Raw genomic sequence first — 137,376 nt, forward strand, 5'->3', positions numbered from 1 at the left:
GACTGTACAAGAACCCGGTTGATTTATTTTTTTATTTTATTTTTTTCGTAAGGTATGTGTAATGATATATCACAAAAACAATATTTCGTGTGTATTGGTCCTAGCCCAAGTTTCAGGCCCAATTTGCCCATTCTCCTTTATTTAATTTATAATGTGTTAACATATAAGTATATTATGTTATACAAATGACCGATATCAAAATTATTTAGTAAATAGCACATCTAAATAATATGCAGTAATTTGTGATATCAAATCTTTTTTTACATTTTACTTTTCTTTTTTGAAGTTGTTTTTCTTTATCGTAGTTATTTTTAATGTACATGTACAACTATGATTTATAACATTAGATTTTTTTTAATTATACCTTTTTTTATCAACTGGCAATTTAGTTTAGTTATCTCTAAAAATTTCTGGCAACACTCATGATGATATCGGAACGATTTTATCGGACAATGTGAAAGGGCAAATTGTATCCGATATCGGATATCGGCTATCGGCGTCCGATATCCGATATCGGATCGGATAATGTGAAAACGCTCTTATGCCGCATAATGCGCTCTAGTGCTGTAATTGGAAAACAGGGTATATGTAATTTATCTACTAGACATTTTCCCGTAAACACCATAAACACTAATACGATCATTTATGGATACTGTCGTCATCGGCCTGGAGAAGTAACAATTAATTGAACGTTTCTTATATAGTGGCTCTCTTTTATTCAATACCCTAATTAATGCGATAGAAAGAGACAACACACTGTTATCGGCTTGGCATTCAAATCCACATGTAGCCACTTTTTGTTCTAAAAAGGTAGTGCTTGCCACTTTATCGAATACTAAAATATCGATAAATAAAAAAATTAACTTATAAAATTGCTTGAAGATAATTTAAGATTCGTTTAATTTAATTATTCATTTACGATGCGTATTGACTGCCTTGCATTGTATGGTAGTGGTATTTATAAAAAAATCGTCGTGGGTTCGATTCCCACCCGGGGCAAATATTTGTGTGATGAACATAGATGTTTGCTCTGTGTCTGGGTGTTAATTATCTATATAAGTATTTATTTAAAAATTATATATGTATGTTTATCAGCCATCTGAAATATTTATTTATTTATTATTTATAGACAATCATGTTCCATAAAACATCGTATAAATTCCGACACAAACTCGCGACGAAAGGAGCGTAAATCCTTTTTGAAGCTAGACGCAGCGCACACGAAAGTCGCAAAAAGACTGTAGGCTCGCCAGCTCGCCTGATCCACTGGCGGTTTTTTGGACCGCGGACTTAGAATTTCAAGCATGCACAACGAGCCAGCGCCGTTCTTTATGTCCGCAGACTTTTAAGTGCTCCATTGGCGGTTTAGACCTTTGGCTCGCGAGTTGGTTAGCGTACCAGCGGTTTTGCTCGCCAGTGAATCAGCAGTCACATAACACAGTGCAGTAGGTTCTAGGACTACTGCACTGTGTTATGTGACTGCTTAGATCATTAAGTAATGGATAACACTCGCAGGCGTTTCCCCTTTTGCCGAGGTATAAGATTATTCGAATCGAAAAATCTTATGCTTTCATAAAAACTCTGTGTAAAAACTACTTGCGTAATCGATTACAAACACTCTGCGTATTCGTAAAACATCGAAAGGACGTCTGCGAGTGCTCCGCTAAAAATGCCGTTTTGTACTGTCAAGTCTTGCATAAGCAAGATTCAACCGTTGTCGAGAGCGGACGTGTTTCGGAACTTTTTTAAAAATTAGTTAAATTTTGGATACGAATTTAACCCATCTTTATTTCGCAATAAGTTCTGCATTGGTGTGTAGTATCGCGAATTCAATTTGCAAATAAATTTCCCGCGCGCGCGACTCGACGCGCTGTGCTTGCGGAGGAAGGCTCCTCCTCACCTCGAGTAAATGAGAGGGGCTGCCGCTGTGTCGAGAAATAATTCGTCGTACCTACTCGCACCTCCACTCTGCGTAAGCATCATCGTTGCGTCGTTGCAAGTGAGTCATCGTACCAGTATCAGTAATTCTACATTATTACATTTTTATAATAATGCAATGTTCGGACAGCAAAATCCGGCCGATTTCGCCTGGCTCGCGTTCTAACATCAACGTTGCTAAGCGCGGTACTACTGAGCCACGCGCGAATAAGGATGCGAATACTTGCGGATCGTCTTGTACAGGGTCGTTTCACTCAGTACATTTTAACTTCAGTACAAAATCGTGAACACGGAATAGTTCGAACATACGCTATAAGATGGCACCACGTGTAATGCATTTTGAACAAAATGATAAATACATATAATAGTAAGAAATTAATTTTTAATAATGAACTCAAAAAATATAAATAATATTTTAAAAGTAAACTATTGCATACAAAAGTTGGAAATATCTAATTAGTATTTAACCGAAAATTGCAATTTTATAACGCTTCGTTCTACTTTAGTATTTAGAGGTTACATGACAATTTGTAAGAATTTCCCTCTTGTATGATCTTTGTTTAATACTTAACATTATAAACGTAAAGATATCACTTATTTTATATGAATTTCAGTCTTATAAGCACAATAAGTCTTCGGGATGTGTAAATAATATAAAATAAATTTTGCGCATACTTGTTGGAACGGAACGTCAACATGTCTGATCAAAAAAATTACATGTGTCAAATGTCATATGTCAATGTCTCAATGTCATGTTCAAAAATCAAAAAGTTTATTCTTTTTATGGTGGTTTTCGCGTTATTTTGGTTTTTCTCACGACGATTTGGCTTTGTTTTATGGACTTTGGTGCCTCTGTTACATTTATTTGACCTGTTCTCTGTTTTGGACTCCGACAACTCTGTTTTTTATCCGAACCCGGCTTCATTTCATGGACTCCGATTTGCTACAATGGCGGCAGAAAAAAAGTGTTGTGTGCCAAAATGCGTGAAGAAGTGAAAATTACGTGCAGATTTTTTACATTCAGTTGGTGTAAGGCCACAAATAAACTATTAAGCGGTATCAATAAACACTTCGATTCTGAAGACTCCATTCAAGTAGAAGCTTTTAATTATTGCAATAAAAGAAGAGGAAATAAATGATATTTATCTCATTTGAGTGTTTTAATTGGATTAAACCCCCAGAAATCGATTATCGAATAAAATAATTATAAAACTAGAAATTGAAAAGAAAAGCCTGGGGTGGGGAGCGCTCTAGGTAATGAGTAGTAGTTCGAACATTGCGTAATAGATGTCGCTAGTAGGAGATCCCGACTGAAGACTCTATACTCAGTTATAATAATGTACTCTGTGGTCTTGTATATCGCGTTCGGACTTGCGTAGTATTATAAAAGAAGAGCTACGTATGTCTGTCACTAATTGCATTGCAGATTTTAAGAGTGATATAAATAACCAGTTATGCGAAATGAAAGATGATATTCGAAATTTTCACGAATCGATTTCTTTTATGAATAGTCACTTCGAAAATTTAAATGCCGAAATAAAGTCATACAAAATTGATATCGAACGTATAAAGAAAGAGAATGAATTATTAAAAAGCGAGCTCTCAACCATCTCCGCGCGATGCATCCAGCTGGACCAACTCATGCGATCGTCAAATTTAGAAGTTCAATGTGTACCCGAGCATAAGTCCGAAAACCTGATTACAGTAGTAAAACAACTAAGCAAAGTAGTGGCATGCCCCATAAACGATACAGACATATCTTACTGTAGTAGAATCGCTAAGAAAGACCCTAAAAGCTTGAGGCCCCGTGCTATTCTGGTTAGGCTGAGCAGTCCCCGTCTTCGTGATGCATTTCTAGCAGCCACCGTAAAATACAACAAGCAAAACCCTGACAATAAATTGAACTCCAGTCTTCTGGGTCTTGGTGGAAATAAAAAGTCGGCTATATACGTCACCGAAAATTTATCCCCCGAGAACAAGGCTCTTCATGCTGCAGCTCGCCTCAAAGCCAGGGAATTGAACTATAAACACGTGTGGGTGCGCAGCGGCCGCATATTTATGCGTAAAACCGATACGTCAGAATATATCCATGTTCGCAGCGCAGGAACTCTAGATAGTCTGTGTAATCAGTAATTGTATGTATTGTAACTGGTTATTTATTCTTCTTTAAATTAATCATTTGTTTATTATTGTTTATTCTGTTTAAATTCTCGTCCCTAAATGTATACTTTCAAAACGTTAGAGGTTTGCGCACTAAAACATTAGATTTGTATAGAAACGTTTTATGCTGTGATTATGATGTTATTGTACTATGTGAAACTTGGCTAAACCACACAATACTTGACTCGGAATTATTTGACGATCGCTATGTGACATATAGACGTGACCGAGAAACTAGTTTATATCACAAAAATAAATCAGGTGGTGGCGTTCTGATTGCCATATCTAAGCGCTTCCAGTCTCGTAGATTAACTCAGCTTGAGAGCGGTTGCGAAGATCTATGGGTTGAACTTGATTTGTATAGAAATCGGAACTGTTCAAATAAGTTATGCATATGTGCTGTGTATATACCTCCCCCCGTTCAAAAACATATCCTTGAGCATTTTATTGACAACACTAATCGTATTTTAGAATCTCGCGACAATACACTAATAATGGGTGATTTTAATCTAAGTTCGGTACTATGGCCTAATGATAAAAACATCACATCTCAGTATTGTTCTCTACCTGGTCCACTAGGGCAGACATTAATCGATTTTGCCGCTTTAAATAATTTAAAACAATATAATACAGTATTGAATCACCAAGGTAAAATTCTGGACTTAATTCTATCGACAGAGACCGTTGAGTATATGCAGGAAAGCAAGTATGTGCTTAGCAGCAATATTGACCAATACCATCCCCCCCTGGAGTTTGTTTTGTCTTGTTACAGTAGTCCAAGTCTTCCATCCCAAACTCCTGGTGATAAATATAACTTCCACAAAGCAGATTTCGATAAAATTATATGCGAACTCAACTCTATATCTTGGACTAATGAATTCGCAGATCTAACGAACGTAAACGATATGGTAAACATGTTTTATAAAATAATAAGAAGTGCCATCGCGAAACACGTACCTTTAAGTAAGACCAACCATAAAAAATATCCCTGTTGGTATAGCAGAGAACTTATAAAATTGCTTAATGAAAAATATAAAATACGAAAAAGATTTATTAAGTACAGAAATCCTTTGGATGAGCTTTCTTTTTTGCTACTGAAAAAGCGTTGTGCATCATTAATTGAATCTTGTTATAAGAACTATATAAAGCACATTGAGGATTCCTTATCAAAAAATCCAAAATTATTTTGGACACATATGAAAAACAAGCGCCAGAATAAAAGTACCTATCCTTCTTCAATGTATCTAGGTGACAGGCAGGCCTCTAATGGTTCTGACATCTCCAATCTCTTTGCATCCTTTTTCGCATCTGTCTATAAATCGCCTTCTACCACTTCGTTACACTATCATGATTCCAATTTACAATGTTCTTCATTAGTCAATATTCTAGCTGAATTGTCTTTTTCGGAAAGTGACGTACGTATTGGCCTAAAAAAGTTAGACCGTAATAAAGGAGCCGGGTCCGATGGTTTACCTTCTTTATTTGCAGTTGAATGTCATGTCGCCCTTTCCTTACCCCTCTCAATTATATTCAATAAATCAATAGCTTCTGGTATCTTTCCTAGTGCATGGAAAGAGTCTAGGGTTGTTCCCATTCCCAAATGTGGTAACTCAACATCTGTGACGGACTATAGGCCAGTTTCTATACTACCTGTCTTTGGCAAATTGTTCGAGATTTTGATAAGACCAAAAATAACGTGGCACATAAAACAATTGATTTCACACCAACAGTTTGGTTTCCACAAAGCTCGATCCACAACAACGAACCTCACCTCGTTTGCGACCTTTTTGACGGATTCAGTAGACGCTAATATCCCAGTTGACACCATATATACTGATATAAGCAAAGCTTTTGATACCGTAGACCACAAGGCTCTAATTCACAAACTTTCTTCTTTTGGTATCACAGGAAACTTGCTGAATTGGTTTTCCTCGTACTTAAACGGTCGGATCTCGAGGGTGGTTGTTGGCGGATATTCGTCTCAACCTTTTTCAAACCTATCAGGCGTTCCCCAGGGATCGGTTTTGGGCCCAATCCTGTTTAATATTTTTATAAACGATGTCGTACCACTTTTTAAATACAGTAAATGTTTTCTATACGCTGATGACCTCAAACTCGCAAAACAAATAAATAATAAAGACGATGCTCTTTATTTACAAGCTGACTTAAATCGCTTGGTGGACTGGTGTTTGACAAACGGTTTAGCTCTGAACACAGATAAGTGTAAGTATATACGTTTTTCGCGAAGTACACTCAGTAACACACAGACATACACTATAAATAATAAGATATTGGAAGAAGTAACCACTATTAAAGATCTCGGAGTTGTTTTTGATAATAAAATTAAATTTAACACCCATATCGACACTGTTGCAAATAAAGCCTTTCAAATGCTAGGCTTTGTAATCAGAAACACAAAAGAATTCAGGAAACCACAAACTAAGATCAAACTTTTTTCGGCTCTAGTTCGACCCGGTCTTGAATATTGCTCTCAAGTCTGGTCACCGCACTACGAGGTACATAATAAGCGTCTAGAGAAAATCCAAAAACGTTTCCTGTGGCACCTAACGTATCAATGCAATAAAGCAAAATTGTTACCGACGTATGAAAATCAATTAAAACACTTTAATCTCCATCGTTTATCGGACAGGAGACAGTTATTGGACATGAGCTTTTTGTACAAATTAGTTAATGGTTTGTTGGACTGCCCGTTTCTTATTGAGAGAATAAATATTAACGCACCTTCGAGGTTGCCCCGTGTAGATAAATACGCCCCTTTTTCGACCAAAATATCTAAAACCAACCTGGGTCAGAATGCCACAATAAATAGGCTCTTAAAACAGTATAACAAATTGTCAAAAGATCGTGCAATAGACATAGACATATTCTCAGACAGTCTTCCAAAATTTAAAAATAATGTTGTTGCTTCATTTGTCTCATGATTAACATCATTGTCCCGGTCAAGTTTTGTGTGTTTACTATTATATAAATTTTAAATGTTTAGTCAATTTAGATTTATAAGTTAATTATTTACATTTTTTTGTTTTCTCATAGTTCTCAACATAAAAAAATATCTAAATGTAAGATACTAACTATCACTGTTTTCTTTTTAACTTATTTTTTTCAAATTAATCGTTGTAGTTATTGTCATAATATGTAACCGTAAACCGTTTTATTTCGCATGTGGTGTTAGCCTTTAAGTAGTTATTACATTTATGTAAGTTATTTTGTAATCTTTTTTTTGTATGCTTGTACTGATGTAATAACTGTTGGCTGACCTTAAATAAATAAATAAATAAATAAATAAATAAGCAATTCAAACATGTCGAATATTAAAAAAGATGGAATAATCTTTCATTTGTGTATATTTTTTTATTTTTTTAACGTACATTTCTAATTAAATGCAATTTCTAATAATCGTCGATGTATCGTTTAGCGATATGATCAAGACAAATAATCGAGTCATGTTTACTCGATCATTGATGCGGCCCCACGAGTGACGAGACTATCATGGAAAGAAAATAATATACAAATTAAATCTGAACTAGGAGATAAAGTTGAATTTAAAACGCGATAATGAACCGCATTCCTTACGAGACTATCTTGTAAAGAAATACAAATTTAATCTTTATAACCTAAGTGATAAAGTTGAATTTAGAACGCGATATTGAACCGCACTCCCCACGAGACTATCTTGGAATGAAATACAAATTTAATCTTTATGAAGTTAATGATAGAGTTGAATTTAAAAACTCGTCGCATATAAGGTCGTAAATTTTTACGACTTTCGTGACACAAATTATTTTTGTGAATATGTGATTGTGTTTCATAGTGTGAGTTACCCTCCCCGCACCAAAATCAGCAGAAAGTTTAGTTAGAACATTTGCCAGCGTACTCCATCCATTACTTAATGATCTAAGTGTGACTGCAATATAATATTTTACAATCCACACGCAATCCTGTCGTAATCTGTGATTGTTGACACCAAGTAACTAGTTACTAATCTGTGATTGATACCACAGATTGACACATAGATGTCAGTTGAGTTAAAGACAGCTGCTATTTTTCATTTTGTTTGTGATTTTGTTCACTTCAGAATTTGCTTATTTTTTGCGGCTATTTATGACTTTAGTTTCGATATTTTAATCTAAATAATGCAGTAATACTCCATTGAATTAAAATGATCAAAGCGGCATCGTGTTTGGGTTCGCACCGGCCCTTATCGGGACAATTATGCAAATATACAAATGTGGTAAAGGGCTGGCAACAGAGGTGGTTCACGGTTGATCCAGAAACCGGAGTACTATCATATTATCTATTTGATGGGCCTGGAGACACTGTTCAGCCTGGACAACCTGCACGAGGAGAAGTGAGTGTTTTTTTGTTATTTACAAAAACTATATAAATTTTTAGGGAAATACCAACAAATTATAATCTATTTCTGATAATTGCACTGCATACAACTAGTTTACAAAACCGCTCTGGAAATAATCCAACCTTTAATAGACAAGTAATAAGGATTATAATGTAACTAAAAAATTCCAGGCACATCTAGCCGGCGCAGTAATATGTCCAAGCGATGAAGACTCCAAGACGTTCACAATTAACTGTGCGTCTGGTGATATGCTGAAACTGCGAGCCACTGATGCAAGAGCACGTCAAGAGTGGGTTAATGGTTTGAGGGCAATCGCTGAAGTCCATACTAAGGTGTGTATTAAGTTCTATATGACTATTATATGTAGGTATTTGTCTTTAATGAGGTAGATTCATTTTAATTATACTTTTATTTTATTTTCAACAGAATAACAAGCTTTTAATATTTGTTAATAGTCCATTGAATAAAAAGTTCTAGAGTGCGTGAGTTAGTAACGTAAGATGTTTCTTCGGAAACATGTCAAGAGTCCCTAGGTAATAAACATACTAAAACCCCGGGACACTAGGAGGAGCCCCGGAGTGGGGGGAGGGGGGAAACGGGTCCATTTTTTCATTTTTCGCTTAAATCTCAAAAACGGTACATGTTAGAGAAAAACTTTCAAGAAAAAGTTGAAAGGCCATAAAATTATCTACAAGTTGTACCTGAATCATTTTTTCCTAACATGTTGACATGTTTCCGATGACCCCCCTTGGAGGGACTCATTCAATGGACTATAATTGAATGAGCATTTTTATGTTGTAAAACAAGTACATATTATGTACTTAAGGCCATGTACGCGGTCCGTGCGCTGTTTGGCTCAAATATGTGATTTTTCAAACCAGATTGTCCATCAACCACTTATCTTACAAACATATGAATTACTAATAATTTTAGGAAATTTTATTGTCTATGTAGTTAATTAAGAGTTTTTTTCAATTAATACAGTATTTGTGAATACCATCAAGATAACTGAGCCGATGATTACTTGATTTCACTTTTAGTGTCAATTTCGAAGCTAAAAATATCTGAAATTGCTGACATATCTAACACATAATTATTTTTAACTAACTGCAAAAATCCTTATTAAAATAGTTAGTTAAAAGATTTTTTTTATTTTGGACTCCTAACTTACGAAATTAAAATCCGAACAATGTGAATTTTTTTAGAAATTATAGTCGACAAAATGATTATTTTCACCAAGATATTTGACTTTATTGAATATAATTTATACATATTGCAATAAAAGAATGTCTTACTTATAAGATAAAATTTAAAAAATCAACTAAGGTATCTCTATAATTTTTCTACAAATTTTTTTAAAGTACTATAAAACACTGCGCGCGACCCGATTAAAATCAGTCGGCAGCGAGCCTTTCCAGAGAGAGGACATGTTGCTCGGCGCTCTCCTGTGGACCTATGCTGTTCATAGTAAAAGGATAGCGCAAGCCGCGATCTATCGTAATAGATCGCGGAGATTTTGACTTGCGTTAAATTGAATAAGCGCTCTTAATGAAACTACTATAGCTCACAGATTCCTAAACAACAAAGAAATTCATGGAATATTCCTATCATTCATATTACTGCATTCTTTAGTCACAGTAAAATCTGTAATGTTTTATGTATACAATTAAAATTTTTACAGGCAATGGGAGCAAACCCACCCCTCCAACCCAGAGAGCAACTTGCTGTACATGATGCTATGGCTTCTGCTAGACAACAGCTACAAACTACTGAATTAAGGTATGTTATGGATTTTTTTTTTATTATTGGTATGTTTTTCAAATTTTAAAATAAGCTATGATCAACTGGTAAAAAAAAAATATTGATATCTTCTGCATTGAATATATCTCGATATTTATGCATAAATTAGGCAAATTTCCATTCTAGAAAGAAGAAAACATAGACTTTCCTGAATGGGACAAACAACTGTAAGATACCAATGTTGACATTGGTATTACAATTACGCAGAGTATTAATAAATAGATAAGTCATCAAATAATTTAAATATAAACAAGCTATCCGCCCGCGGCTTCGCCCGCTTTATAAATTATATATGTACTAAAACCTTCCTCTTGATTTACTCTATCTTTTTAAAAAATTGCATCAAAATATGTTGCGTAGTTTTAAAGATTTAATCATACATGGGGACATAGGGACAGAAAAGACGACTTTGTTTTATACTATGTAGTGATAAATCTGATTAAAAAAACTCATACTATGTAAAGTATGACAATTCAATTAAATGTGTTTTTTTATGTTTTCAGTGATGCAGCCCTAGCAAGATGCATTGAGTCATCTGATTCACCTTTCCCTCACACAGATCCAGACTTATTACTTCTTAAGGTAAACCTTTTTTATTATTAAGCTATTGCATAGCTTCTATCGCGGGCCTTGAGCGCGGGGACGGAATCCAGAAATTTAGTAACGAAAAACCTCACGCTCCCCACTCCGACGGGCGCGGAGGTGTGGCTTGAAGGCATAGAATGCAATAGCTTTACCGCGGCAGTCCCCGAGTGACACACGTCTTTTTTTTTGTCTATTAGCACAGAATAAATTTGTTTTTAGTAATATAATATGTTAGAAGAGTTTTATTATAGATTAGTTAAAGTTTCCTTAGACATAGTTTATATCATAATATTTTTTCTTGATGGTATTTGCTTGAAAACAATAAAATTGTACCTACTATTAATTTTTTTAAAGATGTGCATGCACATACACAATTTCAAAGGCAGATTATGTATTGAAACCAAATTTCATCAACATGCTTAAGAAAAATAATTTATCATTTAATTTTTTGTTACAGGCAACATCAGCAGCAAGCATGCAATGTCTCTTACAATGTCTAGGCATCTTACTTCGCCAGCAGCAATACGCCACAGCTACTATTAAGAATTCCAACAATGATAATAATCACTAATTATTATTTATACTTAAAAAATACACTAAGTATGTCTTTTTGTTGTACACAAATTATGAAATGTACTTTTTTAATTATGATGTAAATATTTTTCCAATATAATTTATCATTAAAATATTAATATAATATAGTCATAGTTCTTATTTATTGTAAATACTTCGGTGTTCAAATACTTTACATATGAAAAAAATCGTAGAACATATATTTCGGAAATCAATTCATAATATGATGATTTACAAAAATTTACTTGATGCTTTGAAAAAATTACTTTGCACTTTTATAGCAGATATAATTAATATCTGAGAAAACACAACGCACCTATTAGAGCGGGCGTACACGGGCGGCTCAAGCAGTAAACGTCTGAGCGACGTACACGGACTGCTCGAGCTGTCAGAAACCGCACAGTTGAAGCAGTCGAGACGGCTCGAGCAGTCCGTGTACGGCAGCGAATGAATGTCCATAGTCCACCGCGCGGTCGCGGCTTCAAGCCATCGGTCTCAACTGCTTGAAACGGTCCGTGTACGGCTGCCCTTAGTTAAATACCTATGTAAAACCTATAACTTGTCTATAAAATGGTAGTAGATACATTTATTATTGACTTTATGATTAATAAAGATTTTTTTCATAAAAATATGTTTATTAAACCCCAAGATCCTACTCTCTACGAATATTAATAACATTTTATCCCAATATCTTTAACTAGCTGCTCCGCGCGGTTTCACCCCCGTGGCTCCACCCCTGTTGGTCGTAGCGTGATGATATATAGCCTATAACCTTCCTCGATAAATGGGCTATCTAACACCGAAAGAATTTTTCAAATCGGACCAGTAGTTCCCGAGATTAGCGCGTTCAAACAAACAAACTCTTCAGCTTTATAATATTAGTATAGATTTCATTCCTGAAACTCGAGTACGAATTCTATCGTCAAAGCAAAAGATTATCGTCATGGAGTTCTTTTTACACACGGTAGGGGCGCTTTTCAAATTCCAATACAAATGCTCTCATACTAGTTACTACTTGCTCTGTGATGCTCTCTGAAGATATTAGTATATGAATAATTTGACTAACAAACCTCCCTTGATGAGACGAAAAAATAAGTACCACAGAAAATTACAAACTATTCCTTGTATAAAAACTATTTTGTCTACTTTTTATTCAGCAACTGCAGTAAACTGGCACAATATAAATTCTAACAATAGAGTAAATTTTTATAACATTTTGTTGATTTTGTTTCAAATTTTGGACATGAGCTATATTGAATCAAGTAATTTTACATAATTTCTACTTAGATATCAATCAAAATTTATCAAAATGTGTGATCAAGAATTTAGAACGCTTCGAATCGATCCTAGATATCCTTTTCAAAATCAAACCAGGTAAGTACCTAGTTAATTGCTCCGAGACCTATGCCAATAATATAGGTACCTAAAGTAACTTACTTTGAATATTTTTATGAAGGTTTTAAGCTGCTGCCTGCAGCTGCTTTGATTTTAAATATTGTTTCGAAGTACGATAATTGAAAAAAGTAGGTAACTACCTAGGTATTTAATTTTATATCCGTAAATATAATAACAAAAATGAAAAAAATTAGTCAAAAGGTGGGATTAAAATCGACGTCGATAATCGATTTCAATAAAAAAAATACCTACGATAGATTATTATAATTTCCAAATAATAATTAAATTTTAATTTACATTGACTACATTAATAATTAATAAATACATTGTTACAGAGCCTGCTACGATAATTACTGCGATTACTACAAATGTACACGACTTCTTGGAGATGTCGATGATTGTAAAATTTTCAAGCGATATTTCGAAACAATCTGTCCCAATTTTTGGATTGAACACTGGGATGAATTGCGCGGGAAAGGAGCTTTCCCTGGCCCTATTTGAAAAGCTTTTGATGATTTGAAATAAACATTTGAAAATATTGTGTGCCTATTTATTTATTTTGAATAGTTATAAACTTATAAGACATGTCTATTCCTACGCATCTTCATGTATACTACTTGAAATTCAGATAGAGAACACTGCAGCTGGATTTTAGGCCGGGACTCCACCAAAGCAGAGATGTGTGCGGTGTGCTGTGTGCTGTGCGAGAAGAGATGTTTTTCAGCTCGCGGGACTCCACCAAAGCGGAGATGTGTGCGGTGTGCTGTGTGCTGTGCGAGAAGAGGTGTTTTTCAGCTCGGGTGCGGGGCGTTGAGTGGCGTTGAGTGCGCGCGCGGGGTTCTGCGGGTTGCTAGCGGGCGAGAGGGGGGAGGGTGACATCGCTCACTGCACGCCGCTCACATCTCTCGTGACTCGTCTCCACTGCGCGTCGTCCGCGCACAGCTCACATCTCCGCTTCCATCGCGACATACAAATATTACACATCTCCGCACAGCGATCTCCACTGAAGCTGAGCGGAGAGGAGACGTGTCAATAACTCAATTCTATTGGTTGTTTAAAAAACATATCCTCTCCGCTCGTCTCGTCTCCGCTTTGGTGGAGTCCCGGCCTTATCCCTGTTCAACTTGGGCGAAAACGGGAAGAGCGTTATGTAATTTAACCTGCAATTTCCCACAGTATTACTTTATGACTGCAATGCAGTGAATCGATTGGTACTGCATTGGTTTTGTTCAAGTGTACAACATATTACCTAATTCACCTAGCTAGGCTAGAAATAGAGAGTAACTTAGGCACAGACATAGGCTACTTTTTGTCACAGTTAATACTGAGGTTATTTCGAATTCGAAATGGTGCATTTGAAAATCAAAATTTATATTAATTCTGATAGATGGCGCTTTAATAAAAATGTGATATTTATGACGGAACGTATGACGTACCTATTTAATTTCTGATTTATATAGTTCAGGATCCATCGCCCATTTTTGCACTTGATTACTATCAAGCTGATTTTCCGTGAGTAGCTTTATTTTGATGAGACGCCCAATAATTTCATGTACGAAACTCTCGATGGTGGTAGCTAACAGAGGTAACAAGGATAAAATATTTTGAATGTTTTTTTTTGTTCAATCTCAAGATACATAACCAAATTATTTATATATAACGAGGTCATCATAAATGATTACTAACCAGCTGATTTTTTTGTTTTCACTTATTTAATACTTAAATAATTCAAGAGACATATTGTCCTACAAACTGCGTAATAAATATTTGAGAACCACCAAATCAAAAAATGTTATCCTTGTTACCTCTGTTAGCTACCACAATCGAAAGTTTCGTACAGGAAATTATTGGGCGTGTCATCAAAATAAAGCTACTCACGGAAAATTAGCTTGATAGTAATCACTTGCAAAAATGGGCGATGGATCCTGGACTAATTGTGATAAGTGATAACTTGGTGATAACTATTAATTAACTCCACAGATTAGCTCAATAAAAAATGCAGATTGCTTTCAGGATCAACATTTCATTAATTTATATATTTTTTTCTTTTTACACATATCTATTTAAAATTATAAAGCGAAACTACTCAAAATCAAAACACCATAAACCATAAACAACGTTTAATAAAACACACAGGTGTACTCTGACCGTTTAATACTACATCACGAGCCAACCTAACGGGGAATTAAATAAAGTTAACATAATATACTAGGCGATTGAAAGCTTAGATTCTTCCTGCGAAGGTGCCTTCCTCACGTTGTGTGTCCCATTTGTCGACCCATTCATTGGGGCACAGGGATTTGTAGACGCGTTTGAAGTAGTTGCATGGCTCGTAGCTTTCGCCGCGTACCTTCTGGCAACGGTGGAAGTCTATATAGCTTTGGTAGCAGTGCCTGGAACATTTTAATCGTGGATTTTATATTTGTATAACAAACAAGGGAATCATTTTTTTTATGGTTAGTTCTCAGCTTGATATTATAACAATAAAAAGTGGCAAAAATCAGCCAAATTGTAACCACAATAGCTGTTAAATGACATATTTTAAGTTTAAATTAAGATACTTTCATTACACCTAGTATAAAATAATAAAGATCTACTATTATAAGCATAACCAAACATTTTTTTAATTTATTTTTAATTATTGTCATTAATTGTTATTAAATAAGAACATGTATTAACTGACTATTAAAATACAATTATTAGTGTATTTATAGTAGACTAAATCAATGAAACTGTATTTTGTAGGCTGCTTCCAAACTGCAGGGCAGTGTTGACATCCTGTTGTCTCCATTTGCAGACAATAAATAATTAAGAAACTTTACCTTGTTTGGTTTGTGTTAGGAAAACGTGGGTCGAAAGGTGCTGTTTTGATGTCAGCGGCAGTTTTGATCATTTCAGGCATTTTGCTGTAATGAAAAAGAGTGAATAGTCATACTCATTATATTTTATTAAGGTTTCTTTTTTACATCAAAGAAATCACGCCGATGAAAGTTACAATTAATGCAAATGACAATAGAAAAAATAACAATTACAATGTTATGCAAGTAATAATAATTATATTCTTAAATAGAACTATTTGACGAGAGGTCTCGTTTTCCGCTCTTCTTCACAAGATGTCTCTCTATATTTCTTCACTTCTTGCATGTAAAGAGACCATGCATCTTTAGGTGTATTGTCTACTGTTTGCTCGTCAATTGCTTTTGCTTTTTTCACTAATCCAGTCTTTAGAACTCTTCCACCACGCCTCTTTCCTATGAAAGGAAGTGCAGGTTTCTTAATTTCTACTTTTTTAACTTCTTCCACTTTCTTTGTTTCTTCCTGCATTTTTTTGAACATTTCTAAAAAGCTTCCATCATTTTTGATTGGAATTGGCAATGGTGGCTTATTAATTTTCGAATTGGAGGGTCCCACAGCAAATTGGTCAGGTGGGGGAAGTAATTCGGCAAAATTGGGACCTTCTACTTCTGGAGGGTCACCATACTCTATGTCATCAACTTTAGTAGATTCAACAGCTCCTGGAGGAGGTTTTATTTCTTTAGTTGGAGTCTTCGCAGCTCTTCTTTGTTCCTGCTTACTTCTGTGCAGTTTCCAATAACGTTTCCGATCTGCTACTGTGAATTGTCCACGTCGTTCATCTTCGCTCGGGGTTTTAGTACCACTCCTGCTTCTGGAATGAGAACTATGTGACCTTGATCGTGATTTTCTGGATCTGCTTCTACTACGTCTGCTTTTAGTGACGGACCGTCGACGTGACTTCGATCGACTTTTATTCCTACGACGATCCCTAGATCGACTTCTACTGCGGGAACTGTCTTTAGACAGACTTTTACGTTTGGAACGTTTCTTTGATCTTGATCTCGCGCGCTTTGGAGAAACATACGATTCACTCGAACTGGACGACGACCGGCGCCGTGACTTTGTACGCGATCGTTCTTTCGGTTTCGGCGTGATAGACCGCGAGGATCTCGACTTCGATCTAGATGAACTTCTTGCGTAACAACGCGGTGGCGTTATAGAACTATCTCTGTGTTTTTTAGGCGTCACACATTTATGTTCCTTGTTCTTCTTCCTCGGTGGTGTCACTGACGCCCTCTCAACTTTAATGCGCGGTTTTGGCGAGGGTGATTTTGTGACGCGTCTTGGTGGTGTATAGTCTCTTTGCTTCCTATCTTTGCCTTTTCTTTCTTTGCTTGTTGTCCTGACTTTACCCTTTGGAATTGGAGATATGCTTTTGGATCTATGCCTTTTGGTTTTTCCTCGAGGTGATACACTTCTTGATCTCCTTGCACTACTCCCTGAACTTGAATGATTGGAAGAATGTGATGATTTTCTTTTCATAGGTGGAGTCATTGATCTGTCACTCCCACTCTTACTCCTATAAGATTTTTTTGACGCATATGATTCAGATGAAACAGATCGTCTTTTTTCCTTGGCTGGAGATCTTGAATATGATTTTGATTTCGATCTTGAAGAAGATCTGTCACTTGGTGTATATTTACGCTTAGATTTAGACCTACTCTTTGAATGACTGCGATGTCTTTCATAGCTACTTTGCTGTTTCCTAGTATACTCCCTATCGCGTCTATCATATGGGGAAACACTTCTAGACTTGGAACGATGAGAATGTCTTCTACGATCATTGTCTCGATTATCGACCGAAGATTGGGGTCGCTCATGAGACTTAGGATAATCATAGCCACTTGGATATTGTGTATGATAATTAGCTCTAGTAGCATCATAATAACCATCTGCCCCTTGATAGTAGGCGGAAGAATCGTAACTATAACCATATTGTGAGGCACCGTAGGCTTGGTAGTCGTACTGGGGCGGGTACTGACTGTAGCTGACCCCAGTCCATGGATCTGTGGTGGGCATGGGCGCAGCAAGCGGCGGGCGCGGCGGGGCGTAGTCCCCCTCGGCGCCGGGCGGCCCGCCGTCCCACGCACCCGCCTCGTTGCGATACGAGGTCATACTTATACAAGCCTCTTCGCATAACCTGCGGCAGTTTGTAGGATACGCACACACCTACAAACAGAACAACTTTTCGGTGTAGACAACAACTCTACATTCCGAGCTCGAGATCGCTCACGTATCAATCATTATTTATGTTTCGTTGTTAAATATTTTATGACGAGGAACAACAAATTACGTAATGTAATTTGTAGCCGTAATGAAGGTAATGATTTGATTTAGCATGCGTTACAACAAAAGCATGTAAAAATGAATATAACATATACCTGGTTAGATATGCTCACCTTTTTGGTAGTTAATTTATTTTCCAATAAAGATTAACCGAGAGAAAATGGCAGCGAACACATTCGCTTCACATAAGTTAATAGACAATAGAAGACTGGTAGATTATAAAATTAAAGAGAAAAAAAAATCTAGTTTTTAAAACCACAGACAATTTTTGTTGTTTAATTGTTTATTATATTCAAATAATGAGTTCGCTTACATATAAAACTTAATTATGTAATATTATTCATCTTCTTAGCAGCATAACTGAATATTAAACATAATGTCTTATTTTTTTTCAAAAAGCCCTAGAACCCCTGACATTGTTTTTTAACTTCTAAAATCATTGTCAACTGTCAATTGTCATCTGTGCAGTAGCCTGTAGCTGTCATTTATAAGTTGCGGATTTTCGGCGTCTCCGCACTTCCAAGTTGCAATTTGCATGTATTTTGTAAATTGTAAAACAAAAAAGTGAATAGGATTGTAGAAAGAACAATCTAAATAGTAAAGTTCAATGTATTAACTTGTTTAAAAATCATATATTTAATTGAACAGGTTACGGCGTTCTTGTTGAACGTCGCTAACAATATTGATCTATGAGTAAATCAAAAGTTTCGGCAGAATGGAAGAAAAGAGTCAAATCAGAGTATATGCGCCTCCGACAAGTAAAGGTATGTTTAAATTATACAATATAAAGTATTGTTAATAACATTTGCATGACACATGTGGAAAATAATTAATTTTCTTTGTTACAAAGCGTTTCAAACGCGCCGACGAGGTAAAAGTCGCTTGGGCGCGAAATTTAAGGATCATGTCTGAGGCGGTTGAGAATCGGGAAAATGAAACTTCTGAACGCGGTAGACGGCCCTATTGGCCAGCACCTGGGCCGAGCTCAAGCCACGAAAGTCTTATGAAAAGAGCAGAAGTTACTTCCACTGATTGTAAGAGAACAACTTTATTATGTATATGTATTTAAATAATGTATTGTAAACTGAAATAAATTTATACTTATACTCAATTAAAATATTGTGTCATACTGGTTCAAAGGAAAATGTATTAATCCATCAGGCCCCGGAATCACAGACACAATAGAAAATCTATTGTGTCGCGGTCGGATCTGGCCGTTCGGGGCTCAATGGGTAATAAAAATGAATGTATCCCTGCAAGATTTATTAATAAAAACTTGGTAATTGAAAACTAAAACCTCTTCCAAATAGACTTTCAAATTTAAAACTTCAAAACTTAATTTTCCTACACCTAGATTACCATAAAACACAAGGCTTAGTAATTATTATTTTTTTTTTTTCTATTGTGATCTGCAATCAGTCGCAAGACTTATCAGACGAGGTGACTTAAAATTACCTAAACTAAGTAATTAAATAGTCAATTTCATCATTTACCACTTAGCTTCAGGAGTGGTAACAATGCAGCAAGTACCAATCCGCATCATAAACTCGGTGAACCCGATCCCCACGATGTACACCTGGGCGCCCACACAGAAGAACTTCATGGTGGAAGACGAGACCGTTCTGCACAATATACCGTACATGGGCGATGAGGTGCTCGACCAGGACGGCACGTTTATTGAAGAGCTGATTAAGAACTACGATGGGAAGGTGCATGGTATGTCTGACAAATTATGTACTAAATAATGAAAATATGCTATTAGTGATTGAGTGGAAATTTATGGAAACTAAACAACTGATTATCATGTTTAAATGTTTGCAGCTGTGTTTTTTTTTTGTTAGTTTATTTTTTCCTCTGTATAAATATTTTATTAGCTATTGCATAGCTTCTATCGCAGGCCTTGAGCGCGGGGACCGAATCCAGAAATTGCGTAACGAAAAACCTCACGCTCCCCACTCCGACGGGCTCGGAGGTGTGGCTTGAAGGCATAGCATGCAATAGCTTTACCGCGGCAGTCTCAGAGTGCCACACGTCTTTACTATTTTTATCAAATGCCTTTTCCATTCCATAAAACTGAATCTAATAACAGTCATAACGAAGATTAGTTACTGAAGTGGCTAACAGTATCATTTGATATCTTTTCTGTAGCAAGTACGAAGTTAAAAATATTTTTATCTGAATACTGCCTTTGTAAGGCATGGTAGTTAAAAAATACATAACTATAAAAAGGATAGCTATTAGCGGAATACTTTTCTCATTTAAAATCTTGTTAGAAATAAAATAATATTTTTTTAATTCCAGGTGACAAAGAAGGTGGCTTCATAGATGACCAGCTGTTTGTCGACTTGGTTCATGCGCTGATGAGCTTCCAGACTAAGGATGAAGTTGCGGAGGAAAGAACGAGACGGGAGTCTCGCAACTCGAAGGAAGATAAGGATAAAGATAAGGATGTAAGTACAGTAAAAGCTCTTTATTTGCGGGCAATGTGCTGCGAATAGAGAAACAGTGAATATGGAATGGTAATTCGTATGGGGTTATAGGGGATACGTTCCTAGGTATGTAAAAAAACTGCTACTGAACACATAAGAATGTTAACGGTATTTACCTCCGTCTTCATGTAACTACTCATGTTAAATATTAATTATTATCAACTAGGTATGTTTTCCCTGTCTCTCCTACTGCTGGGTGTTGGCAAAAATAATATATGTTCACAGTGAAAACACCATAAGGAGACATTTTCATGTATCTTTAGTTAGTAAGATCTGTTTTGTTTTATATATCTCTGTCTTTGTCTCTGTATGTTTTCCAATAAAGAAAATAAAATAAATAAATAGGTGACGACAACAAAAAGCAAATACATAAAGAAATCAGTTTTATTGAAATTTTTTACCATACATATTTATTAATTACCATTTAATTAGGTATTATCTTCAGGTTTAGGCAATGGCTTGGCACTTTTTATTCGTTTTTTAGTCGATATTATAAATTCGTAGTCATAGTTCAGGTGTTTACTAAGGATAACGATCGATTTTTATTTAGATAAATACATATATGTATGTACCGATGTACCGATTCGATCCGCGAATAAATAATTTTGGGCCGCGAATATAGGAATAAGGTCGCATTTTTTCCATCCGCGAATAGTGAAACGCAATAAGGAGCTTTGACTGTATAATTATTATTAGTTAAACTCAAGTAGGTATATGTCAGTCACATGCATAAAATTTTTGTATTCATGTAAAATTGTAAGTTTATGGATTGTCTGTGAGTATGAAGCTCTGAAACAATTGATTTGGATTTTATTGTTTCATTATTTTTTAATCAACAGTTGTTTTGCAAGATATTTTGCTATGTTTTATGGAATTGTCGTCCAGAATTTGAAGCTTTACTTAATTTTAGTAGCATGACATAAAGGCCTTATAATCTATACTAATATTATAAAGCTGAACAGTTTGTTTGTTTGTTTGAACGCGCTAATCTTGGGAACTACTGGTCCGATTTGAAAAATTCTTTCGGTGTTAGATAGCCCATTTATCGAGGAAGGTTATCTAATATATCTAATATATATTATAGAGGCGAAAGATTGTAAGGATGTATGGATGTATGGATGTTTGTTACTCTTTCACGTAAAAACTACTGAACCGATTACAATGAAATTTAGCACACATATAGAGGGTAACTTGGATTAACACATAGGATAGTTTTTATCCCGGAAATCCCACGGGAACGGGAACTATGCGGGTTTTCCTTTGCAAACGCGGGCGAAGCCGCGGGCGGAAATCTAGTAGGCTATATATCATCAAGCTACGACCAACAGGAGTGGAGCCGGGGGGGTGAAACCGCGCGGAGCAGCTAGTATTTTATATAATAGTCTATATATTTTAAAATTTTTACTTGTTTATTGTTTTCATATTCAACAATATTTATAATGAAACAATTTCCAACTCACAGAAAGATTCCGAAAAGGAAACAAAAGATAAGGACAAAGAGGAAAACAAGGACGCAGAGAAAAAGATAATAAATGAGAAGCAGTTTCCTATCTTTACAATCTTTCAAGCTATAAGCTCACAGTTTCCCGACAAAGGTTCCGCGCAGGAACTTAGGGAGAAGTAAGTTTTTATATATTGCTTCATTTTATTGGATTTGTCAAACATTTAATGTACATCATCATTATTATGGGTAGAAAAGAAAGTTAAATATCGAGATAAAATTAGATAACTTAGGAATAATTGAATAACATAAATTGAACATATTTTCCTGTAAATTTTATTTTAAAATAGGTACATATATATAAAAGACGGGTTGCACACCGGGAGTGCCGGCAGAAGTGAAAACTTGATTATTAACGTTGAGCATGTTTGATATCCATCCGAATTACGCTTTTTCGATCAGGTCACGTGTCCTGACCCGAGTTTAAGATTTTATACCCATTACAGAAAAAGTGCTCAACGCCGCTAAAGAAGTTTTCACTTCAATAATAAAACAACTATTTTTTTTATCTGCTATAATTATCACGTTTACAGGTACATAGAGCTGACATCTCGAAGCGACCCCAACGCCTTACCGCCTGAGTGCACGCCCAACATTGACGGACCGCTCGCTGAGTCTGTCTCCCGCGACCAGACCATGCATTCCTTCCACACACTGTTCTGCCGTCGCTGCTTCAAGTACGACTGCTTCCTGCACCGTAAGTACATTGTACATACCCGCCAGACCACTCATACAGCGCACCAGACCGTACCGATACCAGACCATGCATTCTTTCCACACGTTGTTCTGCCGTCGCTGTAAGTACAAAGCTCACACATACATACATACTTACATTTTTACTACACCTTCTGCTGCCACTGCTTCAAGTATGACTACTTCCTGCACCGTGAGACCTCTCACAGCGCACCAGACCTTACAGAAACAAGACCATACATTCTTTCTACACGTTCTTTTGCCCCTGCTTCAAGAACAACTGCTTCCTGCACCGTGTGTTACACACTCACACAGCGAGCCAGACTGCAGACACCAGACTATCCACTCGTTACACATGCTGCAACTGTTGTGCCTTACATGTAAGTTATTTCAGGTGAAAAATCATGAACTATGTGAAGCCATAAACCTATTTAAATTATTATTTTTATTAAGTTGTAAATTGAAGAAAACATTACTACTTTTCAAATTTAACCCATTGACCACCGTAAGCCCCGATCGGGGCGCGACACAATAGATTTTCTATTGTGTCTGTGATTCCGAGGACTGATGGATTAAAGCGAATTATTCGTGCTAATTGAGGTAACACTAACAGGGAATATAATAAGTCAGAATCAGAATTTAAATATTATTATTTATTGATAATACTATCGCCTATCCAATATAACTGTATTAGTGTTGAATTTTTTAGTAAAGATGTCAAACCAAGATGGAGTTTAATAAAAAGCCAAAACTTAAGTCGCAATGATCGCAGTTTGTGTGGAAGAATTTTATTATGTTGTTACTTGTTTGTGAAAGTGTATTTTTATGCTTATTTGTCTGTTAAAAAGTATACCGGCGGAATTAATAACCTCCTCCTTTTTTTTGAAGTCGGTAAAAAAAGAAGAGGTTTGGCACAGTGTCACTTTTATAAAAAAAATTTAATTACTATACTGGTAAGATTTATATGAATGTTCTTACAATAAAGAAGTTTGTAGTTAATTGTGTCTATTATTTGATTATTATCAAGATATTTAATATAAAAAGTAAAAATACGTAGTATATGTAATTGTTTTAAATATCTTTAAGTTTTCTATAAAAAGGCCTTACAATTTTATTATTCTGTTTGGCTGACAGGAAGTCAGACAACAGGTAAGGCCATGCCAATATCTTGTTCGCCTAACCCATACTTGAGTTTGCTATCATCTCCATTTTATATTTATTTTATATGTTATTTCTTTTATTAATAATATCTGTATATTTATGTGTACAATTCTAAGTATAGATATGTATAAAAATAACAATTGGCAAATTAACTTCAACAGTTTTAAAAATTGTTTCCAGCCCAAACATCAATTAGTATAATTTAGGTATGAATTGGTTCTTAAATTCAAGGAAGAAAAAAATTCGCAAAATATTAATTTTATCTCGTATTTTTTCTAAATGAATTATTCAAAACTTATTTATATATTAAATATATACGTATTTATATATTAAATATATGTATACGTAGATATAAATTAACCAATCATACTTTATTTTTTCCCTCTCATTTTACATTTATTATTCTAGTTTTTGATTTATGTGCGAATTTTTATTTGATGCTTCATGTGTGTTTATTTTTAATGTATTTTTGTTAAATTTGTAATGAAATTCAGGTCTGCAGGCTTGCCACCCTCGTCCTAATTTGTCGAAACGAAGGGGACCAGACTTGAAACCCTTCTCGGAGCCATGTGGACCTAACTGTTATATGTTGTTGGTAAGAAACTGAAAATAAAATGTTTTTATGCTGAGAGATTTAATTTTTTCAAAGAAAATTACAAATAGTTCGAATTTCTGACGCTCTTTTGGAGATAGGAAATTCCTAATTATTAGAAATTTCAGCCACAAAGAATTTTAATGATATTTCTTTCAATAAATAGATTGAATCCTTTAAAGAAAGTAAAAGTTTTTAACTCGTTTAAAATTCAATGTGGCCTAAACAGGTAAAAGAAAGTGAAGAATAACAGCATTATTTGCACTAATTTATGAATATTTAACTTTTTTATTATACAAATATAAATAGTTATTTAAATATAAATGTTATATATATAGGATGGTATGCGCGAAAAGCTAGCTCGTGAGAAAGCTCTAGGTGAAGCGGGGGATGCGGAAGCTGATAAATCTAAAGCATTAGATTCCCCGAACGACGCGTCTTCTGAAGATAGCAATGATTCTAATAGATTCCAAAAAGGTAATATTTTTATTACTATTTATTATTCAAAAATTTGGACTAATTTTACTAAAAAAATTGGCTTGCTCTGTCAAAAAATGCAGATATTGGACAAATATATTAGTGGCTATGCTTTAATTTGTTTTTGACTTTAGGCAATGGCTACACGTAGCTGACATTTTATCCTTTAAAGAGGGCAAAGTGTAGCGGCTTTATATATTTTGGAGAGCAAAATTAAACAACTGATTGACAACCTTTATATTGCAGCCAATTACCAACTAAAGTACAAATGACAATACATATTAATGTTACATAATATATAACCCAATAGTATAAAACAAAGTCGCTTTCTCTGTCCCTATTTCCCTATGTCCCTATTTCCCTATGTCCCTTTGTACGCTTAAATCTTTAAAACTACGCAACGGATTTTGATGCGGTTTTTTTTAATAGATAGAGTGATTCAAGAGGAAGGTTTATATGTATGATAACATCCATTAAATAGTGGAGAAGTACTGTTATTTTTGAGGTTTCTAATGTGATGTCGTAAATTTATACATTTTTTCCGCTTACATTGCAAACGCAGGCTGAACCCTACGAGTTTTATCAAAATAATGTACTAAGTATTGTACACATTGATAAGGTCTACAGAAAAGTCCGCGATGGCATATGTCTATCTCTTATGGATAACCCACAATAAATTTTTTTTGTCATTTATTTTTTACGACAAATAATGGCTAATTTTCGAGGCGATTTTAACCAATACAGCATTAATCCTTAACCAATTAAATACCTTGAATACATTGTTCATTTAATATAGATCTATATGGCCCTTTACACCGTATGATTTAAGTGAATATTTTCGAAGATATTACAGATTTAAAAATTGCGGGACGTAGCGTTTGCGGCGGTACCGGCCGGCCGCCCGCGCCCGTTGCGGCAAGAGCGTGTTCACAGTTTTTCTGTAGTGTATTTTAGTATCAGCATTGCACCCGTGCGAAGCCGGGGCGGGTCGCTAGTAATATATAACCCAATAAGTAAAGTGTAATGTGCTGACGGCACACAAAATATTGACAATATTCAAATTCTAATTCAAAATTTATTTATTTTTCACAAAATTTTTACAAACTTTTACATAATAATAACTATGTAATTGTTTACGAAATAAAATTCATATTTTTTTTTTTTTTTTTTATGTATGTGTAAATGCAATCTGTTCATAGAACATTCAGCACTTGGTTATGAATGTATTGAGACTTGTAGGGCGAGCGATCCAGTGATGCCAGCCGTTATTACTTTTTTTTTTTTTTTTTTTTCTTTTCTTATAAATCTATGGGAGCTTTTCTTTTAAGTCTTTGGAATCTTGTGTCGTTTTTCATTAAATCCATGGCCAAAGCATTGGGATGTTTATCAAGTCTTTTTTTGTAGGAGCTCATAGAGTGCTTGATTTCGTCTTTAACTGTTCGAATTTTAAGATCGTGGTGTAACTGTTGGTTTGTAACATACCAAGGAGCGTTTGTGATTAGTCTAAGCATTTTCGATTGAAACCTTTGCAAAATTTCGATATTGGAGTTGGAAGCAGTTCCCCATAACTGGATCCCATAGGTCCAGATTGGTTTAATGATGCTTTTGTACAAAAGTAATTTATTTTCCAACGAGAGTTTAGATTTTTTGTTGAGGAGCCAGTACATTTTTCTCAGTTGAATGCCAAGGGCTTTACGTTTAGTAAAAATATGTGTTCTCCATGTGAGTCTGCGATCCAGATAGATGCCAAGGTATTTCGCGCCATCGGCCTGAGGAATAGGTACACCATTGAGAGACACTTGTGAGCACGAGCCGTAACGAGTCGCAAATGTTACCTGTACAGACTTCTTTTCATTGGCTTTAATTCGCCAGGTTGATAACCAATCTGTAATTTTATCAAGACAGACTTGGAGGTTTTCACTAGCTTGTACTGGATTTTCGTGGATCGCTAGGGCTGCAGTGTCGTCAGCAAAAGTTCCAATTACCACGCCATCTGTCATGGGCAAATCTGCTGTAAATAGCAGGTACAGTGTAGGACCGAGTACACTTCCTTGGGGAACTCCGGCGTGAGCTTTGTGAAGGGTCGTAACATATTCTCCTTGCCTTACTTGGTAGTGTCTGTCCTCTAGATAGGACTTGAGAAATATGAAGTGATTAGTTGGTAATTTAGTTTTTATTTTATATAGTAGGCCCTGATGCCAGACTCTATCAAAAGCCTGTGATATGTCAAGAAACACTGCACTGCAGTATTTTTTGGCCTCGTAAGCTTTGTGAATTTTTTCTACCAGTCGGTGAATTTGTTCTGTGGTTCCATGGTTTTGTCTAAATCCGAATTGGTGGTCCGGTATGATTTTGTTTTCTTCTATAACTGAGTTCAACCTTTTCAAGTAAAGAATCTCTATTACTTTGGAAAGAGTAGGAAGCAAACTTATCGGCCTGTAAGACGACACTTCTTCTGGAGCCTTACCAGGTTTCAGGATCAATATGACCTGTGCCACTTTCCATTGCCGTGGGAAAATGCCTCTCGATATTATACAGTTGAACAACTGAGTCAAAAATATTAATGCTGAGTCTGGTAGTTCTTTCAGCGTTTTAACAGTTATAAGGTCATATCCAGGAGCTTTATTCTGTTTCAAAGTTTTTATAACTGCTATAAGTTCACCCTTTAAAATTCATATAATCAAAATATTCTTCAAATTTAAACAAAATTGAAATTAATTTTTGCAGGTGGTAACAGCAACTCGAGCAACAGTAACAGCACGTGGGCAAACAAACAAAATGGTGACCAAGCTACCGAACCAGCTTATAATGCTCTTGGTGAGTTATAATAATTGTGTTTTTACAAGTAACATTCAATTGTTAAGTGATACATTGTCGTTTTCAGCGTATGTCGTTATTTCACTAGAAACTAGAAAAAAATCTTAGATACTATCAAATTATATATTTTATTTTTTTATAGTAATTACTATAAAAAAGGCTGCCGCGGTAAAGCTATTGCATGCTATGCCTTCAAGCCCCACCTCCGCCCGTCGGAGTGGGGAGCGTGAGGTTTTTCGTTACGGAATTTCTGGACTCGGTCCCCGCGCTCATGGCCCGCGATAGAAGCTATGCAATAGCTTAAAAATAACTATAAATGTCAAGGACGAGTAGGATTCGTGACACTTAGGGTTCCGTACACGGTACAAATAAACTAAAGGCCAAAAGAAATTGGTTACCTATCAACTTTATGGGACATAATATTTCTTAAGAAAAAAAAAACATTCCAAAGAGTGATGTTTCTTTGGCGATGAATCGTTTTTTGTAGTTTTTAAAACTTATTTTTCTCTACAGGTCTAACACTAGATACAGACGCAGAATGGACGGGCTCAGACCAATCCCTGTTCCGAGCTTTACACAAAGTTTTCGCTAACAATTACTGTGCGATTGCGCAAGTAATGCTGTCCAAGACTTGTCAGCAGGTAAGGAACTCGAATTTTTTGTTTTGCTCGATAATATTTATAATAAATAAATAAATAATAAATATTTCGGGACAATTTTCACACACGGTACGATCTGATCCCATACTAAGCTTTTCGCTTGTGTTATGGAAACCAGATGGCTGATAAACATACATATATATAATTTTAAATAAATATTTATATAGATAATTAACACCCAGACACAAAGCAAACATCTATGTTCACCACACAAATATTTGCCCCGGGTGGGAATCGAACCCACGACCTCTGGCTTGGAAGGCAGGGCCACTACCAACCAAGCCAACTGGTCATCATAATAAATACATACTCACAATAATCGAAAGTGATTGAGTATTTCCGCATTGTACTTATTTTATTATGAAAATACATGGAAAATGGTTTCAAAACATTAAAGATTCTAGTCAATATGTTGGCGAATCTCTTCTTTTAATAACGTTATTACTAAAAGAGAATATCAGCCCCCCTAGTCAAGTGGCTTTCTGTTAGCGTAGCGTTCAATAGAATAGACTACGAATGTATGAGATTGACGTAACCTGTAGATACGTTTATCTACAGCCTACGTCAATCTCATACATTCGTAGTCTATTCTATTGAACGCTACGCTAACAGAAAGCCACTTGACTAGGGGGGCTGTTATTATTCCAATCATGGGACAGTATGATTCGATTTAGATGTATTGTATGTTGATTTATTGTAATTAAAAAATTTCAACAAATGCTGAAGTCAAAGATATGTTTGTTTTTGCTTGTACCTTGTGATATTATTGTGAGTTTCGTTTCTACACTAACCAAACAGAAATTTTTATTTATTTTTGAAGTGAAAACTTCTTTATCGGGGTTGGACAAAACTTTAGTGTAACATTTTTGCGTTGCGCCGTACGCGTGACATTTTTAAGGTCATAAAGAAGTTTCACTTCTTACGTGTGTACTCTAGTACACGAATACATTTTTTAGTTTATTTTTTCGTTTTTGTATGTCCTGTCTCCTTATTTTCGGTTCATTATTTTGTACCGTGTACTTCACATCGATCTTCCTTCACGCCACATGGATATCTTCCCACCCCGTGGCAGGTGTACCGTCACCTGCTGGTGTCGGGGGGCGAAGCGCGCGGGGCGGAGGCCGAGCGCACGCCGCCGCGCAAGAAGAAGAAGAAGCACCGCCTTTGGTCCGTGCACTGCCGCAAGGTGCAGCTCAAGAAGGACTCCGCTTCGCACCACGTGTGAGTATACACTATAAAGCAAATAACATGCTGTATGGTCCTTCGAGCCGGATTTATCGCTACAGAATTGCAGAATTTTTTTTAGTACTTTTTCCTAGATATTTAAGGATGGAATAAATCAAAACACATTAATTACCTGTATCATAAAAATTAAAATTAACGAAATTCGTTAATTTTAATTTTTATGATGTGCCCAAATGCTTTTTTGCCATTCGCTTCATCACTAGACGAAACTTGTATACGAATATCATCGCAAACCACTGTTCATGTATTCGCAAGTAGTTAATTCGTGATCGCCATTCCTGCTTTTTGATTTCGTCAGATAACCGCTGTTTATGTGAATAGTGAATACGCTAATCTCAAGGCGAATAGCGAGCCAGGGCCTTTAGACAAACGTACGTAACGCCATGGAATAGAAACTGCTAACGCTCATTATTGACATAAGCTCATGACATTTTGGTAATGGTTCGGTCACACTACCAACGACGCAGACGACACGACCAAAATTCCAATCTTGCCGAAATTTGTTCAAAATCAATATTAAAATCTTCCGTCATTCTAGTACTCGGAAATAAAAAATTTCGAGGTCAATTAATAAAAAAAATAGGGTTTTTTGCGATTTTCGCCGAGACGGTAAGTTTATCATACAATCACCTGAACCAAAATTGTAGATCATCTAATTATCTATAAAAAAGGTTAAATACATTTTTATCTAGGAGCCACCGTTTCTATGAAAAACCTGTTTGTTTATCCATTGATCTCAAAAAAAATTTTTCCAAACACCAATACGACAGGAAATTCTTAAATTTCATTTTTAATTGTGTTTTGCACAATTTTATTTAATTGCGACTGGATGAAAATTTTGTTCGTGGTCGTCGTTGTCGTTTGTAGGGTGAGCGAATCCTTAGGCAAAACATCATACGCTTATGTCAATTTCTATCGATAGCGTATTCTATTCCTTGGCGTTTTGACGTTCGTCTCGGCGCTCTGTTTACATATGCATGTTCGTTATTCGCATCGCTATTCGCACGAGCGAATGTTTTAAGCCACCAAAATTACTGTTAATTGTCAAGTTCATTTCGACAAAGGTACCAGCTGAGTGGCATCCTTTTTTGGCGGCTACAACCACACATAAATTTGATTTTATTACTTTTTATAATGCTGTTGTTGTGTGTTTGAATAAATGTTTTCTTTCTTTTCTTTCAAAGTAAATAAACTTAATTTAACTACATATGTATAAACATTATCTTCCCCAGGTACAACTACACGCCGTGCGAGCACCCGAACCAGCCGTGCGACAACCTGTGCCCGTGCGTGCAGTCGCAGAACTTCTGCGAGAAGTTCTGTCAGTGTAGCAGCGATTGTGAGTATATATTCTGATAAAATAATATTTGATTAAAGTTTTGTTTTTTTATTAATTTAATTCTTTATTGCACACACAGAAGAAATAGAGACACATAAAGAACATAGAATAAGACAAAAATATGTACAATGCTGGCCTTATCGCTAGGTAGCAATCTCTTTCAGGTTACCGTATGTGGAAAAATGATTTTATTTGCTACATTGAAGTGTTTGGTATGTTAAATTTTGTAAAACCAAGTTATGGTAGCTTTGTTTGAGAAATTAAAATGTTTTCTATGTTAAATATTGTAAAATCAAGTCAATTAGTCGTTTGTGTATACAAGAAAGGAGAGAGGTCCTAGTCGAGAACCTTGAGGGATACCTGGTTACTGAATACCGTAGAAGTGTATAGTGGCTTAAAAAAATGTTTTAATTGAAATTTATTATGAAGATGCGATTCTCACCATCTGTCATGAAACTGTGTACGCGTGTAGTGTAATTTTTTCATACGAAAGTCTCGATCAATTATGTCGAACGCCTTGGAGAAATCTGGATTAATAGTATGGATTTTATTTCCAGTTTTTGAATGATTTTGAAGTATTGAAGTATTTCATAAGGTATGAAGTGGTCGATCGATTCTTTTTACCATAGTAGAAATTATCTGTCCGAAAAGAATCGCATTTCGCGTGGAAGAAGAAAGTCGGAAGTTTATCTAATTATAACTAGTTTAAATTGATTATTTTATTCTTTTTTTTATTTCGTAACTAAAGGTCCTTTCGCTCTCTTCTCTGTCGGTAGGCCAGAACCGTTTCCCGGGGTGCCGCTGCAAGGCGCAGTGCAACACGAAGCAGTGCCCGTGCTACCTCGGCGTGCGCGAGTGCGACCCCGACCTGTGCAGCGCGTGCGGGGCCGACGCGCCGCCCGCGCCGCGCGCCTGCTGCCGCAACGTGTCCGTGCAGAGGTGCCCGTGCTACCAGCAGTGCCCGTGCTACCAGCAGTGCCCGTGCTACCAGCAGTGCCCGTGCTACCGACCTGTGCAGCGCGTGCGGGGCCGACGCGCCGCCCGCGCCGCGCGCCTGCTGCCGCAACGTGTCCGTGCAGAGGTGCCCGTGCTACCAGCAGTGCCCGTGCTACCAGCAGTGCCCGTGCTACCAGCAGTGCCCGTGCTACCAGCAGTGCCCGTGCTACCGACCTGTGCAGCGCGTGCGGGGCCGACGCGCCGCCCGCGCCGCGCGCCTGCTGCCGCAACGTGTCCGTGCAGAGGTGCCCGTGCTACCAGCAGTGCCCGTGCTACCAGCAGTGCCCGTGCTACCAGCAGTGCCCGTGCTACCGACCTGTGCAGCGCGTGCGGGGCCGACGCGCCGCCCGCGCCGCGCGCCTGCTGCCGCAACGTGTCCGTGCAGAGGTGCCCGTGCTACCAGCAGTGCCCGTGCTACCAGCAGTGCCCGTGCTACCAGCAGTGCCCGTGCTACCAGCAGTGCCCGTGCTACCAGCAGTGCCCGTGCTACCAGCAGTGCCCGTGCTACCAGCAGTGCCCGTGCTACCGACCTGTGCAGCGCGTGCTACCGACCACCACAAGGAATTTCCTTAGCTTGAAACGCATCTACCAACCAGAATGCGAGCAGCATACGGAAATTCCTGAAACGCATATACCAACCAATTTGCAAACATGTAGGAATTTCTAGATAAAAACGCATCGAAACAGTATGCAGGGATGCCAGGATAAAAGCTCATCAAATAAAAAAAAAGACGACACAAACGTATTATATATGTTATGACATCACGAGTCTATGGGAGCAGTGCTGAGCGACGTTGCCAGCAATTTATTAAAACCATATTTACCATACTACCCTACATTCACGTTTAACAAATTCCAGTCCAATTTCTTACATATTATTATGACGTCACACGTTATAAAATTCTACACAAACACCTTTTGAGAGACGTTGCCGGCTAATTATTTTATGCCCCATATTTACGCTAATACACTAAGATTTATAATCTGGTCAATCTGTATCACATTAGAGATGACAGATGACAGATATATCTCATAACAGATGAGTTATGTGTTATATAGTTCCTATAACACAATTTCACACGCAATATTTGTGTGCCCAGGGGTCTACACAAGCACCTACTACTAGCGCCGAGCGACGTTGCCGGTTGGGGCATATTCCTCAAAGAAGCTGCGCATAAGAACGAGTTCATTTCCGAATACTGCGGGGAGATTATATCGCAAGATGAGGCGGATAGACGTGGGAAAGTGTACGACAAGTATATGTGCTCGTTCCTGTTCAATCTTAATAATGGTGAGTATTAATATTATAAGAAAAAAATGTTAAAAAAAGGACGGGTTGCACTCCGGGAGTGCCGGCAGAAGTGAAAACTTGATTATTAACGTTGAGCATGTTTGATAATACATCCGTCTTACGCTTTTTCGATCAGGTCACGTGTCCTGACGCGAGTTTAAGATTTTATACCCATTACAGAAGAAGTGCTCAACGCCGCTAAAGAAGTTTTCACTCCAAAAACAGTGTATAAAATGGTGGAAAGCAACATTCTTTGATTCAGACACTTTTCTAGTTTTAAACGATGCTTACTTATAGTTTGATTGTTAAAAATTACCTGTAATACTTGTATATGGCCATTTATTCTGATGTTAAATAACTAACGTAATATAATTTAAATAAGCACCACGAGTAGTTATCTAACATATCACATTTAATTTTGTAATATTCTTTACGTCTTTATAAGAAACTAGCGGCTTCGCCCGCGCAGTTAAAGAAAAACGCGAATAGTTCCCGTTCCCGTGGGATTTCCGGGATTGCATCATTTTCCCGGGATAAAAAGTAGCCTGTCCTTTCTCGGGTATCAAAATATCTCCATACCTAATTTCATGCAAGTTGGTTCAATAGTTTAGGCGTGATTGAGTAACAGACAGACAGAGTTACTTTCGCATTTATAATATTAGTAAGGATTTAATTTTTTTCTGTCACTCAGATTTCGTGGTAGACGCGACTCGCAAAGGCAACAAGATCCGCTTCGCAAACCATTCTATCAACCCGAATTGTTACGCGAAGGTCATGATGGTGAATGGAGACCATCGTATTGGGATCTTCGCGAAACGAGCCATACAACCTGGGGAGGAACTGTTCTTTGATTATAGGTAAGACAGGAGCATATAAAAAAAACTAAAAAACACGCTTTAAAATTTTAATTATTTTCTTACCTTATCGACTATAGATGAAAATTATATAAATTAACAAAAACCATATTTTGCAAATTGAAAAATGGAATAATTTTATCAAATTAGTGTATTGTCATCGGTCCTCAATAAATCTACAAAGTTTGAACGAAATCTGGCCGTTTAAAGTGGGTCAAAATCGCGCCCAAAGAAGTCGGTTACAAACAAACATACAAACATACAGGTGACGCTAATAAAAAGCGTGTAAAAAAGACGTGTGTCACTAGGGGACTGCCGCGGTAAAGCTATAGCATGTTATGCCTTCAAGTCACACCTCCGTGCCCGTCGGAGTGGGGAACGTGAGGTGTTTTCGTTACGGAATTTCTGGATTCGGTCCCCGCGCTCAAGGCCCGCGATAGAAGCTATGTAATAGCTATGTAATAAAGTCGCTTTAAGAATTTTATTTATTGGTCCTTCAAGATAGTGAGGAGGGATAAAAAATAATGAACAAAGATATTCGTTTCTAAGAGTTTGTACCCAACTGCGAAGAAATATTGTTATGTTTTTCTAGTATTTGTATGTATACTTCTTTAGCACGGCCTTCAGCCTAAACCGCTGGACGGATTTTGATTTGTTGCAATCATCAGAATAGTGGTTTTAGATATTACATAAATTAGCAATCGGGTTTTTGATTTCATACTAATATAATTCTTCTTGTTTAATTATTGGTGATACGAATACTTGATTAGTTCTCAACCTAAGAAATAAAAAGAAGAAAGTGACAGATATAACAAATATTTCTTTTTATTTCAGATATGGACCAACAGAGCAACTCAAATTCGTCGGCATCGAACGAGAAATGGAATTCTTATGATTTGCTTCAAATAATTAAGTTTTACTGTTTTTACAAGTTACTTTTAAGTTTTAATGTTCAACATTATTCATTGAATGTTATTTTTTTTACAATATTAATAATCAAGCGTAATCAATCTTAACAATACGACATGTTCAACTAGTTGATACTTTATTTGTGAATAAAGTTTTGACACGATGTATTTTGGTTTTTTATTTCCCTCTTTTTTCCTCAAACTTATCTTTAAGTATTTTTACGTCACACAGCTTTATGATTCAACTGCATTACTATACAAGACTTCGCCTCGGAGTATATGATTGATGTGATTATAGACAAATAACTAAGACTATATACAGTTAAAAAAAAAATTTTAACTGTATTATTTTGAAACTTTTTCAATAAAGATTTTGAAACTTTGAAACTATATACACTCACATTTGAGCATATACTGTGTGACATACTTACAAAATATGTCACACAATACAATACAGGTTAAACGGTAAACCCAAATTTCCAAAAGCATTTCCTTGTAATGCTAAAATGCTCCACGTTCTGTTCGACGCAATGCTCACAGCGAGTGTGCCGTTCATTTTGTAGAATATTTTTTAGTTTTGCTATAGAATAACGTAGTGTCGCCCGCCTTATTTTTCTTGTTGCAAAATTTTTACATGTTCACCTATCGGTTCATATAATTTAACAAATGGGTACGCGTCAATAATGAATCCATACCAATAAGCTAAAGAGCAATTTATAAAAAATAATTTGTTACCCATCCAATTAATGACCGTGCTGACCGTTGCTTAACTTCGATTATTTGTTTTTATAGCGGCAACAGAAATATATCATCTCTTAAAATTTCAACTATATGTAATATAATATGAGATACAGCTTGATGATAGACGGACGAACATGCAGACAGCGAATTCTCAGAAATTAGAGTCCGATTTTACCCTCTGGCTACGATTAACCATAAAAACAACAAATGCTTGATGCTCTACAAGTGAATGATCTAGTTAAGGATCTAGTGATAAGTCTTGACGAACTCATTTTGCGAATTTACAAATTATTAGACCTTGTATTACAAGTCATCTTGAAGACATTTATCCATAAAATATTTATATGCTTAACTAGTCCTATTGACACGTATTATGCTCTTGATTGAATTAATTACGGTTTATGTTGTCTGGAAAATAGAAGTCATATTATACCGTATTATTATAGTCAAACAGTATGTAAAGTACTTAACCTAATGAGTAAAATGTCCATAATAAATTTTTAAAAATAATACGAGAAATATCTAAAAAAAATTCCCATACATTTAGTATGAGATATGAATATCCCATTTGAAAGATTTTAGTACTTTCGATATCAGTTTAAAGTTTTTTGATATCTGCAATAGTTACGGAATAATCGCTTGTGCACACTTAACGATTACACCCTGTATGTACCAGAGTAATATAAGTTATAGGAAATACTTGTTTTTGCATGCAAATTCGTCTGCAAAATATACGGCACAAATGTGGTGTATAAAAAAACAATTACAATATAAATAAAGAGTTTTAAATTCTATAATTTTACTTTCTTATACCCATTCTTTATTTGTTAAAATAATTTTAGTACATTATAAAAATATTTAAATTTTATATAGGCTAATCGCACAGATAATCAGGGTTTAAATAAAAACTACACATAATTCTTCAAATATTTTTATTTAACAGTAAATATATATACATACAAATTGTACATTTTGAAATTCACATCACAAGACCTAGCTAAAGCACACGGTCATTATATCTACTTTAATACTAACTAGGCATTTTATAAAATATGTTTCACATAAATTTTTAATTCACAACCAAAATGTTGCATTTACCTTTTGTTAAACCTGTGATAAATGCTTAAAAATGTCTATAAATATAGAATTGGAAAATTATTGTTTTTTGTTAAAAGTAATTGACAATAGACCAAAACATCCTATTACCTCATATTATCATTCTACACTACAGATACACAATATAACAAAAAATTACAATCTCATTGAGACAAAAGGCATTGCACAGTTAGATTGGAGTTAACAAAGAATAGGAACCATAAATGCGTCAATAAATATATTGTTCTGGGGCAGTATTTGGTAACTAATATCACTTATTTCATACATCTTCTAGTAAAGCAACATTTTGCTGTGAACTTTTAATCACAGGATCCATCAAGCCAACCATCCTTCCATCGCTCATGCACTTTGCTGCAGTCAAACTTGGGTTTTCCGAGTTTCACATTCACTGTGTTGTGTCTCTCACACAGCCACTTTGCTAGTTCGTCTCTTGATTTCGTTTTTGGCGGGTTCTTCTTGATACTGAAAATGGAATGGTCAATTTAGTTACATCGACATACATGCATGTGAAGATTTTTTATTATTGAGAAATAATTACTCAAAAATGATTCATATTAAAAAAAAGATTTTGATTGTTATTCAAAATTTGATGTGAACAATAACATGGAAATGATGCAACAAATAACTACTGATTTAAGAAATTATTTCACTTTATATTTTATTCTGTTAAAGCAAGGCAGAGCAAGCTAGTATTCAATAATTTTATTCTTATCATTTAAATTTCTCAAACACTTAAACAGTTAGTAAATTTAATCTATGTAACATTAATATAACTTACTCCTCTTGAAAGTCCAGCGCACAGGGTTCACAAGGATAGAACTGTGAGAATATGTTGAAAAACTTTGTCATGTCATCTGCTTGTGATTTAGTTGGTTTCTCTGGATAGTATGAGGCTAGTGTGTGCAGGAAGCCCCAGGTCGATGTTCCCAGCTCCTCTTTGTCAAGAGGACATTCTTTGGGTTTTGTTGGTGGCTGAAAGGTTTAATAATATTTTATAGTTATTTGTACATGGATATGTTAAAGTTAGGTTATCGCCTGATGATATATTTATTGTAATTGTGCAATATGATGATGAAATTTTTTCTTTTTTGAAATTGAATAAAATCTTTTACTAATTATTTATTTTTACACATAATTTTATTAAGTCTTAAAAGACAGATAAACAAGTTTAAAAATGAATACAAATAAAAGTTCTACTTGTGTTATCAAATGATTGTATAATACTTTACGAATTTGCTAGAAGTTTCGGCTTACGAGATAAACTTACAGGAGCGGCTGGTTCTTCAGGTTTACTCGACTGCGTAGACTTGGACTTAGTCCTTTTAGTCCATGATTTAAAATCACTGCATGCCCTACAGGGCTTATCCTCTTCTTCATTATGATAAGCAGGCATGCTTAGTCTTTACCTCATGAACTCATGTAATATTTGAATTTGTGATGCAACATTCAAATAATTTTTAAAATTGGTTCTCAACTATGTTCGCAATTTAGTCCGCATAATTTGTGTTTGTGCCTAGTTAATTTATAGAGATCTTTTGCGAAATAATTTAAAAAGAACACCACTTCTTCCAGACAGCCTGTGAAAATCGTGTGTCTGACACTGACAGCAATAATGACATTATCGACAAGACAGGAGATGTCATTTGTAAACTCAGTTTGTAAAGCATAGACAATGGTAGTTGTAGTAGTAGTTTTAGTAGTCCTAAAACTTGCCTAAAACCGTCATTTAAACCGAGTTTTCAAAAAAAATTACATTTGGTTTACAAAAATTTCGAGATTTACATTCCTATTTTATTATTGATTTGTCTTGATATATTATTTATTCTACTTTTCATTTTGCAACGAAAATATATCTTAGTAGGTAGTGGGCAACGTCATAGTAGTGGGGGGTGTTTGCTTCCATTTAAAATCATTATTAAAAAAAATGTGTAGCTAGCCCATAATCTTTATACATTTTGATAGAAACAAATAAAACACGGATATAATGTAACAATATACATAGTTAATTTATTTGTAAATTATTACAAATTACTTGTAAGCACATTGATTTAAGCTTATTTGACTAGGCCATTATAATCATTATAAATTTGTCCATATTTTATTAATTCTCTAGGAGCTCTCACAGGCTGCGACAATCTCTGTAAAAAGAAAAAAATATATTAGTAAAACAAAGTAGCAATATCCACCTAACTTGCCAAGTTAGTGTTGTTAGTGTAGGTGTGAAAGGGATAAAAAAACATACAGGCGTCATTCAACGTCATATTTTCTTGTTACAAGTTAATGTTCATACTGAAATCTCCAGTGTATTAGATATAAGCTTCTTGGCAGTATCTATCGAGAAGAACCGACTAGAAACTCCACGCTCTTTAACCGACTTCAAAACAACGAGGAGGTTATCAATTCGGCCGGTATAATTTAAAATCATGTTAATAATACTCACTCTCCGCGATGACAGCCAGTTGCCTCGCAGCGGGCGAGTGGGGCAGTTGCCCCGTGAAGTCGTGCCCCGCGTCACACGCTCGGGCCAGCAGCGGCTCCAGGGGCAGAGCGCCCAGCAGGGGCACGTGGAGGGACGCGCACATGTGAGCTGCCCCACCCGTTGTGGCGGGGAAGATCTCGCTGCGGCTCTGTATGTGATATATTATTAGATAGTGATACGTAAATGAAAAGCGGGCTTCAACGACAAACTGATTTATTTAAAGAGAAACAGATTTACCCTCAACCATAATATTAATTAATTTGACAATTTAACCTAAATAGAGTGATCCGTGAATTAATGAAATAACCAAGGAAATGGGAATACATAATTTGATGAATTAATTAATCAATGAAACAATGAATTCGATCAGCCAATCGATCGATTTAACAATTATTAATAAACCAAGCATCCAACCAATCAACTATCTCTTCTCCGACTTATTTTACGAGGTATACATATAATCGGATAATATATAATGAACATAAACTACAGAAATTTTACAAAAAAATATATCTTACAACAATCTTTTTCGTAATCAAAAGTGAATTAGGCAAAATTATGAGCAATATAAAATTCACATAACAATTAATATAACATACAATATTTTTGTTATCAACTAATATTAAGAACACTTGAAATGTAAAACATATTTGTTAGCTGTTTAACTTAGAATAATTTACTTTAATTTTGTCATTGAAATCAATTAATATTAAAAAACACTTGAAATGTAAAACATATTTTACTAGCGGTCCGCCCCGGCTTCGCCCGTGATACATATTTACGTTTTCTCTACATAAGAACCATCCTCGTACTTCAAGGAATATAATAAAAAAAGAATTATCGAAATCGGTTCAGCCGTTCTCGAGTTATGCGCTTACCAACACATTTTGCCATTCATTTTTATATATAAGAAGATTAAGGAAATAAAAAGGATTTTTTATTTTTTATTTTTGTTAGTCTTAAAACAACTTGGTCCTTCGAGCCGGATCTGAAAGAGCGACCGATGCGACAAGAACCAAGTAGCTTATAAAACAATAAAATTAAAAAAAAATGTGTGCGTGTACTAGAGTACACACGTAAGAAGTGAAACTTCTTTATGTCCTTATTTTTCAAAAAATAATTTACTATATACAATATTGCCGATGACCTTAAGTTAACCATGACTATAGGTAGCATTGATGATGCTTTGTTACTACAAGATGATGTCAACAATTTGTTCACCTGGTGCAAAAGCAATTGCATGGAGCTCAATATTAAAAAATGTTCGTGCATTACATTCACACGCAAGACCAATCCAATCATCCATAATTATACATTGAATGGGTCACACTTACAAGTTGAATCATCTATCCGAGACTTAGGGGTAATTATGGACAAAAAGTTAACATTTGTTCCTCATATTGACGCAGCGATTAATAAGGCTTCAAAATCTTTGGGTTTTATTATAAGAAACACTAAATCGTTCCAAAATGCTGAAACCAAAATAATGCTATACAATACGCTGGTGCGCAGTATACTGGAGTACTGTGTTGTTGTGTGGAGACCTCACTATGCAGTGCACAGTCTCAGGATAGAGCGTATTCAAAAGAGATTTTTAAATCATCTTGCGTTTTCTGTAGGCAAAGCAAAAGAATTAAAAGGCTATAATGACCGTCTAACCCACTTCAAAATTAAAAAGTTAGATAATAGAAGGAACGCATTAGACTTAATGTATTTATTTAAAATTTTAAACGGTCATATAAACTGTTCGGCGTTGCTATCAAAATTCAAATTTAGAGTTCCTTTTACATATCCCAGAAATCCCGTTAACCTTTTATCTCCTCCATTACGCAAGACTGTCCTTGGTTCCAACTCTCCGATTCCCAGACTATGTAGACTTTACAATAAATATGCTAAAGATTGTGATATGTTTTCCCTTAGTCTAAATAAATACAAGTACCTGGTTAATCACTTAGACTAATGGATGTTGATTTGTTGTTTAGATTTAAGTATAACTATTTTTTTTTTTCTCACTGTATAATAACACCTTTTATAGTTTAATTGTACGCATGTGGTGTTTACCTACTTAAATTGTGCACTTAGTTTTAAGATTATTTTTTGTATACTTGCTTATTTGTGTAACAATTACTGGTAAACCTAAATAAATAAATAAATAAATAAATAAATAAATAAATAAATATTAAAGAAATACGTTAGTCACACGCTCGTCGCTACCTACTTAAATATTTACACCGGCCGCTGCTGCAACTCGCTCGCTTCGCTCGCTCGGCTCGTGCGGTAGTTCAAAAGTTAACCTAAGATGCTCGTCGCTTCGCTCCTCGCTACCTATTTGAATATTTACGCCGGCCACTGCCGTTTTCAGCTTATAAAGGATTTCGACTCAGGCGGATTTTGATTGGACAGAGAGTTTGAGGTTTATTCTTATAAATTTTGAATTCATAAAATTATAATTGAACACCTGACACCAATCAAGCAAACACGTGTTTACGTGAGTCATAGATTTATTATCGTATACTCCTAAAATGTTTTCTAAGAAACAATAGTGTACTTACATTGTCGGCACGTTCTTAAAGTCGGTAACTTATTTTTGTTCGAACAATAGAGGTAATAAATTCCTAATGATCAAGTTGTAAAGGTTGTAAAATAAAAAAAATATTCTATATTAAAACGTAAGTATGTATATATAATATGTGCGTCATTAATTTCTGACTGTTTCGAAATTTGGTGCAAAATAAAATAGTGTGTAAATAAAATTTGTAAAAAATCAATAAAATAAAACAATTGAGTAAAGATCTATAGGCATATTATGTATGTATTTATACAAGGTATGTATATTATATATTTATACAGGGAACTTCTCAACGTGTTATCTATGAAATTATACTTTTACTCAATTGTTTAATTTTATTTACACACTGTTTTATTTTGCACACTTCAAAAAGCATAAAATAAAATATTCTATATTAAAACGTATATATAATAATATGTGCGTCATTAATTTCTGACTGTTTCGAAATTTGGTGCAAAATAAAATTTGTAAAAAATTAATAAAATAAAACAATTGAGTAAAGATATATAGGCATATGTATGTATTTATACAAGATATGTATATATTTATACAGGGAACTTCTCAACGTGTTATCTATGAAATTATACTTTTACTCAATTGTTTAATTTTATTTACACACTGTTTTATTTTGCACCAAATCTCGAAACAGTCAGAAATTAATGACGCACATAGTAACTATATATACATATTAAGACAGAGGTTAAGCTTAAATAACTTGAAAAATAAATAACATGATCACGCCCACGTGTTGGTGTTTTAAAAAATTCAATCAAAAACTGAGAATAACTTTTAATATTTTAGAAAAATAAATATGTACCACAATCAACATTCAAATGTTAGAAAAAATTTATACCATAATTCCACCCACGTGTTAGTGTATATCTATACATATATTAATAAAATTGTAAAAAATTGAAAAATACAATCAAAAAGTGAGGTTAATTTTAAATAACTTAGAAAAATAAATACCATAATAACACCTAAGTATTAGAAAAAGAGATGTAATTACTTACTTTTTTTAGAAATTCACTGGAATTAGAATTAAAATAAACACTTAGATTTTGCTGATCACTTTAATGTAATATTACCACGTCACTATAGAGCGTTGGAAATTAATACGAGTGCAATAGAAAAACGGTCAAGTAAAGTGATAGGACGTACGTTAAAACGATACGCTATCCCTACTCCGCTGGAGAAAGTATACTTCGAATCACGCGTGGTAGGGATAAGAAAAAGTTGGCGCGTAACGCAAAAATGTCACGAGTACGGCGTAACGCAAAAATGTCACGCGCGCGGCGTAACGCAAAAATGTTACACAAAATTTTTTTCCACCCCCGATAAAGAAGTTTCACTTCAAATATGTGATTGAGAACAGCACATATGTGTTCTATTTGAATGAATTATTATTTTTTTTTGAAGTGAAACTTCTTTATCGGGGGTGGACAAAAATTTTGTGAGACATTTTTTGCGTTACGCCGCGCGCGTTACATTTTTTGCGTTACGTCGCGCGCGTTACATTTTTGCGTTACGCCGTACTCGTGACATTTTTTTTCTTATCCCTACCACGCGTGATTCGACGTATACTTTCTCCAGCGGAGTAGGGATATCGTATCGTTTTAACGTACGTCCTACCACTTTACTTGACCGTTTTTCTATTGCACTCGTATTTATTTCCAACGCTCTATGGTGACGTGATAATATTATATTAAAGTGATCAGCACAATCAAAGTGTTTATTTTAATTATTCTAATTCCAGTGAATTTAAAAAAAAAGTAAGTAATTACATATCTTTTTCTAATACTTAGGTGTAATTATGGTATTTATTTTTCTAAGTTATTTAAAATTAACCTCACTTTTTGATTGTATTTTTCAATTTTTTCAATTTTATTATAATATGTATAGATAATATGTATAGATACACTAGCACGTGGGTGGAATTATGTATAAATTTTTTCTAATACTTGAATGTTATTGTGGTACATATTTATTTTTCTAATTCTAAAATATTTACAGTTATTCTCAGTTTATGATTGAATTTTTTAAAACACCAACACGTGGGCGTGATCATGTTATTTATTTTTCAAGTTATTTAAGCTTAACCTCTGTCTTAATATGTATATATTATGTACTATGTGCGTCATTAATTTCTGACTGTTTCGAGATTTGGTGCAAAATAAAACAGTGTGTAAATAAAATTAAACAATTGAGTAAAAGTATAATTTCATAGATAACACGTTGAGAAGTTCCCTGTATAAATATACATTCATATCTTGTATAAATACATACATAATATGCCTATAGATCTTTACTCAATTGTTTTATTTTATTGATTTTTTACAAATTTTATTTACACACTATTTTATTTTGCACCAAATTTCGAAACAGTCAGAAATTAATGACGCACATATTATATATACGTTTTAATATAGAATATTTTATATTTTACAACCTTTACAACTTGATCATTAGGAATTTATTACCTCTATTGTTCGAACAAAAATAAGTTACCGACTTTAAGAACGTGCCGACAATGTAAGTACACTATTGTTTCTTAGAAAACATTTTAGGAGTATACGATAATAAGTCTATGACTCACGTAAACACGTGTTTGCTTGATTGGTGTCAGGTGTTCAATTATAATTTTATGAATTCAAAATTTATAAGAATAAACCTCAAACTCTCTGTCCAATCAAAATCCGCCTAAGTCGAAATCCTTTATAAGCTGAAAACGGCAGTGGCCGGCGTAAATATTCAAATAGGTAGCGAGGAGCGAAGCGACGAGCATCTTAGGTTAACTTTTGAACTACCGAACGAGCCGAGCGAGCGAAGCGAGCGAGTTGCAGCAGCGGCCGGTGTAAATATTTAAGTAGGTAGCGACGAGCGTGTGACTAACGTATTTCTTTAATATTGTATATAGTAAATAATTTTTTGAAAAATAAGGACATAAAGAAGTTTCACTTCTTACGTGTGTACTCTAGTACACGCACACATTTTTTTTATATCAGGCAGCATTGCTCATATATTGTTAGTAGTACTTATTCTAGTGTTAGCTACAACTTATTTTTAGATTTTAGAGTTACAAGCCATTTTTTTTTAATTATGTACATTATTGAGAACTTATTGAAGAATTAAATTGTCATATACCTTTTTTTTAAACATACCTGACAATTCGGACACACAAAGAGCGACATATTCTCGACCACACCCAAAACTTTGACTCCCAGTTTATTGCAGAACTGTATCTCTTTACGCACATCCAATAGTGCTAACTCTTGTGGTGTTGTCACAACCACTGCACCGGATAGGCCGGCCGCGGTGAGATACTGCACGGATGATAGATGCTCATCTGATGTGCCTGTATTGGGGAACGTGGTATAGACAATGGTTATATAATGCTTTAAAATAAAATAAGTAATAAGTCTAATAAATAGGTATTAAGAAATTTATAGTTATTCATCATTGAATTCTATATATTAATATTTAAAACATAAAATATTAAATCAATCAGTATCTTTTATTTATTTTCTTTACGGAATAAAGGAAGCCTATCATTCTTTTAATTCAGAAATCCTTTTTAAATCTCAATCTTTGCTTAATAAAATATGGGGAATAATAAAACGAGCGACTGAAAATAAAGTGAGCGACTGATTATGAGATACTGATTTAATAACTTGAGCGGTATGAATTTGAGTAATCGACAAATAAACTAAACAAGCAACGAATATTAGTTTATAATAAAATACAGATTGAGCGTACTAAAGGAGGATTGTGATTAATCCATTTGATATATTAGAATTCTAACTGTGTGATTACATTACTATATGAGCGACTAAATTACTAGTTGAGCGAATGGATTACTAAGTGAGCGACTAAATTACGCTCATCTAGAGCGACTAAAAACACTAGAATAAATTGTTCAAATAGTTATTTGATAAAACTTTCAAAAACAAATTGAACTGATAGTACCTACTCTGTCCATTATAGTATTTTTCAAAGTGATTTTTCTATTCGAAATACCTCGTATAAATAAATCATATGCCAAATAATGAATATAATACAAGACGTAATTTTGTCACTCAAACAATTAATATTAGGTCGCTCAAATATTATGAAGCTGCTCATTTTGTATTTTATGTAACGCAAATTAATGTTTGTTAGTTGCTGATCTATTAATTTTTCATCGCTCGCAGTCAGTCGCTTACTTAGTAATTCTGTTACCCCCATTAATTAGTTTTGATAACTAAAACTTTAATTTACAGTCACTCGTTTAAATACTACCCATAAAATATTTACATACAGGCAGAAAAATTCATTTATTAATTACCTGGAGGTGTGTCAATCAATAAGTAGTCAAGATCCCCCCAGTCCACTTCGCTTAGGAACTGCTTTATCATACCTGAAGGAAACAAGCAAATGCATTTAAACATACATATACACATACATATCTATCTCGCTTTTCTTTATTTAACTTGCAAAACAAAATTAGTATCTTTGTATATATTTTCGGATATTTATCTTAGTTTTTATCTTTTAATAACTCAGGCCCAGGAAAATCTATTGTGTCGTGGACCGATCGGGCCGTTCGGGGCTCAATGGGTTAAGTGAATAAGGCTTGAAAGCATAGCACGGATAGAAGGCCACAGATACTTAGCATTTATAATATTATAGTGGGAAATTTTAGTTGTCTCAAGTGGGAAGTTTTTATTCTTTGGAAACAGCCAAAGATTGAACGAAAGAATGAAACGATGTTTGGTGGTTTCTTACGAAAAAAATGAATTTTAATTTGCATTCGACGTTTCACTTTTTTTTAAGCTATAGACGCAAATCTTACCATTTTTCTTAGGTCCTCGCCATATCACTGCATCGTCTGGGCTGCCGAGAAGGAATCCGATGGACATAAGCGAAAGGTTGTCTTTAACATACTGCAAAAATAAAACAATATTAATATTACGATATTTTATACATTTATTTACACAAAACACGCGACTTAGAGAACTAGTAAGGAAGATAAAGAGAGAGAGGGAGGGTTTATATCATGAAAATGTAACGCACACAGTTAATATTCAAACATTTGCATTTTTATAATCTATGATTAATTATGTAATATCACAACAGGCTCATAAGAATACTCACAACAGGCGACCATCCCGAACCAGAGTTGTGAACTTGCTCACCGCGCACGCCGAGCACGCGCGGCTGGCTCGGCCCGCATATATCTGCGTCTAGTATACCCACCTGAGATAAACATACACAATTATACATAGTAATTATTTAAAATGTTATTTAAAACCGATCTTTTATTGTTATGACCGGTTTCACGATTCAAAAGTCGTGAAACCGTTGTCGAAACCATTTATTTATTCTGCTAGACTTCTTATAAAAGTATATAAATTCCAAAAAGAATCAAAGATTATTTCATATACCTACTTAGATTAAACTTTTAATAAATACTAGCGGTCCGCCCCGGCTTCGCCCGTGGTACATGTTTACGTTTTCTCTACATAAGAACCATCCTCGTACTTCAAGGAATATAATAAAAAAATAATTATCGAAATCGGTTCAGCCGTTCTCAAGTTATGCGCTTACCAACACATTTTGGGATTCATTTTTTTTAATAAATATTAGAACTTTTGTATAAATCGACTTATCTGCGTGTCATCTGTACGAAAATGCACGAACTCACGACTTGCATGTTGGTGAATTTTTGCATGGAACTGTAACCCTACCTTTATGGCAATTGGCAAATCAATTGTTACAAATTCCGCATCAAATAAAATATAATATGTATATGTATAATATAAGGAATGTTTATTTACTATGCTTGCTTCTTTCCGTGATAAAAAAATATATAACAGGCAACTGAATCTATCTCTAATAAAGAACACATTACATTTACAATTAAACTCTTTTTAAAGCTTAAGTAGGTACCTATCTAAACACTAACACTTATAAGCAAATTACGAGCTACTTATTCCAATCCCACAGCCTGACCTATATAAGAACAATAAAATATGAAGTACCCAAGGTTGTACCAGGCAGTACCAAACGATACACGGAAGGCACCATTGCAAAATCTTTGCCGTCGAGCCTTTGAAATCGATACACGCGTCTGGGACTGGGACTTATGTATTAGAAAAACATGTTCACTCCACCAAGGAGTTTATAAACTTTGACGTTGCGTATTTTGGCGCCAAATATCTTTTTTTTTAAATCAGTGATGGAATTCGGAAACTCGCACGAGAGGAGATCGAGATATAACCGGGTAATTATGATATTAGAAAATGCGAAACTAAGTTAGATCCGTATGTAGTATTTAGTAAGTATAAAATTTACAAAAATATTTTCTAATATTGTTTATCGGTTTAAGAGACGGCGAGTTTTATTACGAACAAATTGTACAAATTGTGGAACATAAAATTTAGGGTCAAGCCCTCGTTGAACTTTGATGAAACTCACAATTATTTTGGGTTACAGAACAAAATAATAAAATAAAATAATAAAAAGTAATGCGCATTTAATGCAGCCTATAAAATTTGGTTTATCAATTTTTATTGATATTCACAAAAACTAACATGTCTAAATTCATGGCACATGTTTATTAAAAAAAAAAAAAAATATTTTGTGTGTCTGTACTGTAATATAATATTATGAAAGTCATGTTTATGTGAAGTTATACAGTATAGTAATACATACAGTAGAATTTGCTTATTTTGGAGTAGCTGAGGGATGTCTAAAAACAATGTCTTTCTCACCAACTTTTTTTTTCAAAATTTATCTGAAAAAATGTAATATAAGTAATCACATTGCCACAGATCAATAATAAAAAACATTGTTATCAATGACATGACAACATTGATATGAGCCATAGCTTATCTGAGTTCAAAACTCCCATGAAAGTGTTTATTTATACTTGAAACTGGTATTAACTGAACCATATCTATAATGGTAAAATCGTTTATATTACATGTCCAAATATAACTAATGCCCTATCCAAGGATATCTTTATTATAAGCTCTGAGTCTGTCATTTATGATTATTATGTAATAATCATACAAAATTATATATGTATATTATGTACATTTTTTTCCTATTTAACTATTACTTCTAGCTTGGTTTCTTCAATTTGTGTACATATTTAAAGGGATAAAAATAATTAGTGTCCGACCGAACTTTCGGTTTCGGTTTCGGTTTCGGCCGAGTTTCGGCCAAAAATCAAGTTTCGGCCGCAGTTTCGGTTTCGGCCAAAATCGGCCGAAACTTTTGCCGAAACCGAAACTTATTTCGCAAGTTCAGTGAACGTAGTTCACACACGTTCACGCTCGCCTAACTTCGTTTTCCTCGGCAACGCTTTGACGGACGCTGTCAAAGCGTTGGTTGACCCACGCTGGTGGAAACAATTTTTGATTATCTATGTTGAGATTGGAACTGGGTGTAATAGTAATTAATAATTATTATTTTTATATAAGAGGTACCAGAGATTATTCTTCTAAGTACAAATACCAATCCAAAGTATTAAAGACTCTATTAATAAAGAAAAAGATCTCAAAATACCAATACTTAGTATTTAAAGTAACAGTTACAATTACTGATTTGATTTAGATGACTGATTTTACTGAGAACTTAATTTGAAAAAATAATAAAAATTATAACGCGTTTCATTAAAAAAACGAATCTTCAATGGCGGCCAAAGCTGACACTGACATATGGTAGGGTATTTTATTAATTATTTCAAATTGTTTATTGACAAACTTTTTTGTTATGGTATTTGTGTATTTATATGAATTATCATATTTACGTATACAGAATGCAACAAAATCCCCATAATACTTGTAATGAGCCCATAAAACTGAGCAACTTTTCCCAAAGAAAATATTTTGTCAAATTCCAAAAAAAACATTATTTAAGTACTATCGCAAATACATAATTGTCATTGTTAATTTATGATAAAAACTATTATAGGGAAAATCAAATACATTTTAGTGATTTTACTTTTCCCAATTTTTTTTGCATGCCGTACGGCCGTGTGTAAGCAAGAGGGAATGATAAGCGCCGCCATTTAAGATTCGTTTCTTTAATGACATGCGTTATAATTATTATAAAATTGTTATCTACACTAATATTATAAAGAGGAAAACTTTGTTTGTTTGTTTGTTTGATTGTAATGAATAGGCTCATAAACTACTGGACCGATTTTGATTAAATTTGGCACAGATAATCTTTAGACCCTGAGAAAGAACATAGGCTACCTTTTATTGCGAAATATGTACCACGGGCGAAGCCGGGGCGGACCGTTAGTTATTAATATTTTAAAAATATTATTTTTTTATCTTATATTAAATAAATGATTACAACAAATTTAATATACTGTGTTTTCATTTTATGCCCTAATTAAGGCAAAATAATAGGTAAAATCCCCCAAAGTTCAGTATTTTTAGAAATTTCATACTTGACCACGTGAGTTTCGGTTTCGGTTTCGGTTTCGGCCGAAACTGAAGCCACGGCCGAACATTCGGTTTCGGTTTCGGTTTCGGCCTGGAAACCAGTTTCGGTCGGACACTAAAAATAATATAAGATGCAAGCAGCAAATTTTAGAGCCTGTGTGCTCTAATTATATGCATGAATTATAAATGTCTTTAATCATAATCATTTTCAATGACAAATAACAAACATTTGACAGTGTGAAGGTGAACTTGATTTCAAAATTGGCATTGATTTCAAGCATAAAAATTGAATAAATAGTTATTTTAAGCAAATGTTATTCTTTCTTCTATCTAGTTTAAAAGAATGTATTACAATTCACATGATCAGAGAACAAAGTAAAGCTTTATTAAAATAATTTTGGTAACTCAAGAGAGTACATAAAGTTACTAAGTGTTATAATACAAATGAATGAGTATTAAATACTTACATTGATATCTGGGTTCCGTGCAGCTAAAGCATGTCCAAGCAGAGATGTGACTGTGCTCTTCCCAACACCACCCTTGCCAGATAGTATTAGAATCTTGTGTTTTACATTGGAAAGTCTATTCTTTATTATCTCTATGGCAGGATCTGGGCCTGATGGGACACCTATGTTGTATAATGATAAATGTGATTAGAATACATGATAGACTCTTAACATTAGAATTCAATACTTAATCACTATTTATAATCATGATTCATCCACGTTTCAATTGCAGAAAACACACTATTGGATTAAATTTATATAATTAATTCTTATGGTACTTATGTGCGACTACGAGACGTTTTAATGTGCGTAATTTGTGAAAAATAATTTCTTATATCTATATATTAAGCCATATATAAGGAATTGCGCTTTATAAAGATCTTTGGAGTAAAAACAAGGTTTACCTGATGCGCAAATATTCTGGTTTGGGCATCCTGCACAAGCAGAGACTTTGCCTGCATCCTCGCTCTGGGTTCCAGGGCAATCTACAATTTAAATATAAACACTCTTGATAGTCATAAGCTCTATAAATTCAAATAATATTTATGCAAGAACTTGCGACTTACGATTCGGTGCATTTTCCGGAACGTTGCTCATCGTTATGTTTATTTTCACACCATAACAAATAAATTAATAATGCAATATAATCAAGTTTATAAATATCATAAAAAGAAGGTTTTCACCGAAGGTCTTCAAAATATTCCAATTAATAAATCAAAGAAACTTGAGTAGAAAAATGAGATTTATCGAATGTGACAATGTCAAATTGACAACTAGAGCGAGCGAGACAGTCAAATCAAATGTCAAAATTAAAGCAAGGAATACATGCCAAGCGTCGTTCTTCAGAATAATGCATAATTATAATATAATTTAGACTATTGTTCTTAATATACTGAACGCTGGAAACATTCCAATGAATAGCAATCTAGTAGACTCCAGCACAATTTAGCTTTTTTTAAAAACATAATCTTTAAAATCAAAGCGTTTAAAATGTACAATCGGCTTTATAATGTATTTTGAACTGATGTCATAAATAAAAATTCTATAAATCATGACTGACATTATAAAACGACACCAAATTCAAATTTGATTTTTTATAGCCATAAGTTTATTTTTATGTTTTATTTTATATGAAACCGTTATTTTAAATTATTTTGGTGAGATTAGATAAAATATCTATAATGGCTAAGGAAGTAACAATGTGCACGGTAATTTTTTTATTTACCTACCTAATGGTATTGAGTTTTTAAGCTTTGCAATGATCATAATTGTTAAATATTATTTTACAGCAATTACAACAATGGAGCCCCGTAAAAGAGACAGCGGGTGCTCCAAGTGTGCCTCCTCAAGTGGGCTACTGTTTCCACTCGCCCAAGAAACATCCATGGAGGCCTATTATGGGTTACGAAGAAATCGAAGTTACTCCTATGTATGATCGTAACATATCTTTCTTATAAAAATGAATCGCAAAATGTGTTGGTAAGCGCATAACTCGAGAACGGCTGAACCGATTTCTTTAAAATATTTCCATATTTATGTTGCAACTTTTACATTATTTTATAATATTAAAGAGGTTTCATTGAAAGTAAGTCCAAAATATTATAAAGACATGACTATTATTTTCATTAAAATTGGAATAATAGTACTAGACAAAAAGCGAAATTATTGTTACAATGCATGTGCATAATTTCTGTACCACTCCACTTTCCTATTTCAATATTGTAAATATACGAAAGCAACTACCTATCGCTTTCAAGTTTAATTAACCAGTTAGTTAGTCCTTCCCAATAAATATTCAAAATATCACCGCACAATTTATTAACGACATTAATTGTCTATGGCAAGGCCATCCCAGCCCATAACTAACACGATGGTGGACCCGTGCTACACGCCAGCCGGCATGGCCGCGGAACCGCTCCGCTTTCCGAACCTCGTGACCGGCTTCGACCGGAGCCCCGAGCACGCTGCTCGAGCTGCCCTTTATACACGATACACGCAATATGAATGGAATCAGAACAGTATCAAGAATTATAATGAGTCAGACGCGAAGAGAAACTTTTCGGAGCGTGTACGGAATGATATTATGAGGATGTTGAGGTATGTCAAGGAAATTAGATTTTTTATCTCTGTCTTATACTCTAAAACAGGAAATGAAATTTGTTTTTAAATAAAAATCGCAGAGAGACTGATGAGATCGGAACTCAGGGTCAGCGTGACTCTGGCAGACGAATCGGTGAGCGCATCACCGACACCACTTTCTGGAGGAATGAGGTGAGATGTGTGTTTAAAACAAAGTTGGTGAATTACATTTATTGTTTATATTCGTTTAACAGAGAAATCACTCTCAAATTTTGACTGATTTTTCTTGAAATATGTAACCATGCATTTATTTTCACATGTAATAAGATTTTTTCATCATAAGAATTTTGTTATCCAACGTCAGAACTTTTAGCGTAGCATCGGAATGATAGTTCCTATGGTGTGGTTTATTTGTCTGGCGATAGTTAGGCAGCTAGAGAGTGACATATTATGCTATTTTTAACACAGTAAATAATTTTTTTCCAATGCGAAGTAAAATTAAATAAATAAAAAAATGTGTGCGTGGACTAGTGTACACACGTAAGAAGAACTTCTTTATGACCTTATTTTTCAAAAAATAATTTACAATATTATGCAACTTTACAGAAATACGTCGAATAACGCGTGGTAGGGATAAGAAAAAGAAGGCGCGTAACCAAAAAATGTGCACTAAATTTTTTTCCAACCCCGATAAAGAAGTTTCACTTCAATAAATTGTTTTGCTTATTCAGTAACCATAATATTTACTATAGATGGCGCTATTACTGCGGCGTTAATTTCCTCTAACGGGTGAAGCGTTAATTAACTTTATAACTAGATGTGAAAACAAAACATTGCGCTAGGTGTCCATCGAAATGGAGCGTCTGGTGGGCACGTGCGAGAAGCTGAACGACACGCGGCGGCAGCTGGAGCGCGCGGTGGCCGGCATCGAGGGGCCGCTGCACATCGTGCAGGAGTGTCTGTACCATCGCGAGAAGAGACAGGGCGAGTGTTATAGTAGACTCACAATCTGTAAAAAGATTGCGAGTTTATATTGCCTAGTTGAAACGCAGCTTTATTTTGTATCCTTTATTGAACTCTGCCTAATTAATTCATGGGCAGAGTTTTGTTTCAGAAAATTCTTGAGCGAGATGGTTGCAATGCATATGTTCTATGCCATTTTTTAGCTATTTAAATATATTTTTTATAGGACTCGAGCAGGTCCACGATGCTGTGGAGCAATCTCTTCTCAAAGAAGTGGCCATACTCCGGGAATGCCAGGATAAATTTCGGAACATGCTTGAGAAGGTTCTATTTATTACTATCTACTTGTCTATTTGAACGAGCTATTCTTATGAATTAGGTATTATTGATTCTAATAGATTTTATTGTTGATGGTTAGAGGAACGGATACGGAGCTTCAATATTTATTTAGCAAAAATAGATACAGTCACAGGCTAATGTTTTCAGCTGGTAAATACATACATTAAAAAAATAATGTATTTCTAGAGTAAAATAAAATATTACTCTTTGTTTTTTATATCTATGTTTATAATATAGGTCCGTCAACAGTCGAAGAATTGTCGAGCCACACAGAACGAGCTCGAGACAGATATGCGCAATAAAGAATACGCTTTGGGAATCGACTCCATGTGCCATCAACTGAACAACTTCTCTAAGGTTTGGTTTTGTTTTGTTTTATTTGTTCACGTTGCTTTGTATTATGTGTATTTGTTAAATGAGCAGTAAATTTATAAAAGTTTTAATAATGCAATTTCCCTTTTTGATATTTTTGACATTTTTGGTATGAATACGTTATTATAGCCTCGTATTCATGGTAGCTATTTCGTTAAAAATAATGTCGATCAACTGTTGCATAAAAAAAACTTACCTGCACCATGAAAACGTAGGTATTGAAAAACTTTGTGATAAATTCAATCCATCTTTGTTAAATAAAATGACACAAACTTCTTATTTCAGTAAACATTTGTTGTCGTGACATGCGGAATTTCTTGACGACATTTTCATCACAGTTAGGAGCAAGAATGAATATTTTAGGATATAAGCATTTTCAGTGTTCAGATGATAATCAATGGTTAGGTTTGTCAGTTGATGGTAGCGTCACTACAGTTGACTGTAGATGCTTAAGACAAGTTATAGATCCGGCTCGAAGGACCAAAATGTTTCATACATTTGAAGATAGGGCTATATTGTCGCTAGTAATGGAGGCCGTATTGGTGTAATGTGTACGTTGATCAAAACTCGAATCTATACGTGTAATAACTATTTTTAGTAGTTGTGTATTATCTGCTATATAAAAATAAGTCGGGTTTTCCTTCCTGACGCAAACGCACTCCAGAATGCACGAACCGATTTCCACGGTTTTACATTCGTTGGAAAGGTCTCGGGCTCCGTGAGGTTTATAGCAAAGAAAAGTTGGCGAAACGGAGTTCGCCCGGTTTGCTAGTATGTTTTTTATTATGTTAACGTAAATTGTTAAGCGTTGCCATTCTTTTTTGATGTTAGTTGAGCTTCGAGCTTTTTTGTGATTCACACAAGTACAAATATCTAAGTATGGCTCTTCTCATTAAGATAAATTTCCTTTTTTGACTGGATGGCCGATATGTCTTATATAGCTGGTCAGCCTGTCGAGATTGTTTTCTATCATATCGACTATAAGATGAAGCTGGGTGGCAGGAGTGTGGTATTTTTATGAAAATCGCTATAACTATATGCGAGGTATAAACGCGGGATTGTTTTCTGTCATATCGACTGTAAGATGCAGCTGGGCAGCAGGGGTGTGGATTTTTTACGAAATTTGCTATAACTAGTTGTATGCGAGATATAAAGGCTCCAGTATACGCTCAGGGGCTGCAATTCTACGCGGGTATAGAGCGCTACGACCCTTCGGTGTGCGACGCGGAGCGCTGGGCGGCGGCGAGCGCGGCCACGCTGCAGCGCTCGCAGTCCGAGCGCGCCAAGGCCGTGCAGATGCTCTCCGGTAACGTGTACACACCACTTAGTGACTGAGTCACTTATATACTCACTCACTCACTAAGTGATATACTCACTCACTCACTAAGTGATATACTAACTCACTCACTCGCTATTCGCTAAGTTATTTACTAGCACACACTCACTAAACTAATAACTCACCTATTCGAATAGTTAGACTAAATTATAATTCTCATAATTTGACAAATAATTTCCTACCAATCAAATTTTCTCACATCTCTCGACATTATCATTCCGGTAACTTCTGGATCCCCCCACCTCTACATTTCTATAACTGATAACACGTTATCAGACGCGGAGAACCTGATCAACGTGTCGGCGACGGAGATCTGGGACCAGTGGAGCAACACTAACAGCGCGTTCACGCGTCGTATCGCTGAGACCATCGAGATAAAGAATAAACTGCAATTGCATTTGCACAAGGTACTGTAGACTGTTATAGCTTTAGGGATTTTTATTTAATCGTTTAATGACGGAAACATATTATACTCACCAGATAAATTGAGGTTTTAACTATTGATTTTTTATTATTTACGTAGTAACTAGTATTCGAGATAACATTTAATATTCCTTTATAACTATAGTCGAGCCAATTTAATAGGCAACATTTGACGTCTATCAATTTTATCTTCATAGGGTGGTAACCTGCTTAAAAACATCGATTAAAGTGAATTAATCGATACGGACTTGAAACATTTGTCAATCGAAATTGAAACACAATATGTCAATAATTTATGATGATTTTTATTCCCAAGTAATCAATGCATTCGATTCTAGATGTCAGATTTCGATTTTTAGAGTAACGTCTCTGGTATTTAAAAAGAAAAAAGGTTTATTGACACAAAATTGTAGCGACGTCAGTTCTTTAAATCAGAAATTGTTTATTATGTTTAGAATGGTTTTTCAGTAAAATCTAATCCTAAAATTACTTGTATCGGTCATTATTATTATAAATATGTAATTGTAATTGAAAAAAGTTAAGCAAATGTGCAGTTCTAACAAAAAGAAATATCATGTTATTCTAGGTCGTCGTTACTAGGTTACGTTGTTGAATTTTGTCGAACTGTCAAATGTTGCCTATTAAAATGGCTCTACTATAGTGTCATACCATACATACGATGAGACACAATAATTTGTTGCACGTATAATATCTACTGCTACAATTTGCGTATCACGTCTATGGTCAGATACGTGTGACACGAGCAACACATGTATTACACGTGTGAGTATGTACCTACAACACACGTTCATGCGTGTCACACGTTACACGTATAACACGTTTGACACGTGTAAGTATGACACGTAGAATAATGACATGATTTTAAAAGAGCAACTATGGAGTTTCTTGCCGGTTCTTCTCCATAGATACTGCTTTCCGAATCGGTGGTAAATGTTAAAAATATGTAATGACGATTCGAAAGTGCCTCTAAAAGAAGTCTAATTGAATAAATTAATTGAGTTTGCGCATACAGGTGCAGCAAGAGATGTTCGACGTGGAAAAAACCCTTGAGCTGCTAAACAAAGCGATAGAGGACAAGCTGCAGCCGCTGCGCGTCGCGCACACGCGGCTGCAGGCGCGCACCAACAGACCGCACCTCGAGAAGTGCCGGGACGAGGCGCAGAACCGGTACGTGCTGATAGACAAATCTGACTTATCTAGACATACAAAGGTAATAGACTGACTGACTTTGTTTCCATAAAGTTATGTCCTTTTGGATTAGGATCGGAAATGATGAAATTTTTAAACTTCGAGAAAGTTACAAAAAATGTCACAGTTCGCCTCTCGGCTTCAAACTACGACATTTTTTGGGCTTTTATAACTTTTTAACGAATAGCTGAATGATTTGATACACTAATTAGTTCCGTTAAATTTCAAATCAAATGTAGATGTTGCCATATAAAATAAATCTTTGTTTATGGATGGTGCTTATAACTTAGATCAGTAAGTATAACGTATTATTTAAAATAGCTCCTAACCATCGCTAATTATAATACATTCCAGATTGGTCAAAGAATGCTGTGACCTGCAAGAAACCATGGAAACGCTGAGATCCAAGATAGCCACGGCGGAAGGAACGCATCAAACGTTGTTAGGTGTTCGCGCGGGACTAGAGGCGGATCTTCGCAACAAGTCGACGACTCTATTCATAGACCGGGATCAGTGTATGGGGCTGAGGCGTGGTTACCCGGTTACTGCGGCTATCAAAGCTTAATGTTTCAATAAATGATTCTGGGAATTTGGTGTTTTATTTTGTTTTGAATAATGTAGGGCCTAGGGGTCAATATGACAATAATATATCTGTTCATTCTACTTAACGTACTCTATAGTCTATGGTATGTTTGTGAAATGTGTGATAAGTTGCCAGTTAAAAATAGTTTTTCTTGTTTACATCCCTATATGTTTTAAACACGTGTAAGCCTTCATTGATAATAATGATTATAGAGCTTGTATGGGAATTGGGATGCAATAAAAAACTCTGGTTTAAATCCATTTTTTATTAAAAATAAATAAATCAACTTTTATACATTCCTATTTTTTTTTAACTAAATACTACTTTGTGTCAAATTATTTAACATAGGAAGGAACTGGCAACTTCAATCCCTCTTTCGCCTCAAAGAATGTGTAGGACAATACTATCTCATCAATGTATTCCATCTTTGGGTCTTCACTAAATTCTGGATCTATGTAGAAGAATACTGGCATGTTTACCTGTTGAAAAAAAAATTTAATACTTTAATAACAATAAGAATTAATTACTAGTTTTTACTTTTTATAAAAATAGGACTCAAACATAGTGATTAAAAATGATCATTGATATTAACAAGAAGGATATTAATAATTATCTTATTAAGATGGTAAGAGCAAGTTATTAATTTATGGCAGCATGCTCCTATTTATATTGGAATTAATTTAAGTGCTTATGAAACCCATGGGCAAAATTCTATTTTATGTTCTTTGACAAATTAAAGGCAATAATAAAAAAAAATTTGGAAAATCCAAAAGTGCACGCCTCATAATTTTTTTTTAATAAATATTTATTAATTATTATTTTTGTTTATTTAATAACAATTAAACCACATCGAATCAGACCCTGAAAAATGAAAGGGTTCTATTCCTGAGCATACTCAAGCGTAAGAGAAAAAAAAAGACTCGATTAAAAAAGTATTTCGGTCGCTATCGTGTTAACAAGAAAAAGGATCCGCACATACAGACACACGGACGTCCAAGACAGAACTTTTTTAAACTGTTTTTTAACTAGTTTAAATAACAAAAATGACATCAAAAATATCATGAACGTTAAAAATAGTGTTTTTTCTTAATATGTGTGTGTATGTATTATCTTACAAGTGCAATGTATGATACATAAAGACATTTTAAGTTTGAAAAATCAGATGTTTTGCGCGAAGTGACAGTAGTACCCACCTCAACGCTTCGCTTATGAGGCGTGCAATAAATCACCTCCTAACTTACCATTTCATGAGGATTGAGCATCTGTTCTTCGAAACAGAAGCATTGTATCTTATTGAAGTACTGGCCGGCTTCAAACGGGATCACATTGTAAGTGCTTATACCAACCACAGGCTTGTCTGTTGGGTTGCGGGCCGTGTAGAAAGCTAGGGCTGTTTCACCAGGTACTACCTGGAAAATGTATAATTTTATTAAAAGCAATGGGGATACAATACACTTTACTGTTTCTTTAACCAGCAAGATTATATCTTTCCTATTCTGCAATTAAAGTAATGAAAATATTTAAACAAAGTATCAGTACTAATTGTACAATTTATCATAAAAATTAAAAAGCATTATTTAAATACCACACAGATGTAATACGAAAGAATATATAAAATTCTAAAATACCAGTATAATGCTCTGAATCGATTATCTTCACTTACCGTGATATCAACTTGTTGCGGCTTAAAGTTCCACTGCATGGAGGAGGCTACATCAGCGTTGAAGCGAATCTTAATAGGCCTCTCCTTAACAGCTGTCATTTTGCTCACATCATCTGTGGCCTCCGCTTGGCCTGTGGTGCCTCCATAGCTGTATGCCTGTATTGAGGTGTAAAATATTAAAATAACTTTTTTTATAGACAAAAACAGCGTTCTACCAAAAATTCTCAGCTGTAATCTTTGCCATTCTTTCTATAGAATATTTGGATTACCTTAGTGATTGCAGAGTCCATAACCATTGATTTTTAGCAAAAATACTTAATTATTAAAGTGAACATAGATTTAGTATGAAACAATTAAATAAACCGTCTTAAAATTGTTTGGGTCATTGAAGAACAATGTTTAAAATGTTATGTAAAAATATTGTTATAACTTAATATCATAAATGTATTAATGATTTTAAGAATAAGCTCAACAGGATAATTTTATAGATGTGTATAATATTATTATCCCTTTGATAAGGAAAAAGTGATAGGTTACTTACTTGACAAAATATCCTGTATAATGGAACTGCTGCATAACTTAATCCTACAGTCATAACACCTAGTGCAATCATATAATTAAGAGTTGACCGGATTTTCTTTTGCTCATGCACTTTCCTTATAATAAGTACATCTGGAGAAAAATGTTTCGGGCTTAACAAAGTTTGTTGTGAAACCTTATAGTTACATTTTAATGTATTAAAACAATGCCTATTAACTCGAACTAAACGATTCATTGTGCTTTTATTTACAATCTTATTATTTTAATTCATTTTTTCTCAAATGGTTCAAAAATTAAATTTTTTGACATTCGCTCGTATTATGCAGGGTGACAACTGACGTCTGACACTGACGGATTTCTATTCTATGCAAATTGTCGGGTCTGTTGTTTATGATATTTTTTTGCGCTGCAGAGGCTGCAGACTGCAGTCGTCGGTCGTCTTTGTAGTGTTCCTAAAAACTAAATGACAATCAATTTTTTATTTGGATTAAAATAGCGAGCAACTATAATAAATATTGAAATCATGATTTGCATCTAACATCAGTCGTCGTCGTAATTGCAGCCGTGGGACGTTCACTGTTGGACAAGGCCTCCCTGGCCTAAGTTTTCATAACATCAGTCATCAAATACATAATTATAATTTAAATCGGTACTAAGGCACTAACATAATATTATAGCTTTAATTTTACTTTGTCCGCGATGTAGTTGATGTAGAGATGCCATTTTACATTCGCAAGATTTATTTTAAATAATTTTTGTGATTTCTACTGTATGCACCCTGATTTATTAATTCACCGCTCAGAAAGTAATTCGTGAATCACTCTTGATACTCTAAAATGGCATCATTTTATTTATTTAAATTGGGATCCGCTATTTGTAACCAAACACTAAGACCAAACACATCTATATAAGTCAGGCAATTACCTCTCTTTCTTATTGGCTATTCTGAAACGTGGTCTTTATTTTAATTTTCAAGTTATACATGTCTAGTTAGTAAGCAGTTAACTACATTACATGCTTATGCATCTTTCCGTTTTGCAATAACTTGAGAATCTAAAGAACTGGATATTGAAGGAGTATAAGCACTGTCTGGGTATTATTTTTATTATTTCACAAAAATCTCATTTTAATATTATTATCCATTATAAAATAGAGGCGCTTTTTTATTTCCCATTGCATATGAACATATTTTTTGTTTTAATTTGATGTTTGTTTTTTAAATATAACTTCCAACATGATACAATAAGACCTCATTCACACGAGAGTTAAAAAAGCGTTGCGTTAAAAACCCGGCGTTGGCGCTTTTTAAACGTTCTCTCTGTGGTTGTTCATACTAACGCTTTAAAATCACTCATGTCTCGTCTCTGGCTTCAGTAAGACGTGGAAATGGTTTCTGCTAAATTAATGGCACTAGCGATTTGTGTTATTAAAAGACGAAAAAGAAAACAAAAGGCATTCTGGGTACATCCTCTGAATAAACAGAGATACTTAAAAGGGCAGTTTGTGACACTGTACGAAGAGTTAAGGCAATACCCCGGATTTTTTTTAATTATTTTCAAATGTCTATAATGATTTTGAATACAGGAACGGACGAGACTCCACATCTATAATTAATAGTTCGGGATCAACAATCCACGACATCGTATCGATTTTCTGATGATTATAAGCACAACAAACACGTGCTACCGATGAGCGAGCGTGCGGCATACAGCATACTGAACGCAGCGCCGGCGCTTTTTTAGCGCTCGTCTGAATAATAGTAAGAAGTTTCCTATGGTCTATTTTATTTAACGCCCAACGCCGAGCGTTGAAAATACAACACTGCGCGATAAAAAAGCGTCGCGCTTTAAAAGCGCTGACGTGTGAACATATACTTGGGAATGCATTTGTTCTATTTGGACGCTTTTTTAACGGACGTTAAAAAAGCTCTCGTGTGAATTAGGTCTAAATACATTAGCAATAATTAAAATTAACGAATATTTATAATATGTAACCTGGATACTAATAAATAATATAATCTATTCTCTATAATTTACTGCACGAGAATTCTTTGTACTCCGACTTAATTCTAAATTTAAGACTATCTTTTAACATTTACAAGATAGTAAAAATAAGTTAAATGTAAAAAAGTAGACTCATTAATTAACATAATAAATATAATTAATTTAATATCACAATTTTGTTACTTTCACTAATTGTTCGATCATCCTTGATATTCTAGCGTCATAATTTTGTGTTTTGTCTTTATGTGTGCGTCGGTGTGAGTTTTCTGATACGCCTTGTAGGTGCAGTCGAGGAAGGGACAACGGAACATGGGTTCCTTCCCACATTCATATGTTACGTGTCTTCTGTATGTACTTTTATGCCTGTATTTTCTCTTGCATTTCTCACACTCATAACTGGTGTCGTAAGGTGACCAAAAGTTTTTCGTCTTCATCGGGACCACCGGCAACATATTTTGCATCATCGTTTTAAAAAAATCCACTTCACCTGCAACAATTAAAGTCTTCTCTAATATTTTATTTTCATCCTTACCATTCATAAGCTATAACCTGTACATATTTACCTACCTACTACGGTCTATGTCTTATTTTAAGGGTACTATATATTTACAATAAATAATAGTATTATAAAATCAAGAACATTTATTCACATACACAAATGAAAGAAAAACAAACCACACCGCTGTAGAAATATAAATTAAAACTTAACAGAAAAATTTGTGCGAAATTAATTCCTTGAAGGATATCGTAGAACAATTAATATTTAATAAATGATTATTTTAATGTAAAGCTATTATTGTTCCAAATGCCCACAAAAATTATTATGGAATAACTTATAATTTGCAAAATTGCCCTCATTTCCAATCCGCTATACTTTTTTTTCCATTACATAAATAATATTTTTTCGTAAATCGTGTGTAAAGTAAATGAAAAGTATTGTAATATTCAATACTCAGTCACATTTGGGCCATAAATTTAACACGAGTTTTGCACATATTAAAAACCATATACTTAAATATACAATTTCTTTAAATTGTGCTAAGTTCGATACGTATATATTTGTTATTCACAGTGTCGTACATTTTAAATTTAAGAGGCAATATTAATTATTGTCAGAGTAAAACGTAGTCAGTTAATACACACTTATTTTTCAATCAACAAAAATAAAACTTATAATACACATTTTTGGTGGGTAAAATGTTAGTAAACTGACAATATTAATAATATTTATTATAGTAGTAACACCCCTAGCCTCAATTTTCTATCCGGCTGTGCATAAAAATTCAATCGTTATTTATTTCAATAAAAATGTGCGTATATATTATTAACTATTCCAAAAAATTTAGAGATATTATAATATTTTCTGGCACCAAAGAAAATATATATTAAAAATAATTTTTGTTTTAGAAATGCATTTAAAATCTTTGGTTAACCTGCAAGAATTTTTTACTTATTATAATAATTTACTTATAAATATTAAGGCACTTAGGTATTTTATAACTTTTATATCTTAACACTAGAATCGACTGGATTTGGTTAAAAATATTGCTTTTTGAACTTCGATGGTAACTAAATTAACAGTAACAAATGCAAATAAAATATTATACATGAAGGTACGCTTTAACAGGAATACTGGACTTATAACCCATTGACCACCGTAAGCCCCGATCGGGCCACGACACAATAGATTATCTATTGTGTCTGTGATTCCGAGGACTGATGGAATAATACAAGTTACATAAAACATGTTTCAAATTATAAACTTCTTTGGTAACAAGGAACACTCACTAAACATTAACAACAAGAACAAGAAATATAACAATCTATTTATAATACGTATAAAATTATCGAAAAACATGTCTTACAAAATAGTCTTATAATTACAATATATCATAAAACATTAGTATTTGGCTTTCTATTGACTACTAAAAGGTATTTGGTAACGATATTATGACCTATTTCACTAAAGCTGCCTATTCAGGTTTGTTTTGTTTCGCGACAAAACATAATTAATAATTGCTTACAAAATGCCTCATAGCGAAGGTGATGGCAAGTATTGGCCCCTTTTAATTATGGCCAAATCAATGTTTTAAATTAATTTTTCTATACATGAGGCATAATACACAATCCTCAAAAAACTTATTGCAAATAGCGCATTTCAATTGGTCACCCCTAAGGAGATAAACAAGCTACATGTTTTGTAGTTATTTATACACAACTTAACTTTTAATCAAAAGGTTAGCACTGTTTAAAGCCATTATTTTGAAAAAGAAACTAACCAATGAAAATGCGTTATTTTTCACAAAGGAGTATTAAGACACTTATGGCTTTGAGTAACAAAATATGTGATGATTTAGTTCAGCCGACTCGTCCCCTCTTCACTGTAGGATTCTCCAATAATTCTCTCATTGATCAAAATGTTTTAAGTATACGCCCAGGGATTATCTTGCGTTAATCAAAACTGTAACAGAGATAGTCATTTGTTAACACATTTAAATCATCAGCATCCGTCTGCTAGAGAAATAAAGCGTGATCATGTAATTACAGTGAATTTTGTACTATCGACCTGTGCGGTGGCGGCAGAGCCGTTTATAAAAATGTTAGTATGTTAGTGGTCCCAAGTTGCTCGTGTTTTAGTCCATTAGTGTAGGTGTACAAATGTTTACTGACGTGTGAGTGGGACCCTATCGCGGGTCATTCCGACACAAAATCCACTTTCTCTGGGAGGTCTTTGTGCAGATGGCGCTCGTGCAGCAACAAGTTGTGCTTCTGGTAGGCGCGGTACACGCAATAGGGGCACTTGAAACTCGGCTGTTTCCTACACTCGTACTTTATATGCCGCTGCAGCGATCCCTTGTGCTTGTACTTGTTCCCGCAATCCACGCACTCATACAACGTCCACCCGGCTTTGCCGCTGCTAAGACTGGCAGTACCGTAACCCAATATATAAGGTGTGTACAACTGTGCAACTGAAATTAAAACGCAAACAAAAATAAATACGTGCAAATAATAATAAGCTACCACCTGTGAAGCGAAGCCACCGTACGGGATGTGCTACCATAAGCGTAAGATAATGCACCATGTCTCCCATTAATTTGCTTCTCATTAAATATTTCAATTTTGTCTACGACTACGACCTCTACCTAATCAAGGTGTTTTCATCATGCAACCTACGATACCGATAGAGAATAGAACGTACATTTAAAATGGAATACTTCCATGCATAAATCCATTTTAAATATCCATTTAACAAAGGTATATTAGAAGAACATGCAATGTTAGTATCCCAAGAAATGTTAGGCACCGTTAGAATTAAAAAATAGATACTCATCCTAAAGTCTAAAACGAAGTAAAAATTAAAACTAAAAAATATCAAGAATAGCAACTTTATTTTAAAATACAAAAAAGGTTATAAAAATACAATCAAATGCAATAAAATCACTGTAAACTTATTGTCTCGTTTATGTAAATACTATAATAGGTAGTAATTTTGAAACTAGGTTCGTTCTGAAATCACTTGGGTCGAGATATCGCCGTGGCATCGGCCCTGAGCCTCATTTCATTTGAAACGCCCTATCACAAGTCTATTCAACTTCAATTGTATAATATCACAACCTAGATATTTTGATTCATTTATTGATTTGTGAACTTATTAAAAACTTTAATTTCTAATGACTAATTTTCGAAGGCACTTAGGGTATCTGTATGACTGTTGTACTTATTGAGCTCTACACATTGATTGTACGATGGTAACTCGAAACGGTTATTTTAAGCGGCCCAGTCCTGACAATGTTGTTCGCGCCATTTTTGTAAACTACCGTCATGTCGAATAACATTATCAATCCTAGGGCCGCATACTTATTATCGCTACGTGGTAATACATAAAATACTTATAACTACGTGGAAGATTATTTTGAACGTCCAAATACGGTTCTTGCTCGAAAGGCAGCGTACATTGTACTCGATTCAACAATAAGGCACTCGTTCTGGTCAAACCTAAATCTAACAATAATTGGCCCCAAATATAACAATTTGATAACATTCGTTTTCAGGAACTTACAATTAATTCGACTTACATCTGCGAATGTCCTAGTACATAAAATAAATGCATTACAAGTAAAGAGATCTAAAAATAATCGAATCAAAACCATTTAACTTATGAGTATTACAAAAATAATGGAACATGCATTATGGCAAAGACCTAGACTGCTTAAAAGCGAAAATAGCTTCATTTCAATATCATCTAACGTATTACTATACACGAAATATAATATAGGTTTATTCAACCACACTTGACGATTTCGTAACAAACTTAAACGTTAATCTCTGTCGAGGGAGCGAACTCACAGTACTGATCGCGTACCATCATTTAGACATCTAATTTTAGTAACTGCAATGGTAACAACTTTAAACTATTTCTCTCGAACTAGCAAAGCTAAACGCGTACACTATCAAAACGGGAATGATACTTTACACAATAAATGCTGTACATAAAAACATATAAAAAAGTATAAAAAGCGTAACTATACAATCACTATCTTATTATACTGGATAAATGCAACAGTTACGGACACCGCTGCGGTTGCAATCAGTGCGAATACTATAATTCGTCGTGAGATTAAATTCATACGGAGCGGTCGGTCCGGGGACCGCCGCGGGTAACGTCTGCGGGACCGTGCCTGGGCCGCCCGGGGTGAGAGTCGATCATGTGTAATATTGAGCATTCGAAGTCTACCGAGAATAGTCGTTTATTTTGCATCTGGCGTTAAAACTATCTCAAAATCACAAAAAGAAAACTGGGAAAACCCACACGGAATCATGAACGGCGGGAACCCAGGCACGGTCGGGTCTAAATCTAACGTGACCGAATGCCACTATCACAAAGAGATTACATCACATTTATCACACGGGGGCGCTAGTCGCTACATGCACGCGTCGACGTTGTCCTGCTTGATGTAGGGCTCGGGCTTGACGTACACCTCGCGGTGCATCCGCTCCATGTGGCGCGCGATGTGCATCTTCTGCTTGGCGCGGTACACGCAGTACGGGCACTGGAACTGGGGCTCCTTGCCGCACTCCCACTTCTGGTGGTTCCGCAGCGACGACTTGAGCTTGTACACGCGGCCGCAGTCGGGGCACGTGAAGCTTTCCGTGGGGCCGGCGGGCGGCGGGCCGGCAGGCCGCAGGCCCGCCACGAGCGGCAGCGCCAGGCGGGCCGACCACTGCTCCCACGACAACCCCCCGAGCCGACCGAAGCCTTCCTCCCCCGCGCCACCTGAAACCCCACACTGCTGTAGCGACCCGCCACACGGCTGCCTGCCTATCCTACATACATACATATATAAATATATTGTTATACACATACATATCTACTGTGAGTGTCACCGAGTGCTGTGATGGAAGCGTTGCGAGAAGGAAGTGAACAAAAATAAAGAACAAAAAAGAGAATTTCAACGTTTATTTTTAAAATGAAAAAGTCTCGAGCCTCGCGAGTGGCGACAACGGCGCCAATGGGTTATGTTCCCGCGCGTTTAGGTAAACGTTTAAATGAACGCAGTCGCCCGACCCGTGGGTTTTGCTCGTCTACCTGAAATTAGTAATTATATTAGTACGAACGACCGACGAAAAGAAAAAAAACAAAATGAGTGAAAACTAGCGAGTGATCGTCATGCAACATGCGTAGAAAAATAAAACAACTAATAAATTAAACTGACTTACCGAGACGCGGAAACGAACAGAACGAAAATCATTATGAAATAAAAATATATAAAAAAATAACAACAAAAAGGAAAGAAAGGATAATATAATGCAACAAAAAAAGACAGTATTATACACTATAGTTATATTTTATTAAACTTCTCTACCAAATAAACCCCAATATATTCATATAAAATCACACTAAATGATTAACTATGTTTTCAATAATATTAAAAAACAACGTGAACGTAGTTCTACTTAATACATAACTTATGTTCAACAAACATGATATGGTGGTACATTGCGATATAAACAACGTCGTATACACTTATACGACTAACGGTTCAACAGACAACATTCATCCTCCACACCTTTTAAACTAATACTGACTTTGGTCAAATAGCTTCGTTATCCTATTTTAACAACAACAGTATACGATAAACGACACATCAATAACGTTATTGCGAATTCTAAATATCAATGAATATCAATAATTTTTTAAACCTTTTTGAACACATCAATATATCCCAGTACACCGAAACCGAACGAATAATAAATTAACTAAAGGTAACATTGTAGGCACTTCATGAGCTCATCCGTCATTACCTCTCGCCGGAGCGACTCTATCTAATTAACCTAATAAATAATAAATTTAAATTATATTCTCAATAGCTTTGGATTCACTAAAATTTGGGAAGACAAGTGAATGGTCCCTGAATTTATAAATACGATTATACAATATAAAAACTTTTAATTAAATATTTCTCGGAAAGCGAGCGCGGGGCCCGCGGTGTATAACATTATAATATCTAACGTTTAATATCATTATTGCACTATAATGAAGCATGGAATTATCCCTCGAAGGAATGTTAGGACACTAAGACTACAAATTCGAGTTAGTATCGCCGTCGACTACGCTACATAGTATAAACGATTTCAACAATTTGGTAAGACAATTTGGGAGACGCAGTCTCGATATTTGGCACTCTGCCGCGTAACAATACTTAGGGCCGGTCGAGACCGACGATAAATAGACTCTAAAAACGAAAATAACAAAATTAAAACTAACGCCGTCGGGGAATGTGCACTTCACTACCTCTAGTGTATATCAATAATAATTATCAACAAAAAATAAAATATAAATATTGCGGAGCGATTTGGTCAGGTTTGCTTTGGTGTGATGCGCGTCCGGGGCGGGGGCGGAGCGCTAGACGGGCGTCTTCTTGTTGCGGCGCACCTTGCTGCTGGCGTACACGAACCACTCGGTGTTGTGGTGCTTGCGGATGTGCACGCCGAGGTTGCCGCGCTGCTTGGCGCGGTACGAGCAGTACGGGCACTGGTGCGCCGGCGCCTTGCCGCCGCACTCCACGTTCTCGTGCCGCCGCAGCGTGGACTTCCAGCGGTAGCGCTTGCCGCAGTGCCGGCACTCGAACTGGCGGCTGGCGTCGTCCGAGCCGCTGTCGCGCTTGACCCGCGCGCCGTCGCCCGGCAGCACGATGTCGTCCGTGTCGTCGTACGAGTCCGACTCCTCCTTGCCCTCCGCGCCGCCGTTGTTGTTCTGCAGGAAGGCGCGCTGCAGCAGGTGCGCCTTGAGCGTGTCCGGGATGGCGTCCAGCGAGTCGAGCGGCAGCTTGGGCAGGTGCAGCGGCAGCGCGTAGGGCTCCGCCTCGGGCGGCGGCAGGCCGGCCGGGGCCAGCGCCCGCTGCGCCGACAGCAGCGACAGCAGCGCCGACGGCAGCGTGTCCTTGCCGAGCTCTGAAACCCAAACGTTTAATCGTATTGCAAATAATAAGCGCCACTACGCGTTCGGTTAATTCTACCAGGCTAATTGAGGAACCAAAGAAATGCGTTATAAAAAAAATAATAAAAATAATCTCGGTTAGAAAGGCGAAGCTTCTAATTCATGCAGACATGCACAGTCCGAATTCGATCGTGACGAATCTTCCCATAAGTTCGGGGCGGGGCATCGAATGAAACGCGCGTTTAGTAAAATCGTTTAATCGTTCAAAAAATATCCAATATCAATAAATTTCAAGCGAACTCTGTCGTTCTATAATACCGTATATAAAAGGAAGATCGTTAAGGCACTAGTATAAAAGCACTAAGTTAACCGCCGCAGACGCGTCAGTTTACAGTGAGCGATGCGTGCGGCCGGCCCGCCCGCGGCCCGCTCGGTCAGTCGGTCGCAGTTAAGTACTGAGCATGAGGCGGGGCGGCACTGGGGGCGGCAGGGGGCGGGGCTCACTTGACGGGCAGGGGGCTGCGCGGCTGCTGGCGCTCGGGGTGCTTCTTCTCGACGTGCTTCTTGAGCTCGTTGCGGCGGTGCTTGCTGTAGCTGCAGTAGGGGCACTTGTACTGCGGCTCGCGGCCGCACTCCAGCGTCACGTGGCGCACGAGGTTCTTGCGCGCGTTGTAGCAGCGCTGGCAGTTGGGGCACTTGTAGCCCTTCTCCGTCTTGTACTGCGCGCACGGCAGCTGGCTGGACGTGCGCGGCAGGATGTGGTAGCGGGGCTCCGGCTTGCCGTCCCGCTCCCGCTCGGGCTCCGCCTTCAGCTTGTCGTTCTCCTTGCTGTCGTCGGGCTCCGGCGGCTTGGTCACGTTCTTCAATATGGCGAGCGTCGTCGCCCGCGCGCTCTCCTCGATAACCTTTTTACTACTTCGCGTCATTATATTATGTCTCGCCTTCTGACCTGCAATAGAAATTTGCGGAATAATCATGTGAACGGTGAGGCGAGCCGGCCGACTGCGGGTTAGAAGCTCAAAGAAAAACAAAATCGACTGGAATAATATATTTAAAAAAACTAGAAAAATATAACAAAAGCTAACAAAAATAAACAAGATCTTTCGAAACAAAAAAAAAATATACTTCTTTATGATTTAAAAATGATCTTTTACAAAATCAACAAAAATAAAAATAAAAGTATGGCACATAAAAATATAAACTAAAAAAATGAGAAACGCAATGAGTTTGAACCGTTTTAACAATTCATGTTTTAACAAACGATGAGAGCGAAACTTAACAGCTTACGACTACATTAATAACAAAAAATACCAAACTGGCAAGCAATATAAAAATAAAGGTTAATTTAAACTGGTAATAAAGAGATCGACAACTTAACAAATAAAATAAGAAAGCAAAAATCTAATACTGATATAAATAAACATAAAAGATGTGAGTATCAAAATGGGTGTTTTTGAGCGATATGGCCGAGCAAAGTCTTTTTCTGGGAATACTTCTTCCCGCACTTTTCGCAGACGAACTGCGGCCCGGTGACGCATTCGTACTTTTCGTGTCTCAACTTATTCCTCTTATATTTATATTGCTTCGTCTTGCAGATCGAGCAAACATGGCAACCCTCAGAGTTCAAACTGTCATTTCTTTCCGATTTGATCTCCTTTTTATATTTTCTCGGCTTATAATTGACTTTCTTTCTGCCCATTTTCTTGCACTTTCTCCCCCTCTTTTTGCCTGGGGCTACGCCCTCGATTAAATCACATTTTTTTAGTAAGCCACGAGTTAATGGAAAAGGGGTTTTAGCGTATTGCAGGATGCTTAAGAGTGTTTCTGGAAGGGTAAAAAGCCATGATAAAAGCGTAGGTAGTTAAATGCACAGATAATATATGTTATGCACAGATAAAGAATAGTGTGGGAAATGTACATAGATTGGTTACGGTGATACATGCTAAGAAATGAGGATGTGTTCGACAGAATTCGAGGGGCCCTAACCCATTTGATTTTGTATTTACACGTCAATTAACATTTTTACATTTTTTACATGTATTGAGACATCGAAAGTAATGTAGGTAAATGAAATGCGCATCCACTAGGAAACAAAATCGCCATGCTTACTCGGTACCTGCCTAGTGAACATGCATGAGGTAACTGTACTGAACGTAAAACATGAACTGCTAAAAAAGTCTGCTGCAGTGAAATCACATGTGAATGCAAATAAAAGTATAAAAAACAAAATAAATAAATAAGCCACATAACCAACAAACTACGACGATAATCAGGATATTTACCTTTGTTTTCATACCTCTGTTCGCTTGTTGAATCTTCTTTATTTGAACACAACTGGCAAGTAATACACGAAATTTAGCGCCCGAAGGAAATAAGAAAAATAAAATGGTCTTAAAAACAATCGTATTGGCTTAGCGAAGGTGCGATGTGCACACGAGCTACATAAATAATTAAAATATAATAAATATTATAAATGTCACTTACCGCAACCATCCACCTCCGTTAAGGTTAAGAATTAATAAGTTAGCACTAGAGGGTTAACGCCGCAACACTTTATGGACATGCAATGATTTAGACCCCAGTAAACAAACAAAAGCCAAATGTTTAATTAATCTGAATTCGATACTTACCTTACATTTTTACCTCACCTAAAATAGGCTACAACAATCAAAACCTTTACCGAAAACCATAAACCTGAAATGTTGTTCAAATTCATAATATGTATATAGGATATATTTGGAATAAGGATTAGTATTTGATAAAATTAGATAATTATTAAATATTTGTTGGTAGGTTCACATGTGAAAACACTAGCACTCTCGAGTCCGATGTATATAATGTTTATATAGATAATAAATAGATTATTTAAAGCGATAACTTTGTCTGGTTTCAAATTATGGGAAGACATTGCGCATTTCATCCGTTCCTTCATATTTGGAGCAAGCAACTTTACTGTATCAATGAAAAGTTGATTGTTCCAACAACTTGAACCCCACAGAACAAATTGCATTGTGGTATAGATATTATAGTAAATAGACAAACATGGCAATGCAACTTGTTGTTTATATAATTGTGACTGGCAACAGCAGTGTTGCCAGCCGCAATGTTGGCAAGTAAAAGCTGCTTACCTTGCGAATCTCGGACACTGTCATTTGAATTCATTAATTCATCTTGAGATCTTTCCATATGCCATTGAAAATCTGGAAAATTTATGTTTATGTTAATGATTTGGAGCATTGCCAAGAAAATAGTTAAGTGTTGCATTAAAGTTATTAGCAAGGCAAATGTACAGTTCTAATTTTTTATATATTAATTTATACAGTTCTAATAATGTACTGATAGTAATATTCTATTACAAGTTGTTTACATATTATTTTTTCCATAATTTCTTATCAATTCTTCATATCTTCAACTATAACCTTTGAGAAAGTGCCCAATTAATGAATAATGTGACAATGCAAGTGATCATGACTGAAGCTTAGTTAAATTAACATGTGAATCTGGAATATTCATTACATCCACTCAAAAGGAAATAATCTTTTAAAATACACATACATAATTATAAAAAAACAGAAGGTATTGCAATATCCTAATAAATAAGTTATTAATAAAATATAAACATTATATTATTTATCAATATTTTCATTTCTCCACTATAATAATAAATAAGCTTTATTTATTTCCACCTTACAATAATTAATGAAAATTTCTCCACTATAATCTCTTGAAATTATTCTGCTGTATTTCTCATTGTTTAAAATAGTTCTCACAAAACGTTCCACACAATACTCACTGCGTACGACGTCATTGTGCTGCGCGGGCTCCCCAGCCTCCTCGTCCAGGGTGAGATCCTCGACCCCATCCCGGGACACCTCCTCCTTGCAGGCCACGTCCTCTGTCGGTTCGGGGGCAAGTGGTGCAACGGGCGGGGCTTCGGTGGACAGGCGGCGCGCTTTCTTGCGTCGCCTGCTCGGACTGAGCGAGCCTTCGCGGCTGTCCACGCTGCCGTCACGGGCCTGTGCAGCGTTCTATTTATAGTTATGGCATGTTTAGTATTACGTTTTGTAGCTTTTCTTGTTGCAATTTTTGTTTATGTATTTATAGCATTTAAAAATGCAAGTTTTGTCTATTCTTTAAGTTTCTTATGTTTGTTTATGGTTTGGTTTATCATAGGAGTTATTTTCAGGTATGTGTTGTAATGTTTATGTAAACTGTAACTTATGGCTGGTTCACACTTTGATTAGTGTGAGTGCAGGTGTGTAGTGCGAGTGCAGGTGTGTAGTGCGAGTAGTGTCCAATTCAACTGCGAGTGCAGGTGATTAGTGAGAGTGCAGGACAATGGTGAAATTCGCGACGCTACACACTACGCTAAACACTAAACACTCCTGTCCAGACGTGTTTAGGCAGGCACACTGCGAGTGAGGGGGAAGGGAGGGCGCGCGGGACGTGGCTACTCGCAGTCCACTCGCAAAAAAATAGACGCGCTTCTATTCACTTTACTACACAGCCTACTAAACACTCGCACTAAACAGTCGCTGTCCACACGTAGTACTACTCATCACCTGCACTCGCACTAATCAAAGTGTGAACCAGCCATTAGGAATGAATATGCGAAATCTAAACAAATAATATAAAGCTGAAAAGTTTGTTTGTTTGATGGTGCTTATCTGCTATCAAAAAAGTATTTTTGAAATGGGTTCTGAGATATTTTATTTGTAATAACATTTAGAAATTAATAAGTTAGGTGTATAAGAATTAAAATGCAATTATTAACGAGTAGGGATTAAATTTAGATAAGATAAAACTTTTCTAACTATAGGCTAAACCATGGCTAAACACAATATTATAATACTTTAATTCATCCCCTCTACCAATCCACCTGTTGAATATCTCATGTTTTATTTATTGAAAATAGATTAAACTAATTTTATCTAATTCAAACAAATATTCAATACATGTTTACAAACTGAGTTTGTTTAAATATTTACAAGTTCCCAATCTATAAGTTTACTAGATATATTAAGGTTTATATTAATAACATAAATATATTAAACAAAGCAATTCAATACGAGCAAATTGCATAACTTTTCAGTAGTAACATGTTTATTTGTGAGGACACAAGTACAAGTAGGTCATCATTCAAATGTTTTTATGTGTGTACTGTATAACCAATCTGTTAAACTGTACATCTATATTATTGCATTTGTTAATTTTGTAGTGATTTGCAATGCTGTTGATTTGTAGCCAATGCAATTCATTTGTTACGCATGAGTACTTGCGTTCGCACAATCAAGGCCTGCTACAAACTGAAAATGAAAACATTGTTCTATAACTATGAAACTAGACTTATCACTTAGAAATGGCATTGAAGCACTTAACATGCTAACACCACAGTAATTAAATATCAACTATCAAATGATGACGTAACATACTTAAAATTGTATTAAGGTTAGTGCCATTAGATGGTGCTCCCAATTAAAGACAATGCCTGTTAAGTGTCACATATTAACTAATTATCACTTAGAGGAATTGCAGCAATTTTGAATGGAAATTAAATAAAACATAATTTAATCATTATTTTGATTTCACAGAATGAAATCAATGGATTTAACTTTAGAACAAGAATATTTTTTTTTAATAATTGTTTTTATGTTGTCTAATTGTTAAAACATGTATTGAACAGCCTTCAAAAGTGTTAAGGTTCTACCTTTGATTTATGGAAATCAGTCAACAAAGGTATTCATTAGTAAAGTGTTGCAACTTCATGAATCTTCTTTTAAGTCAAATTGTTTTTGAATTCATATTCTTTTGTAACCACAGATTTAAATAGATATGGTTGACTGAACAATATAATATAAGCCAATAGCATCCCATCCAACTATATTATTAATTTATGTATTACTTTAAAAGTATCTTGTGATAAAAAATGTTCATCATATTTTATGTATAGTTTTCATGTAAAGCAAACATCAAAAAATTTTTGCTCCCTCCTGATGGTAATATTACTTGATTTCATTTTCTGAATTTCAGTATATTATTTGTAGATGTAGAATGATCGTTCAATGTTCATGTGCATAAAATATTGTGTGTTGTTTCAAGTATGCATTTTGTTTCAACCTCCATAATAAGGCTTCAGGAAATAGTTTACAATTACTCTTTGATTGCTTGTCAATGACATATTAAGTGTGTAATAAATAAGTATTTGTTCAACAATTAGTGCACAATTTATCATATTTTATTGATGACTAGTATATGCACACAACATAATACAATGTAAAATATAAATGGAACATGTAGGTACTTGGTAAATTTTAATTACATTACAATTTCTTAAGACCAAGGTTATTTAAGATATACCTGCATTTTTTGTTATAAATATTATGATGATATAGTTCATTAAATTATGTATGTAGATACATAATTAATTTCAAATAGGTACATCTAGTTACGTAAAAATCTCATACAGTATTTTGGTGTTTTAAGGCCGATTTTTCAATGCTTGGATAAAATTTATTCGTGGAATAATGTATAAAACTACCATTTTAAAAACGTATTCTAATTGCCCGTATTTGACAGTTTACGTGACATTTTAATATTATCGTGTAATACTTTATTGGACGGATAAGTTTTATCCAAGCATGGAAAAATCGGCCCTTATTGAAATGACTATAATTACCTGTGGTGGGGGAGACGTTGCTCTGGGCGGGTGTGCAGGTGTGATGGGGGTTGAGTGAGAGGGGCGCGACGGAGGCCTGGACGGCTTGTTGTCCGATAGACCCTTGATCTGTAGCGACTCTGCTGCTTTTAGCAATGCAGCCAACTGATCTTGGGAGATATTCACTTCTCCCCTGTACATGTAATCCATCATAGCTCTCAACTCGGCATACTTCACATCTTTTAATATTATTATTGGATGCTTGTCGTATTGTTGAGATAAAACACTCTGTAACAAAACACACATGTTTTGATTTCGATTTGTAAATAAATCAGAATGAATGTTAAGTATTCTTTTGTCACTATTTGACATTTTGTTGTAATAATATAGAATATTTTAATAATGAGGCGAAAGTTTATTTAATTAGTTTTTATGCTAAGTAGATAGTAAAAGGATGAATGTTTGGTAATGATTCTAAACAAGTATTTGGAAAAGTTGTATGAACAACTTTCTGTTGCCAACTCATCTATGCATCAATCTAATTGCTCGTAATATACGAAAGCTAGCACGAAGCGACTGGAATGTTTATTAGAGCAAAACTGTGCTAGCTTGCACTAACTTATACACGAATCAATTGACCTACTTAGAGCGTTAACATGATACGTACCTCGAAATAGGGACTGCAAGCGGATAATACGACTTTATGCGCCTTGAGAGTCTTTCCTTCCGCAGCCAAAGTACAATCCACGTGAATTCCTTTCGCTAAAAGGGTGTCGAAAACTGACACCAACGTCGATTGGTGATTGTTCCACCGCAAACAGAACTGCTGGTCATCATCCATTGTGCTTTCGTACCACTCGTCGCGCCCACTCTCCTAATTCACAAAACAACAAAATTTAAAACGAATCTACCAATACACAACGCATTAATTAGGCCATCACGAAAACATATTTCAGATTACTGAAATATTCCACTAGCATCATATTTATCAATCACATAAAATATCTCACCAGAATCACTTCATAGGATTAGATCACGTCTGAACTTAACTAAATTAACTTTATAGACCACGTAAAGTAGTAAGCGACGCGGCACAAAGAAAATGGCCGCTTTTCCAGCGCGACAAAAAATAAAATGGCGACGAAAATTCTAAGTTTTACTATTTCCTGAACAAACTTTTCCGTCGTCAAACAAGTCATCTAACCTTATTACGAAATCTAGCTCGACAAACTATTTACAAGTTTTGACTGTTGAATAACTTTAAGAAACTTTCGAAAAGTTCACTAGTGGAAATTTTCAATATGAAAAGTCGAAGCGATATAGTAAGCACTCATCATATCTATAATGGCACTTTGAATTATTTCAAACACTTACCTTGACTATTTCATTAACTATTCTAACAACGTTTTAACACAAATATTTGTTCTGAAAAATTAATAAAACACAATCGTTTTCATAATCAACACATTGCTTTGCACACCCGCCAGCTTTCTTGATAGAATGAAATGAAAATACTAAACTATGCTATGTTGCAAGTTTAGCGAAGCGAAAGGCACCTCTACAAAAATCCATTGAAGTACAAGTTGAATACGAACAACAGAGTGACCCAAAATAAGCTCTTAAAATTGTTGCCAGTAACAAAATCAAAAGCTTGTTTAACTTGTAAATTAAGCAATAATTCTCGTTTAATTTAAAGAGATTAGCTAATTGAACTCATTTAATAAATATTTTTAATTTATTCAGACATTTTTAACATATTTCAAAGTGTTTTACTTAATCTAACATCACTATGACGTGATTTAACCTTGACCCAAATAATAAGTTAACTCGTGATTTGTGTCAAACTTTAATTTGATACCTATTCATTTTATAATTTTGAATAAATGTGGTAAAGATAATGTACTTTCTTGATAACAGATTTTTAAATAAATGAAAATAAAGTGTTGTCTTTGAGTTATTTATTGTTCATAGCATTCGTAGCATTTTTTAAACAGAACTGTACAAATATGTATTGCTGCCATCTATTGTTAAGCGAGCGAACTACGACTTGTTGGTCTAGTCCAAGTTCTATTCACTAAAGCCAAAAGCAATCCTATTTTGCACGCCTCATAAGCGAAGCGTTGAGGTGGGTACTACTGTCACTTCGCGCAAAACATCTGATTTTTCAAACTTAAAATGTCTTTATGTATCATACATTGCACTTGTAAGATAATACATACACACACATATTAAGAAAAAAACACTATTTTTAACGTTCATGATATTTTTGATGTCATTTTTGTTATTTAAACTAGTTAAAAAACAGTTTAAAAAAGTTCTGTCTTGGACGTCCGTGTGTCTGTATGTGCGGATCCTTTTTCTTGTTAACACGATAGCGACCGAAATACTTTACTAATCGAGTCTTTTTTTTTCTCTTACGCTTGAGTATGCTCAGGAATAGAACCCTTTCATTTTTCAGGGTCTGATTCGATGTGGTTTAATTGTTATTAAATAAACAAAAATAATAATTAATAAATATTTATTAAAAAAAAATTATGAGGCGTGCACTTTTGGATTTTCCAAATTATTTTTATAATTCGTCCAAGCATTAATATACTTTTGAAATGTATGTATAATTCACAGTATAACAATTATATCCTTAAAGTATATTACTCTGAAGATACGAAACGAAAATTTCAAATAATTAATAATCAGCGCTAATACCTACTATTGTATTATTCCAACAACTTCGATAAATTAAATATAAGAAGCTGCCAGATACGAATGTGCTTGTTATCGTTGTCACTGAGGTAGATACATAAATACATATTATATTCTGTATATATTTGAATACCTTCATTACGATAAATTATCTTTTTTATTTACGCATCATTACCACATCATTACCGCGTCATTTCTTGTAGGTACCGGTAAAACCTGCTAGCTTTGCCAACGGTTGCAGACTTTGCCATAGCCAACTTCTGAGGGAAAAAGTGTAGTCACATCTTAATATCAGTTTTTTGTCATTTATGCATGCCTGTATAGTAAAATTTATGAGTTAAATGGCAACACCGAATGAGATGTGGCAACCCAGCTTGTTTTTGAGATGTCACTTTCGGCGGTTACTTTTTTCGAATGTTGGCGGTATGAAACTTAGTGCTTCGGAACTTTTACAAAAACAAACGGGAAAAGCATTGCCTACGTAAGTATTTTTTTGATATTATGTTAACATAATGTTCTTTAGCTAAATAAAAGCTGATTTACTGTGCTACAAGCTACCTTTACTTCGCAATTGGTATTGGTAAATTCAACAACCCCAATCACAACGTCTGTGATGGTGACTTTGCCATGTTTTGTTGGAGGTTAGGGCTGCCACAAAATTTCTGATGAATATTTTAATTAAATTGTCATTGTAAGTACCTACTGACTGGTGAAAAAAAAATATAAATAGTTAGGTAGCCAGGTATGAAATACACAGTGCATGTGCTTAAATGAAGGTTGTTTTACAAAAGGTATTTATTTATTTAATTACATATTTATTGCACACACAAAAGAAATAGAGACACATAAAGTACAGCTAATAGGAAATAATGTGTACAAACGGATTTTAAAACTTGATTGGATTGGTTCCTATCAAGTTTAAAATAACAACAATTTTTATATTCAATCAAGATCATATAAATAAGAATTTGTCATTGTTTAAATCTTTTAGGAATGTCGTGTAATGTGTGATATAAAAAAAAAGTTAGTTAGTTTAATGAATACCTACTATTTTTTTTTGTTTTATTATGTAAAACAATTCAAAGTTAAGAAACTAACTAGAAGTAATTGATTATGTTTTTTTTTACTTTTACTAAATTGTTCCTACTACGAAAACATTTTTATTTGACAACCCTAACCCTAACTTCTTCATAGATAGGAAATATTTTGGAAAGGTTGGTGAATTTGCCACCTTCTTAGAGAGTTAAATTACCAGTGCTAAAAAATATAAAGTTTTTACTTTATTTTACGGGATATAGGAAGAGTGCAAATATATTACTTTTTAACCTCATAAACTCCAAAAATTTCATTTTTTCTTTCATATGGCAAATTTACCAGAAGTGACAGCTAACTTTGCCATAATTGTTTTTATGCTTAAAATATTATAATTTACAAAAATGAAATAGATATTTAGTAATAATGTAAATTTTCATAAAATTTACTACGTCTAGGTGCAGGTTACTCATTACGTTTTCATACAATTATATTTTTTTAAAGCGAATCAAACTTTTTGACACATGAAAAAGTGGCAAAGTAAGCAGGTTTCACGGTAGGTGGCAGACTTTGAAACTACGCAACGGATTTTGATTCGTTTTTTTTTAATAGATAGAGTGATTCAAGAGGAAGGTTTATATGTATAATAACATCCATTAAATAGTGGAGAAGTACTGTTATTTTTGAGGTTTCTAATGTGATGTCGTAAATAATTACATTTTTTCCGCTTACTTTGCAAACGCATGCTGAACCCTACGAGTTTTATCAAAATAATGTAATAAGTATTGTACACATTGAAAAGGTCTACAGAAAAGTCCGCGATGGTATATCATTATATGTCTATCTCTTATGGATAACCCACAATAACTTTTTTTTTGTCATTTACTTTTTACGACAAATAATGGTTAAATTTCGAAGCGATTTTAACCAATACAGCAACGAAACAGAACAGCAAAATCCTTAACGAATTAAATACCTTGAATACATTGTTCATTTAATATAGATCTATATGGCCCTTTACACCGTATGATTTAAGTGAATATTTTCGAAGATATTACAGATTAAAAAATTGCGGGACGTAGCGTTTGCGGCGGTACCGGCCGGCCGCCATTGCACCGTGCGAAGCCGGGGCGGGTCGCTAGTTTTACATAAAACACAATTTCACTGCATCACATTTATTTCTGAATCAACATGAACATTTATATTCCACTTATTCTCTCGACAAATTTTTACAAAAAAAATCTATTTCTTCAAAACTTATTTTATAAGTCAAATTGGAAAGATCTTTCATTATTATCTCTTCTAAGAGTATCGTGGGTTGCTTTAAGATGGTCGAGTTTGGTTGAAATCTGTGCTATGGAGTTATCTATCCATCGCATTGATGACATGTGCGCGTTGAGAATTCGTCAGATTAGAACGATCTGAAAAAAATTGGTTGTCTGTAAAGTCGGTTTACTGACGAATGACGATAGTTGAACGTGACAACGTCCGCTTGTGATTCTTGGTCGCTCGATCCGCGCTCTCGCTTGCACTTCAAGCCTTACATGGAACGCCTCAGAGCGAGGTAACGCCGCATGAGTCATGTTTTTTCGCGCGTGCAGCCGGCTCTATCGAATTATAAGACGTTGTCACGTCAAAAAATTATAAGTCACATGAAATGATTACATCTACAAGAAAAATTGTTTGTTGATTTCACTTTCATGATCATGTCAAAGTTTGGTTAATAATGTCTTATCGTCAGACAAAATTGCATTTACTTTAACCAGCCAACCAGCCAAACAGCTGATTCAGGCTAACTCACGCTCGCTCACGCTAACTCACTCTCACTCACGCTCACTCACGCTAACTTACGCTCATTCACGCTAAATCAGGCTAACTCACGCTAACTCAGGCTAACTCACGCTCACTCACGCTAACTCACGCTCACTCAGGCTAACTCACGCTCACTCAGGCTAACTCACGCTAACTCAGGATCACTCACGCTCACTCACGCTAACTCACGCTCACTCAGGATAACTCACGCTCACTCACGCTAACTCAGACTAACTCACGCTAACTCACGTTAACTCAGGATCACTCACGCTCACTCACGCTCACTCACGCTAACTCAGGATCACTCACGCTAACTCAGGATCACTCACGCTAACTCAGGATCACTCACACTAACTCAGGATCACTCACGCTAACTCAGGATCACTCACGCTAGCTTGAGCTCACTCACTCTTACTCACGCTAACTCAGGCTAACTCACGCGAACTAACGCCCACTCACGTCAACTCAAGCCCACTCACGCCAACTCACGCCAAATAACGCCAAATCACGCCAACTCACACCAGTTACTCTTTCACGCAAATACTACTGAGCCGATTACAATGAAATTAAGCACACATATAGAGGGTAACTTGGATTAACACATAGGATAGGTTTTATTCCGGAAATCCCATGGGAACGGGAACGATGCGGGTTTTCCTTTGAAAAAGCGGGCGAAGCCGCGGGCGGAAATCTAGTATAAATATATAAATAAAATTTTGGTTTTAGCAAAAAAAACTATGAACGCACTAATCCTGCGGTGGGACCTCATACTATGTGCTATAAGACTTTACTTCGTTCCTGAGAAGTCAATATAAATTTCAGCCTGATACCTTCACGCGTTTCTGAGAACAGACCGACGGACAACAAAGTGATCCTATGACCTATACAAAGTTTGCGTTCTTCTCTTTTGTTGTTCGGAACCCCAAAAAATAACATTATGACTATTAGAGGAGGAATTATTAAAAAATATATGTATAGGTATTAAAAATATACAATTTTAAAGTTTCTATCAACCCCCTAACACCCATATAATATTTCGCAGCACCGAGCGGAGTCGTTCAAAGTTTATAATACATATTTGGTAGGTATACCTAGGTAGGTAACTGATTTAAAAATTTATATTCAAGCTTTGCTTGGAAATATTATTTCAGAATGAAGAAGTTACTTAGTTTATTTTTTGTGGGAGGTAATATAAAATTTCGTCTCTTTTTCGGTTAATATTTTTTTACCTTAGCAATATATTAGCTTATTATAAAAAGTATAAATTTCTAAAAATATTTTCATTCAACCCATTGTTTGCGTCAAAGAAAATAACTTTCATCGGCATAAAAGTTGGCAGTTGAAGATTACAGCCTCAGTTTTCCTCATCCCAGCATTGTCGCTTCGTTAAAAAAATCAATAGCATTAGTACAAACGAATTATAGGATCCGTTTGTGTGCGTAGGTCTTTTGGTGTGCGGAACAAAAAAGTACAAGAGTGGAGATTCTTGTTATAAAAATCAATCGGAGGAAAGGCGCCGCGAGGGGCGCCGGCTGGGCGCCCCCCGCTCAAGGTGCATCTACCCGCTAATTAGTATGCTACTGTTATGATCTAGTTATGATATTATTATAAATTCAATTGTATAAACTGCGGAATTGTTAATGGAACTTTTTTGTTTACTTGAAAGTTGATTCGATATTCAAAGAACCAAGAAGCTTATATCTAATACACTGGAGATTTCGGTATGAACATTGACGTGTAACAAGAAAATATTGCCCAGTTCATGTTTTTTATCACTTTCACACCTAACTTGGTATTGCCACTGTTAATACGAAGTTTTCCCAAGGCTACTATGTATGCTGTAATATTCTGTGCAAAAGGTTAGTTTATGTATATGAGTTTGTTGATAAATTGCCAACAACGTCATTCAGAAGCATTGTTGGATGAGACAATTATTATTTATGCTAAATAAAATAAGTATCTGAACCAATTATTAAAAAGCGATACTCCCTGATTATGGGTAGTCACCATAATAAAATTGTAGCAACTCTCACTTTGTCAATATGGCATGTGTGTCAAAAAAATTGCGTCGCTTCGAATATTTAAGTTAATATTGTTGCTTATTTAATGAATATTTTCCGAATATAAAGAATGCATTGTATTGTGCAAAATTGCAGAAGTGTTTGGACACCAAATTCTGGCTTAGAATTTCGCAGGCAAGTGTATATTTACGTTATTTACAATATTCCTCAATACTCCTGCATTTACCTGTTTAGAATCATTTCAACGGCAAAAATTGTCTAATTTAGCATCATTTTAGTAAGCAGTCATGTTAAATTTGTTATTTCCCTAATACTTTATCATTTTTCAACAAGTTTTCAATAAACAAATTTAACAAGTAAGGTAACCATGATGACGAGTTTTTATGGATAGCGAAGAGAATATTTTGTAATAACAATATTATGATGAAAATTTACAACACCATTTTAAAGATTGTTACTAGTAATGAAACAACACACGACATCGGTATTGCACTCACATGTAGTTATAAGATTGTTCGTTTTTACATTGAAATTTATACTTTTTTAACTTACCTCATATTTTTTTTGTTTTACGTATTTCAGCTTTCCAAAAAGTAAAATAAAAAGAAATATATGTGCCCATCAAGGGTAAAATTATTGAGGATTACGACCCAGAAAAAAATACCTTTTGAAAAATAAACTTTGTAAAGTTAGCTGAAATTTGTGCAAGGCTGCTATAAACAGTTTTTCTTTGATGATTTTGGCTTGAAATTGACCCGTCGAAGCAACGCGTTTAAAAAGAAGATCTGAGTAGCTTACAATTTGGTAAACAGCATCTGATGCAAAACACAACTTTCCTCTATTTACAAAGGATGTTAATGCTATATATCGGTTCATATCCAAGCTTTGTAGCCAAAAGTTATTTAAAACTATCATTCTATACCAATTAAAATTGTATGTACCTATAAAGTATGACCAGTAATATTATAATATAAATACTGTTAAAAATATATGTCGTTATTATTTATAGACCATGATTTTTAGTTTTTTCTATTTTGAAAAATCCTGAATTTACAAACCAGCGTGGTCACTCCACAGAAAGAGACAAAAAACATGACTGACGTCATTCTAGGTCATATTTTCTTGTTACAAGTTAATGGTCATAGTGCAATCTCCAGTGTATTAGATATAAGCTTCTTGCAAAGAACGGATGGATGAATATTATTTTTCATCCAGGAATTTAAGTCACCTGTCACGTAGCTCTAGTTACTATGTTTATTATTTTATAAGGGGGTAAATTTTTTTGATTTTGAAATTGTTTTTAGGAATTTACTGCGATTTTTGATAGTGGGTAAAAATGGTTAAATAGTACTTAAGTCAATTTCTGCCGAGGGGTAATTTTCTGTTCGTAAAAATATAATTAGCCTATAAAATATATTCTAAACAATATTGCTTGGTGTATGATTAGACTATGAGCATTTTGAATGTGGAATTTTCGTAAGTTCTGCATAAATTCAAATGTCGAGTGAACGTTGTTGCGTTATATTAGTGTTGAGGACTGAGGTTCCTGTTTCAGTGTTGTAGCTACGAGACTAAACATTTCGCAATGAGTATGCAAAAGTCGAAACGAAAGGACCCGATTGCGACGCTCGGCCAGCAAGGCGTTTGTTTTTATTTCTTTGGCGCGGGAAAAAATGGAGCCCGCCCTGCACCTCCTAACATGCGCCACGCAGCGACGCAGACGTGCGGCCGCGAATTCACTTTCATTTGCGACATCCCATCGCTGCCGAAGGTCACCGTGCATTCATAACCCCACGTGTGACGCGAGTACTTTTCGCGCCAACCGCTACCCGACTAGGTGAGTGAGATTGTTCGCTGATCGCTCGTCGCCGTTTCTTACGTTTATCGGTTTCGCTTCCCTCCGTCCTTCGCTGAAGACGTTCGTCCCGCGGTTGCCCGCCGCCGCGTATCCCTCTCGAGCCTCGACTGCTATGATATGAAGAGGGTTAAAACGTTTACATTCACCGACCGACAGGTGACATACGAACGTCTGCATCGCGCCGGTCCACGGCCCGATAGTGGAACACGCGTTAAAACTTTCCAACTTTAGACGCGGGAATTTTGTTTTAAGTTCCCGTCGAAAATGTCGATCGTGTGCTTGCGAAATAAAATTAAAAAAGCTCGCGGCGAGCTCAGGGCAGGAAAAGAAAGAGAGGGAATCGGGTTTGCACTCTTCATTTGTGCACCAATCGAGAAAAAATTCAATAAAGCTCGCTTCCTTTTGTCTAATTGCCTATGTAAACCTACTTATATTATGCCGATTGTTCGATTCGCGCGACATTTGGAGGAAAAAATGTTTTGTTTTCCACAGACGGGCTTCGGAGATGGTTTAAGTAAATATCTCGCTGATAAAATGCGTGTTTATTGAACAATTAAGATTTAAGATTAAGGGAATATACATTAGCCAGAACTTTATTACAATTCAATTTTAATTCGGTAGATTATTTTCATGAATGAAAGTAAGTTTTTCTAAGTAAAGTGATTGTTACTAGGAAATGCCTGGCTACGGACCGTCTCAAGTAAAGTGTGAGCCGCTGTCTGACGAAGAGGATTCGCAGTTTGGAAAGCACTATGTGAGATTTTTTCATAGTTACTACTCTTATTATCATATCTCTTGTTTATAAGTTTTTGTTATATATTTAAAACTTTTCATGTTATAAAAATATCTAATAATTAGTAGTTAATAGTTATATGGCAGTTCACAGTATAAACTTCGTTGTCTGTGAACAACTTAATAAATATAATGTAACATTAATTAATGTAATGTGTTATCGGTTTTCCTTACAAGTTATCTGAAAAAATAAGTAGGTAGATCATTAACTTATTTATTTTAATAATTATGGAATTATTACATAGGTACCTACCTATGTTTTAACTTGGTTCTAACCTTCATTTTAATTGCAATTTAATATAACTAGGTACTCTTAATTATATCATTTGGTAATGACAAAAAATATTTATGAGCCTTTATTCTGTTCAAATCGTTATTTTTGCGAAAATTGTCAGAAACAGAATTATAATTTATACGGCAACCAATTTTTGATTTTCAACTAAATCTGTTCAGTGGTTTAAGCGTAATACATACATACTTAAACACTTTAAAAACGTAGATTTAGATAATAATTCATTCGTGTGACTATATGGACTAGAATGTTTTCCATATTCGTGTGGTAATATGGACTAGAATGTTTCCGTATTCGTGTGGTACCATGGACTAGAATGTTTTCCATATTCGTGTGGTAATATGGACTAGAATGTTTTCCGTATTCGATTGGTAATGTGGACTAGAATGTTTTCCATATTCGTGTGGTACTATGGACTAGAATGTTTTACGTATTCTTCTGGTAATATGGACTAGAATGTTTTCCGTATTCGGTTGGTAATATGGACTAGAATGTTTTCCGTTTTCGTGTGGTAATATGGACTAGAATGTTTTCCATATTCGTGTGGTACTATGGACCAGAATGTTTTCCGTATTCGATGGGTAATGTGGACTAGAATGTTTTCCATACTAGATTTCCGCCCGCGGCTTCGCCCGCGTTTGCAAAGGAAAACCGCATGGTTCCCGTTCCCGTGGGATTTCCGGGATAAAAACTATCCTATGTGTTAATCCAAGTTACCCTCTGTATGTGTGCTAAATTTCATTGTAATCGGTTCAGTAGTTTTTACGTGAAAGAGTAACAAATATCCATATATCCATACATCCATACATCCTTACAAACTTTCGCCTTTATAATATACATTAGAATATTAGATATTAGATATTAGATACGTGTGGTAATGTGGACTAGAATGTTTTCCATATTAGTGTGGTAATATGGACTAGAATGTTTTCCGTATTCGTGTGGTAATATGGACTAGAATGTTTTCCGTATTCGTGTGGTAATATGGACCAGAATGTTTTCCGTATTCGATTGGTAATATGGACTAGAATGTTTTCCGTATTCGTGTGTAATGTGGACTAGAATGTTTCCCATATTCGTGTGGTAATGTGGACTAGAATGTTTTCCGTATTCATGTTGTAATATGGTCTGGAATGTTTTCCGAATTCGGTTGGTAATATAGACTAGGTACAGTGAAACTTGGTTAAGTGGGACCTGGATAAGTGAGAAACCTCCATAACTGGAACTCATGCTGAGGTCCCAACACTTTGGCACTGAATAACCTCTGTTAGTGGGACGAGGTAAACCTCTATATCTGGGATTTGTTCTTTCGATTTAACATCATAGTTACCTCTATAACTGAGACAGCGAGTAAATTTTATATGCATAAACCTCTGTAACTGAGATAACATTGTTTGTTTACTCATTCTTATTCTACCCACAAATTCCATTTACATACATAACACGTTATTTTATTTAATGATCGCACCTGTATAACTGAAATAACCTGTATTCTCACCTCTATTAATGGAACCCTCTGTAAATGAGACAGATATTTATTTATACCTGTATATCTGAGACACTGGGTAAGTGGAATACCTCTATAAGTGAAACGACATTGCAGGTCCCTTGATGTCTCACTTAACCAGGTTTCACTGTATAATGTTTTCCAGAGTTTTAAAAATCTATAGAATCATTTAAGTGCAATTTCATAAATTACCACCAACTAAACCACCGCGAATTTTTTATACCAATTATTGAAAAATGCAAAGCATCTCTTTACGACGATACGTGTGTATTATTGTATACGACGACTATATGTCTCTTCCGAATCATTTAAGGAGGAAAATATCTCGATACAAAACAAACTGGGAGAAAATCTCCAACAATTTATTTTGGAACAATTTTTTTCGAAAAAAAAAGAAGCTTTTGGTGTAGCATTACAGACTGTTTTAGTGGGATGACTCTTGTGACACCTTGAGAGTTGAGGTTGAGTAAGAGAGAATTTCTTGTGTTGTTTTAATGACTACTAATTTATTTGTCTTGTGTGTAATGTGGAATTAGAATTTCGCCGATTTTTCCTATGAAGAAGGGATAGAGCTTTTTTATAAATTAAAAATTATAATATAACACAATCTTAATTCCTACAGAATACAGAACTGCTTCCAATTAAAATCGATCCAGATTCACAATTCGATGACAATGTTACAACACATTTATTGGATCAATTACAGGTTAGTAACTTTCAATTCACTTTTTCTTCGATCTTTGACCCTGTTAAATTTACCCACTCCGCAAAAGCATTACTTACAATAGTTATTTAAGAAATAGGAAAAATTTAGTAGTATTTCAAATTTTCACGCCATAATATGTATTTCCAATGAAATTTACTTGTATGTATTACTAACTAGCGGTCCGCCCCGGCTTCGCCCGTGGTACATGTTTACGTTTTCTCTACATAAGAACCATCCTCGTACTTCAAGGAATATAATAAAAAAAGAATTATCGAAATTGGTTCAGCCGTTCTCGAGTTATGCGCTTACCAACACATTTTGCGATTCATTTTTATATATAAGACTAGCGGTCCGCCCCGGCTTCGCCCGTGGTACATGTTTACGTTTTCTCTACATAAGAACCATCCTCGTACTTCAAGGAATATAATAAAAAAATAATTATCGAAATCGGTTCAGCCGTTCTCGAGTTATGCGCTTACCAACACATTTTGCGATTCATTTTTATATATAAGAAGAAGAAGAAAGATTATAAGAAGAACAATATTGTTTTCACATTGCTCTACATCTAACATTTTTTTTCTGTGTATAATTATTTAGATTAAATATTAAATTCAATCCAATTCTGAAGTAATGCTGTATGTACCTATAATTAGTAGCCAATTTAGATTAAGACTTTATGTACGATTATTTATATAATGTTACAAATTGAGTTACTGTTGGTGCATCATAAATAAATAAATAAATAAATAAATAAATAAATAAAGAATATTCTCCACAGTTCACCTCAGAGCTGGTACCAGTTCCCGCGGCTCCAACAGCCACGCCAGTTAGAGAGGACCTGCCAGCACCCCACGAGACCTCCCTTGCGATGTTGCAACCAGCTAAGAATACGACTTTGGTAAATTTTTGGCTTGTCAAAACAACTATACTCACAATCGCGCTCAAATATTGTATGAAGCAAAACTATACCTATGCGTGTATTAAGGCAGAGTTTTCTAATGAGCGGTAAAATAGACTTTAAACATTATGGTGACGAAATAAGGTGTAAGTTTCAAGCAATGTTTTGTACATTCTACACAGACAACCTTTTATGGGCGTTTGTAAGTCTTGTTGTTTATTGTCATCATTCTAAACTCAAAAAATTTGTTACATAATAAAAAGTTCCAAAATGGTATTTTATTTCCCAGGGTTCAGCATTAATAGATAAACACATGTCTATGTCCTGTACAAATGAAATTCTGGATACATCTGATTTTGCTCCACTTCTGTCTATTAAAGATGAACCGCTATCTGAAGGAGGTGAGATTTTAAACTGTTATCAAATGACGTTTTTAGCAACGTATTTGATTTTACAATACAACTTTTATTTTGACATTTATTGTAATGAATTTTTTCCTAAACGCTCTTCAAAAGTCGCACCTGTAACCTATGAAATTATATGAAATGGTAGATTTCTTTTAGTTCAATAAGTTTATATAACAGAATTTATCTGTGTTGAAAATTGTGTTAAGTCAAATAATTGTTATTTCCGCTTTTGAAAGAATAAGGAACAAAGAAACATGATTCTTGCAGAAAGCCAACAATTAAGTGGAGATGAAACAAGTGAATGCAGCAGTATTCCAGAAGTCAGCAGTAGAGGTGCTCCAAAGACCTGGTCGCAGAAAGACATGGAAAAAGCTCTGGATGCCTTAAAAAATCACAACATGAGCCTGACTAAAGTAAGATACCTAACGTAATAATATGAAATAGGGAAATATATTTTTGGCAATGTGTTTTGTCTGTAATGATTGTGAACGTGACCTTCATATAGAAATAACTAACTTTTGAGATATTATAAATTTAAATTGAAATTGCTGCAGTCATAAAATAATTACTGAATTAAAAAATAAGTGTATATTTGGTAAATCATTGATGGAAATTATACATATAAAGGCCCCAAAATGTGTCCTTGGGGAACACCAAAAGCATTTGTGCTACATTGTGATATGTTTAATTACTTAATTTTGCTTAATTGTTGTTTTTTACACTGTTTGCGATGGCTTAGGTAAATATTAATGTTATCCAAGGCATAGACCACTAAATGTCTTATTTGAAGAGAAATATTTCGTGATAAACGCAATCAAAAGCTTTGGTCATTTCTTATAATAAATTAATAACGCTATTTGTGTTTGATTGATCTGTATGTAACATATTTTGATTTGTTTGTTGCAACTGTGATACGTCTGTAGATACCTTAAATTATAGAACAAATTATGGAAACTTTTAGGCTTCGGCAACATATGGAATACCATCTACAACACTATGGCAGCGTGCCCATCGTTTGGGTATCGATACTCCAAAGAAGGAAGGAGCTTCTAAAACTTGGAGTGAAGAAGATCTGAAGGGAGCATTGCATGCTTTGCGGACTGGGGCTATATCGGCTAATAAAGCTAGTAAAGCATATGGTAAGGAAAGTAAATAAAAAGGTTTAGACAACGTGTAAATTTTTATTACAGTAATGGTTTTTAATATTATAATTAATAAAATGTCGATGGTTCCATTTAATTGTCTTCTACATATTTTGTGTACATAGATAAACACAGGGCTATGACAATAATAATCTCAGATAATATATTCAAGTTGAAGGTATCCTCCTGCATATTTAAGTCTAAATTATTTCGACTAAGAAATTGCAGTATCCAGAACTGATTTATTGTCTGTTTCCGGCCAGGTATACCCAGCAGCACGCTATACAAGATAGCGCGGCGCGAGGGCATCCGCCTGGCCGCGCCGTTCAACGCGGCCCCGACCGCGTGGCGCCGCGCCGACCTGCAGCGCGCGCTCGACGCCATCCGCTGCGGCGCCGCGTCCGTGCAGCGCGCGGCCGAGCGATATGGGATACCTACGGGTATAAAATACACAACACCTTACACTATACCTAATTACTACATATATATAATTACTAACATTAATATTTAGGTTTTATTTTTATTTTACTAACAAAATATGGATCTGCGATATCCGAATTTTATGCAAAATAAATAAATAAAATATACCGGCGCCACGCCCTATTCGGGATACCTATGGGTAAAACATACACACGCATCCACTCCGTTGTTGGTGTACTAAGCTCTAAGGACTGAAAGTTACTTATAAAATTCCAAACACCTTTTTCATTGCATAAATTCTTAAAACTCTATGGGTACACTCATAACTGGCAAACCACGCATCTTTATCAACCGCACGTTCGCTTACATTTAAGATTATGTTTTCTTAGGCGCAATACTCACATTAGTGCAGTGGTTTTTGCCCGCTGCACGAATCTTGGGATGAAAACATAGAAAATAAAAATGCGCGGCATAGACACATAAGGCGTACGTAATGCCCAGATAACTTTTACCGTGCGAATGATATGAGAAATGTAAAGCAAAAGACAGGGAACGGAAACAAAAAGGGACCTAAGAATCCTAAGATAGATCCTTGCGGAACACCAATGTTGGTCGTAGCAAAGCACTAATTTTTTCTCCATTGACAATATCAGCTTGTATCCTATTCTAAAGCTATCAAGTTATGGGGTTATGAGCTAACCACTTAATTACATGATACCTAGTTCAGTTTCCACAATAAAGTGAAATGTACTATAGAGTCAAATGCTTTGGAGATGTCACACAATATTCCCCAAGCATTTTTTTTACTTCTTCGGATCAGTTTATATTATTGAATTTACACGTTTTAGACTATTTTTAATCTTTATTCTTCTTTAAAACATGATGTGTTTTTTTTTATGAACTGGTGAGAACATAACCCAATTAAATTTCAGACCTTCCAAGAAAATCTTAATGAGCTCTAAGTTTGTGAAAATTTTGGTTATCGAGATAAATTTAATTTCTTGTATATTCATTAAAAAATTCAGGTACTCTCTACGGTCGGTGCAAGCGAGAAGGCATCGAGCTATCCCGCTCTAACCCCACACCATGGTCAGAGGACGCGATGGGAGAAGCGCTGGAAGCTGTCAGGTAATTTGGTTTATGTTAATACTAGAACTAAAATGTACTAAATTCTACTATATATATGTTAGTTACTCTTATCGATTATGTTAACAGTTGTTGTCAATATTATTTCTATAATAAAAAAATAAATAAAAAAGACGTGTGGCACTCGGGGACTGCCGCGGTAAAGCTATTGCATGCTATGCCTTCAAGCCACACCTCCGCGCCCGTCGGAGTGGGGAGGCGGGAGCGTGAGATTTTTTCGTTACGGAATTTCTCGATTTGGTCCCCGCTCTCAAGGCCCGCGATAGAAGCTATGCAATAGCTTAAAAATAACCATTTAATTGACATATTTTATATTTAGTTTAATAGCATTATAATGCTTTAGAAATGAGAAATTTCTAAAGATTAAAAAAAATTGGATCACGGGGCGACGGTTGACTTTTCGGTGCCTTTTCCTCAGAATATGACATGAACTGATTTTACTATTTGAAAGCTTGTGCCTCCCGAGTGGTAACATTAAAATTTGGTCCAGTACAGGCAATTTCGAGGCGGTTTAATTGAAATTGATTGCTGTTAAAATTTTCTTTACTTAAAAATTTGCAGAGTGGGCCAAATGTCAATAAACCAGGCAGCCATACACTACAATCTGCCGTATTCCTCGCTGTACGGCCGCTTCAAGAGGTGCAAATATCAGGTGCTTCAGGTTAGATGAACCACAATAAATTGAACTAAATTGTTTTGCATTAAAAATTGCAATTTCATGATTGTTGATTAGTTACGCAAAAATTAACAATAATTAAGTCATTGTGATCACAAGGGCAAGGTAGACGAAATCTGATATAGGTATTTTATCGAGATAATTACCCAAAAAGGAGACATTTAAATCTGTATGGCGTAGTCCTATAAAAATAGAAATAGAATGATTGTCTTTAGGGAGATCTAACCTTCGATATTCGTTCTCCAGGCTGTACATAAGAATGAATGAAAGATATATTATGTTTCGTATACGGGCTATCTTTTATTCAATGTACGTAAGTGTAATAAAATGTACCGAATTACTAGCAATAATTTATTTATTTTACGATTCATATACTTCCAGGACCCACAAACACTACCAGAAAACAAACCAGAAGAGCACACAGAGATTCAAAACCAAGAGTTCCATTACCCGACCCTTAACTACGATTCCGAGTACACGGGCGAGGTATCTTCAATGCAAAGTCTGCAGGAGCACTACAGCCAAGCAATGTATTACGCGCAGTGCAATGTTACCAGCTGAAACGTCACTCCCCATTATTGTGGGGAACAATGACATCGTGGATATTGAACCATTTTAATATTCGTTGTTTTTTCTGGAAGAAAAGTTGTTATTGAAGTCCTTTTTTTGTAATTTTTTACACATTTAACTGGGTTGAAGTTAAACATTGAACAGAAAACGCAGTGCAGAATTGATTTGTATTATATACAGAATATTAAATTGAATTCCTTCTATTTTCGAAGTTAGCACAGCATTGTGAAATTGAAAGGTCCAGCGAAATGTTGTTTTGATCACATATAAACATTCATTGATTATTGTTCATCTCGATATTTTCAATATGTTACGCATGTTCTGTAATTGTAAGTATATTTTTCTATTATTCATCTTCTTTATTTGGTGGTGGTCGAGAAGTCAAACAAGCGTTTTTAATCTATACTAATATTATAAAGAGGAAAAGTTTGTAAGTATGTATGTATGTATGTATGTATGTATGGTTTTCACGCAAAAACTACTGGACCGATTTCAAAAATTCTTTCACCATTAGAAAGCTGCATCTTTACTGAGCAACATAGGCTATATTGCATTTTCAAAAAAATATGAGATCCTTACCAAAAATTAGGGAATGCAATCCCGATCCCGCGGGATCCCGATCTCGCGAGATCTCGTGTAATTTTTCGGGATCAATCCCGACGCATAATATGACGAGATCCCGTTCGAGATTGACGGGATTGGGCGGCAGTGGTCAGCGACGCAACACACAACCACTCGGGGCGCAAGCTTTTCAATTTTTCCTAATTTTTACTAATTCCCTTGAAATAAGCTTATTGTTTGGATTACCTAATTTACCTACGTTAATTTCCTTACAACCTGATTATTATTTAGTTGGTAAAATCTTACCAAGAAAATAAAAACCTTTATTATTTAATCAAATAATAAAGGTTTTTATTTTCTTTCGAGTAACATGTTATTTTAGTTAACCTCACTAGGGGCCATCCATAAATTACGTTACACGTTAATAGGGGGGGAGGGTATCATCTTTATGTGACATAATGTGACAAGGGGCAGGGGGGGGGATCAAAAGCTTTCTGACGTGACATAATAAAACGAAACGAAATTTGTACGTGAGCAAAAAACTTTGAACAGAAAATTTTTAATCTACCTACCTATTTGTATTTACATATTAATAATTTCGCACACTCGCTATAAGATTATCTCTTACGTAACAAAGTCATGTTGTAATGCAAGTGGGACACAAAAATTTACGATTTTTAAAATTTTCGATATCTAAGATTATTTAATAAGTAAAAATAAGTAAAAAAATGAAAATAACTGTTTTCTTTTGATTATTTTTAGATACATGCATAAGTTTGAAAAATGTGTGACGTCACATTAGGGGGAACGGGGTACTAAAAATGTGACAACCTGTGACAAGGAGGGGTTGAAAAGTTCTAAAATTCGCGTGACGTAATTTATGGATGGCCTCCTATCACAAACAAGCAGTTATTAGCTTTTTCAGTCATCTGAATTCAACTTTTTTTTTAATTAGACGGGATCCCGAAAATTCCGGGATCCCGCGGGATTGATATTCCTAATCCCGCGGGATCCCGAATTTTCAATCTCGAGTCGGGATTGCATTCCCTACCAAAAATGCAATAATGTAACCCAAGGTGTAAAAAAATCCTCAATAACACTTCTGTCATCGCGTGCGCTGCGGAATCTATTGAAGATAGAACAAAAAAATGTTCTACGGTATTATAGAATGGATCAATATCTACAAGAAAGTCCGCGATACCATATGTCCATCTTCAGTAGTTATGTTACTACAACAACTTTTTTACGTTTTCAAAGTAACTAGAAGTGCCGACAGTAATCAAACCATGTTATCCATACACATATATTAATCCTTATCCCATTAAATGATGTTTTATTGTAGACTGTTTCAATACCAGCAAAATACTTTTTAAATGAAAAGAATTGGATATTCCATTCAAAAGATATAACGAATTTTTAAAAGTGTCAATCTACAGAAAATAGTAGGTATACTGTTCGAGCAGGCCGTAGTGCGGGGGTCACGGAGGTATTCTACCAATATGCGTCTTGACGGAACACAGTGGGGTTTTGGTCGGTAGGAATCCGACATAACCCACGGCCCCTCCCCCGGAGGCCGTGGGTATCTATGAAAGATTTCCCCACTAAAACAAAAAAAAAAGGCCGTAGTGCGGGACGGGGTAAAGGTGATTTTCATGTGATTAAAAATTAAACCTATAGTCCGACCTATAGTAGACTTTTCACTGTAACGATATCGCTATCTATGCGGGTGAAACCGCAGGGCATTGCTAGTTATATATATAAATTGTCAAGTTAGATACAATAATTGCTCAGTAAATTGTAATAATGTTTCGTGTAAGTGTAAAGCGGGTTAGTGAATTAGTTAATAGTGATTCAATTAAGAAAATATGCACAACAATAATATTTAATAATTAAGTTTTAATATTGATGTACGCTCATAACATAGGAAACTCTTTTTCTGCAATGTGATTGATATTGAAAATGCATTCAAAACCCATTTCCATAATCCATACAGATTAACAAAATAATGTTTTTTTAGTGAATGTAAAACTTTTACAATTTTTACATTGAAATTGGCATAAAAAGCTTAATCAATACCTTGGAAGAAACTATATTTTTTTTAGTGTAACGTTAAAAATAAAATGGCAACACAGATGTCATAAATATACAAGATGGCGGCGATTAGTTCCGATTTCAACCGCGCTAATTTATGTATTTGTCGCTTGCGTAGAAAATTCAAAATACATGCTAGAAATAATGTTTAGAAACTACAAATTACATTTAAACTTTTAAGTAACCCCTTTTTAGGAAATGTTAGTCAACTTAGTAACTAATACAAAAATACGTAATTCATAGAATTTATTATAGCAATATTAGATAAATAGATAATAGATTTAATATCAAGTTCAGTTATTTTCTTAACAATTTTTACATACTGTTACAATAGTCAAATATATTTTTGCATTTCATTTTCACACATTTCTATAATAGAAAAACTCAATCCGTGCCACAAATAAAATAGCAAAACGTCCATATTCAATTATAATTCCGAATGTTGTAGTAAATTAAGATGTAATTAATTTTAGTATGTACTTTTATATTATACCTACATATTAAGAACGATTGAAGTTAGAATATAATAATTACCTATATAGCAATATGTAAATGCTCGGATTTAACGACACAAATAATATACCTACTTGTATGTGTATTTGAAATACCTATGTTTTCAACATCTAAGCTTTGTTATTTTAGACTTTTTTTTTTTTTTATTATTTCTGTTCTCAAAAATACAAAGGATGCACGTCCTAAGTTAAAATATACCTGCTGCTATACATAACTATTTCAACATTACTGTTGAAATATGTAGTTTCAAAATTTAATGAAATTGTAAAATTACAGTAACTAGGTAGGTACATAGGCTCTTCGATAATTTGCTTTAATGTAATCTTCCAAGTAAAGTGTAGGTATGTACGTCCGCCTATAATAATTATTTAAAAAGTGGCAATAAGCAATTTTGTATGTTTGATTCTCTGAAGTTGTTGAAAATCTCGACATGACATTCGTACTCAAAGCAAATTAATAACATTCAGGTATAAATTAGATTTAACCGACTTTGGAAATAATTTTAGAATATATGCGTCTAAAACTTAAGGCTAACTTGATGTTATTAAAAGTCTGTCCATTAAAAGTAACAACATACGTAAATAATTGTAATGTGATAAACTTAATTAAGTGTAACATTAAGTTAATGTTCCTCATTTTGTTGCTTCGCTTGGATTTCGTTATAATTGATTAGAAAATAATTTGTGCTTAATAATAGTTGGTAATTTCTTTGTAACGTTAGTTTGTAAATAAACGTATAGTTTCCAACAGACTGAAGTTTTATTTTTTTCCTAACTATGTACATATTATGTATTATTATGTAACTATATCAATTTCCTTTTCTACATATTAATATGTAATATGAATTTGAATATTTTATATTACCTACTACTTGCCTACTCTGTATTGACTTGTCTTGCCTTCGCCCGTAGTTTATAATACATATATATCTATGACCACAAGCTGTAAATCGCAATTTCACATTAATAGATCGATATTGTTTTCTTATTTTATTCTAGATTTCGGCCCGCCGAAAGAAAAACCGCCATAGTTTCTGTGGGATTTCCGAGGTAAAAAGTAGCCTATCCGTTATTCCGGGACTTCAGCTACCTACATACAAAATTTCATTGTAATCGGTTCAGAAGTTTTTACGTGAAAGAATAACAAAATTCCATCCAAACTTACAAACTTTCGCGTTTATAATATTAGTATGATGGCTTTCTACAGGTGAATTAAAAAGTGTTTTGAGCTGTTAATCCATATAATTTGCATCTCTATGTGTATTTTCATAAAAATTTGCTCAATAGTTCACAACATATTTGTCACCCGACGTACCAAATTCATAATAATTAATAATACCTAGGTACATAATATTGTATTTTGTTGATTAGATACAATGTGAAGAAATGTAAGAATGCTTAAAAATAAGATATTTTTTTTCTTAAAATATTGGCGTGTCATGAACATGTCTAGTTCTAATTCTAAGCTATATAAAATCTAATTTTATGTAGTATATATAGTGCTTTCCGCCGCGGCTTCGCTTGCGATTTTTTTTACAGATTTCAGGTTGGTAGGTAGGTTGGCTAATAATTTATTTATTACAATAGTTACTCTTTGGTATAGTGAAAGCGAGATGGCCTGGGTTCGATTTCGTATAGGACAAATCCTTTTTAATAGTAAATTTGTCTGTAATGAAAATATATCAATGAAACAGATATCAAAATTCTGTCACATATCCCACTAATGTATACGGGACTTCATTTTTTAAATATGATATTAGCTTTTAGATATGGCCACTGACCACCCTTTCTATGTTTGTGTAGTGTCGTTTCTGTACAGAAATTCACTTACTGTGGCTCAAGATTAGTTTATGCAATAGCTAACTTTATGAGCTAATTTCAAAATCGATACCGCCTTATTGATATGTAATGCATGCTCATTGCTTATATACTAGTATATTATATGTTTATGTGCTTATACTTTATAATTATCTATAGAGAAATTTTCTAGAATTATTTATGTATAGAAGTGTTACTAGTACTGGTATAATATTATCTGTGGCAGTTCTTACTGCCACAGATAATTTAATATTAACTTCTAAGTTATGATAGTCTACATTGAATCGATTTTCATGAAATTTGACTGATTTTTTTTCCTATTTTTTTGCTGCATAACTTACATTCGAGAATAGCGGGAAATTGGATGGAAAGGTAATCAAATAAATCTCAACACATATTGTACATAAAAAAGTCGCTTTATTTATCTACAGTTAGGATATAAAATAAATTACATTCTTCTTTCTCTTAGGCTGCGGTGTCCGTGTGTACATACACTAAAATTATTTCCATTCAATTGACATCGAAACTATTGCACTTTGTTTTTTTTTACAATAGAAAAGTAGCAAATAGGGAAAAAGTCTTACTATTGTACAATAGATGGCAGTGTGAAAATTTAAACTACTCGCCAACAGATGGCGCCACGTATTGAAAACGGTGCCCTCTATCGGCCGTTCCAAGTAAACGTTTGGTATCCAAGAACTACCTACTTAAATTACATCCAAGATGCATAGAAATATTTAATTTTAAATTATTACGTATACCACAATCATAGATACAATATATTATTACGTACAATTTTACAATCTTATAGCTAACATAATTAATTATTATTACATACATATACCCAGATATTAAACCGTATAAGTAAATTAGTCTCATACATCAGTAGACGCGTGTAGTGAAGTATCGCCGTCTCACTCTAACGCTTAGATACAAATAGGTTAGAGCGAGATGGTATGCGCGATCTTCAAAAACACGAGTACATTATTGTCGGCAGTGACAAACAGTCCATGAAGTTGCTTACAGAAACTTTTAATCAGTCGGTTTATTCAGATCTACAACTTATCAAAAGTTTTTGTAATAACATTGTTATCGGTTCGCTTAAAAAACAACTATAAAACACTTCTGTATAATGAACTAATCCAGCGCGTCATGTAATTCCACTTAATATCTGCTTCCGTTATTTAACTATTTTAGCGGTTATATCCCGTGTTACATAATCTCATTTTCACAGTTTTACTACACAACACATATGCTAGTTAAGAATTTATTGCTCTATATATTTGTACAAAAATGTATCAGTAAGCAGTTATTAAATGAAATCACACGTACGAAAATCTGTTTATAAACTGATGGGCGACAAAATAGTCGCAGATGCGACGAAAAGTCGCTTAGTCGTTCGTAGCATCACTGCCGTCCTTAAACTATTACGTATATACGTTCATCGCCGCGCGTTTTATATGCTAAGACTAGACAAAGCGCGACGCACAATCACACACAACGAGTCGCACGTCCGTATCACATGGTCGTCGAGAGTCTGCGCGAGCCGCGAATGGCACATTGGGGACCCGTATATTGTTTGTATTCACTGGATTCTTTGAGGGAAACTATTTCATTTCTCGTGATTAATTTATCAAGACGGGAAGAGTCAGCCAGCTTAATAACACCGAAATAGGGGTGGTATAGTCCATTAAAAGCCAGCTACTACTAAGAAAGTATTATTGGTCATGAGAATTTCACCTTATCCTCTGTATTGATAGGTGCGCTTCTATTTCATATTTTAAGATTTTTCTATTGTTCGATATATGTCAGAAATCTTGCAGTTTTATAGCATTTTCAGCTCACATTCATATTTCGTGAACGCACGAAAACTAATCTATTCACTTATTGCTTTCACAATTCATAATCAGAGGTTATCCGCGTCGATTTCATTGATAGCAAGTTCCTTGTTGATGTTTCGAGAATTAGACGGGTCCGTAGTCTGAGAGGGGGTTCGCGGAGCGCGCGGAGGGCGCGGAGGGCGCGACGGTGGGCGCGAGCGGGGGCGCCAGCGAGGGCGCCAGCGGGGGCGCGAGCGGGGGCGCGGGCGCGGGGCCCGCCGCCTCGCGTCACACGGCGCCCTTGACGAGCGCGCGGTGGCCCGGCGCCCTCCCGCCGCGCCACACGCGCCGCCAGCTGTCCAGCGTCTTGCCCGACCAGATCCACACGCCCGACGTGATGCCCACGGCCAGCGCCATGAAGTACTTGAGCATGAGCGCGGAGTACACGGGCTTGCCGCCGCACGCGGGCCCGCACGCCACGCGCTGGAGCCACGCCTCGCGCCCGCCCGCCTCGTACGCGAAGCAGCCGATGACCACGCCGGCCGGCACCGCGTACAGCACGCTGAACACGCCGATGCGGATCATCAGCTTCTCCAGCTTGTCCGCCTTCGAGCCGGCGCCCACGCCGCCCTGCCGCTTGATCACTGAGCGTATTCTGAATAGAGATACGAAGCCGGCGAGTAGGAACGTCGCTCCGAGCGCGAAGTACACTATCAGCGGAGCGAGAACGTATCGTTTCAAGTTTTCTGAAGATGTGTTGCCGACGTAACATATCCCAGCGACCGGATCGCCATCCACAGCTCCGGCGAGAAGGACCGCCACTGTCTTTGCTGCGGGTATTAACCAAGCGGCTAAGTGGTAGTATTGAGCGTGTCCCGCGATAGCTTCGTTGCCCCATTTAAGTCCAGCGGCCAAAAACCACGCGAACGACAACACCACCCACCAAATAGATGACGACATGCCGAAGAAATACACCAGAATGAAGACTAGGGTGCAGGCGCTGGGGCCGTTCGACGAGGTCTTCAACAGGGCGCCGTCACACGCGATCTCGTCGTGTCCTATGGCGAGCCGCGCGAGGTAGCCCAGCGCCACCATGAAGTAGCAGGCGGAGAGGTAGACGATCGGGCGCTCCGGGTACTTGAAGCGTTGCGAGTCAATGATGAATGTGGTTAGAGTCATTAAAGTGGAAGCCGCGCAGAGGCCGGCCCAGAGCGCGACCCACACCGCCGCGAACTCCTTCTCCTCGCGCGTGAAGAAGGCGCCGCGGCACGGCAGCGCGCAGGCCGGCACGCCGCCCGTGGTGGCGCTGGCGTTGTGCAGCGCGCGCACGCTGACCAGCGGCGGCCGGCACGCGCACGCGCACTCCTCGCTTGTGCCCTCGCCCGGGCTTGCAGCCGGGCCGCTTTCGCAGTTTTTTGGATCCTTACAGTGGTTTTTGTAGGGCCTGCGCGGTGGCGGTCGCGGCGGCTCCGGTTCTTGCGCGCGGTCGGTCTCTTCCATGCAGAGGCGGTCCGGGTCTCCTTGTCGCGGCAGTTTCTCACAGGCCATGCGTTCGGGCCACTGGAAGCCGTACTTCTGCATGAGAGGGGCGCAGCCGGCCCTCGCGCGCTCGCAGACGCTGCGGCAGGCCGGAAGGGGTTTGGGATAGTCTTCTATACATATCGGCGTGTACACGGAGCAGAGGAAGAATTTCAGGTCAGCTGAGCATTTGATTTCTACGAGCGGCCAGTACTGGTGCACCTGAAATTGATAAATAGACTGTTAGAATTTACAATTATATTAAATTACTTTACATTTTTAAAACTGCATATAAATTATAAATAATTTGACCGCAAGGCGATTAGTGTGAATGCAATTTAAGATGATCTTCCAAATCAATTCGCTACAGTAGCTCTTCGGATACATTAACTTGTAAATTGAATAATAACATAAGTGTCCACAATTTTTCCACATTCAGGATGTTCATCACAAAAATCCTGTTAACGACCCTGTTTTACGATGTATGTACGTATAAATTGCGATGTATTGCGTACACACTCTTTAAAATTCCATGTAAGCAGCTGTCAAATTTTATGATTTATACATATCTGCTGCTGCTATTATTAACCTTGTGGTTGGATGTATGTTTGTTACGGAAATACCATTAAGCTCTTTTGATGATATTTGGTAATGTTGTAGCTTATGGAACAAATAGGAATATTTACTTATGCCCTACACAGCGCAGCAAGCAAGCTATTTAACTGAACTACTGGTCCGATTTGATCCCATTCATCGAGGAAGGCTATAGGCTATCATCACTCTAAGACCAACAGGACCGGAGCCACGCGGGTGGAACCGCGGAGCGCAGCTAGTTTCTGGTAAATAATTATCGACTATAGGTCTACCAGAATCTGATGGCATATTTATATTTTAAAAATAAAAGATTTTCATGTGGCAACTTTATTTGACAACTATCAAATTAGTTGTCAAATTATTGTGTTGATGATTAATTTTTAGGATTTTGTCTTCAAAATCTTCGAAATGTCGATAAAACCGCTGCGATCACAAGCAAGAGGTGTTGTTTACAATGTGTATAGAAAAACATTCGATGAAGAAGGGTCAAACACATCACAATTTTCAATTTTAAAGCGCGTGAAAGATTTTATTGCTAAGTTGGACTTACCCGTTTTGATACTTTAAATTAATAATGTTGTTTGTTGATAAAAATATAATTTTATGAAAACTTATTACAGGAGTTTCCATTCTTGGCTATTTGTCAAGTCCAAGGTGTACAAGTCAATTTTATAATGTGTTAATACTTACGAAAATAAACATGATTTTATTTTATTATTGTTTTATTTAATAAAAAATTATAAACAATCGTTAATTAATATAGTATCTAAGTTTTGATCTGCATTATCATTACATCCATATTTTCACATGCCATAATGATATACATTTATTCAAATATAGGTATGTGTAAATACATAATACATATTATGTATTACCTTTAGAAAAGTAATTTCTATTATGTAGGTACTTATTATATTATACATGTAATAAGTACCTACATAATATTACGTGGATATCTCATTATTAAATACAGTATTATCCACTTGTTTAATGTGACTAATGATATGGAGGACAAAATAAAAAATACGCAGTATCAAAATCGTTCAGTCCATTTTCCCTAGGGTTGCACACTCAAAATTTTGATTTCCCTAATTGCCATCAGATTCTGGTTTACCTATACTGACCTCAAGGCCAGCCTCCTCCTGCGTGTCGTGGTCCAGCGCGTTGGGGAATGATGTGAGGTTGTACCCGATGCCCCTGCACATGGGTATGGTGATCTCCTCGCACCGCGGCTGCAGCGCGCCCGCGCTCGCCACGCACGCCACGCCCAGAAGCACAGCCCACATGCTTACTGTGATAACCGCATCTGAAAAGATCGAGATTATGTTTAGAATGAAAGAAAATAAATGAGGCAGGAGACGATACAAATGGCCGAAAGAATAGAGATGTTTAGAAATATTTTTTATGAGACTCTATTTTTGCTATGATCTTAAGGATTTGTTTTTCAGTTTCTACATAGTTTGATAGCTCTTTTGCAGTTTTTAATAAAAAAAGAAAATTTCGATGTTGTAAGCGTTTATTGCAAATGTTTATTCACAGAAAGTCATGTGTTCATTAGGTGTAATGTCTGACGTTAGTCGAACGGTATTAGTTTAAGTAAATGACGTTTTTTATTTGGAAGCTGTGCACTAAATATAGCTCGATCATTAGGTAGCTGAATGTATTGAGACATTCTCCATAGACTAGACAAGTTTACGAGTAAATGCTAATGAGATGCGGCCTCTGGGAGGCGAGTTATACGGTTTATAGAGGTGCAATAGTAAACGATTATATTGCATAACGAGGCGTCTATCTGATAACATTAAAGGAGGTGTTTTAGTAGTATTCTACGTACATGAAAATAAAACTGTAGCTTATTTATGATAATTGTTGTACGTTTATGAGTAGTAAAACTTATAACAACAGGTTATGCCAAGAGGTTTCTTAAAGACAATAACAATTTGTTACAATTCAAAATCATATGTTAAAGCTGTAAAATTACAAGAGTGCTACAACATTTTAGAGTAATTTATAATCCTAAATTAAGTAAACAAGGCTTTTTGCATTATAATTAGTTGAACCATCGATCTATTTGAAATTGTATCATTAATCGTTGAGCTACATCTGCAGCTTGACTACTCTTTGTCCAAGCGGACGTGTCGCGGCCGGTCCGGTTAATGTCTATTTAACGAGCCGCTGCACACGTGGCACCGGCACCAGAATCCAGATACGCTCGCGTCCTGTCTCAAACGCCTTGTATTTCCTCGCTTTGCGAAATCAGCTGTTTTTCGTGCTTATTTTGCGTCGTATATTGCATGGTATGGCTTTTGTATTGAAGTATTTATGAGAGGTAGACGTCCGAAAAATATATGTAGATGGACAATATTTTTGCCTATTCGTTTTATGTTTGAAAGAAGTTTGAATTTAGTGTTGAATAACTGTAAAACGTTAAACAACAGTGAAAATATGCTGTTTTATCTATGTCAACTTGCCTATAAAGAGACAGTTTCTAAGCATAAAATGCTAATAACATCTGTACTGTAACACATATTCTAATACCTACTGTATCGTTTTAATTGAAGACATATAATCTGACGCCGTTCGTTTTATTCCTAGTCTGACAGCATAAAAATACTTAACCGATACAAAAAAATAGAAAAAGAACATCTGCGCTCACGTTTTCTATGGCCAGGTCACCATTTCTAGAATATTCGTATTAAAATTGCTCCACCAGTTCGTTTCCACTATGGGAGTTATATCGGGTGGTCGGAATAAACAATGGTCAGTCATAAAACCATGCACTTGGTTAGCTTGGGGCTCAGTTATGGCGGTGGGAAACATATTTAGAATGGTAAGACGATATTTTCAGTTTATTTCATATTTTAGTTATGTTTATTTGTACATGTGCAGTAAAACTAAAACATTAACACGAGATTACATTATTATTTTCAAACATGAGTAAGATTGGTAAGATAAAAATATCACGAAATTGACGTTCTTATAAAGTTTGTTGTGGAAAATATACAATTTTTCAACAACAATTTTAATATTTAATAAACAATGACATTCTTCGCTGTTGTTATTAACTTTGCGTCAGTTTACGCCAATCTAAAAACAAAACATCACATGACTGCTTAATTATATTTAGAGACAGGTAAGCGATATTATCATAGTTTAAATATTTACATTTGGCATGCTGTTTAGTGTTTTATGATTTTAAGACGATGACTATGTAATAAAGTTTAGGTACACGCCTCTTGTTTATAAGGTATTCAATTATGGACGTTTATGGTAACAAGCATGTATTGTATGATGTAACAAGTATTTTTGGAAATAACTGTGTAAACGATAGAAATAGATAAATGACAATCTAGAATTCTAAACACATGGAAATTCGATGTTAAAGTTGATTAGTCGCAGTCATCTGGTTGAATCTGCTGTTTGATGGAATGACTAGCGCATTCTATGAAAGACATTTAATTGAATGACTGGTATCAAATACAGAACTTGTACTTGCTGGGTTCAAGTATCATCAGTCAGTCAGTCAGTCACATGAGTGGTTTCCTTCCACTGTCAGGGAAAGGTGAGAGTATTTCTGACAGGTTGTCGTTTGACAGAAATGTCCGATCGGGGTTGACGGCCGATCGGCTGGCAGCGTGCCAACTGATTAAAAGCTTATACTACTGTGTGTGGGACAAGGTGTAGGCGATAGAGGTATTATTGTAAGGGATTGAAAATGGCGCTCAGCTGTCAAACGGTTTTTTGGCCATATATTAGGCGAGATGCTAACATTAGAGCGAAAGACAAATAGAATCCGCCATTTTCAATAGTTTTCTTTATGTGATAGAGAGTATGTACTCATGCAATCGCTTGAACTTATAGGTATGCTACAAACCGCCTGTGAAGGAAATTATATTTTATTCGAGACATGTAGCTATGATATTTTAACATAAGTAGAAGAGTACAAACATAATAATTTCTAACTTGTCATATTGAAACTAGAGAACTAGAAAAGTATAGAAAAAAGCATGCTGGCGATTATCAAAACAATTTACTGACACATTTCGAGTAAAATGGAAATCGGGTAAAATTACGAATTTTATAACACTTTATTGTACACAATTGATAAAAATTTCTACAGTTTACTACGAACCATAATATAAATACTATTAATTAATTATTAATTCGCTGTAGCCTATCCCTCGCGCCACAGTTGAAGTAGTTAGGCCACTAATGAAAATATGTACAAACGAGCAATAGCCAGATTTGTCCTTATTGCGTTCTGTACCAACTTAAACCTGGGTTAAGCTATAACTTGAATTTATGCATAGACGCCGCTCTACGTGTTTTCTCAAACGATTTCGAAATGGCAGGGAATATCGTGTATTTTGCTGATAAAAAATAAAAGTAAATATTTTTTTATTAATAGAATAAATATGAATTAGTTGAAATTGTAGGTTATAATGGGGAAACTTTTAAAAAGTCATTTCATAATACTAACTAATGTCTACTATAATAATGGAGGCATCATTTGTATTAACTCAACGATTTTAAGATAAATTGACATATTGATACTTGTAGCTATAATTTATATCCAATCAAAGCTCTAGAAAAGGTTCCGTTACGTTTGCCAAAAATCATACTTTTGTTTGCAACTTGACCCAGAAACGCCGAGTTGTTGTTCACTGGAGAGCCTCTTAGCTTCTGACTTCACAAGTGATGTTAAATACAAAATTGTCTTTGAATTTTTATTTGTATTTACACCAACCATAAAACAGTTCTTTTACAAGATCTTAGTAGTTTTGTTGGTGATAAGTTTTCCATCATTATTTGTGTTTTGCTCGTAAATGGTTCAGCTGTTACGAGTATGCCGTGCTATTTAAACCACAATTTTTCTAGATTTTGCAATTCTGTATTTAAACTAACATTATTTCTATTTGATATTCAGGATTATTTGTAAAATGCAAATTTTTTATTATAAATAATCTTGTTGCGTTTTTTCCTCTTCATTAAAACCTACTCTCATTACCCAACCTTTCATTATTCAAAGCTCAATCCCCATTTCTTAAAAAAGCTTCTTCCATCAATCGAATTTCCATCTACATAGGGACTCACAAAGAATTCGCTTCATATATGTATTTGAAAATTAAACGAAACAGCACAAAAACCTATTTACCCATTTCTCAAATTAAACTCTGTGTACGAACCATGAAAAATTGTCGCTCACAAATCTTTTATTACGAATTGACAATGGTTCTTTTTACGGCCAAAGTTTAACTGCTTATTTCTTTGTCACTTTTTTTGGGAATCGGAATGCAATTTTTGAAGACCTCAGTACTTGTGATTTCTTTATAGTCTTTTTACAACGCAGAAAAAAGTTCTTCAATCTAACCAACAAAGGAAAATAATTTGTAGTAATAGATACAAGACGATTAAAAGAACGAAACTCAGCGACCATTTAAACCAAATTATAAAGAGATGTTCATCGAATGTACGTAGTACCTATATTTGTTACGCATTTGTTAAAACTGTTTTAGGTGTGATATGGGTATTTTATTCATATGTGTAAAACATAATATGTACCGTATAAAAAACATTACTTCGTTAAAGAGATCTGCATAAATAATGTTATGAATACGTGATGCAACTCACGATGGTCAAGTGTATAATATACACATCGATTCATTAGCTAAAACAACCACTCTTGTTAACTTACCTACTATTCATTATAATTATAAACATGTATGACTTCGATAGCTTATAAAGGAGATATACCTACCGATATGTTTAAACTTATTAGTTACACTATATTATGTACTCCTATATGGTTTGTCGAAAATTAGTGCTATTTTTTATCAATAGTAAATTAGCATACATGGCATAGCATAATATTATATGGCATTAACAAATAATTTTTATTTTTTACCTTTTTCGAAGTTACATCATGTGTGTCTAGTTTTTGGTGATGATTTCTTCATGTATCTATGATTGGTTTGATTGTTCATATTATTCGATTTTTCGACCTTAAATTAAAAAATCCGTGTACATCGCTCTATTTAAAAGTGAATTTATTCACCTGTGTATGATTTCTAATTTATAATTCTATAATAGCATAAACTACACATTCAAAACAAATGTATTGAAATATTGTTATGAATTATGATATTATTAACAGGTTAATGAAGCGGCCATATTTTAAACAATTCAGGTCAATAGTTTTGTAAACAATTTTACGGTTAATTTAAACTTTAACGAGGGTTTAAAATATATTTTGCAAATAAGTTTCACTTTATATTCGTAATACAATATTTCGCATGTATACCTAAATGTGTTTATAAAAATCTACTACTTTCAAAGAAAAACAAGTTTATAAAATAAGTTAAGCTTTTATTTCGCCGAAGAACAAAGATATCATTATAATTAAATATGATAAGAAATTCATAACAATGATTATTATCTTGACCTATTAATTAAAATTATTTCTCTTCATAAACCATCTAAATCCAATAGCTCATATTTTAATTGATAAGTCGGAGTCCCTCGTTGTTAAAAGAATATAATACAAAAAGATTATAATGGACATACCAATTAAATTTTCTGCACGTTTTATATCATAATCTAGAAAGTACTAAGCTTTTAGCCTCAACGTTAATGAAGATTAATCTCAGAGAAACCAAGACGTCTTTTCTTCCAGCTTTCTTTTATTTGTTTAATTTTAATACGGCTTTGTTTCATATGCATAATGTTGCTTGAATAATTACAACAGTATGTTACATTCAACTCTACAGTTATTTAGGACTAGCCGCACCGCGCGGTTTCAACCGCGTGGCTCCCCTCCTGTTGGTCTTAAGCGTATGATGGTATATAGCCTTCCTCGATAAATGGGCTATCTAACACAGAAAGAATTTTTCAAATCGGACCAGTAGTTCCTGAGATTAGCGCGTTCAAACAAACAAACTCTTCAGCTTTAAAATATGTATGTATTATAGTATATGTACATTAAGTAGGTATAAGATTTATGCATTTCGAGATAATGTGACCATCAGATAAACTAGTGATGCCCCAAAACGTCAAATGAAGATAAGTTTCTAATTTTAGATTAAATTAAATAACGAAGTTGTTTTATCTTTTCAGTTATTATAACGAGATACATAAATGATAATTTTTTTATGCTTCAACTATCTATACGTGCACAAGATAGAATAATTAATTATAAAAAAATCCCTTTTACAACATTTTTGGTGGGGACAAGTGTTTAAAATTGCTTCAAAACAAATTAATCCTCAACGAGGGTACGATACAATATTGTTTTATAACTTCCCAATAAAAATAACTTCTTTTGTCCTAGCAATCAAACAATTTGTCAAGCCGGCAAAATATTTTGAAATTGGCAAAAACACTTTCAGCAAAACAATGTATACTTTCAAAAGTTCCAAGTTGTAAAAACATAAAATTTAATTGCGTTATTCGCAAACGGTTATTGCTGAAATTCGCATATTTTTACAACGTATTTAATATTTATAACTTGCAATTGTCACAGAGTGAATTATTTTTAAAACAATGAGTTTATAAAATAGAAATATACCTGGGCTTTATCTTTCATCTCATTCTGTGAACAGGTGCGTCTTAAAATATCTGCCGGGACAAAAAATGAGACGCGGAATATTTGTGACTATAATATAACTATGTATTATAGAATTTATAGTATTAATGGATAGCCATTTTGTTTATTTTCGCTTCTTATAAGGCGTTAAGAGGTTTTTGCCTTTAATCTGTTGTACGTGGTTATTTTAAACCAATTATAATAATTCCCTTGGAATTTAATGAACTATGGCAATTGTAAAAGAATACAAGTACGTAATGTTGAAATGTTATGTGTTTACTGTTTACGTGTGGCTTATGTGCAGTGTATATACCTATAATTTATATATGAAAATTTCGTTATTTAGATAAAGTATATAACTCTAAAGTAGGTAAAAAGTTTTCTTAATTAATCCTAGAAAAAATATGAAACACAACATTAATTTTAAAATAGGTAATTGGTAAAAACAGTCTTATAGTGGTACGTATATTAAATATCATCCATATTATCTTAGCAGCATAAGTGATCTTTTGGGGAGACACTTTATTTTTAGCTCCGAGGCCCTTGCGCGAGTCCCGAGATCTGTACAGGCGAGATAAAACCCGCATTCCGCCATTTTTTTAACTTTCTCATATTTATGTATAACTAACTGATGATTGCATATTGTATAAGATTCTTCATGTCAATGTTTTCTTTAGGAATAAAGCAAACTTTTAAGTTAAATTATATTATACAGGGTGTCCCACTATTGGTATACTAAGCGCGAAGGGACTTGTAGTTTTGCATACACTGATCACGTAAAAAATACTTAAAAAACAAAATTACATCAAAAATTTTTTGCTAAATTTTTCCTGAAAATCTATGTTTTCTTCTCTAGCTTCGCGCAGCCGGCATATACCGCTCCTCTAATGTGAGCATTTTGTCTATGAAAACATAATCTTAAACGGCAGCTCACGTGCTGGTGGCAAAGTTGGGTGGGTTGCTTGTTATGGGTGTACACATAGAGTTTTAAGAATTCATCTTTTTGAAAAAAAAATGCGTCTGGAATTTTTTAATTATTTTTTACGTACTCAGCGTATTCAAAACTATAACCTCCTTTGAGCTTAGTATACCAACAGTGGGACACCCTGTATAGTTAGGCATTTTAATAAAACTAAATATGTATTATGCTTTGAATACAATTAAATCAACTTGGTTGAATAAATTATTTTCAAATAAAACGCGGGTAAGCCAGTCACCAGTGATAATAGGATACCGTAATAATTAACATTTATTAAATAATAACAGTTAGAAATAATTTACATAACCCTATTTACATAGAAGATATAATTATAGGTCTCAAACGCTACCGCATAATAACTAACATCAAAATTCCGTGCGTCCGAAAATGTCACTCCCTTTGTTTCAAAATAGGGTCTTTTTTCATATCGATCGAGCCAGGTAGTCGGCTTGGGATGATTTATTACGGGCCTTGTTTGTCCAAATAATCGATGGCTGGCAAATTTTCACTTACAACGTATTATGCACCTAATTTTGAAGTGGTAGAGACGAATTTACGTTGACAGGGACGCGAGAGTCGAAAGTTCCTTGGGCGCTATTCTGATGGTGTTCGATAAATTGGAGCTTATTTACTTGTAACATAAATTGCAGTAGTTGAGCTGTTTGTGCGTAATGATTACACTTCCGATGTCCTTTTCATGTGCTATTATTTTTAAAGCTGAGGTCATGTTTAGTTGAGATCTTTATATACTTACATTTAATAAGTAGTAGTATTATATCTTAGATTGTGTTGTTGGAATTTTGAATATATCCTAAAGATATAGGTATAATTTTTGCATTAAACACTGGAAAAATATATATATCAGACTACATTTTAATCGACATTTCGGATAGAAGGAACTAGTAAAAACATCCCAAATTTATCAACAATAATATTCAGAGTAGGATATTCGTGTATACGATTTTAGACAGATCCAAGATTTAAAAGATCATTCAACCAACAGTGGCAGAATTCCAGCATTCATACTTCCAATGTCATTAAACACAACCATTTACTTGGCAGACTACAATTTCTCACAAGGGGTGTCCCCTCACCCCTCCTAATGTAATTCACCTCTTCTGACCCCTTGTTGTGCTACGATATAGCGTTAACCACTTCAATGCTTTGTTGGATTTTTAATGTCGACTACAAAATCTCGTGAGACATCATTTTTATAGTGACATTAAAATAACACACAAAAGACAGAGTAAACATTCCACAGAGCCTACTAAATAAATCACGTTAAACGCTCTCTATTTGTAGGCAAAGCCGCGGTCTCTGTTTAGCAATAAATTCGCAAAACGCCACCAATAATTATAACGAGCCATTTCCATAATTAATGGCATGCTAATGGGCAAACAACCCGCCATAAATTTTATAACAAGCCTGTGAAATTTCACGTGTGAATGCGACAAAATCTATTACCTTATATTGGTAGTTTAATTATAACATAAATCCTTTATAAAGTATTATAATATTGTGAAAGTAACACTCTTTGTTGGTTAGAAGTATATGTATCTATTAGGTTACTTATTACAAGTTTATTGCTTGCAGCACTTTCCGTACACTCTAACACTCCTTTATCGCGATAACCATTTTCAATACAAATTTGCATCGTCTATTTCATTCCTTTTAGTTATCGTTTTCACAAGAAAACCTATCCTCAGTTATTATCCAGTATTCTATTAATCCATATAATATATTTTTTCTGTACAATAACGTAGTGGCCAAGCCACAGAAAACTATCAAACCAAAAACATTAAGACATAACTCTATTCATGTAGTAACTGTTTAATAATCTATGATTCTGTCCTCAAATCTTGTTATTGTACCATTTATAAACACATCGATTTTTTAAACTATCCCTTTCCTTTCTTAACAGGTTGCCTGGTAGAGATTGCTGTATCAATAAGACCGCCTCTTGTACAAATAATGCATTTTTGTCATTAGGGGTCATACTTAGTTTGTACAATAAATAATATACACTTATTCGCGCTTGCAAATGTCTTTCTTTTCACAGAGCGTTAGGTAATAATCGCAATATTTGGCAAAGTGATAAGCGTTATCAGCGTTATCACTCAATCTGTTACAAGCGGAGTCGTGTAATGGAACGATTTACAAGTTTACGACGTGTTTCGATTCCTTCATTATTTGAGAACGTTCCGATTTGTGATAGTAACACGACAAATTAAATATATTGCTCGTTTTTATTGATTTATATCGATTGTGGGAAATGTTGATTTGGTCACGTGGGAGTGAGTATTCTATACTATCCTACAATGTGTTTTGCTAGTTTTTATTGACAAGGTGAAACTTTATTTTTTTTTCTATCAATCCAATTTATAAATATTTGGATTTTTTTAAAGAATCCAAATTTTATATAGGTACCTACCCAATTTAATCATGAGAATAGATATCATTTATTTCCTTAGTACTTGCATATAAATTATCTAACCACACCAACATAAAGACAGATAAAAAACCAAATATAAATTACTCCAAACCACTTCACATGAAACATCATAAAAATCCTCGATAAAAACCCAAACATAGAATCATCTAGATGGAAACATTCGCTTCAAAATGTTCTGTTATCATCAAGTCAGCGTTATCTCTTATCATGTGCAATATCAATAAATCATCGACTATCTATTGTAATTAAACACGGCTATCGGCATGCCACCGGGTTTTGGGTACTTCTTGAGTCTGCGCGACTGTGGAAAATGTGTTACTATAATAACTATGTATATAGTTTCTATACTTGCTTGAGCCCGCGGCGTCGCGTTGTACCTGGATAAATAGCCTATGTAGGTAATAATGCATATTATTACAAATACTAACACAAGTTATCTCTGTACCTTATTTTATACAAATTCGATTTTGTATGAAAAAGTAACAAACTTTACTGTTCGTTAAAGACTGGTTTCAGTTTTATTTACCTTTGGTTATTTTAAAACGCAATTTATCACAAAACCAATTATAATACATGAAGCACTCTTCACAAGTAAAACTTAAGATTCTTATCGCATTAACGCATACAGAATAGAAGGAAAAACGCCAATTGAAATCTTACGATCGACGAGGAAAATATTTGCCATCAACATAGAACAAATATTAGCTTACATTTATAACAGACGTTTATTTGTATTGTTCAACATTTTATTTTTATCGTTGCATTATCTCACGAATATGAAATGTAAAATCAATTCAATCGATAGTAAAACTGGCAAACAAAATTAATCGCGTTAAGGTGATGAATTAATTTTTCTAACATTTACGGCCCTTTTTAAACCTTCGTAATTTTTATATTATTAAAGTTGTCGTGATGAAAATTCTTGACAAGAAAGTTCAATAGTAACACAATACGTCTACCGTTTTAGAAACATGATTCCATGATATTTTCTCGATAGAAAAAAAATACAAAGTTCTCATTGTTATTTTTTTTTAATCTCTGGCATCTTCAAAATAACAAACGTAAAGTTACGACTTTTTGGATATTAACTATAAAATATACAACCTATACGTCTACCGTGTTAGAATTTTGAAATATGCGATGGTTGTGAAATAAACAAGAAATACTTGAAATTAGCGCGCGACCAGCCAATATAGCGAGAGCCGCCCTGTACCTTCCTACCCCGATCGCTGCACGAGTCATTCCCGCTACGGCCGTCACACGGGGAACTTGTGTCGCTCGCGCAATCGTAAAAAAGGGTGACAACACGATAAGACAAAATGAGACAAATGGGGACAATAAAGAAAATAAGAAGAAGAAACATAAAGGTTGGAGGAAAAAGAATGCTTACAATTGGAACAAATTAATGAAGTAAGTTGGTTTTATTTTAAATTTGATGATAATTGTATTATAGACGATGTTTGATATGTACCCCTGTTTTAAGTACATAACGAATATGTAAGATTTTTTCATTTATAGCATAAATAATCTGTTCAGAAATCCGGAATCCAGAAGGAAAATAAACCCACTGATTGTTCACAATGTGAACCCACTCCTTCGTAAGTACCTTTATTCAGTCAAAAATGTATGTTATCAAAGCTCTACTGGTTTTATCGCATGATTCCATTTTTAGCAAAAAGCAACAAAGTGCAAAGAAATAAAAAATCATGGTGAACTTAGTGGAAGTATGGTGGATGTAATATGGAACAGGAGCTCATTGGAGTAGTATTATATTTAAAAAATATACGAAAAAATTTCAAGAATTACATTTCTTAGTAGGTGGTAGATAAGTATGTTGTATAAAGAATTTGATGTTGATATTTATTTCATTTATACTTACTACACCTGTGCGGGAAATTGCTTAGTACTAAAACAGGTTTATATTCATATTTACATAGTAATGTGAGTTTTCATTTCGAAAAATTTGTATTTGTATTATTTGTGTAAGTATATTAAATTGAGTTCCTGGGTGATCTGGAAACACAATTGGGCCCGGAAGATGGCGCTGCAGTCACTCCTCCTAATCACATGAACCGATTTGGATGAATATTTGTGTGCACATTTCATTGTTGTGGGATGATTGGTTGATTCGTTTTCACATTAGCTAATATTATGTATTTTTGTTGTAAACTTAATTTAATGTTTATAATACATTATTATTGGTATAAATAAGCCAGTGTTCGTCTCACATTGCTGTACCTGCCTACCTACCCTACCAGGGCCTAACTTTGTTCTGGCTATTTTATTTTGATTATTTGTAATGAATAATTACAATTATAATAGAGTGCAAAAAATAAATACATGCGTCAATATATTTTGTGTTTTTTTTTAAACAATTTTTTTATTTAAAAAAATATCATTCCGACCGCGGCTTTGCCCGCGTGGAATTAGGTTATATCGTGAATCCTGTTTTATCCCACAGAAGTGTTCAGTTCGGATAAAAAGTATCCTATGTGTAAATCCAGGCAATTAGCTATATTTTATCAAAATTGGTAATGTAGTCTTGACGTGATTAAGTAACAACTAAAAAAAAATATACAAATTAACATCCAAAGTTTCGCATCAGTTTTACTGTATTAGTGATACCTTCCACTCTTGACTTTGACTGAGAAGAATTAGGGTTTATAATTTCTTTCAGAAATAGTACCTTTCATTTCTGGGCATGATGTAATATCTACGTCAGCATCAAATTCTATCTTAATCAATTCAGTAGTCCGCGTTATTGAGTACCATTTCATTTTTTCAGAGTAACAATATTTTTTGTTATTTTAAAGATTATTTATAACCTGTATTATTTTGTAATAAAGTAAACATTACGAAATAATAATAATTATTAATAATGTCTAAGTAGTTGTTAAAAAGAAGATTATTTGTTTATAAGCAAGAAAATAAAACCAATAAATCAACAATTAAATAAATGTATAACAATATTATAACTGTATGACGACTCCATACATGTTTGTCCCGAGTCGGCCAGCGGCAGCGCGGCGAGTTTGCAAGAATGACTTCGCGCACACCCGCGTTCGCGATAGCGAGCTATTAGACTCCGCCCGCCAAGCAGTGGATTTTTTTTTGTGTATCGTCGTAAATGATTATTTTCCATTATTATTATTCGAACAAGAAGCTATAAACTATAATATAAATATGCTTAGATTAGCGGGTTTTAGAAAATGAACGTTTGTTCAAAAAGATAATATTATAGATTTAGAGTTGTAACAAACAAAAGATCTTTGATGTAAGTCGTTCAACTTTTTTTAAATTAATTCAACAATACTAATGAAACAAATGAAATGATGATCGATTTATCATACTTAGTTTGTCTCTAGGGTCAAGACATTTAGAATTCCACTGAAGGTTATATCAATATGAATATGTTAAAGATATAATTATGATGACTTCAAGCCGACTTTATCACTACATACATTCAAAAACTTTAACGTCCCTTATTAAATAGTTACGAAGAGTTCTAAAATAAAATGAAACAATCTCACCATAACAAAGTATCTACTAATTAGCATGAATAGACAATATAAACCATAAAGTGCAAACTAGAGCATGCCATAGACGAACTGATTTAAATGTCTTACGTCACCACATATTTGAATCTAATTGGCGCCAAGGAGAGGTATGCGCTGACCTGGTTTGTAGCGATCGGCCATATCGAATTATGGTAACACGACATAATATGGAGTAATGTTATAGATCATATTAAATATAGACCACCTAGAAGACATGTTAGATACCATAATATTGGAGTAATATGCTTCGATGTAATACCTATAATGTTACAGATGATATTAAATGTCAACTGTACAGTGTACTTGAAGAAGGGAAATTTTGGTTCTGTAAGCTTTAGTCTATGTACCTAAATATCGGAAAAGATTGCGAATTTTAGGGTCGATAGAATGAAGAATATCGTGTTTTGTGTGTAACACCTCTTATATTTCTTTATTATTTACATTCAGATATCTTAAGCCCCTCTTGTAGACATTTCTAAGTTAGATTGCTTATAATAGTTATTTGTTTTTGAACTAATGAGCTTCTTAATAGGCCATATAACATTTTGCAAGAATTAAGATTAAACCTTGCTTTTGGCTACACCTAACACTTTCGATAAATGTAACCTTGCCATAACTTTGGCCTATTAATTATGAGGAATTTTAGGCGTCGGCGTTTGAAATCTATACTAATATTATAAAGCTGAAGAGTTTGTTTGTTTGTTTGAACGCGCTAATCTCGGGAACTACTGGTCCGATTAGAAAAATTCTTTCGCTGTTACATAGCCCATTTATCGAGGAAGGTATCACATTTTCTACTCATGTGAAGGTATGCTCCAGGTAAGGTATGCATTTATCGAGGAGGGCTATGTATCATCACGCTACGACCAACAGGAGTGGAGCCACGGGGGTGAAACCGCGCGGAGCAGCTAGTGTCAAATAAGCTAGGAGAAGCATAGGATGAATAAATCCATTAAACCAGATTAAACTTAGTGCGAGTACTATGTATAAACAATAACCTAATAGAATGTCGTTAATCACTCCTTAATTAAAGCTAGACAAACGAAATACACTTATTTAATATACTTCTGATCTCTTATGTCTCTTCGGGCAATTTAAACACTGTCGCACTCATTCTAAAGCAAATAACATTCCATAAATGAAACATTATCACTTGCAGTCACCAATAATCCTACCATTCGTCAAATTATAATAAATTAATCTTCGCGAACGGCTCAAGGCTATTTCCGAAGATTGATCGACTGATTACATGTTATCAATACAACTGTTGTTTTAACAGAAGTTTAGTTGTTGTGGGTTGGATCTGATTTAATGTTGTAATTAATGATAAAATTGGTGAAATTTGTCTATGCTACAAGAAAAATATACAGTACGGTCGTATTGAGTAACCTCCACTTTTTTGTAGTCGGTTAAAAATGGCATTCGTACGATCAATGAGAAAACACATTTCGATGCATTCGGATTTCGGATTGATAATAATAAAAGTATAGGATGACCATAACTATTTTACATGTAAAAACTGTCTGAATAACTTCATATTAAAACACTTTGAATTGTCCGTTTCGGGACAATAACATGCGTGTAACGGTACTTAACCACAATAATACCAAACTAACGGTAACTGGATAAAATATTCAATATAATATTTATTCAGCCGAAATAGACGAATCGAAAATCGTTCCAATTGAAACCCAAATAGCTTCATATGTTAAAATAAGTCATAAATTGTACGCCCAGTACCATCCGTTTACGAAACGAATCATTTTTTAAATTCAATGAGAAATGTTTAGGCTGCGTAACAACGAGCGACTCTGCATCGTTTTTAAAGTCTACAATGTATTCTTTAAAAAAATATAATTATACAGACTTGGTGTAATAGATTTAAAGGGGTGAAAGTATAGCTTATTATGAGTTAAAAAAGTAAACATTACCTAGCCGAAAGTTATTACTTAGTTTCAGAAATATTTGACATTTGAACTGTTTTTGAAAATTGGTCAAATTCTTCGGTAAAACGATAAAAAGTAATAAAAACGTTTCTGACTACATAAAATACATGTAATTTTGTAACAAATCTTTAGGTATGACATCTAGCGTGCGACACGATTTCAACATTCGACTAGTCGCACAACCGCACCAGCCTTACAGTCGATGGGTGGCCGAATGCCGTGCATGTATAAATAATTTGATAAACGACGGAGACGCGCGCCCAGCGGGCACCTCGTTAATATACTTAACGACTGCACATATGGGGTTCACTCGAAAAGCAAAAACTTACCCTAAAACATAAGACGTGATGTAATCTAATATTTTAATTGTCATGCCAATGCAAGAATCCGATTACCGGAAAAAAATATAAACGCTTCATAGTTCAAATTATATTTTTAAAAGTTCCGCCGAAAAGACTTCTCCGAGTCGCTTTTGAACTTGTATGAGGTGTGATGTTTTTGTGGTGCAAACAAAATCGTAACTTCTACAGGAATCAAAGTACATACTGAAGTGGGCCTGCCTGCAGTCAATGGAGCAATTACGTTGGCCTTTAAAAGTATCCAAAGTGACAACTACCTTCAAACAGGTTTAGGGAATGTTACTCTGATGTTTTAACGGTAGTTGTAACACTATCTTAATATCATAAATGCTGCTATGTCTGTCATGTTTTGATGCAGATAGGCAGAACATATGGAAATGAATTTTGGTATTGTTGGATCCATCCAACGATGCATCGTTCAAAAGGACAGTCATCAGAAAAACATACGGTACTTTTAAATATGACTTTACTAAATAGGGTGTTCAGTAAATGACGTCTCATTACCAAGTCAATAACACACGCAAAAAGCTTTTCGCGAACTAAAAGGCAGCGTTACAAAGTAAAGACATATCTCCATTTATACAGCGCTTCCTTAAACTCTGTACTGGAAATAAATAAAAATTTGTCTCAATACCGCAAGCCGTTTCCGAGAAAAGCTCGAAAGACGTACAAAGGTTCACATTTTTTGTTAAACGGGTTCGGTTTGAGCGATACTTTAAATGTCGAGCGAAAATAATTCACGGTACGTCTCCTCAACATGTAAAAACAATGTGAATAAATTTGTCTGTCTACAAATCCTAATTTATTTACTCCTTGTAATGCTGCGTACACACGGCTTCTGATTCGAATTTGCGTTTGTTTTATCAATGTTTATTTTTACAGAGTTTTGTTTTTTCTTAGGTCAAATAACTTGAAATTAAAGAAGAAAGTAGCATATTATAAAATTAATGATATTCTCCTAGTTCATCTTGAGATTTTGATGACTTCTTATTTACGTAAAATACATTACATTGATTAGATTATATTGTACCACAACTAAATCTAAACTAAAACGCAATAATAATACAACATATTATACAACACAACAATTACAACTGCTTAATGCACTTGCAAAATTAGCCTATGTGTTCTCAGCATAATCCTAATGTAAATGATACACGAATAATCCGACATTAAAATGCGTTTACAAATTAGTGAACAGCCATAAATCCAACAAACATATCTTTGTTCGGGGCGTGAATGGCCCACCGATGTTTGGCCGGTCAGTGAACTGTAGGCGCTAATTACTAATGCGTACCTGCAATTAGATGTTAGGTTACATTTTAAATTCTAGTGTTATCTATGTAATGTTAGTTTGTGCTAGTTATTGTTGGATTAAAGTATTGTGTGATATACAGTGTGTTTATAGGTTAAACCTATTGTATCATCCGGATTTTATATGTATGTGTGTAATATATGGTAGAAATAAATATTGTGTATATAAAGATTCGAAACTATTACAGTAAAAAACAAATACATATTATAATAATCTATAGTCTATACTAATATTCTAAAGAGGAAAGGTTTGTATGTATGTATGGTTTTCACGAATAAACTACTGGACCGATTTTGATGAAATTTGGCACAGGTAATCTTTAGACCCTGAGAAAGAACATAAGCTAACTTTTATTGCGAAATATGTACCACGGGCGAAGCCGGGGCGGACCGCTAGTGGACAATAAGTGTGGACAATGCTATTTTGATAAATGATAATGATTTTACAATTTCTACTTTAAAATAAGTACCATTCCATTTAACGTAAAAAAGAGATTTCACTCCTCTTGAAACGAATGGATTCTGCCTCAGAGCTTGTGTCAAAATATCACAATGAGGAAAAAGCGATTTTTCAGTTTCACAGCATCCATTAGGATGACGCAGGATCGCATTTTTACTTTAAGTTTCTTTTATAATTCATCATTGCGATAAAAATATGATACCTAACTAACTACCTATATAACCTATTTATTGGAAAAGTTTTAATAAATATTATTGTAGTAATCTTTTCATATCACGCCCACGACTTAATACGAAGAATTCTTCTTTAACTTCTAATAATATAACAACATAATATAATCCGTTCTTTATTAATCATCAACCATACAATAAAAACCTAAAATAAATAAAGAATAAGACGAAGGACATTATAAAACCCACCCACGAACCACGATGTATTTTTATTTCCAGTACAATGTTAGATTATGTTATATTTATTTTTATTTGTCTAGCTCGCAATATACAGACATTGTTCAATATATTTCTTGTAAAGTGCTACTGTATTAGATTTACGCGACTGTTAAACAGTAAAAAGCTTCTCTGTTTTTATCGTTATTGCGATATATTTGCCAACAAGACGTGTTTAGTTTACGCATAAAATACTGTAAGATATTTTAATCTTATATATTGAATGTTTAGCTTGGAGGAATAAATCTAAGGTGATGGATTGGTCGACGTTATAGTTTTTAACGTTGTTATTCAAATTAAAATGTTATTACATTTTTATTCTATGCCATTTCGCATTTTATTGTAACGCTCGCGCCGGTCGCTGTCACTTCACGTTCACGGCAATCAAAAACAAAACTATCTAGGTATCTATGGTTTCGAAATTCAAACTTGGAATGGAATTTTTTAAAAAGAGATTTGAATTACCGCCACTAATGGAAGCATTTACAACATTATTTGTCTCTAGACAAGGCTCACAGCCCGGGCTCCAATAATAAAATAAATCCATTCAACTTTCCGAGCACTTTTCAACTTTCCACCGGTTTCCAAGTATTGAGAAGTGCTGTCAAGAAAATAAAACGCCAGTTTTTGTGGATTTTTGTACACTTTTTCAAGTGTATTTTCGAGTGGCTAGACAGATGTGATTTTGTGATAAACTAATTGACTACCAGCCTCTCTCGACCACTTGCATTAGCGCATCGCAATGAAACTTGTTATTTATGAGTTTAGTGTTTATTGCAATTTGTATTACGAATACACACCAGTCATTATAATTTCATATTTTTTAATTATGATGTTTTATTTACCATGATAAAAATTGTGAGATACTGAGGAATGATTTTGAATTCAGTCCAGATATTTCCGTCTAAGAAAAATACGTGCGATTTTTTTACTTGACTACCTATAACCTAAGTAATTACATATTTAACAATGTGTGCTTACGTATTTTTAGACAATTCTTCCAAATTAATTCCAAACTAACGCGCGTACCGTAAAATTATTCACCACGCTTACGCACAAACAAATATCGTTGAGAAATAAAAATAAAAAAATGGTGGGCGTAAATACTTAAGTATAGTGAACGACCCCATAATTAACGCGCTTGACACTCGAACAATCTCGCGCTAAACACACGGACATACAGACAATAATAATAAATTACAACCGCTATGAATGCAAGCTTTCAACGCTCGCAGACGGCCATTTATTTGTGATAAAAAACCGAATTATTATAACATATTTGCTTGGTAAATGCAATGTCTATTTCGAGTGAGTCTAGATTTAAGCTACTGCTAAGTATTTTCGTTTTATTGTTATTTCTATGTAGGTATATCTGTTACGGTACTATATTTTGGTTTAATTGTAAGATGCCTATTTAATAAATTACTTTAAATTGTTGTGTCTTTTTTTATGAATAGAGATTAATTAAATAGGTATTTAAAATTGTTTAAAAAATAATGATCATGTTAATTTATACTGAATGATTTGAATTTTTATGAAATAACTACACTCGGGCGTGAGATGTGATAATATGTATTTAAAAAGCATAATTGATAATAATTTGCATTTTTTTTAATTTTATTAATGTCGAGAAAAAACAATCTATTTAGTAGGTAGGTATTAGGTATCTGCAGACTACATTGGTATACTACAGTCTACAAATGGAAGATTTGAGTGCGTGTATGTTTCAAATAAAATGCTCCGAAACTATTCGACCGATTTGAAAAAATCTTTCACCAGCAGAAAGCTACATTATTATTTTTTGTTTCCCATATTTTATTGTGATTAGATATATTATACTGTAATACTGGCTGAACTCAGCAGGAGTGCTTAGTTTCAAATATAATACGATTGTCTTCATGTCTAGTCATTGGTCTGGGACAGCATATTCCCGTCGGAGACAGAATAGCCATCGATAAAAATGAAATCCGAAATACGTAGGTATGTCTGTCCGTACACCGTGTCCCGAGAGGGTTCCTACGGAAATTCTGCTTTTATTACATTTTAAAAGATGTCTGGATGCAATGAGATTTCCAGACGTTCGTTAAAATCTATCTCACATTTTATTGTAAAGTTAAGATGGAAAATATTACACGTATTGTACAGATCTAAGCACAAGACACCATGTACTATAAACTTGTAGGTACCTACAAGTTTATACCTATTATCAAATTGAAATGTGATTAAACATTAATGTAACAATTAAGTACAATAATACCTACACACATTAATTTATAATTAAAAATAAACTAAACAATGCATTTTCTTCTCGTTTTAATCTTTCTTTTATAATCTAGGAACGAGGGTAGGTAGATACTGTTTTCTTTCCATCATAGCACATTGGTAATCTTCAAGACATCGAATATTATTTTTTCATACAAGCGTAGGCATTGTCGTATGACGGTATAGCACCGAAGAAGAGTCGTAAATAAAGACGTGAGTCATTCGGACGCTCGTTAGTTATTTTCGACTTGCAAATGAGAAAGTGCATCAGCTATAAGCTATAGCTAGGTTAGCTTCAGGTGCCGAGTGCAACGCACTCCAGCTTACGTTTATTTCTTTGCTGCAACGAGTATCCGGTTGTTTCGACCATAAACTATTTTATACTTTTTCTTACGTTGACTTTTGCAATCCTGGCCAGTTGTAATGTTTATGTTCACACATTTAAATTTTATTCCTTTTTCGAAATTGTAGCGCTTTGCAAGGATTATAGATGGTAATATATTATAATTGAATTATAAAGGTTTATTTACCTTCGGGCTATTGATGTAATATGTACATAAACTTAATTATTATAAATTCGATTGAATTGTACATACCTACCTACCTATGTAATATGTTAAACATTTGAAAAAGTTTTTACATAAACTTTAGCAGCAAATAAGTATAATGATGATATCAACTAAATGTTCACATAAAATAGAACTTATTAAATGCAATGTTATGTACCTGGCTATCGCACGCTACCACTTATCGCCTCAAAACAAATCCTAGCGCCTTATCAAGCCGCACGTAAATACGTCAAATCAATACGATAACTCACCTCTTTAAGCGAACTCTGAATTAAATTCACGACACAACACAATTCCACAGTCACACTATCTCACCGTCTTCTAAAACACCTAATTGAAACCATGTTATCATTTAAAAGTATCGATCAGTCACACGCGTTTGGTCGGTCCTCCGCGACGCTTATATTTACAGATGACTCCTTTTTAGTTCCTGGAGATCGAACACGCGAACGCACTCTTGTGTTTTTTATTTTCTCTACAGGTAACGCTGTATAGAAGCGTATAGTTATGTCACTGATCAGCTGAGCGTATGTTTCAAACAATACACCGAAACAATGGTAAATCCAACACTGAACACGTTCAAATGCCGCGACTCGCGGAGAGGGACTGATTCGTCGAATGAGACAAGTGAATGAAGGGAGCGGCGAGCGCGGGGGGGGCGCGGGAGTGTGTACGGCTTTTCGACGCCACTAGATGGCGCTATGAGATCGCTACCGTGTTCCAATATTGTGTGAAGTGCGTGCCTTCCTACGTGCAACTTCAATCTCCGATTCTAAATTAGGGAAACGTTTCCAAATTATCCAAACGGAACGTTTTATCAAATTCCTCTCAACCATATCCGAATTTAATTTACGCGAATAGAAGAATTCTTCGCGACGGAAATTAGTGTGTACATTGCATTACTTTGAGAAAATTCTGTTTGAAATCCAGTGAAGAGTGCTCGGTAAATGTAAAAATTCTATTAAACTCGAGATTAGGAACCGTAATCACGAATGAAAATCGATTTAAGTTTGCGGAGGCTCTCTACATTGGTATCTGGAGGGTCGATCAGATAGAATTCATTTTCGATCGCACTCCCCTTGATAAAAATAAAGGGAGCGACATTGGGCGAAAGCTACAGTATAAACTGTTAAAGCGTCAATTATTAGTATGTTTTCCAATTTAATTGAACGGAAATGAGAATCGTTGTCAATGATGAGTTGTTTTATCTCGTAAAAATCTAGTTGATGAGGTTTTTTACTATTATTTTTATGATTGAACACAACGGCAGCTTTTAGGTACATTATTATGTAATTAGGTACATTATTATGTAACAACCACCACCTAAAAACGCACTCGTAAATTACTTAATAATGATTTTAAAGATGTTGACAGTTGAATGTTGATATTCATAAAATCGTAAAATCTTCATAAAAAGCAGAGAAGGAAAATAGGGCCACATACATCTTCACAGCGACAGTATAAATAATTGTGTTTAAGTATATTCATTATTAATGATCCCCGAATATCGGTCATCGTTCAGTAATTGATTTAGTCTTGCGTGGGCACAATAAATCAGCGCGTTATCTGTCCTATCGCCTCTATTGTTTATGGCCAGCGTATCATCTGTCATATTCCATAGACAAGGGTTATTTACGCGCCAATAACGCATCTCGAAAACTTGTTCATTGGGCCGTTGTGCGTAGTGAACAATGAGTGTTATTTCAACGTTATCATAATATCTATTCTTTATGTATATAAGATAAAACAATAAATAATTAATAGGTAGGTAGTAAAAATCAATAAAAATAAAGCAAAGAGTCAGTCAGATTTAAAGAACAGAGGCGAAAACTGACAACGTTCTGTAGCGGCCATTTTTTAATATTTGGTCCAAAGGTAAATCAAATTCGTGGCCTACTTGAGTCAGCTACATCTTAATCGAAGAAAAGAGAATAAGAAAACAAGGACAAAGAGTTACAAAATTTTAATAAAGACGTAAAAATCGAGGAATAAAACGAATAAAACATCTTATTTATCATGTCAACAAAGTACTGTCTGAGAGAAAACACAGATTCTATTAGTGTTAGACATTAGTACTTTTAGTAGATATACTATACTTAATAATATGTAATACGTATCGTGTCACAGATTAACTAATCTAAATAAATAGCTTTGACCCTGCATTTAAAAATATAGTACCTATCTACAATATGACTTATTTATACAATAATTTAATTGAACGCAATACTGTGGGTATATTAAAACGTTAAGATAATTTAAACGACTGCTAATGTTAATTAATATTTTCATAAATAAGCGCAAATAAACCTCAGTTGACATAAGATAAGGCGCGGTTAAATGGCGCCATTTTATCGCAAGTCTAGACCGACAGGTTAAAAAACACGTTTTATTTACATAACTCATATTTATGCAAATTGAAAAAGTATTAGCATTTCTCTCTATTTCTCTATAAATATTTCGACGAATATTTTGACAATCGTAACAATGCTGGGAGGAGATATTCGCCGAGCTTTGTTACTTCAAGTTATGAATAAAATGTATGCACTTCCTTTATGGTCTGTTTAATAGTTTCCTTGACCCTTATATTAATGGTACTTTTAGGTAGAACTGCACGACTTCATATTATTTATTATTAAACACATAATACAGAAATAATTATTGAATTATCTTGATATGAATACAAACTTCTTTATGCTGAAAATCAATAACGAAATGTTGTATTATAAAAAGAAGCAATGATTGTAGGATTTAATATAAGACTCATTATTCGAAACACAATCGCAACATCCCACGATTCATATTATAATGAATCCAAAGGTTTGTACTGTTCACTATAATAAATATAATATGTAGGACTCTTTCATACAATTCTATGTAGGTATATGATACATAAATACGATTATTCCTTATTCGATTTATGTATACCTACTCTAAGAGCAAAACATAAGTAAGTACAGTACCTACCTACATCCTACTATCCTACTAATATTATAAATGCGAAAATTTGTGAGGATGTGTATGTGTGTGTGTAGTTACTCTTTCACGCAAATACTACTGAACCGATTACAATGAAATTTAGCACAGATATAGACAGTAACTTGGATTAACACATAGGATAGTTTTTATCCCGGAAATCCCACGGGAACGGGTTTTTCTTTGAAAACGCGGGTGAAGCCGCGGGCGGTAAGCTAGTAGAAACATAAAAATGCAATTACCGACAAAATTTTGGATTTCAGTACGCGTGAGAGCTTCCGCCATGATAGTGAAATATCTATTCATTTCTGTTCATTTGTAAACATTAATGTAATAAAGAATAAAGTTAATTTATTCTATTTATCGTATTAAATCATTTCCCGTATATAATACATAAAGTCCACATAATTATACCAACTAAATAAAAGAGTAAGTAGATAACGGTGTATTATGAGCGGAACAATACCAGGAGACCATAAGCAATGAGGTGTTCCACTGCTGTAGAACAAATGATGTTTAGTATAATGCGGTTGCTTCGTACAATGGGACAGTGGGCGCTGGTAGGCGACGCACCTTGTATAGTTGCGTGGAGAAGCGGTTTGGTGATATGAGTATTTCTTAATTTGTATGTAGAAGTTAATTTCCAGTATATTATGAAAATTTTTTCACTGACACGTACCTTAAGGAGTAACAAAGGCTATATGTACCGGGTCGAAACAGGGCCTATTAAGAAATTAAATTGGTAAGATAAGTATTGTCACTGAATGAATTAGTTAATAAATATCAAATTTGTCTCCAACAGAATATGTATATTATGTAATTACTTGTGTATGTTAGAATTTTAATGATAGTTATCGATCATTATGAGAAATGTAGAGTCGTCTCTCTTTTATCTGACCAAATATTACAGAAAGGACGATAATATAACCCATAAGAAAAACAAACATAATTTAACAACCTATCAAAGAAAAACTTTAGTACACATATTGTCCCCACCATAAGTTAAAATAAAGTTGACAAGTGCTTGTATAAAAGCCTAACCTTTCCCTAGAACGTGCGAGAACTTAAATAATTTCCGGGTGCATTGTGTACGCGACAGTACTTTGATTTAGTTCGTCTCTGCTGTAGCTGAAACAAAGGACATGCTCATCCAACATTAAATTATGCGTTAACTTGCTGTTTATCAAGTTTTTATGTTAATTCTATAGTTTACTAATTACATTACTGACGTGATGAGGCAGTATGTTATAATAGCGCCATTTGGCCATATTACGAATCGATTATACATTTTTTGATGGGTTGTACAATTTACATGAATAAGAAGTGCCTATACTGTAATGTAAATATCTGAGACGAACATCATGTAGATCCTATTAGACGATTTTCCATGAAAGATTAACAAACATCCATAATCTCAAACTTTGTATTCGTTATAGCTGTAGGAAGTATTAAAGCTCGTTAAAACACAATAATAAATAACAATAATTGAAAAAGCCATACAATATTTCTCTTTAATCATCCAGAAGCACATCATAACCTCTTAAAATACCAACAAATCAGAGTAACCCCTCATAACCTTTATTGAAAACAGATTTCTTTACGCATTTGGCTTAACTAAGCTTACCATCTGGCTTTGAACAATCGACTATTGAATATTAACGGAAGTAAGGGGTTAGGTAATAGTATATTGGTGGAGATGATAGAAACCAATGCATTTATTGTATGTCGAAATTGGGAAGAGTTGGGAAGGTACTTTTTAATTTGGTCGTATAATCTCCGCAAAGGCTAAACTGTAACTGTATGGGTGTTGTATACATTTCTCCTAGCCGAGCTAATTTCATATCGACACTTCTATAACTTAAAATTGTTTATTTGTTTAATACTTTTCGATGCTTTACTGTCCGGCGTGTAATAGTGTTAATTTGATGGCAAAGTCTTAATTGTTTAGCTCAAGATAGCGACAGTTACAATGCTAAGTAACTCTTCAAAAGAAATAGAACAATCTGCAATGATCATAAATAAGGTAAGATAAAAATAAAGCATCTGCCCACGTTAAACGTACCTACACATCTGCCCCTTCCAAATATCTTCACAAAACCTTCCAATCACGCCAAAATGATGGGCGGTCTATTCAGAATTTAAATAAACAGTCAAAGAGAAATCACTTAATCAATAAGCAAAAACATTCCCTTTTTGTCACAGAATACCATAGACTAAACAATGTGGTAAAAAAGTATGAGATTTATGGTTGGTGCCGCGGCGTGGGGAGTCATAAATCACGAGAAGGGCTTGCTTTGCTAGCTTAGCTAATTCTTATCTCTCATCGTCTGTCCTGATCCTTAAATAAACTAAACAGACTACGAATAACGGTGAAGTTCAATTTTTAATGGACTGAAGGACACTGCTTGCTGAGATTTTTCTATTATTTTTTTGGTAAATAACCTAATGAAAGTATGGAATTTAAAATATATGCAATATGCATACCATGTTATTTAGATTTCTATGATGCATACGCATTGTTGCGACTTTTGTGTTAGAAACCCACATAATTGAGACATTTATTATAAGTATGTCTATTTAAGTGTATTCCCACTGGCATGTGACCATCCCGTATACAAGATCGGGTTAGCCAAAATATGTGAATTGCACTACACTCTACTACACTCAACTACGCGTGGTATGCATCAACGAGACTAGCCTAATATGTAGTAGGTACCTATACATCACTGTTCAATACGAATTTATTTCTTTTTTTTAAATATACTTTTTACTTTTTTATTACATACTGGATATTTAATAAAAAAGTAAAAAAAAACCGTTAGAACACGTCATTACGTATAGATAGTATTATATTATCTGTGCCATTACACATTTTTGAAACGGATATTCGACGAAATAATTTTATCCAAGGATCGAAAAATCGGCTCCTAGTTAACAATACGGTGAAGAAACGTATATATTTATAAATATTTTAATCCATTTAATCTTCTATACAGGGATTAATTTTTATGCGGGCAAGGAAGTGCAATAAAAACGATTATTCATCGAAAATGTGTGCAGTGTGTATACTGTATATGCTTTCAATTGCTTAATTCAACAAATTACTTTTAATACATTTGTCCTTTCGTTTTAATAAGAAATAAAAAATATATAATGTTACGCATTTAGACATAGACATAGACACACACATTTAATCGAAGGATTTTCAAATAAATAATTAGGTAGTACTCTTCTACTTTGTAACTAATAATTAATTCATCGAATTTGACAAAAAATAAGCAGAATTTTTGTCTTAACTGTTATTAGGTACAAAATAGAATATTTTTTTTCAGAACGTACGTATTCAGCAAAGCTTCGGAAAACCTGTCAAAATGTATCTCCTACTTACCACAAAAACAATACAACAGATAAAGGAAACAAAACTTCAAAACGATAATCTGATAAACAATGTACCCATAGCCTGCATGTAAGGATTTTAGTCGGCTAGAATGGATTAATATTTAAGCCGGCTACAGGGTAAAAAAGCTCTTTAGTGACTGTCAGTATGACTTAAGACGCTTACGGATAGCTAGCGGCTTATAATGTGACTCAGATTTGTCTTAGAACTATGTGTAACCTTGTATGTAGTATATGTTTAAGAGCCTTATGCAAATATTGGAATAGCAGCGTAAGGCATAAGCGGAAGGGAATACAATTTCTCTATCTAATGCTATAAAGAACCGCATTCATTTTAATGCTTACTTAAGTTTTATTTCTGTAAATTGGTAGTTGTGAATGTGACTGACTAGTCGAGTGACACAAAAAGTCATGAAGCTGTTATAAAAATAATTTTGAAAGTGTAATTTATCGTAATATTATATTATAGCGTTGAAATACGCCATCAGTGCATAAGAAAACAATAAAATTTAAATAAACTGTAGGTATATTGAGTCATAAAGTTGTACAAAAACTTGTTGCTGTCAAATGTAAATGTATATATCTATACTTATAATAAATCTGTAGAGAGGCCAATTCTGTACATGAAATATATTTAAAAAAAAACTATGAAGGGGTGATAAGGGATCGCTACTGATGCCAAAAATGCAATCAGTAAAATTTTTGTCTGTCTGTCTGTCTGTCTGTCTGTATATTCGTTATAGAAACAAAAACTACACGACGGATTTTAACCAAATTTGGCACAATTATTCTTCATACTCCTGGGCAGGTTATAGTAAAAGAATCATGTAAATCGGTGTAGAAACACCAAAGTTATACATAAAATACGCTATAAGTCATCGCGCGTGAATTACAGAATCATGCCATAAGGATTATTTTTGTGTATCAGTTGCCGCGTTCGACGCGCTTCGCGGCGGGAGCTATAAAAAGGCGGCGGGTCCGCACCCGTTTCGCGTTGTCACGGCATCACGTGTGAACGGCTGAACCGATTTCGATAATTCTTTTCTATTATATTCCTTGAAGTACGAGGATGGTTCTTATGTAGAGAAAACGTAAATATGTACCACGGGCGAAGCCGGGGCGGACCGCTAGTCTAAAATAAAAGTATTGTATGTTTGTAACATAATACCCGTGAGCCGAGAAATAACCACAAGTTAAGAGAGATCTTAGTTATGTAAGCTTTAATTCAATTATTGACTAGTTGTTAACTGCGGTATCGCTTATAATGTATTATTTTATCTTTTCCTTTCTGTATGTACTATACAATATTTAAATACAAGAATAATAATCTATTTCATGGTATCTAAACACATAGGATTACCAAAAGCTTCATCGTTCGGAAGGAAATAAAATAAGCGCAGTTCAGACAAATCAATAAAATATTAACTAAAAAAAAAATTAGTGAGAATTTTAGTGTGTATAACCTGTATACCTATAAACTCCAGAGCTACTTTAACAATTTTGTAAACTCTTCCCCATTAAAAGTCCTTATTCCTTCGTGTCTATTATGTTTTATTAACCCGGATAAAGCCAGGGCGACAAGTCCATTATATAACAGCTAGTTAGATTTAATTGATACAGTATTGTGTACACATGGCTTGATGTCGAAAGCTCGTTGGGCAAGACCATGCTTATTCATGTTAGCAACTTAAACTTTGAAGCTGTTACTCGAAAGCTTTAGTTTTAAAGTTTTATATGTAGTGCTATTATTGGGGTGATGAACATTGTTGTGAATGGTAGTAATTAGGTTGCTTTGTCACATGTGTGTAGTCAACTTTTTATTAATTACATTATTTAAAATTCATTATTTATAAATTTACTTAAAGACTGTCGTGTATCAGTTTATATGAATGCTTGAACTACTATTTGGTAGATAAGATTTTCACTTTGGTTTAGTAATTAAATACTTATAAGCAAGTAAATTTATAATAAATTATAGATATGGGCTACCAATATGAGAGGCTACAGAAGACGATTCTCTAGTCTCTAGTTTCTGAAGAAAGCCGATCGTTGTGAAACAGATGTAAAATGCATCTGCCCCATACCTCACCAGGGGACATAATAACATGAGCTAACACAAATAATTACAATTATAATTTTTTATAATATTACCAAGTTCATACTATACGTGTCTCTACGCATATCAAATAAACTAGACCAAGGCTTGTACAGCCAACGTTTCACCTTATTTAGTACAGCCATTACAAGTTATAAAATGCAATTGATTTGTTACTTTATTCTGAAGGAATAGAGCTTAGATTGGCTTTTTTAATTAGTGCTTATATCTGAATATTGAACACTTAATTAGGAATTAATTAATGGGTAATAATAAACGCGTGCCTTAACTATTGTTAAGCTTTATACAATGAAACATGTCAACACGATACAATAAAATATATAAAACTAGGTTTCCGCCCGCGGCTTCGCCCGCGCAGTCAAAGAAAATTCCGCATAGTTTCCGTTCCCGTGGGATTTCTGGGATTGCGTCATTTTCCCGGGATAAAAAGCAGCCTATGTCCTGTCTCGGGTATCAAAATATCTCCATACCAAATTTCATGAAAATTGGTTCAGTAGTTTAGGCGTGATTGAGTAACAGACAGACAGACAGAGTTACTTTCGCATTTATAATATAAGTATGGATGTTGTTAACGTCTGAAATTAATCCTTACTGGCATATAAAATTGTAACACGTAAGTTTCTACGATATTAAATTGATTGTCACGGTTGAATACTAGTGTGCTAAGTTAAAAATGTCTGTTATTCTTTCAGGAAAAGAGGGCTTATCTCCTACTTGATCAAATTTGGTATCTATTGAGCTAAATATACTTTCTATGTGAGAGTTTTTTCCAGGAGAGTGAAGCCGCGGGTATACGCTATGTGATTAGTGGTATTTTTTTAAAAACAAAAATGGTTAAGCAAATTAAATTAGTGGCAATATTAAAAGCGTTGTAAATTCCTTAAAAAGCCTATTTTTATAACGTTAATAGTCGCTTTAAACACGAGAAGACACTTTAAGATAAATATATCATTCCAAAAATGGACATAACCTGATTAATAAAGGTTATTAATTATTTATTAAGAGGAAAGATCTAGAATACGTTTGTAACACCCACGTCGTGTTTATAACATACGGCATTCCTTTACGAAACATATCTTGGCATATTGGGTTACATTACGTATTAACGTATACCTACATAGGAATCTATTTCTTATATACACTAGTAATATAGAAAGATGAAATATCTTTTATTAGATTTTTAGTTTTGTACCATGTTTCATAAAAAAGCTCAAACAAATGAAATCAAAAAGGGTTTAAGACATTCTTACATTTTTTATGTATTAGGACTTAATCAATTATGTGAAATAAGTTTTGACAACTTTTTCGAATAACTTACATTTTTATTACACGCTTTTTATTAACTTCACCTGTATGTTTGTTTGTAACCGACTTCTTTGGGCGCGATTTTGACCCACTTTAAACGGCCAGATTTCGTTCAAACTTTGTAGATTTATTGAGGACCGATGACAATACACTAATTTGATAAAATTATTCCATTTTTCAATTTGCAAAAAGCGTGTTTTTTAGTTTTTTTTTAACTACATATTATTATTTACCTGTTTTATATTTTTATACAACAGCTTTTCGTCATAACATAAAACATTCGATATAATTTACTGCTCTAAGTAAATCGAATTTATTCCTACAAATTATTTAAATTAAATTCTACTCGCATAAACAAATATACAAATTAATTATAAAATATCAGAGCTATTAAATATGAACTTTATTTATATTATTGACGCCGGCTGTTCAACTTCCATCCATTTTCCATATAATTTAATGTTGTTTAATAGAAAAAGAGAAATTTGAAATTGAATAATTCTACAATCGTAACAGTAATCAAATGAACACGCAACGTATAATTTTATTTGTTTAATTCATTACCAATAAAGCTTGAGCTTTTATAACTCACGACATTTGATGAACTTTTATACTTTTTCATAAATAATTCACGTTGAGGAAAACACTGTATTTATTCAATTATGTCTTTTATTTTTTCATTAATTAATATGATTAATTCATTTAAAACATGTAGGACTAGATTGGTTGTTTATCAACGACCATCTTATTAACTTTCATTTATTTACATTTCATTACATATAAAAATTATGGTATCATATGTAAAGAAAAATTTTAAATATAAAATACTTTCCAAAAAGGTTATTTCCGTCTCACAAAGTCTCTGAATCTAAAACATCGTACCGTCGTATCGATATCGTATCGTAATCGTGTAATATAAATTTATCGTCACGCATCTCGCACCCAGCAGGCGAGCGAGTCTGATAGTAATCGATATAGCAATGTATCGAATTTACGATTCGATTTATTTGACCGTCGCCTCACCTACGCGACGTGTACGGGGATTCCGGTGTCGCATGTAAATTGTGATAAAAGGGAATTCTAAAGCCCGGGTATTGGAAAATATTTATTTTTCTAGACTAGATGCTACTTTGAATTTGTTACAGCTCACTATATAAACTAAAGACCCTAACAGAAATTTACATACTTTCAGAAAAAAACTGTTACGAATGTACGAATGCAAATAAGTTGATGTGTTAAAAATGTAAAAAATAGAGTTGATTAAATTTTGAAAGGATTATATTTGACAATTTTTATAGATAACATATTTCTTAAGAAAAATAACGTGCAATATTATCAATCCATCAATTATAACATCTATTCACTAAATATTTTATTCGTGTTTTATTAAATTTATGTTCTCAGAAATAAAATTATATTATCGTTAATAAGAAACCAATAAATACCGGATCAATTTCAGCAAATAGCCTATCGCTAGAATACTAAGGACATCTATTGATAGACTAATAAAGCTTATAAAGCCTTAAACATGTGAGTCACATTCCGAAGATTTGCATAATGTATTTAGTATTATGACATCCGTTGTATATGCGAATTGTTCTAGCCCAGGGACGGATTCACACTCATTAAATGTAGATAATTTATTTAGTGACATATTGTTTCTATATTTGATTTGTTATGGACCAAATAAGGACGGTATTATTTTTTAAAGGTATGCTTTAAAAATCAAATGAATATATTACGATGTGTTTCAATTCATAATTGTCCTATTTCACTAAATATTATAAGCATTCAAACTTGTGGTATAATATACATATTATACTATACAACTATATCTTAATACTATTAGTTTAGGTATACCTAAAATCAATAAATACCTCAACATTCAACAATAAACAGTACAGAAACTAGACTATTGCGCTATCGCGATACTAGTTGATTAGATCCGTAAATCTTTAGTCTAGACTCAATATAGGCTACAGCCTGACTCATAAAGTGCAGCTCTGTTCAACAGATTGTGTTTATAAATAGGCGTAACGAATAACAATGAATTCGCATTGACATTGTAGTTTTATTCCTATCTGATCGGGGAAGTGCGTCACGGTTGTGTCACTATTTATTTATTTTAATTAATTACGCACAGATAACTAAATAGTTACTTAGTTTATATAATATACTAGCGGTCCGCCCCGGCTTCGCCCGTGGTACATATTAACGTTTTCTCTACATAAGAACCATCCTCGTACTTCAAGGAATATAATAAAAAAAGAATTATCGAAATCGGTTCAGCCGTTCTCGAGTTATGCGCTTACCAACACATTT

The 137,376-nt window shown here is 34.7% G+C and overlaps 13 protein-coding genes and 1 long non-coding RNA gene across 24 annotated transcripts; 7 read left to right on the plus strand and 7 right to left on the minus strand.

Annotated features, from left to right (window-relative positions):
- The first annotated feature begins 3,399 nt into the window (after positions 1–3,399).
- On the plus strand, positions 3,400–4,071 carry LOC149484272 (uncharacterized). The gene has a single exon (XM_089701918.1). It carries the CDS (start codon positions 3,400–3,402, stop codon positions 4,069–4,071), a length of 672 nt encoding a protein of 223 aa, XP_089558044.1.
- Positions 4,072–8,145: 4,074 nt separating this feature from the next.
- LOC149484273 (oxysterol-binding protein-related protein 11-like) lies at positions 8,146–12,060 on the plus strand. The gene is made up of 5 exons (XM_089701859.1): positions 8,146–8,467; positions 8,644–8,805; positions 10,155–10,252; positions 10,777–10,855; positions 11,316–12,060. Exons 1-5 carry the CDS (start codon positions 8,279–8,281, stop codon positions 11,427–11,429), a joined length of 642 nt encoding a protein of 213 aa, XP_089557985.1. The 5' UTR covers positions 8,146–8,278; the 3' UTR covers positions 11,430–12,060.
- A 664-nt stretch (positions 12,061–12,724) lies between these two features.
- On the plus strand, positions 12,725–13,327 carry LOC149484274 (cytochrome c oxidase subunit 6B1-like). The gene is made up of 2 exons (XM_089701255.1): positions 12,725–12,805; positions 13,162–13,327. The coding sequence occupies exons 1-2, from the start codon at positions 12,741–12,743 to the stop codon at positions 13,325–13,327; spliced, it is 231 nt and encodes a 76-aa protein (XP_089557381.1). The 5' UTR covers positions 12,725–12,740.
- Positions 13,328–14,963: 1,636 nt separating this feature from the next.
- COX6B (Cytochrome c oxidase subunit 6B) lies at positions 14,964–18,191 on the minus strand. Its single transcript, XM_089701752.1, has 3 exons — positions 18,082–18,191; positions 15,649–15,732; positions 14,964–15,219 (listed from the first exon to the last, which is right to left on the minus strand). Exons 2-3 carry the CDS (start codon positions 15,726–15,728, stop codon positions 15,051–15,053), a joined length of 249 nt encoding a protein of 82 aa, XP_089557878.1. The 5' UTR covers positions 15,729–15,732; positions 18,082–18,191; the 3' UTR covers positions 14,964–15,050.
- Positions 15,753–18,170, minus strand: LOC149484276 (uncharacterized). The gene is made up of 2 exons (XM_089701751.1): positions 18,082–18,170; positions 15,753–17,851 (listed from the first exon to the last, which is right to left on the minus strand). The coding sequence occupies exon 2, from the start codon at positions 17,795–17,797 to the stop codon at positions 15,899–15,901; it is 1,899 nt and encodes a 632-aa protein (XP_089557877.1). The 5' UTR covers positions 17,798–17,851; positions 18,082–18,170; the 3' UTR covers positions 15,753–15,898.
- A 263-nt stretch (positions 18,192–18,454) lies between the features above and the next one.
- E(z) (histone-lysine N-methyltransferase E(z)) lies at positions 18,455–35,153 on the plus strand. Of its 3 annotated transcripts, XM_089701792.1 has the most exons (17): positions 18,458–18,538; positions 18,615–18,732; positions 18,819–19,002; positions 19,469–19,684; positions 20,270–20,418; positions 21,920–22,077; positions 22,492–22,655; positions 24,307–24,407; positions 24,743–24,881; positions 27,609–27,698; positions 28,212–28,339; positions 29,430–29,578; positions 30,835–30,941; positions 31,718–32,324; positions 33,038–33,228; positions 33,920–34,085; positions 34,917–35,153. In XM_089701792.1, exons 2-17 carry the CDS (start codon positions 18,658–18,660, stop codon positions 34,975–34,977), a joined length of 2,685 nt encoding a protein of 894 aa, XP_089557918.1. In that variant the 5' UTR covers positions 18,458–18,538; positions 18,615–18,657; the 3' UTR covers positions 34,978–35,153. The 3 variants fall into 3 exon arrangements, with proteins under 3 accessions (XP_089557917.1, XP_089557919.1, XP_089557918.1); XM_089701791.1 differs by having other exon boundaries at positions 18,455–18,732; XM_089701793.1 differs by having other exon boundaries at positions 18,455–18,732; positions 31,718–31,880.
- A 1,496-nt stretch (positions 35,154–36,649) lies between these two features.
- Alr (Evr1_Alr domain-containing protein Alr) lies at positions 36,650–38,463 on the minus strand. Its single transcript, XM_089701753.1, has 3 exons — positions 38,115–38,463; positions 37,626–37,819; positions 36,650–37,309 (listed from the first exon to the last, which is right to left on the minus strand). The coding sequence occupies exons 1-3, from the start codon at positions 38,238–38,240 to the stop codon at positions 37,147–37,149; spliced, it is 483 nt and encodes a 160-aa protein (XP_089557879.1). The 5' UTR covers positions 38,241–38,463; the 3' UTR covers positions 36,650–37,146.
- Positions 38,464–38,829: 366 nt separating this feature from the next.
- Nubp1 (NUBP iron-sulfur cluster assembly factor 1) lies at positions 38,830–51,601 on the minus strand. The gene is made up of 9 exons (XM_089701853.1): positions 51,409–51,601; positions 51,247–51,327; positions 50,804–50,964; positions 47,029–47,130; positions 46,727–46,817; positions 46,220–46,291; positions 45,057–45,250; positions 39,288–39,474; positions 38,830–38,985 (listed from the first exon to the last, which is right to left on the minus strand). Exons 1-9 carry the CDS (start codon positions 51,437–51,439, stop codon positions 38,957–38,959), a joined length of 948 nt encoding a protein of 315 aa, XP_089557979.1. The 5' UTR covers positions 51,440–51,601; the 3' UTR covers positions 38,830–38,956.
- Positions 47,973–58,144, plus strand: LOC149484280 (tektin-3-like). The gene is made up of 11 exons (XM_089701820.1): positions 47,973–48,157; positions 52,132–52,271; positions 52,688–52,939; positions 53,023–53,113; positions 53,764–53,905; positions 54,111–54,208; positions 54,461–54,580; positions 55,769–55,901; positions 56,208–56,338; positions 57,388–57,542; positions 57,918–58,144. The coding sequence occupies exons 1-11, from the start codon at positions 48,113–48,115 to the stop codon at positions 58,126–58,128; spliced, it is 1,518 nt and encodes a 505-aa protein (XP_089557946.1). The 5' UTR covers positions 47,973–48,112; the 3' UTR covers positions 58,129–58,144.
- Positions 58,145–58,396: 252 nt separating this feature from the next.
- On the minus strand, positions 58,397–60,707 carry Cox11 (Cytochrome c oxidase copper chaperone COX11). The gene is made up of 4 exons (XM_089701754.1): positions 60,351–60,707; positions 59,810–59,965; positions 59,388–59,555; positions 58,397–58,625 (listed from the first exon to the last, which is right to left on the minus strand). Exons 1-4 carry the CDS (start codon positions 60,582–60,584, stop codon positions 58,482–58,484), a joined length of 702 nt encoding a protein of 233 aa, XP_089557880.1. The 5' UTR covers positions 60,585–60,707; the 3' UTR covers positions 58,397–58,481.
- Positions 60,708–62,392: 1,685 nt separating this feature from the next.
- Positions 62,393–78,038, minus strand: LOC149484282 (uncharacterized). 7 transcript variants are annotated; one of them, XM_089701762.1, is made up of 6 exons: positions 77,820–78,037; positions 77,113–77,319; positions 76,467–76,733; positions 73,584–73,818; positions 72,919–72,990; positions 62,393–62,839 (listed from the first exon to the last, which is right to left on the minus strand). In XM_089701762.1, exons 2-6 carry the CDS (start codon positions 77,284–77,286, stop codon positions 62,553–62,555), a joined length of 1,035 nt encoding a protein of 344 aa, XP_089557888.1. In that variant the 5' UTR covers positions 77,287–77,319; positions 77,820–78,037; the 3' UTR covers positions 62,393–62,552. The 7 variants fall into 7 exon arrangements, with proteins under 7 accessions (XP_089557888.1, XP_089557887.1, XP_089557881.1 ...); XM_089701761.1 differs by lacking the exon at positions 62,393–62,839 and adding an exon at positions 65,723–67,627 and having other exon boundaries at positions 77,820–78,038; XM_089701755.1 differs by lacking the exon at positions 62,393–62,839 and adding an exon at positions 68,180–69,804.
- Positions 78,039–79,025: 987 nt separating this feature from the next.
- LOC149484283 (uncharacterized) lies at positions 79,026–94,818 on the plus strand. Of its 2 annotated transcripts, XM_089701834.1 has the most exons (11): positions 79,026–79,234; positions 86,542–86,622; positions 89,082–89,165; positions 89,944–90,063; positions 90,353–90,464; positions 90,738–90,883; positions 91,432–91,609; positions 91,876–92,052; positions 93,058–93,160; positions 93,740–93,839; positions 94,236–94,818. In XM_089701834.1, the coding sequence occupies exons 2-11, from the start codon at positions 86,545–86,547 to the stop codon at positions 94,413–94,415; spliced, it is 1,278 nt and encodes a 425-aa protein (XP_089557960.1). In that variant the 5' UTR covers positions 79,026–79,234; positions 86,542–86,544; the 3' UTR covers positions 94,416–94,818. The 2 variants fall into 2 exon arrangements, with proteins under 2 accessions (XP_089557960.1, XP_089557962.1); XM_089701836.1 differs by lacking the exon at positions 79,026–79,234 and having other exon boundaries at positions 86,373–86,622; positions 94,236–94,692.
- A 4,985-nt stretch (positions 94,819–99,803) lies between these two features.
- Positions 99,804–125,873, minus strand: fz2 (frizzled 2). The gene is made up of 3 exons (XM_089701763.1): positions 125,516–125,873; positions 104,463–104,644; positions 99,804–102,966 (listed from the first exon to the last, which is right to left on the minus strand). Exons 2-3 carry the CDS (start codon positions 104,622–104,624, stop codon positions 101,515–101,517), a joined length of 1,614 nt encoding a protein of 537 aa, XP_089557889.1. The 5' UTR covers positions 104,625–104,644; positions 125,516–125,873; the 3' UTR covers positions 99,804–101,514.
- Positions 115,550–116,704, plus strand: LOC149484285 (uncharacterized). 2 transcript variants are annotated; one of them, XR_016316342.1, is made up of 3 exons: positions 115,550–115,761; positions 115,870–115,949; positions 116,024–116,704. It is a non-coding gene; the product is annotated as an uncharacterized LOC149484285 (long non-coding RNA). The 2 variants fall into 2 exon arrangements; XR_016316341.1 differs by having other exon boundaries at positions 115,888–115,949.
- Positions 125,874–137,376: the final 11,503 nt, after the last annotated feature.

Source organism: Colias philodice, chromosome 12 (genome assembly GCF_061535455.1).
Source record: "Colias philodice isolate Cphi_HAF_F1 chromosome 12, ilColPhil1 Martin Lab GWU primary, whole genome shotgun sequence".
Lineage (NCBI taxonomy): Eukaryota > Metazoa > Arthropoda > Insecta > Lepidoptera > Pieridae > Colias > Colias philodice.

Coding starts and splice junctions, on each gene's coding strand:
- LOC149484272 (XM_089701918.1), top strand. CDS start 3,400: ATGAAAGATGATATTCGAAATTTTCACGAATCGATTTCTTTTATGAAT.
- LOC149484273 (XM_089701859.1), top strand. CDS start 8,279: ATGATCAAAGCGGCATCGTGTTTGGGTTCGCACCGGCCCTTATCGGGA. Junction 8,806..10,154: donor TCGCTGAAGTCCATACTAAG/GTGTGTATTAAG, acceptor AAATTTTTACAG/GCAATGGGAGCAAACCCACC. Junction 10,253..10,776: donor CTACAAACTACTGAATTAAG/GTATGTTATGGA, acceptor TTATGTTTTCAG/TGATGCAGCCCTAGCAAGAT.
- LOC149484274 (XM_089701255.1), top strand. CDS start 12,741: ATGTGTGATCAAGAATTTAGAACGCTTCGAATCGATCCTAGATATCCT. Junction 12,806..13,161: donor CCTTTTCAAAATCAAACCAG/GTAAGTACCTAG, acceptor ACATTGTTACAG/AGCCTGCTACGATAATTACT.
- COX6B (XM_089701752.1), bottom strand. CDS start 15,728: ATGCCTGAAATGATCAAAACTGCCGCTGACATCAAAACAGCACCTTTC. Junction 15,220..15,648: donor CCTAACACAAACCAAACAAG/GTAAAGTTTCTT, acceptor AAAATGTTCCAG/GCACTGCTACCAAAGCTATA.
- LOC149484276 (XM_089701751.1), bottom strand. CDS start 17,797: ATGACCTCGTATCGCAACGAGGCGGGTGCGTGGGACGGCGGGCCGCCC.
- Alr (XM_089701753.1), bottom strand. CDS start 38,240: ATGCCTGCTTATCATAATGAAGAAGAGGATAAGCCCTGTAGGGCATGC. Junction 37,820..38,114: donor CTGAAGAACCAGCCGCTCCT/GTAAGTTTATCT, acceptor TAAACCTTTCAG/CCACCAACAAAACCCAAAGA. Junction 37,310..37,625: donor GCGCTGGACTTTCAAGAGGA/GTAAGTTATATT, acceptor TTCCATTTTCAG/TATCAAGAAGAACCCGCCAA.
- LOC149484280 (XM_089701820.1), top strand. CDS start 48,113: ATGGAATTCGGAAACTCGCACGAGAGGAGATCGAGATATAACCGG. Junction 52,940..53,022: donor GATATTATGAGGATGTTGAG/GTATGTCAAGGA, acceptor TAAAAATCGCAG/AGAGACTGATGAGATCGGAA. Junction 53,906..54,110: donor CCATCGCGAGAAGAGACAGG/GCGAGTGTTATA, acceptor TATTTTTTATAG/GACTCGAGCAGGTCCACGAT.
- Nubp1 (XM_089701853.1), bottom strand. CDS start 51,439: ATGAGCAACGTTCCGGAAAATGCACCGAATC. Junction 50,965..51,246: donor CCAGAATATTTGCGCATCAG/GTAAACCTTGTT, acceptor TATACAACATAG/GTGTCCCATCAGGCCCAGAT. Junction 47,131..50,803: donor CACGGAACCCAGATATCAAT/GTAAGTATTTAA, acceptor TGTTTATCTCAG/GTGGGTATACTAGACGCAGA.
- Cox11 (XM_089701754.1), bottom strand. CDS start 60,584: ATGAATCGTTTAGTTCGAGTTAATAGGCATTGTTTTAATACATTAAAA. Junction 59,966..60,350: donor TATACAGGATATTTTGTCAA/GTAAGTAACCTA, acceptor ACCTCAATACAG/GCATACAGCTATGGAGGCAC. Junction 58,626..59,387: donor TGCTCAATCCTCATGAAATG/GTAAGTTAGGAG, acceptor TTTTTTCAACAG/GTAAACATGCCAGTATTCTT.
- LOC149484282 (XM_089701755.1), bottom strand. CDS start 77,286: ATGGATGATGACCAGCAGTTCTGTTTGCGGTGGAACAATCACCAATCG. Junction 76,734..77,112: donor CTTGCAGTCCCTATTTCGAG/GTACGTATCATG, acceptor GTTTTGTTACAG/AGTGTTTTATCTCAACAATA. Junction 73,819..76,466: donor CAACGTCTCCCCCACCACAG/GTAATTATAGTC, acceptor AACTATAAATAG/AACGCTGCACAGGCCCGTGA.
- LOC149484283 (XM_089701834.1), top strand. CDS start 86,545: ATGCCTGGCTACGGACCGTCTCAAGTAAAGTGTGAGCCGCTGTCTGAC. Junction 89,166..89,943: donor ATTTATTGGATCAATTACAG/GTTAGTAACTTT, acceptor TATTCTCCACAG/TTCACCTCAGAGCTGGTACC. Junction 90,064..90,352: donor CAGCTAAGAATACGACTTTG/GTAAATTTTTGG, acceptor TTTATTTCCCAG/GGTTCAGCATTAATAGATAA.
- fz2 (XM_089701763.1), bottom strand. CDS start 104,624: ATGTGGGCTGTGCTTCTGGGCGTGGCGTGCGTGGCGAGCGCGGGCGCG. Junction 102,967..104,462: donor AGGAGGAGGCTGGCCTTGAG/GTCAGTATAGGT, acceptor TATCAATTTCAG/GTGCACCAGTACTGGCCGCT.